This window comes from Natrix helvetica, assembly GCF_964273705.1.
Source record: "Natrix helvetica genome assembly, chromosome: 1".
In the NCBI taxonomy this organism is placed as follows: domain Eukaryota; kingdom Metazoa; phylum Chordata; class Lepidosauria; order Squamata; family Natricidae; genus Natrix; species Natrix helvetica.
In genome coordinates, this window is record NC_138548.1 from 275,992,490 (window position 1) to 276,103,447 (window position 110,958).

General features: G+C 39.8%; 2 protein-coding genes across 3 annotated transcripts; both read left to right on the top strand.

Annotated features, from left to right (window-relative positions):
• Window positions 1-268: 268 nt before the first annotated feature.
• On the top strand, window positions 269-17,573 carry ZCCHC10 (zinc finger CCHC-type containing 10). The gene is made up of 4 exons (XM_081934460.1): window positions 269-409; window positions 6,434-6,592; window positions 11,299-11,340; window positions 13,927-17,573. The coding sequence occupies exons 1-4, from the start codon at window positions 360-362 to the stop codon at window positions 14,207-14,209; spliced, it is 534 nt and encodes a 177-aa protein (XP_081790586.1). The 5' UTR covers window positions 269-359; the 3' UTR covers window positions 14,210-17,573.
• A 6,341-nt stretch (window positions 17,574-23,914) lies between these two features.
• Window positions 23,915-100,613, top strand: AFF4 (ALF transcription elongation factor 4). 2 transcript variants are annotated; one of them, XM_081936131.1, is made up of 24 exons: window positions 23,915-24,865; window positions 35,618-35,702; window positions 62,400-62,552; window positions 62,831-62,957; window positions 67,712-68,503; window positions 69,793-69,837; window positions 72,410-72,496; window positions 73,695-73,731; window positions 74,749-74,797; window positions 75,878-75,898; window positions 76,511-76,565; window positions 78,915-78,952; window positions 79,171-79,333; window positions 82,460-83,383; window positions 85,307-85,395; window positions 86,497-86,731; window positions 87,614-87,711; window positions 89,518-89,581; window positions 89,676-89,812; window positions 91,041-91,112; window positions 91,499-91,592; window positions 91,939-91,982; window positions 92,674-92,894; window positions 93,368-100,613. In XM_081936131.1, the coding sequence occupies exons 4-24, from the start codon at window positions 62,835-62,837 to the stop codon at window positions 93,484-93,486; spliced, it is 3,507 nt and encodes a 1,168-aa protein (XP_081792257.1). In that variant the 5' UTR covers window positions 23,915-24,865; window positions 35,618-35,702; window positions 62,400-62,552; window positions 62,831-62,834; the 3' UTR covers window positions 93,487-100,613. The 2 variants fall into 2 exon arrangements, with proteins under 2 accessions (XP_081792257.1, XP_081792258.1); XM_081936132.1 differs by lacking the exon at window positions 62,400-62,552.
• Window positions 100,614-110,958: the final 10,345 nt, after the last annotated feature.

Consider the following 110,958-nt stretch of genomic DNA (forward strand, 5'->3'; position numbering starts at 1 on the left):
CCGCCTCCTTTTTATAGCTAATGTTCTCTTAAGAAAGAATTTGCAGTTCAAAATGGTTTATTCCATTCTGGTTGGACATCAAAAGTACTTAAATAAACATCGCTCTGTTTCGGTTGAACCCTCAAGAAAAAAGGGTTACTAATAGCTCGGGGAAAGGCTAAGGGAGGTGAGAAATGCTTGAAAGAAAAAGAGAGCGGGCAAGAAAAAGAGAGCAAAGACTCCCACCTACGAAGACCAATGGTACAGTCCGAACCTTCCCTTCCCCGTTCTTTTCACGGGCTGCTGAAATACGTCATCCGGTAGAACAGGAAAAGGGAGGGTGGAATTCCCGGCATGCCTCTTGGGTCCGTGCCCGGCCGATGGCTAAGATGGCGACTCCCATGCATCGTTTGATTGCTCGGAGACAAGCGTGAGTGTGTGTGGAGGGCAGAGAAGAGCTTGGAGAAGGAAGCTAACACCCCGGACTTCTCGAGAGAGAGGGGTGTTAAGCGACCTGGAGGCAGTCCTGCGGGCGAAGCGCGGGGAATCCAAACCATTTTGCTCCCCAGCTGTTAGGGGAGGACAGCAATAAGAGAGAAGAATTGGGAGGACCTTTTTAAAAGGGCGAGAAATAGTTGTATGTGTACAATTGGTCTTATAACGAGGCTGGATTCGCATGTACGAGTCGAGGGGGCAGGTGCTGAAGTACCTTAGAACCCCGCTGCTTCTGCAGGGGTCAGGAACTAGAGAGGTGCGAAGGATGTCCTAGCCCCCTTGATAGTAACCTCGGGAGGTTTTGGTCCTCTTTTGGTCCATTGTGTGTTGCGGCGTGTTTCTTTCAGCATCGCTTACTGTGGAAAAACCTGCAGAATAAGTGGTTTAATGGGTATCTGGACAGTTACGGTCGTAACTTCTTTATTTTGCTTTGCTTAGTGGCGTGCACCTGCAATAATTATCTCACGAAATGTTATTTGTTCAAACATTGTTAGAAATAAAATGTAATTGTTTCCTGTATATCATTGCTAAAATGTTACCTGCGATGTGATTCTACACTGTCTTAAATAGAATAGAATCAGTGGCCAAAGGTGAACAGTACTGAGCTGAGATACGGTTTGTTTGGTGTGTTTTAGTGTACAGTGTGAACCGATCAAACTATGGTTTTATAAATTAATGATTAAATACATGCCTACACTTTAAAGACTTCAGTAATGCTGTTTAGATATATTACATCAAATATAATGCATGTCTTCTAATTAGCTCTTAATTTCGTGTTAGACATTTTATAGTGAGCTTTCATTAATAGTGCTGGCACTCGGTATTTTCTCTCTGTAAATCTAATTATTTTGCAATGCTGCAATTAGTTAAGACGTTCTTAACTTCTTAGAATTAAATGAATATTATGAAAGAGTCCTAAATCTTCAACCCTGTCCCAATTATTATGTTTACAATATTTGAATATCTTCAGAAAACCTGGTAAATATACAGTCACAACAGTAAATATAAATACTATATAGTTTTATATGATACACTATGTAGTATTATATGGTATGAAAATGAATATATATATGTGTGTGTGTGTGTGTGTGTGTGTGTGTGTGTTGTATTTGTGCTGATAAATAAATATTTGGGCATACCAGGGGTTGTAACACACATACACACACACACACACATATACATACATATTTTCAGACTATGTCATCTAATCTCACAATTGTTGGTATTCTTGTTAGCAATAATCAGAATTTGAAACTATCAAGCAGACAATGGCAGCTGCTCCGGGACTGGATGACATTTATAGCTTTAAGGAAGCAATAAGCCATGGTTAAATGAGCCACATAAAATGGGAGCCCAGAAGTTGTTTGTCTTAATTTTCTAAAATTGATCATGTTCTGTAAACATTACTTAGATGTAAAATCAAGGTGATAAGAGAATAATATCACAGGATATTAATTTGCAGTAAGATTTATGTGTTCTTGAGTAGACTGTTTTATGTATACAAATTCTCTCTCTGACGCTTTGCTGCATTTCATTTGAACTGGTCTTCAGACAATCTGTTGCCATTTTCCACTACCTCATCAGGAGAAGCTTATTGCAAATATATGATGAAATTTCTGCGTAAATGTTTGGATGGCCCATTCAGATATTAACTAAGTTATAGCTATATTTTAATTCCTCAATCCACACTTTTCAATCTACAGTTTAATTGTTTAGGGCTTTCTGGCTCTCTTACAGCTGCTGAAGAATAATTTTCACCATCAGCTAGTTGAGTTGTAGAGTTATTTTTCAGACACCTAAAAAATCACCCTGTCAAGGGAGATAATCTGTTTAGTTCTATATACAATCTTATTCTAATCCAGTTAATTGGAAAGATATGAATCTAAGAAGTGAACAGCCCAGCCCACATGCTATATGTCTTTATAGGATTGAAAAAAGCTGCTAAATTGCTTTAATGAATGTAGTATTAAATATTGACAACAAAATATTTTATTTAAAAACCTAGAACGTTATTAAAGAACAAATTTTCCATAACCATATACCGAACAACAATGTTTAATATTATCAAATCAGTTCAGTTAGAAATAGAGTTTAAAGGATTTTAAGCATTCAGTCTTCATTTTTATCCTTTCCTACCGTAATCCTTTCAGCAAAATCCTATCTCTGTTCTGAAATTTCAGTCCTGATCCTTATATTATTTCAGTTCTATTTGTACTGTTTCAAGCAGCAAGTAATAATGGCCATTTCAGTTGCAGCAACTCTATACCTGAGTATGACTGCATAAAGAAGACAATACAGACACAAGAAAAATGATAATGTATTCATAAAATGATGAAATACATTTAGTAACAACCAATTTTTTTTGGTAGTATCATGATATAATTTAAGAAACGATAATAGTTTCCAATTGCAATCTTTTTTGCAGTCTCCCAAACTCTACTTTTGTATTATTTGGAATGGGAGTGGAGAGTGAGTGGGAAAAATAGGTTATTTAAGCCTTGCAAAACACATTAATTTTATCCCTGAAATTTGGTGTGGAGCTAGTTGGCCCCCTGCAGTGCATCCTGAATAAGCACAGGAGCTCTAATAGTACAAAATTTTCAGAATATAAACTCTTAACTTTTTTTTAACTTGCATCCTGATATCACATGAAAGTATCTAAGTGAAAAAGATTGTATCACAACACACCATAAATATTCCTCTAAATTATGGTGTTAATTCTGAAAGAAATAGCTAATATTGAGACTAAAAATGACTTTACGGACTAGAAAAAAAAGTCCTTAGATAAAAAATTCCAAGGAAGCAAACTTTGTATTTGAATCAGTACAATGCATACTTTTAAATGAATATTGAGTTACATTGAGTTGGTTTGTATTTTAAAAAATGATGAAATTCAAGTGTCTTAGGTCAAGTAATCTTTGTATCAATCATATAAATTCCAATTAGGTCAGTGATTCACAGCAATATTTTAGCAAAATTTGAATAGCAAAGTAACCAGTTACTTGTTGGTTTTATTGTGACTATTTATCTACCATACTAAGCCATGAGTTGTTCAATTTATAAATTGCTGCATTTGCAGAACTTCCTGAACCATTAACTGTGACTTATAAACTGCAGTGACTGAATTTGAATAGCATGCTGAACTCAAAGTAAATAAAGTATATTTAGCTTGTTTTTGTGAACCCAGCCATTGTGGGCTTAGTCTATCAGCTTTCTATACTTACCATATATTATTAATTAAATATGCTCTGAAGCTGGTTTTAAATGCTTTGAAACGAATTACTGATAGTCCTTAAAATTCAGAGACAGCCATAAGTGGTTTTTAAAAAATGAAATGAGTCAGCTATCATGATATTTAAGTATAAGGCATTTAATAATGACATCTTTTGAATTTGCTGTTTAAATAACGTAAAATGTTCCTTGTTTATGAACATGCATTTAAAAAGTGACAGGTCATAACAATCATCAACAGATTATAGGGGGGGAGCTGGTTTAGGTCAGTTGATTGGTGTTCTAGCCACAACAATTCCAATCAAATGTTGCGGCCATCAGCACAACACAGTGATAAGGATGAAGGAAAAGGTGCTGTAGAGTCTTGGCAAATGGTCTGGATATTCTGCTGGGTATGGCTGCAAGAGTTTGGGAGCAGCAGATTCTCTCTGATGATAAGAGCTGATTAGCAGTAGAAGCAGGAATTGAAGGCTGGTGAAGGGGTCAACCAGCCTGGGCCTTATGATTGCTAAACAGCTTCTGGTTTGGTATGTCAGCTATCTGGCCTTTGCCATGCAGGAGTTGGTTGTGGAAAATGGGACTCACTCAAGGAATGTATTTCTGGTGTGTTGTACCATTGCTGTGTTTCAGCCTCCTGCTCTCTACCACACTTCTTAATCATTGAATATTCAGAGGCCCAGGCTTTTGGATGCTGCTGCTAAATGCCAGATCAATCCATAATAAAACCTCCATCACTTGTGATAAGGATGAGAGGACTGCCTTAGAATGTATTATGATTGAAACTTGAAATGAGCATAGAAGAAGATCTGCCTCCCTGGGTCTCAGCTGTAATATCAAGTTAAAGCCAGGAGATGGAAGCAGGAACTAGCTTTGCTAATCTAGGACATTCTGGTGACATTCATAGGTGCTATCCCAAAAATGACTGGACATGAGCTTCTGTAAAGTCAGGCTCTAGGGATCATGTGAAATACAAATAAATAAAATTATTGCTAATAAAGTGCCATGCAGTTTCTGTCTTGGTGTTTGGAGGTTGCAGGGATCTGGAGGGGGAAAAATAGATTCAAATCTAACAAAACTTGAGTGGCTGTGGGTGCTAGGACCCCCTTATGCCCATGACCTATCATCCTTATTTCTGGATGGGCATATATTATAGACAGAATCAATGTGCTATTTGGGGGTCCTCCTAGACTCATGGCTTCTGTTTGAGGAACAAGTGGCAACTATGGCTAGGAATAGCTTTATGTTGCGTGCTGGTTATGCCCTGTCCTGGACGTCCACAGAACACACTGTTCATGGTAACTTGTTCTGTGGTTATCTTCCATTGGGGTACTGAAATGGACTCTACTACATTGGCTGATTTGAAGGATATCGGGCAACTAGTTGTTGCAAAATCTGATAGCCATAGATTGAATTCTGGCTACATCTGATATGCCCATGTTAACCTTCGTTACTCAAGCCATCCTGGCTCTCAATAGGCTTCCAGGTGCAATTTAAGTTGTGAGTTATACCTATAAATCCTTCAAGTTATGGGGACTGATTATTTGAGGGATTTATTTATTTATTTTATTTTATTTTTCAAAATTTATAGACCGCCCCCTGTCCCCGAAGGGACTCGGGGCGGTGTACAGGCATCTCATTAAAAACAGGTACAAAAGATAAATACCCTTAAATATATTCCCTTAAAAGCGAATTAAACCTAAATTCAACTGTACAGAATAATAAAAGTTAAAATCAACTAAAACGCATACCCCTAAAAATTTAACAATACAGACTTGAGGGACTAAAATTGGTATTAGGCCAGGCCAGCTAAATTGAACAGGTGGGTTTTAAGCTTCTTACGGAAGGAGCGGAGGTCGGTGGTAGTTCTGATATCCGGGGGGAGGTCATTCCAGAGGGTCGGGCCCATCACAGAGAAGGCCCTACTTCTGGGCGTCGCCCGCTGGCATTGCCTAGTGGACGGCACCCGGAGGAGTCCCTCCCTGTGAGAGCGAATCGGCCGAAGGGATGTGTGGGGCAGGATACGATCCCGCAAATAACTAGGTCCTGTGCCATGGAGCGCTTTAAAGATGATAACCAACACCTTGAAACGCACCCGGAAAGCCACAGGTAGCCAGTGCAGCCCGCGCAGCAGAGGTGTTACGTGGGAGTATCTAGTAGCTCCCACAATTGTCCGCGCGGCCGCATTCTGAACCAGCTGCAGCCTTCAGGTGCATCTCAAGGGGAGCCCCATGTAGAAAGGATCACCTTTCTTTAGTTATCTTTATCTATTCTATCCCATTGTATCTATCAGGAGGAGCATACTGAGGCTCTTTGATTAATGAAAATCATCTTGCAAGTCTCAGAAAACATGATTTTTCTATTGGAATGCCTGCCCTCTGAAACACCATCCAAGCCCGCGTTAGGTTATCCCCAACCTAGTTGGCTTTACAGAAAACTCTTAAAACTTGGCAATTTTCTCAGATATGAAGCTGATTGCTGATTTCTTTGGTTTTTAAATTATCAACCCAGGGTCATTTACAAGATAGATGGCAATATAAATTGATTAAATAAATGAAATTTATTGAACTGTGAGGATTTGAGTAATCATCAAGTTATAAATAATGCAACTAGAGCAGGAGTTAATTTAATACTGCAGCCTAGTTTCAAGCAAAGTAGGACCAACTTTTGTTCTATCTGACTTTTTAAATAAAAAACCACTAATTTCAATCACTTTTATGTATTTCCACAGGGAGGCAAATAAACAACATGTAAGGTGTCAGAAATGTTTGGAATTTGGACACTGGACATATGAATGTACAGGGAAAAGAAAATATCTCCATAGACCATCACGAACAGCAGAATTTAAAAAAGCACTTAAAGAAAAAGAGAACCAGCTACTACAACAAAGGTATGATTTACTATGTAAAAGATTACATGTCATTCATAGAAATACATATATCTATAATAAGGTGACCAGATGTCCCGCTTTTGGCGGGACGGTCCTGATTTTTAATAATTTATCCCGCGGCGTTTTAAAAAGTCCCGATATTTGGTAAGGTGCGCAGCCACGCGTGTGGCAAGAAAACACCGCACAGCAGTTTGCAACTGCTGCGCAGTGATTTCTACTGTCACAGGCTCCAGAAGCTGGGGAGGTCCTTTGCAGGCGGCTAGAACTGGCCGCCCGCAAAGGACCTCCCCAGACTTGTTTTGATGAGCGCGAGGCGACTGATGGTAGTTTGCGTCGGCCGCGCCCGCTCAAACTATTGTCAGTCGCCCCGTGTTCAGCAAAGCAGGCCTGGGGAGGTTTTTTGTGGGCAGCCAGTCCTAGCCGCTTACGCCTGGTGCTGCGGCTGAAGTGAACCCCCAAAGCCCCCGCCGTCACTAGAATAACTACTGCTGCTGCCTCCTCCTCCAACAGCACCACCACATTTGCTGCCTAGCGCTGCGGCTGAGGTGAAGCCGCCAAAGCTCCTGCTGGTGCCCCTGCCCATGGCAGCGGCGTCTCCCCCTCCGCTCAGAGCACCTGAGCTGGGCCCTGAGTTACCCCTGCCCCCTCCTCCTCCGCCGTGCTTTTGAGGAGCCATGAGGCCGCGGGAGCCAGTAGGAAGGCGGCAGAAGGGGTGGGAGCAGGAAAAAAAAAGCCTCATGGCTTCTCAAAAGCGAGGAGGAGGAGGAGGAGGGGGAGGAGGAGGAGGAGGCGGCGGCAGGGGTAACGCAGAGCCCAGCTCAGGTACTCCAAGTGGAGGGGGTGGCGCCGCCGCTGCTGACACAGGCGGACGCGCCAGCGGGAGCTTTGGCAGCTTCACCTCAGTCGCAGCGCCGGGCAGCAAATGTGGTGGTGCTGTTGGAGGAGGAGGAGGAGGCGGCAGCAGTTATTCTGCCCCCGGTGAAAAAAACCGAAGATGGAGCACATCCACGCAGATGATGTCGCCGCGACATGACTGGAGGAGGAATTCTGGGAGTTGAAGTCCAAAAGTCTTAAAGCTGTCAGGTTTGAAGCCCCCTGGGATTTTTTCCCTAAAGGGTTAGGGGTGCAAGGATATAGACAAAAATTTTAATCAAGAGCCCCCCCCCCGCCTCCCCCCCCCCCCGTCCCATCAATGGTGTCCCGCTTTACCAATATTAAAATCTGGTCACCTTAATCTATAAGGAAAAGCTCAACATTAAGAAAACTAAGATCATAGCATCCAGACCTCTCAATTCCTGGCAAATAAATGGGGAAGAAATGGAAGTAATGACAGATCTTATTTTCCTGGGCTCCAAGATCACCGCAAATGGAGACTGCAGCCAAGAAATTAAAGATGCTCGCTCCTTAGGAGGAAAGCTGTGGCAAATCTAGACAGCATACTAAAAACCAGAGACATCACCCTGTCAACAAAAGGGCATATAGTCAAGGCTATGGTTTTCCCAGTTGCAATGTATGGCTGTGAAAGTTGGACCATAAGAAAGGCTGAGCGGTAAAGAATTGAGGGCTTTGAACTATGGTGCTGGAGAAGACTCCTGCAAGTCCCTTGAACTGCAAGATAATCGAACCAGTCAGTCCTAGAGGAGATCAACCATGACTGCTTTTCAGAAAGCCAGATCCTGAAGATGAAACTCAAATACTTTGGCTACCTAATGAGAAGGAAGGACTCGCTGGAGAAGAGCCTCATGCTGGGAAAGATTGAGGGCAAAAGAAGAAGGGGACGACAGAGAATGAGGTGGCTGGATGGAGTCACTGAAGCAGTTGGCATGAGCTTAAATGGACTCCAGAGGATGGTAGAGGAAAGGAAGGCATGGAGGAATGTTGTCCATGGGGTTGCGATGAGTCAGACATGACTTTGCAACTAACAACAACAACAAGGAAAAGACCCTGTAAAGCTTCTAACAAGTTCTGTACTATGTAACTGGCCATTGGGGAGGAATGAATCAGAATGTCATGCATAACACTATAACCTAAATAATCCTGAAAGCTAAGCTATAGAGGGTTCATTTTAGCTTGAGAGAACCCTGGGTGAGATTATCAGAAGTTAAATGAACAGCCTTGTCAATAGAGGTATTGACAGTATTGACAAGGTCAATAAAACATTAATTCTCTCTCTGCTTCCAAAACAGAGATGAAATGTTGTACTGGCAAAAATGCTGCTTCTCTGTTTTAACATGTATCTGGCAGGGTTACATGAGGGGCTAGAAAATTTAGAAAACAGTGAAAGTGGGTAAGCTTCTTAACTTGTTAAGTCCCATAAGACAAGCAAACTCAGGAAACAAGGATCATTTGGATTTCTGAAAATATCTTTATTGCTTTCAGGGTAACTACAGAATCTTGAAAACCCACTAACAGTAAAGCAGTTTTTCAGATCAAGTCTAATTAAGCAAAGTTCTGCCTCCTCAGTGGAGGCAGAACATAACAGAAGGATTCTGATATTGAAATGGGGTGTTTACTGTGATACTGAAGCAGTCCATTTCAAATTTAAACAACCTAGGAGTTCATAAAGTCCTGTGATGAGGATAAAGAGTTAGTGCCTTAGGATCAAGTCTCATGTGAATAGGGCAAATCATAAAGAAGAATTGGAGGCAAACTTTTGTCCAGATGTAAAACCACTGGCTACGAGAAGCTTCTAGAACACAACAGGAGTGGGGGGGGGAGTGGAATTAAATTTGCTCATCTTCTTCCAGGCACAGCTAGTTATTCTGAAACCTGAATTGTCTCTGCCCTCTTAACACTTGGGGGGAAAGGGATTCTAGGATCCTACAGATGCAATCTTGACATTGAAATAGGTCCAGTAGTGGTCAGGTGCTCATCATTAGTAACATCTTACACAATGTAAATTATAATTTGACAGATGCTAATGATTACACAAGAAGAATGTGGGGAACATGCTGCCACGTTTTTGGAATGGGTTCTAGCAAGGCTGCAGTTTGAGAACAGAACTACCTGTTTTGAAATTGAAATGCTTCAAATTGGAAATGTTTGACACACCTCATGAAGACTGAAAATTGTGCATGAGAAAAGAGAATATTATTTCACTGCCTCTTTTCTTTAATTACAGGGAAACCATAAGTTCATAAGGATGTTTGTTTGGACATAAATTAGAATATGCCAAGCAAGCCTTTGTCAAGTTTATAAATCAGTATGTAAAACAATTAAGTGTGGGCTTTTTTAATATCTATCTGTCTATTATGAACAACAGAACTCTGGTAATTGTTATTTAAGTCAGCAGTAAATACCTTCCTCCAGTTCAGTTTTGAATAATTTTCTTTCACGAAACGATTATGTGATCCCTTTTTTTTCTTCCTTGTTTGTTATCTCTTATTCTGCTACTAGTTCAGTTCTCCCTTCACTCCATTTCAGTTTCTAACGTTATTTAGCATTATTAAATGGAGATGGAATGTTCTGTTTCCCTTCGGACTGTGCCAAATTCCAGGGAGGCAGTTTGGACCATGCTATTCTGGGTGGAGATTCAGCCTTTTCCAGAATTAAATTCTTTGAATCAACAGTAGTCCAATGTGTTCTGGACACAGCATTCCAGATGAAACAGTCAAATAGTCCCTGAAATGATATATCTAGGAGTTCAGATGATCCAAAGAGAAATGCAGTTTTCTAGAATTCTCTGAAATGGTCCCTTTCGGTCTCAATGAACCTTGCACACCCTAAGGATATTAAAATCATAATTCAATGAGATGTTATTCAAAGTGGACATATTATAAATGTGATATTTTTTGCTACCATGATTTTTATTTTTATTTTAAATAAGAGACTAATTTTTACTAACACTTGCATTTTGGTGATATTATAACTTCCCCCTATATAATGCACCTTAAGAGAACATTGCTGGACATTTCAGTCCAGCAAATAAGTCATGGTTGTTGCTCTTTTTTAAAAATATGTTGAAGGGAATAATAGCTATTCTAGACTAACCAAGTCTGTATTCCTATTTATATGGCTAAGATGTTTTCTTCAAAATTTGAAAAATGTATTGGCCATTTAAATACCATAATTTATAGTTTATTCTGCATTCTGTTATTTTGTTGCTGCTAAAAATGTTTTAAATATTATCCTTTAATCTTAACTATTTCTTTTCTATAATCTTAGTTTAAACCTATCTGCCTACTACATGCATAAAGGTCAAAACCTATACATTCTCAACTCTTAACAAATTAGTAGGCAAATAGGTTTAAACTAAGATTATAGAAAAGAATTAGTTAAGATTAAAGGATAATTCTTAAAACATCTTCCTTTTTTAAAAAAGTTCAGTATACCTGCTTTATGGTATCTGAAAGATTACTCCAGTACAGCTAATACTCTTTTAAATTGGATTTAGTAAAAAAAAAACCAAAATATTTTGTTCATAAAGAAACAATATTTATATGCTATTTGATTATGAAATTTTGTGGATGATTTATCAATAACATTTATTTAAATAGTTTAAATATGCAGTTCTATTTATTTAGTACTTTTTATTGTTTTGTTTATTTTTTGTATCTTAGATTTCCACCTTTGCCTTTATGTTTTCTCATTTGTTAAGAAACTGATTTTGATCTTAGTGCAGGTTTTCTGATTGAACTCTTAAAAAAAAAGACATGTTAATTGAAGTAATTTCTTCCTTCCACCTGATCCCCTTCCCTCCCAATCAGCTCTGCCGAATGTACTACAGACAGGAAGAACAAGAAAAAAAGGTATGTGAGGAAATATTTTTTAAAAATTAAATAGATTTCATCGCATTAATAGTTTCATAGTATTATTATCTTAAACTTGGACTCATACTGACATGCCCTCCACTTCCGATCCTTTCTTAACTTGAAAGAAGATATTCTTTTTAATATGATTATTCATTTTTGATTTATATCCTTTCTTTCTGTTCTTAAAGAACTCAAGGAAACTAACAATAATAAAAATGCCAATACAGAAATATAATAAAATGGTTTACATGTCAAAACTTTTCCACATTGAAAAAGACTGGCTAAAAAAAGAACATGAGAATAACTTGATAAATCAGGCCTAAGCCCACACTAGCCCTGCATTCTGTTTCTCACACTGCAAATATTTCTGAGGTGCTCATAAACAGTGGTTGGAGACCGTATCTTTCCTGTCATTGTTGCTCTGTAACTGGTATTTGGAGGCACCCTTCCAACCCAAGAGAAACATTTGAGTCTTCAAGATTTAAGCTCTCAATCTTGATCGACTACATACTCATTTAATCCTCTTTTAAAGATATATATCTAGGTCGTCACCACATTTGGTAACGAATTTCACATGCTAGTTACATGCTCGGTGAAGATTTTTTTTTAATGATTCTGAATTTCCTTTCAGCCATTTTCACTGGATGAAAATCTGATTCTATACTTCCGCGAAGGAAATGTACCTCAAGAATGTTTCCCTCCCCCGTCCCCAATTGTCAGGCTTTATTCAGGCTCCCTGCGATTCTTGGCTCTTTGAATTTCGTGGCCCCCTTTTTTCAGAAATTGGTCTACTTAGTACACACAACTCAGCTTGATTAATCTTTTTTTTTACACCAGACAAGCATGAAGCCACATATACTAGAAAATGTGTCCCCTGCACTATACATAAATCAAAGCCCTTCTGTTTATGTTTCCAAGCCAGTAAATACCTGGATATTCTAATGTAGACCTTGAAAGGCACCTGATTTGTGTTGACATAACAGTGCTCCCTAGCCTGGTTCTACTGGTTTCCAGCTCAACAATTTTCATTCCTTGCATTACTTTTTCTTAATGTCTCCTAGTTATATTAGTGACTGCTATATTTGTCTCAGCTACTGTGTATTCTAAGGTTTGTAGTTGTGATTGTACTTCTTTTACCTTTATTTTAAATATTGTTAGCTGCCTTAGAGGCATTTGGTGTGATTTCTTGTTGAGACTGAATAAATAAAATGTGAAGAGGGAAAACTTTTGAGTTCGTAAAATATTTTTGTCTTCAGTATCTGCAGTAGTTTTCCATCTCGATGATATTCCCTCGCCCCTCCATGTAACTGGCATACTGTTTACAGTATTATGGGTGTGGATATACTATAGATTTTTATAGGGCCATTATAATGATGACAATTTTATTTTTTGTCTCTTTCCTAGCATGGATTTTCAAAGCTGCTGCACAATGACTCAGTACTTTCTCCGGCCTATCTCTGGGGGACCCCCCCTCCCCAAGAGCCCAAGACCTTTCCTGGGTATTTAAAGCAAAAAATAAAACAAAACCCCCACAGATCAAACTCCATTTCTGATGCAGTACATTCTGTAGCTTGAGAAAAATATAGAAAGCCATTCTGTTTGGTGGCGAAACTGACCTTAAAATGTGAGAGCTTCTTTAAGAGGGCCTTACCTGCCGGACAAGCTCTATTGAGTTAAACCCAGTGGTGTAATGAAGTCAGCTTGCGAGAGCCAATTGTTAAATGTTCTGGAATGTTGTGAGCCAGTTCAGACCAGAGCAGAGCTGAACTGCAACAGTTGACATGCCTGTCACCTATTTGGCAGTGCAGCAATATAAATGGAACTGGCATAGCCAGTTGTTATACATTTATCAGCACACCCTTGCATAAAGGGTTGTGAGATAGCAAGGTTCTAAGCCGTTTAGGGTCTTAAGCACTGAACCTTAAACTTTGCCTGGAACACCTTACAATCAATTCAAATAATTGAACATGGATGCCTTCTTACATAATGCACCGTAGAAACCTTGGTGCAGAAAACCAGACTTTACTTAAATATCTGAAAACACTTCCTGCCTTTATTATCAGAAAGAAGGAGGCAGAGGAAGACACATGAACTGTAAATCATTGACACAGTAGGAAATGATGTTCTAATAATTTTTTTAATGGTATCTATGGCTTGAATCAATTAAATGGGTTAATTTAAAAAAAACAAAGCTTTTTTGTGATGTTTGTTGTTCTTTTATGATTATTGATGACTACATGGTAAGTCTGTGCAAATCATTCGATACGGGTCCCTTTCCATCGTGCTCCTCCCCCAGGCAAGGATTTGCTTTTTGACATGTCAGTCACAGGAGAACCTTGAAGCGGTTAACAGACTATTCTGCTTTGAGAGGCTGTATGCTGAGGCAAAATCTCACAGAATGGTTTGCATAGGCTTACTGCAAGGGAAAGTGAAATGTCAGCCCTTGAGTGAATGTCAGAATATTTGGGGAGAAGATGCAAGCTGTTGCCTAATACTTGGTTGTGCTTTCCCTACTAAAAATCTAAAATCTTTTAGGAAAATTGCTAAATAATTCTGCTGGTCTTTTTTAAAACTTCTGCCCAGGTCTAAAAGTGTGACAAGTTCCAGCAGCAGCAGCAGCAGCGTCACCTCAGCTAGTGAGTCTTCATCAGAGAGTGATGACTCCTCCTCCTCCTCCTCTTCAGATGACAGCGATAGCGATGAAAGCACATCCAGTTCTTCATCTTCTCCATCGTCCAGTAGTTCTTCTAGTTCTTCTGACTTTGAAACTGAGTCAAGTTCTTCCAGCAGCAGCAGCAGCACAGACAGCAGCACAGATGACGAACCACCAAAGAAAAAGAAGAAGAACAATTTAGTGCGATGCTAGGACTATGGTGGCATTAGACAATAACTCACATCGGAAATGCATAATGGCCAAACTAAAACTAACCGGTTGTCTGTTTTTACAGTTGTAAAACGGTATGTGTTTTTACATAGTAGTTGATAGGCCATAAGCTGTTAAATGGCAAGTAATACTTACTGAAAGAGTATTTTTGTGGATTACTGTTTAATAGGGAATGCTACCTTTTTTCTTAATTTTTAAAGAAATCTAATATTTATATGAATTAAGGTCCAGTCATCCTGATGTTTACATGCCGGAAAGCAGAATATATTTTCTGAATCATCCTGTGTTATAGTCATACAGCAATCTTGTGTTTACATCAGTTTTATAGTCTAAGTAAGATGGAAAGAGAATATGAAGTTTGATTTCAGATGGCTAAGATACCCAAAGCCATATTTAATGTCTCTCCTCAGTTACAGAGAAAACAACATTGCATTTTGTACAGGAAAAGCAAGCTTGTTTGAAAAAGTAAAAAAAATAAAATAGTTCAATATTGTAGTCAATTAATAGTTTAGTATCAAATTTACATCGATTGGATTCTTTTGTGATCAGTATCCTATATACTGATCTTATTACCATCTCAGTCCAGTAGGATTGTTGAGCCTATTGAAACCAGACTCTCTGTCTCAATTGCCCTTCTAGACTTGCAAAAATGATGCTAGGAAGAGATCTTCACATTGTGCTGAGGAGTATGTATCGTAGTACAATTAAGCTCATTCTCTCTAAAGTCTTGTAGCAAGCACTCCTGTAACATTAGGTTTTGATTGACTGCCATGTACAATTTCCTTTTGCTCTTTCGTTAGAATAATTGTTGGCTAGTTCCTTCTACTTACACAGTACACAAATTTGTGGAAGAGGATATGATAGCGGGGGAAGAGAAAGGTAAGATCTATTCCCTCATTCACTCTTCCAGGCAAAGAAAACTTCATTACAATATTGTGTTTCCAATAGAAATAGATATTAATACTATAAGCAAGGTGTCCAAAAGGAATAAAAATAGTTTATGCTATAGTTTCAAAATTAAAAATTATTTCCAGTTTAGAGGAGGTTAGAGAAAGAAAGAGTTTGGGGTACTTCCTGATTCCTAGTCTTATAATTTAGTTTCATATTTTTCTTCCTTTCAGAGAAAGGGATGTGTTTACATTTACTCTCGTGTAAAGCATTTGCTTGGCAACTGGTCAATGGATAAACATTTCAGCCCAGAAATCCTCCTCCGTGCTATATTTTACATTTGGCAAAAGTCTAAAATATTGCCACCTAACCATAGGTTAGCAGTGTTTCTATTCTTTTAAGCCTCTGTTTTTAACTTTTGCCATTTATTAATTCTCTTCCCGTCCCCCGTCCCCCCAAAAGAAATCCTTGAGGAGTTATGGTTGTAATTTAGTGGAATGTAAGTCATTGATAACCAGAGTGAACACTTTTCCAGATCATTTTAAGTTGTCTTTTTAAATGCCTAATCCCTGTTTATGATGACATGTAATGATTTCAGAATAAATTCTTAGTGTTATATTACAGAGCATTCTTAAAAAAGAGCATACTTCTGTTTGTTACAGATTGGAAAGGGAACACATTGAACACTGAAAAGCAGAGTAAAGAAATATAAAAAAGTAGCATTTTCTAAAATAGAAGGTTATAACATTTAACTCAAAAATCAATTAATAATCCTGGGCATTCCCTTGCAAAAAACATGTAAGCCAGAGATGAGAAACTTATTTCATTCAAGGCAACACTGATTTCAGTTGACGATGCTGCAACCGAAAGGGGATAGGACCATTTCACTTCAAGTTTGCTGCTTCCAAATTACTTCTCTGGAGGCAGATCAACACATCCTTTCCCCGCTGTAGTAATTAAGCTTTTAAACTGACTTTGTTAATATCAAAACTGTTTTTAAATTGTGCACATTTTAGGTTAGCCTTATTTCTGATCAGCGCTTGACAGAGGTGGATGTTTTTTCTCTGCTTCTTCCAGCCCTCTAGAAGGAGGGAGATCTTGGATAGAACCTGAAGGCCTTGTGGGACACCCTCATCCCTCTGAATATGGCTTGGATAGAGGTTCTCTATGTTCAAATTTAAACGCAGGATGAATATCAAATTGCTCCTTAAATCAGAGGAAAATCTTGAGGGAGCAGCCTGTTGTATGAGAACCTATGGCAGCAACAGTACTATTATTATTATTATTTTTAGCGACACTTGTTTCTGCACTTTTGTTATTCTTTAAATAGTGGCTTAACATTTGTTGTATCAGCGATTTTTCTTCTCATCCAAATCTAAGTGGTTTAGTGTACCCAATGGCCTCATCTTATCTACAAGGCTAGGATACTCCTTTTTACATAATTTGGAACAGAACCGTGATCCTCTGTCCACTGAAAGAGAAACAGCACTATCCAGTACTAACAAAGACCACCTTCAGTTTTGTGATAAAAATCCTTGCAGGCAGCTACATACATGTCTCTCTCTCTCCCCACCATGCATCAGAATCTTTGAAACAAGGCCAAATGCTTTGATCTTTTTAATCAGACCTGTTCAAGCTTAAAGACTTCCCTTTAAGCTGTTTTTGCACTGTGCATGGAGAGTAGTCTTCAGTGCTGCAACTGAAACGTTTCATCTTTGTGCCTTTCCCTAATATTAAATATGCCCTGAAAGCATTGTAAAATGGAAGAGTTTGAGGTGTTTGCTTTGTTGTCTGCACACTATTTTGGGCACCTAGAAAAAAATATTATACAAATACTTACAATGAGAAAAATATTTATTTTCAGTGGAGCTGGATAAAAAAAAGATGTCTTTAAATATTCCTCCTTTTGATATTTTTGCATAAAAACTATTAGCCTATAACATGCATTTGATTAATCTGGTCATATTCTAATTTAGTGTCACTTATTTTAAAATGTTTATTTTTTGCAAAGCACAAGTTATATATAGTGAATTTGAATGGAAAATGCATATTATGAAAGATTGCAGTGCATTTCTTGTAGGTTACAGAAAAGAAATAACAGGTTATTGTGATGAATTATAGCTGTAGTCATTAATTGATACAGTTTCTTTTTAATTTCTTTTTTGATGGGAGTCTTTTTATGAGGAATATGTGGGAGGGGACATCTTAAATATACTAGTCTAGTTAAAGTATGAATCAATGATTGAACTATTTTTTATATTTTTATGAAAATGTGTGTAGAATGACTTTTGAATACAAATGTTCTATTTAAATGTTTATGTAAGTTGTGCATTTTAGTCTGTAACCATTTCTATGTTTTGCAAAATTTAGACACTATAATTCTAAAATTACCAGAAAATTATTTGAATCATGCTATAGAATGTATAATTTAAGAAATTAATAAATTATTAAATGCAAATTAAGAATTTAATTTTTTTATTTTTACAGATTGTAAATTTAGTATGAATACTGTAGATTCTTTTCATGATGACTACTAACTACCATCAAAGATAATGAAAGAACTGTCATTAAGCAATTAAGCAGAATGGGAAGAACAAATACAGAGATATAAGGCCACAAAGAAAAGGCAGTACAATAATACAATACAATACAATAGTAAAGTTGGAAGGGACCTTGGAGGTCTTCTAGTCCAACCCCCTGCCTAAGCAGGAAACCCTATACCGTTTCAGACAGATGGCTATCCAACATCTTCTTAAAGACTTCCAGTGTTGGGGCATTCACAACTTCTGGGGCAAGCTGTTCCACTGATTAATTGTTCTAACTGTCAGGAAGTTTCTCCTCAGTTCTAAGTTGCTTCTCTCCTTGATTAGTTTCCACCCATTGCTTCTTGTTCTACCCTCAGGTGCCTTGGAGAATAGTTTGACTCCCTCTTCTTTGTGGCAACCCCTGTGATATTGGAACACTGCTATCATGTCTCCCCTAGTTCTTCTTTCTCTTAAGCTAAACATACCCAGTTCCTGCAACCGTTCTTCATATGTTTTAGTCTTCAGTCCCCTAATCATCTTTGTTGCTCTTCTCTGCACTCTTTCTAGAGTCTCCACATCTTTTCTACATTGTGGCGACCAGAACTGAATGCAGTATTCCAAGTGTGGCCTTACCAAGGCATTATAAAGTGGTATTAGCACTTCACGTGATCTTGATTCTATCCCTCTGTTGATGCAGCCTAGAACTGTGTTGGCTTTTTTGGCAGCTGCTGCACACTGCTGGCTCATATTTAAATGGTTGTCCACTAGGATTCCAAGATCCCTTTCACAGTTACTACTACTGAGCAAGGTACCATCTATACTGTACCTGTGCATTCCGTTTTTGTTGCCTAAATGTAGAAGTAAAAGTGATAATGACTCCTACAAATATATAACAAGATTGCATGGCCCAGATATTGGAAAACATGGGTGATACCTAAACAAAGAAGAGAGTTGCAGGACAAAGCAAATTATCACACTTTTGCACAAATTGCAATTGCAAATGAAATTTTGCTTTACATGAAAGAATAAAGTCATACATGAAAAGGGAAATGCCAAATGAGCAGACACATTTCAGAAAAGGCAGAGGACCTAAGATAAGATAGATAATGTTAATCAGATAAAGAGAAACAGCACTCTTCCCCCCACAAGAATGAGGTTTGTTTTTGCTTGATCAGCAGAGTCTTTTTGTAGATCATGCCAAAATGTGCAATATAATAAGGCTACCAAAGGTTGCTAAAATATCTGATCATTCTTCTGAAAAATCTTTTATAAGAACATATTGTAGGAACTGAGCTTGGAGATGTAGAATGGTTCAGAGTGAGACAAGGATGTATAAGATTCCCAATTTTTTGTGTATAGTCATAAAAGTGATGAAGTTGGAAGAGATGACAACAAAAGTAAAAAACAGGAAGCTATAATACTTAACAATTTGAGATACACACCATTTTGTTTATTGAAAATGTAGAGTTAGTGGGCGAGGGGGAGTGATTCAAAGAAAGATGCAAAATATGCTCATTACCACATTTATGTATTTAACCATATTTAAGAACTGCCCATCCCACTCATGTATTCAAGATCTTGGGGTGCTATGTTGCTTTTGATACTCTTGCCAAAAACAGCAAGTGCTTGCAACACTCCCGCCTCATCATGAAAGCAAAAATGGATTACTCTTATGTTGAAACACATACGACAAATAGAGTGTCAGCCTGCATGCCTAGTGATTATACTATTGTTGGCAAAGAAATGAAGGTGGCAAGTGATTTTGGTTTGCTCATTTGAAGAATAAAGCTGGATAGCTTGATAGAGAAATAGAAAGGTCTGATTTTAAGGAGAAAGATGGCGATAGAGAAAATTGAAAAATACAAATATTTCTCTGGTAACAAAGATCAGAATCGTTAAAGCAATTTTTCCCCCAAGAGGTAATATATGATAGATGCCTTTCAAGAAGCTTATGAAAGTTATCCTGGACTATAGAAAACCAATCAACTAACCCTAGGCCAAATGAAGCCTGGATGTTCCCTTCAAGGGATGATGAATCAGCAAAACTTCATGTGATTTGGGCTTGTGACATGAATGGATGATGAACTAAAAAATATGCTTGGGAGATTTAGGGAATAGGAAGGGAAGACACATGTTCAAATGTGTAGATGGGTCAAACTGCAGGGCCTAATTGTCCTAATTGTTGAGCCAGACAATGGTACCTAACACTGCTTTTGCAGAATATGGTAACCCACTTACAATTGTTAGATGGCTAGTAACTAGCCATCTCCTCCCTTAAAACATTCAGAAAAGATTTAGATATTTTTCAAGTAAGGATACTGAGCAGGATGCAGAAGATCTGCATTAGATGCCAAATGTACTTAGAATTATTCTGGCTCATGAAAATTGAGGCCAAGTCATTAAGGAATTGTTGATGATAATCTGATGTGCATCTCTTACAGCTTTTTTTGGCTTTCAAACCTGGGACTGCAAAAATATTATGTTAAGATAATTAATTACAGACAGGACAAAGAGTGAGCTAAGATATCACAGAAAGAAATGAGGACAATGCTTAAGCTGAAATACTTATTTCTTGGTACTGGTATGTACAAAAACAATACCATGCAGTGTCTGTCTGTCTGTCTGTTTTTTGTTTAACAATTTATATGGCTGCTCTCATGAGTGACTGTGAGTGCCTTACAAAATTAAGAACCCCAATTATAGAAACCCATAACCTCCCTGACCATCTGTAGCAGTATCAAACACAATCAAACCAATTACTTGATTGGGTCTGTGTCAACCTGGGGTCTCCCTGCCTGCTGTTGGAACTACATCTTCAGCGCCTTCCAGAAAAGTATCAAGGTAGGGTTAATTTTATATTTAGGGAAACAATATTCCATAGGAAGGAAGCCACCACAGAGAGGAGCCTTTTTCTTGGTCCACTTAGATGCGCTTCTCTGACAGATGGGACCCACAACATACTCTGCCTTCCAGTTCTGGTGGGCTGAGTATATGCAACTGGGGAGAGGTGGTATTTCAAATATCCTGGCTCCAAGCCATGTAGGGCTTTTGAAGGTAATAGTCAGCACTTAGAATTGAACTCAGAATAAACTGGCAACCAATGTAGCTTCCACAAAAGCGGTGATGCATGTGCAAATCTAGACTTGTGTAAAACTGCAGGCTGCTACAGTTTGAACCAACTGAAGCTTCTGGATATTCTTCAATATTCGTTCCATGTACAGCGCATTATAATATTCCAAGTGGGAGGTATTAGGGCATTGGCGATTATGAGAAGGGCGCATGGGATAACGGATGCATAACTCACAGTTGTACAAAAGCCTTCTGGCCACAACTGCCATCTGTTCCTCAAGCAGGAGTTGCAAGTCCAGGAGAATCCTCAGATTACGTACCATGATGGGGCAGTGCCAGTCCATCCACAACCATCAAAGATGTTAATTCTCCAAGAATCAAGAAGCCCCAAACCAAAAACCACTCTCTATTGCTAGTGTTCCGTTTCATCTATTCCTCCCTATCCTGTGAAGGTCCAAAAACCAAGAAAGACATGCTGAGCTGCTTCTAAGCAGTTTCATTTATTGTTCCTTGTGCATAGGCAAAAATCTTGCTAAACTAAAGTAAACTACTTATACCAGGAGTGAAATTCAGCAGATTCTGACAGGTTGTGGAGAACCGGTAGCAGAAATTTTTAGTTCGGAGAACTGGCAAATACCACCTCTGGTTATTCTGACTATCCTCCTCCCACTAAAATTACCTAAACTCTGCTGTCTTTTGCTTCTCTGGAATGCATTTCCTCTCTTCTGGGAATCTGGACTACATTCCACTGCCTCTCCAAACCTCAACAGCCTCCAGGCACTAAGAAAGGGCAGTTGCAGCATCACTTAACTCACCATAGGCAGAGATATAAAGTTGAGTATCATCAGGATACTGACGATACCTCACTCCCCACCCACCAGTGACAGATAATCTCCGGGTCATTAAAGTTTCACCAAGTTAAACAAGACTGGAGAAAGCACCAGACCCTGCAAAATACTACAAAGCAGGGGCTGTAAGTTGGAGCTCTTGTTCTCATTCAAGCCAATTCAAAATGGATTTTAATGGAGAAAATGAACCAGGACAACACAGTTCCATCCCCACTCTCAAGCTCCAAAGCTGTCCCAGAATGATATATAGTTAATGATATCAAAAGCTACAGAGAATCAAGTCATGCAAGGACAGATTTACTACTGTGTTTCCCTGAAAATAAGACAGTGCAGGAGGCAACGAGCATGGTCACCTCATGGCTGCTGCTGTGTTGCGCATTGCTGGGCCTGCCACTCCTTTTGCGGTGGCCATTAGCGTGACAGAAGGGGCACGGTGGCTACAGTTGCAGGAGTGGCTGTTAACTAAGGGCATGTGGTGTGGATGGGGCATGTCCACCCCTCCCTTCCCCCTCCCTCCGACCTTGCCTCCTCACCTCATGTTTTTTGCGCAGCAAGGAACCAGAGGGAATGGCAAGGACCGGATGTATATGCACTTAAATATTTTAAGGGAAGGCTTATTTTGGGGGGAGGGCTTATTTTAGTGCATGTGCTCAAAAGCCTGATTGGGCTTATTATCCTGGGAGGTCTTATTTTGGGGAAAACATTCCTGCCAGAGGTCATTAAAAGTGCAACCAATGTTTCCATTCTGTATTCAGTCCAGAAATCTGACTGAAAGGGGTCCAGATTTTTTCCCCAGGATCCTATGGAACTGCAGCAAACCATCTTCTCAACAACCTTCCCCAAAAAGGGAAGGTTTTAGTTAGGACAAAAATTATCCATCACGGTGAGATCCATTGTTGGATCCTTAAGACGACAGCAAAACCACTATCTTCCTTAAAGTGCTGGAGCATCACTCCCTCATCCAAAGATGCATTGACTATACCATCAGTACCCAACTGCATGTCGCCTCTTGGGAAGCTTTTGCCAACCAGAGGGAACATGGATCTAAAACATAAGCTGCCAAGCTCATGTTTCCTAAGATCTTGCCAACTTCCTCAAGAGCAACAAGGTCAAACCATTCCTAGATAACTGGCTAAGAATCTACCTCAGGCTTCTCTACTGGACCAATATCCATGTCAATATCCAACTGGGAACAAATCTGAATTATGTGCCAGGAAATAATCAAATTCCTCAGCAGGCCCCTGGTCACCTTACTGGATGATTATCTGCAGAAGCAATTGTTTCAACAAGTATTTCCATTTCACTTCTTGAATCGATGGTAGGCTTTAATTGCAGTTTTATCCATGTTTGATTGAGTTAATTCAATGTCTTCTATCATGGTGCTCTAAATGTCTCTTGATCCATTTCATCCCTCTCAACCCATTCACAACTAGTTTTTAGGTATAACTGTCCAACCAACTTTGCATCCATCTTATAGCTGTGTCACCTAGCCTATATTTTGGCAACATCTGCTAAGATCTCATGGAGCCTCTGGTGTACTTAAATTATATTAAGAACACTGAATTTATATAATAGAGGGCATGATGGCTCAGCGATTAAAAAAACTGAGCTTGTCAGCTGGAAAGCTGACATCCTAGGTTCAAGATCTGAGTGTCACACAATGGGGTGAAATTGATAATCTGTAGTTGGGGGTGGTCCTTGCTTCCCTCTTGAAGGTAGGAATTTGCCCTTCTTCAATCCACTGGCTGAATTATGGTTATAATTTCTCAGAGATCATAGAAATAGGTTTCCAATACAGCATTCACAAGCCCTTTCATTATGGATGTAACAGATCTCATCTTGGAGGCAAAATCATTCATAGTATCCAGATGCTCCATAATAATCCTTTCCTTACCTTGTATCAATTATTCTGTTCAAATTCATTTCAACACAATTCCCACTGAAACAAAGTAGGAGTTGAGGAGTTTGGTAATTACCCCATCATCTGTTAATATTCATCTTCTCAAAAATGAGACAACCCCATCTTTCTTTTCCTTTTACTATTGACACCATCAATGACTTTGTGGTCTATGCTTTTTATGTTGATTGGGCTGGATTCTTATACAACCTTATCCTAACTTCTGAAGTTCCCCTCAATCCCATAAAAACAAATCTACCTTTCTTATTCAACTTAAATTGGGACTAAAATTGACTGACACGAAGAACAGAATTGCCCAGTAGTGTGTTTGTGCCATGAAAGATGCCTTGCACATCAGTTATAAAAACATCTGATCGTGTCCTCAAACTCTTATTCAACAAGGTTAATGTTTCTGTCTGTTTTTTCTATCCTTGCTCCTCTGGTCTAACATAACTCAAATGCCGAATCTGGTTCTAGCAGTGTGAATGAAAATGTGCAGAATGTAGTTTGTGGTTCCACTGCTGATTTTTATTTTATTTTACAGAATTTGAGTTTACAGTTCTGATCAAATATCGCTTACTACTTTTAATTATTATTTCCGCAACTGTTAATTAAGTACTTGAAAAGGTATCCCAATACTATATTATTGTTTTGGGACGAAACCAATTTCACTTTGATCAGGTAAGCCAGGAGGGCAGAGTAACAATCAATGGAAGATTGTCGCCGCAGCCGCCTGACCAGGCTGACAGTTCCGTCGACGACTATCTTCGCTCGCAGGGCGTCCTCCCATCCGAGACCGCTCCGCCTAAGAAAGCGGGTCAAGCTGCCCGTTTGGGCGATCGCATCTTCCTAGCGACCTTTTCGCGAGTTCACAATCCCCAAACGAGGAAACCCGGCAAGCCTTCATACCGAAGAGGGACGGCGCTCGAGCCTCGGCAAGGCCTTTCCGGGAGAGGATCACGTGGTCGCCTATTTGGTCCCTCCCCCCCTCAGTCGCCGGATGGGGCGCGGGGGGGGGAGGAGGAGGAGGCTGCCCGTTGACGCGGGGGTTGCTGGGAAGTCCTCTCCAGGGGAGGGAGGGGGAGGGGTAGAGACAGAGAGAGGGAGGGCGAGGAGGAGGAGGAAGGAGGAAGGAGAAAGCGGCAGAGACCGCCCGGGCCTTGACATCGCCGCCCACCCGCTTCGGTCCAGTCTCAGGCTCGCAGCCGTCGAAATGGAGTGGCGCCGGAGATGGTACTCTGCCGCCGTGCCTTCCTTTGGGCGGTGATCCGCCGTGGCCCGCCTTTCCCCTTCTCTCGTCAGCGGCTCCTGCCGTTGCCGTTCCTGGGGGCCTTTCTGGCCTTTTGTGCCTCGCGCGGCAGCAGCCCCCCCCCGAGAAATGTTCGGGGCGGTAGCGGAGTAGTCCGTGGAGGTGAGTGATGGGCGGCTCGGGGAGGTGGGCCCGTCGAGAGGGCCTTTGGGCTGGGCGGGGCGGGACGAGGTTAGGCGCAGTTAAGCAATACAGAGCCAGATAGGCCCCGTCTCTCCCCCCCCCGGGTTGGGGGTGGGTGGGGGAGGCCCGGGGGCGGACCGCTCGCCCCATCCTCCGGGTAGCCCCAACCCCTCCTTGTCTAGCGAGATGCCTTTGTATTGCTTGTCCTCCATCGGCTGCTGCGGGAGGGAGGGGGCTCTGTACTCTTCCGATCCCAAGTTGGATTTGGCTTTCTTTCTCTCCCCCCTCACCCCCCAACCTTGCCCCACGCCCTGAATTTCCCATGACTTCGCTATCCGGTATCTTCTTTTCCCCGGATCCCTCCTTCCTTATTCGTCCCACGCCGAGCTCGGTATATTTTGGGGAGGTTGGGGGAGACGTTGTCTTGGAAGGTTTGTGTTAGATATTAACATATATCGGGGAAAGTCTCCCCTCTGGTCCGCTCCTACAGCGGGAAACAGGTATCCCTCTGATTGGTCGAGGGGCGTACCCAATCCCTATAAAAGGGGAACCCTCCGACTACCGAACAAGCTGGATCACTACTATCACTAATAAAGAGCTATTAAGTCACTTCGTGTCCGCAGTCTGTCTCTCGTTACCCAGATCTAACATTGGCGACGAAGGTGGGATTGAGAGACAGATAGGACGAAGAACGCTACTCCAGAATCTCCGGATTTGATCCAGCCCAGGAATTCGGCAGCAATTCCGACAGCCATCTCAGATCACCGCAGCGCGGCAAATTCAAACTGAGAAGATGGCGATGCATGCTCCCCCCGCTCCTTTCGACCCAGAAAACGACGAATGGGAAGCTTTCATGATTCGTTTCGAGTGTTTCCTCGAAGCAAACGAATACACGGGGATCACCGATGCGAGGAAGAAAAACATCTTCCTCGGCTACTGCGGAAAGGAAGTCTTCAATACGGCCAGAGACCTCACTGCGCCTACTCCAATACAGGCAGTATCGTGGACGACGTTGCAACAAACTCTGCAAACTCATTACGCGCCAAAACCTTCCCGCCATGTCTGCCGCAAGGAATTCAACATGAGGACTCAGAAGGCGGGAGAATCAATCAATCAATATGTTGCAGCCCTACGAAAAGCAGCAGCTCACTGCGAATACAGAGATTTGGAAGAGCACATCTTAGAGCGGCTCATCTGTGGGGTAAGAGACATTTCGTTGCAAAAGAAGATGTTGGCAAACCCGAATTTAACCCTACAGGCAGCGTTAAACGAAGCAAGAGCGTCAGAATCAGCGGAGAAATCAGCGGTGACCATACAACGAGGGGCCAGCGCATACCAGCCAGCACCGAGACAAACCAGAGTTCACTATGAGGACACAAGCCCCGACTACGAGAATCCCGAGTTCGAGGACAGTCACCTGATGCAGAGCAGTCACTTGAGGCCTGGGGGGAGACCCGGATCCCGTTTGCCGCCCTGCGCAAGCTGCGGAGGGAATCACCCCAGGTCTACTTGCAGGTTCAGGAACGTTGTTTGTTCGCACTGCAACAAACTTGGGCACATCGCACGAGTGTGCCGGAGCGGAGTCCCTGCCTCACGGCAGCCACCCATGTACCGCCAACAGAAGCCCAACCCAGGGGCTTGGCGAAACCAAAAAGGGCGCCCAGAGAGAAATCCACAAGTGTTTACCCAGAGAGAAAATTTCCAAAGAGCTGAACGAGCGTATTCCCAGAGAGATTACTCACAAGAAAGTGAGCGAGCGTATCCCCAGAGAGAATACACACAAAGAGCTGAAAGAGCGTTTTATCAAGACGCTCAACGAGAGTATTTTCAGGATGTTGACGGTGAGATAGAGTTGACCCAGAGAGAGGAGTTGCGAACGTATCTCACCACAATACATCAGGTCCGCCCTAAGCGGCCAAAAAGGCTGAGAGTCACAGTCCTCTTGGAGGGCTCACCCTGCGAGCTAGAAGTTGACACAGGATCAACCCTGACGATCATTTCATGGGCATCCATGAAGCAGGCTATCCCTAGCCTCAGAAAGAGCCAACTACACGCCCCAGACGTCCTGCTACGAGACTACCAGGGGAACCAAGTCCCCATCGTGGGCCAAGGCACATTCCACATCCGTTTCAAGGACATCGAAGCCCAGCTGCCCGTGACCATCGCCAGCGCGCCATTGCAGAACCTTCTGGGGCTTGATTGGTTTGAAGCCCTGGGGTTAGAAGTCACCGGGATCAACGCCGTAAGAAACAGCAGCGCTGAACAGATTTTTAAGGAATTCGAGGACGTGTTCAGCCCCGGTCTTGGTAAGTATGTGGGTAAACCAATATCATTCAATTTAGACCCCAAAGTGGCGCCAATCCGACTTAAACCAAGACGAGTGCCTTTTGCACTCCGCCCTAAAATAGACAAAGAGATAGATAAGTTAGTGGAGCAAGGAATCCTTGAGCCGGTAGATCACGCGCGCTGGGAAACGCCCATCGTGACCCCAGTCAAGCCAGACGGATCAGTCCGCATCTGCGCGGACTATAAGTGTACAATTAATGTCGCGCTACAACAGAGCGCATATCCTGTGCCAGTAGTACAGCACTTATTGCACTCGTTGGGACCAGGAAAGGTATTTGCAAAGTTAGACATGGCACAAGCTTACCAGCAACTGCCAGTTGATAGCGCCACAGCGGAGGCCCAAACTATAGTGACGCATAGAGGAGCATTCAAATGCAACCGGCTACAATTTGGCGTAAGCATTGCCCCAGGACTGTTCCAGAGCGTCATGGAACGACTGTTGCAAGGGATACCAGGAGTCGTCCCCTATTTTGACGACATCTTGGTGTCAGCTGCAAACGAGGAGCAATTAAACAAAAGAGTCAGATCTGTTTTGGCCAGAATCAGAGAAAAGGGTCTCCGCCTTAAAAAAGAAAAATGCCAAATTAACGTGCCTAGCGTAGAATTCCTGGGTTATAGAATCGATGGTCAGGGAATACACCCCACTTCAAAGAAAATTAAGGCGATCCAGGACGCCCCCACACCACGAAATCAGACCGAGTTGCAGGCCTTCCTCGGATTACTTAACTTCTACAGCGTTTTTCTGAGGCAGAAAGCGACCGTTGCTGAGCCACTACACCGTCTACTCCAGAGGAACGCACCATGGAAATGGGGACGATCAGAAGCTGCAGCTTTCGCCGGGGTAAAGCGCCTGCTCACCACTGACTCACTGCTTGTTCAATACAGCCAGACCCTACCGCTGGTATTGACCTGCGACGCATCACCTTTCGGAGTTGGAGCAGTCCTCAGCCACAGGATGCCCGACGGAAAAGAAGCACCCATCGCGTTCTACTCCAGGACTCTTTCATCGGCCGAAAGGAATTACAGCCAAATGGACAGGGAAGCGCTGGCTGCCGTCGCGGGAGTAAAGCGTTTCCACGAATACCTCTATGGACGTGATTTTGAACTGATCACAGATCACAAACCGCTGTTGGGACTTTTGGCGGGAAACCGCCCCACTCCGGTCTCCCTTTCTCCTCGCATGACCAGGTGGACTGTTTTCCTGGCTGCGTATTCATACAAATTGATACATCGACCGGGCTCCACTCTTGGACACGCAGACGCACTCAGCCGTTGCCCATTACCTGACATTCTGCCAGACCCCACTCCAGAAGTACCGGTATTGCTCATTGACTGTTTGGATTCAGGACCGGTTTCTTCCTACGATGTTGCAAGATTCTCCTCTAAAGACAATTTAATAAAGCAAGTTCAAACTTGGGTTTGGAGGGGGTGGCCAAAGGGAAATGTGGGCCCGGAATTCAAAATGTTTTGGTCAAAACGGGACGAGCTCTCAGTATTACAAGGATGTTTGTTGTGGGGGGGATCGAGTTGTTATTCCGTATGCTTTACGTAAAAATGTACTAGATGCTTTACATATGGGTCATCCGGGGATTGTTAGAATGAAGGCGTTAGCAAGAAGTTACGTATGGTGGCCAAACATGGACAAAGAAATAGAGGAGTGGGTGGCCACTTGTGACCCATGCCAGGAATCGAGACCAGCACCCCCGGAAGCGCCCGCCACAGAATGGGAGAAACCCAAAGCACCCTGGTCGCGAATACACATCGACTTCGCAGGGCCATTCCAAGGTCAGACTTTCTTTATAGTGGTAGATGCATACTCAAAATGGCTAGATGTAGTCCTAATGACTTCAACCACGGCAGAGGCAGTCGTAAAGGTTCTACGGCGACTCTTCGCCACCCATGGCCTGCCAGATCTCATCGTATCCGATAACGGGCCCCAATTCACGGCCATGCACTTTGAAACATTTTTAGCAGGGTTGGGAATCCGGCATGCCCTCATCGCGCCATTCCATCCAGCATCAAACGGACAGGCGGAGAGAATGGTGCGATTCGCAAAAGAGGCCCTCGCCAGGATGGGTCCAGGTGATTGGCAAACACGCATTGACCATTACCTCCTCATTCAACACATTACCCCGAGCGCATCGACGGGTAGGAGCCCCGCTGAACTACTCATGGGTCGTCGACTACGGTCTCACCTAGACCGGCTCCACCCGAATTACTCTGCCACGGCTCCCCCAGACTCTACAAGTAAGATCCGATCTTTCAGGGTAGGGGATTCAGTATACGCTCACAACTACACGGGGGGAACATTGTGGATGCCGGCAAAGGTCATTGGCATCACGGGTCCACGATCGTATTTGCTAGAGCTAGAAGATGGGCGGAATTGGAAAAGGCACATCGATCAACTACGGGGTCGCCTAGCACACTCCAACCTTCGAAATGAAGACGAAAGTTTCCTGTCTACGGAAAGTCAGCCACAAGAAAACCCCATCATAGGAAACAACGACGCCGGCGAGCCAAGCGTAGAACAAGACTACACGCACGTAGCAGGGCAACCCCCAGACAACGCAGCCGAACAAACTCCGGAACGCCCGAGCAACGAAGGCACAAGACCTCCAGAACGGGAAATAGAAAAAGCACCCGATCCTGCAACTACTTCGAACCAACCCACAACCAGTCCTGCAACCACTTCAAGCCAACCCGAACTACGACGTTCCTCCCGAGCAAGACAAACACCCACCTACTTAAAGGATTATGTTACCTACCGCAACGTCCCATCTAGGAGGGGAGGGATGTTAGATATTAACATATATCGGGGAAAGTCTCCCCTCTGGTCCGCTCCTACAGCGGGAAACAGGTATCCCTCTGATTGGTCGAGGGGCGTACCCAATCCCTATAAAAGGGGAACCCTCCGACTACCGAACAAGCTGGATCACTACTATCACTAATAAAGAGCTATTAAGTCACTTCGTGTCCGCAGTCTGTCTCTCGTTACCCAGATCTAACAGTTTGAGCGTGCCGAGATTTAGAGGCTCGTGTTACAAAATGGACAGACACGGGTTATATATATGAGTCATGTGTGTCTGTGTGTGTGTGCGGGTAATAAATGCATATATACACACCTCGGGCAAGTTTTAGGTGTTTTCTTCTGTCTTTCGCGAATGATAGCCTGTCTTTCTTTCTTTCTTTCTTTCTTTCTTTCTTTCTTTCTTTCTTTCTTTCTTTCTTTCTTTCTTTCTTTCTTTCTTTCTTTCTTTCTTTTTCTTCCCCTTCCTTTTCGGAAGTGTCAGCAAAGTCAAGGCAGATGAAAGAGACAAGCTTTTGACGGGAGGGCCCAGTCATCTCTTGCACAAGTTGGGTTTAATCAGAATCCATCCTTTGACGTCATTGCTTTGTTCCTTCTACTTTTGCTATCTGTGTTTTAAAGCACTGGGAATCCAAAATCTCTTTCAAATGTATTATGCTTCCAACAATCCTCCATCCCGCTTCTCATAATAAGAGTGTCCTCACGCTGTTTCAACACATCCAGTTGAGTCGGAAGCAAAACCAAAGAAATCTGCGCCAATAGGGTTATTTATTACACAAAAATGCTTGTTGGAAAAGAAATGACTTCCCCTGGAGCTAAAGTAAAACAGTGGTGTCACCAGCCTCCTTTCCAGAAGAAAGGATGTCCTAACAAACTTCAGTTCCCTGGGCTGATTAAGATTTATTGCAAGTTTGGTAGGTCCAGATCATTTATGCTGGGCTTTTCCAAATGACTGATTTTTCTAGCCTTGGCATAATGCCTGCTTGCGTCATTTTTTGGATGAGATTGTGGAGAAAGGATCCCAGAAACCTTTGTATTCAGGTTTTGGGTTTTGCCTCTGTCCTATAAATTCTGCCTTTTCCTCAGTCATCCACTACATGTCCTCAGTCACCAATACGTTTTATGACGTTTCTCTTTGCTGTTGGGGAAGGTCATCCCAGGACACCTTAATTTATCATCATACCATGAATTAATTGCATTTGATTTATTCTCTGCTATTCTACTTTGCTGAATACTTAAAATAGTTAACAAATTTTTAAAAACCAACACAGAAAAGAGACTCTAAAGTTAAAAACATAAACTTCAATACTATTAACTGTTAAAATTTGGTAAAATCTGTTAAAAAAAAATTACAGATTTTCCAAAAAAAATGTTTAGAGGAATATATTTTTGTTATTGCCTTGTCAGTCCAAAGTGTATTATTTTTGTATATTTTCACCACACCCTATTAGTCCTTGCCATATCATGCTTGGAGCAAGTGCTCAGGAAATTAACAGCTAGCAAGCTTCCAAAGGACTTGTGTTTACAGAACTTGTGATGGATGTGTATATAAGGGATTTCTTGTGAACTTCCAGACTTGCATATCTCAGATAGAATGGGGATAATCTCTACAGACAAACAACAAAAACAATTATTGACTGGTCTGCAAAAAGATTCACTGTCAATTGCAATTGTGTGTACCATTGCATTATACAGGGATTGCGAGGACAAAATGCAAACTTCCTAAAACTATTCCAGGTATATATAATTTCACATCTTTAAGGCAAAAGAATACAGGAATAGTTCAGAGCCATTTAGACAAGGGTTCTGCACATGAAACCAACACATTGAGTTGGGCTTGGTGCCAGATAATTAACCAACACTCTTGAAGGATCAATTTTATATGGCCTCATGTTGCCAAACCAGTTTTCACCCTCACAGCTGCATTTTGCGCAAGCTGCTCTCTCCAATTCAATTTCAAGCCATCTCCATGTGAAAGTGTTTTGTTTCTCTTTTTATAAAACTATATAATATTACAACCAAGAAATTAGCAAAAAATCATGCTTGAAAGTATTGATAATTGAAGTAATAGTTGGAATTGAAATAGGTGTTTTGTACTACTAAGAGTTTGGGCAACTCAAGTGACAGGTAAATTACACATGAATTATTATATAATTACGATAAATTATATTTTGAACAAATTCATTTAGACTAAACCATTCTCTTGATTTATGGACTTGGACACTATCAATCTACATCTCCTCCATTTTGCTTTTTGATTGTCATCCAGTCTATTATTGATCAAACATCTTCATTTGTAGTCCTTGACTTACAATAGTTCATTTAATGACTGTTTGAAGTTATAATGGCACTGAAAAAAGTGACTTATAACCATTTTTCACACTTACGACCATTGCAGTATCAATCATGGTCACATTATTTACATTCAGATGCCTGACAACTGTTTCATATTCATGACGGTTTCAGTGTCCTGGAGTTATGTGATCCCTTTTGCAACCTTCTGATCAGCAAAGTTAGTGAGGAAGCCAGATTCATTTACAAACAGTGTTACTTTAACACCTGCAATGATTCATTTAACATATGTGGCAAGAAAAGTAATAAAATGGGGCAAAACTAACTTAACAAATTTCTTACTTAGCAACATATATTTTGGGCTCAATTGTGGTTGTAAGTTGAGGACAATCTGTATAGTCAATTCATAATTAGGAAACAGAGACCAGTATAAAATATTGTTTACTATACTAAATTCAGGTGTCAGAATTTACTTTTGATGCTGTGATTTGAAACAAACTTACAAATGTGAAGAACCAGAGGAACCAAAGTTGTTTAATTAAAAACTGATTAAAAAATAAATAAAATCTTAGTCTATATATATGTTTTGATTCATTGCTGTTCTTAGATTTGGGCTCAGTTAATCTGGGATGCATAACTAGCCTGGATTTCCTTTTTCAGTTTATCACAGAAGTTGACTTAGAAAAACATTCATTGGCTGGATTCTATGAAATTGTACATCAATCATAGGTTATATCAATGGCTAATGCTATTAATATAGCACTAATGGTTTGAATTATTGTTATGACTTGCATGAATTTTGGTGGTAGGCAATATTGTGGATTCCAGATGTTTTGAATTGCAACTTTTATATGTTTCAGTTAGCATGAACAATACTTTCAAGTAGAATTCTTCCAGTGTCAAACATCCAAGGATACCACATAATTCTGTTTGGTAATCTCACTAATTATCAAGTGTGATAATAACTTTCTAAGCTTTAAGATAAGATTATTTCCAATCCTAATGTGCTATACTTGAAATTTATTGTTGATCATGTATTTGTTTGCTTTTCTTCCAATTTGGGGGCCAAAGATGTGTTCTGTCTACACATTTATTTGTAATGGAAATGGATGGAATGACTAACTCCCAATCTATGTATTGGCAAGGTGGAGAGATTGTTAGGAGGTGAAATCATGACACACATAGCAACCCTTAAAAGTAACCTCCTTTGCAAATCAGGGGAGGACAAGAAAGTGTTGTTGAAATTGAAAAAGAGTTGCCTATATATGCTGTAGCCTGTCTTTCAAAGAAAGATAATATATTCTGATAGCATATGGGTAGGTAGCCCTTGACTTACAACCACATTTGAGCCCAAATTTTCTGTTCCTAAGCAAGAGAGTTGTTAAGTGAGTTTTGCCTCATTTTATGGCTTTTCTTCCCACAGTTGTTAAGTTAAAAACATGGTTGTTAAGTAAATCTGACTTCCCCATTGATTTTGCAAAAGGGAGGGGGATCACATGACCCCTCCAGACACTGAAACCATCATAAATGCATGCCAATTGACAAGAGGCTGGATTTTGATCAGGTGATCTTCTACAATGGTTATAATATGAAAAATGGTCACAAGTCACTTTTTTCAGTGCCATTGTAACTTCAAATGGTCACTAAATGAATGGTTGTAAATCGAGATTATCTGTATTTGACCACACTGGTCAAATATACATAATCTCGATTTACAATCATTCATTTAGTGCCAGAATGAAAATCAAAACTGATAGTTCTATATAAATCTTATTCGTTTATAATGCTTAGACAATAGACTAAAATTCTAATTTCTATTTCTTTAACTTTTAATGAGCTCTTATCCAATAAACTTTCGATTTAATTTTAAAATGTAGATACATTAAATATCTTTTCTTAATGTATGCATTTATTTGCATTCTTTTCCCAATAAACATATTGTCTGTTTATTTTCCTTATATGGTGTGTTTAGAATTCATCAATTCCAAATAAAGGTACTTTTTTAAAGTTGTCAACTGCATTAAAATATTTGAGGAGGTATGATTTTTTATTATATAAGTGTGCTAGTTCTCTACCAGGAATTAGGAAGTGTGTATGCTGGAGATTTTGTCCACGTGTTATAGATGCTCATAAAACACCTGCTTTATGCATGATGCCAGTCATAGAACACTCACTTATCAGGAGTCAGCTGAAGGAAGTTAGCACCCACCCCTCTACTAGAAAAATGAAATATCCTAAGAAATATTTAAAAAGCAGAATATTATATTTCCCTGGATGAGAAATGGAGAAACATGTTTTTAGACAGGAAACAGACTCACTCTTAGTAGCCCCCTCCACCCCCACCACCTTTGTCAATGGGCCATTAAGGCCTGAGCCAATCTATTGTACAAAACCCCTTCAGGCAGAGCCATTTCATTGCCCTTCATGGCACCACCCACCAAGTTTCAACCAAACCTAGCACACAGACAACCTACACAGCTAGCTATGACCTCTGACAGCAACCAATCAGAATACTCTTCCTGTGCCCCAGAAAGTTCAAAGCCCAGAGAGGACACAAAACCCAGGGACTCTCAGTATCTCTTCCCTTTTCACCCAGGAACTCCAAGGCATGTGATCTTGTCCACCAGTAAATCATCTTTCCAAACAGTCTCCATGTTTCCAGTGTTTCCCCCCCACTTGGAACTGAACCCAGATAGACATTTCTTCCAAAACAGCTGTTGAGTGCTCATTTCCCCCAACTTAACTTTTCTTTGTGAATGGGTGGGAGTGTTCTAGTAAGTATGTATTCTGCAATCCAAAGTGCTACATTGTAGTCAAGCCAAAATCTTGCTGTGACATTACTTACAAGATTTTGCATAAGGAATTTTATTTCATAAGTATATATTGTTATTTTCTTACTGTATTAATTTGCACATAAAACTAAATCTTGGGTAATTTACAAATATTTTCCATGTAATGAAAGTTATTGCTAAATACAATGACATTGCTATACAATAGTATTAATAACATTTTGAGAAACCATACCAATAAATATTGAAGTAATCCACATAAATAAAATGCATTTTAACAAGAACAAGTTAAGACATAAAAATGGATGTATGGAATTGAATAAGGATGTTGCCATATTTTTTTAAAACTGTAAATCATTTTTATATCATTAAGAAAATTCAAATTCTCTTTTATGTGTGATAGCATGTGTACAAAAACACCAAATAAGAATAGCTAGTTTTAAATATAATGTACAAAATTCTGCATATTGTTTTAATGTATAATTTTCCTACTTCCAGATAAGTTTGCAGTATTGTAAATAAAAAAGATCAACATAATGCTGAAGTGGAACGGTTTTCTTTTCCATACCTAAGACATACCTATGTAAGTGATGCTTCTTTTTTTCTTTGACAATTTAATGATGTTTTTGTCAAGTTCATAATGCCTGCTTAATTGCCAGTTTTGTTTTGCCTATAAACTGTTGCTGGAATTATAATTGATTAGATGTTCTCTGCTTGAATAATTGAATTTATTTAAGCCAGAAAGTTTTCTTTAGCACAATTTTTAAATGCAATGCCTTCTGAATTATAGGCTTAGAAATATCCATGTTCTGTTATTCATCCCTGAGTATATGAAAACACTGATGTGGAGGATTGGACAGGTGATATCCAGGGCAATGTGAGCATTTCTCCTCTCCTTCTCTGGAGAGATACAGAAGTCTATATATATCAGTCTCCTTTAGAGACATGCTAGTCCCTCCCCCTTCCCCACCTAGAAGTCTCCTCAGGGTAAGCATAGTTATGCAAATTATAGAAAAGGAACTAGTAAACTAACAAAATTAAAGGCATGAGATTTTTTAAAAAGGAAATATGTAAAACTAGTTTATACCAACTCAGTCACATACCTCTCATGTTCTTGCAAATCACCTTAGCTACCATGAAACATGTGTTTACCACTTTGATTGTTGCTTTTCATTGTTTAAACTTCTCACTTAATTTCTCACCTCTGTTTTTGAGGATCTCGTCAACTCTATCCAACCACAGCTTTTCTCTCAACTCAGGCGTCCTTCCACGTTCATTCAGCATCCATTTATTTATGGCTATCTCTTCTTGTTTTAAAATCCTCTATTCTCCGGTGCACTGCTTGGAGTGTCCAAGCAAGGGTTAAATTCTGTCCCACTGCCCAAGGACTGGATTGAAAATCTTTGGCCAAGCCCTCTGGCTCCTTCCATCCTCAGTTTTTCAATTCAGACCAAAGTCCATTGGACGTATTTAACAGCCTTAGGTGATAGAAATTCCATTACTACCTTTCCTTAGCTTAGATTTTTATTGTTTTACCTTCCCTTTTCAGTTAGCTAGCCTTTCTTATTGTAGCAGTATCGTTTGCCTTGCCCTGAGAAGCCGAATACGCTCGGATGGAGCAGCACGCTTCTCAGCCTCCCCGGCGGCTCGTCACCTCCACGGTGCAGCCGCCCAGCTGATCTTCACTGGCAGGACTGTCCGAACCTTCGGCGGCCTGTCCGGCATTCGGGAGGCACTTCCAACGACCCCAGATGCCACGCGATGAGGGATCAACCAGGAGCAACCATTCTTTTGCCTGAGCCATGCTGCCTGTTCCCACTGGGCGTGGCCATCTTGGTGGCGGCAGCTATTTTGGAGGCGGTCTTTTTCCTGCCAAAAAGCTGAATTGCCGCCCATTGCTGCTGGAGCTCCAGGACCCAGCAAATCCATCTCTTTCCCTGCAGCAGTTTCGGGCAAGTGCTTGGGCATTCGGAGGCCTTGGCAGCTGCCATCATCCACGGCTCTTTTCCCCTGCCAGTAGCAAGTTCCACCTGTGGCCCAACAGAGCCCTGCTGCTTCTCCTGACCACAGTGCCTCAGCCTGAGTGAATGCGTGGGCGGAATCACCATCTGCCTCCAGGCCCAAGTTTTCCTCAGGCTCGGCTGTCGGTATTTCGGGCAGCATGGACACGCATTCTATTGTCAAAGCTCCTGAACAAGGGCCCTCCACCGAGATTTATAGGCCCTGTAACAGAAGGGCAGGCAGGGCAGCCAGGAAGGAGTCGGCCGCACAGGATAAAGTGGATGCCAGGCGGCAAAAAGCCCTAGAGAGGCAATTTGAGAAGGTGCAGAGGCAAACCACGGTGGCCCAAGTCCATCGTGCGGATCCACCTGAGTCTCTGGGGAGCCAGAGCCTTTCCCAACCTGCCCCTCCCCCATCCTCCTGCGGGGGAGAACCACAGGAGTTCTCCTCAGACCAATCTTATGGAGGGTCCAGGTCCCCTTCCCCTTCTATTGGTGAGGGTGCAGATCTGTTTGTGGGCTAGGGAAAGAAGAGGAGGATTCTCCCCCTTCCCCTCCTTCTGTGCTCTGTAGGCCAGCCTCAAGTTCTACTTCCAGGGTGGGGACCCGCCCAGTGGAGGACCAGGGACCATCTCTCTCAGCCAAAATGAGGGAGGTGATTGCGTCTGTGATATCCCAGGGCCTTAAGGAACGTGCTGAAAAATCGGGCCAGGGTCAAAAGAGCAGGTCTAAGACTCCCAGGCCTTCCTCGCCTCCACCCTCCGTGGTTAGTGCTGAATCAGTCTTGGAGGGGGAGGATCTGGCTGAACCAGATATATCTGAGGATGAGAGTTTGGTAACTGATAAGCCCGCCTTTACCGGCCTGTTCAGGCCTTCTTTATTTAAGTCTATATTATATAAGGCAAAGGTCATTACTCACCAGGAGACGACCCCCCCCACCGTTACTCAGGAGTCTATAGACCCTGCTGACTCCATTGGGGGGTTGTTTGATGAGACCATCCAAGCTCAGGACCTGGTGCCTGCGCCTAGGTTATTCAAGGTTGTTGTGCAACGTCAGTAGGTTCAGCTACTGACCCCAGGGGGTAATGACAAGCGGCTTTTCTTCTGGCATGGAAGATCTTAAATTGCCAGAGATTGATGCTCTGGTGGCGGCCCTGACTTCTAATTCTATTCTTCCCCCAGATCTCTTGGAAGGGCTCAAAGCGGAAGATAAGAGAATGGAAAGGGCCTGTCATAAGACCCACCAGGCTGTGGCATGGGCCATTAGGGCTTCCACCTCGGCCTTTTTCTTTAGCAGGGCTTCCATTGCCTGGTTACGCCAACTTCTCACCCATATTCCCCAGGGGGATACCAGGCTCCACCAAGATGTTAACAAAATAATGGCGGCAGCTGAATACACGGCAGACACATCTCTCAACACAGCAAAGTTTGCTTCCAGAGCCATGGCCGCTAACATCACCTCCCCTCGGCTCTTATGGCTCCGCCATTGGAACGCGGACATGAGATCTAAATGGAAGCTCATGTCTGCTCCCTTCAAGGGTGGCAAGTTGTTTGGGGATGCCTTAGACTCTGTCCTTATTGAGAATAAGGACAAGCGGAAGGTTATGCCTTCTGTTTCGCAGAAACCGGACCGCAGAAACCTTTCCTTTCAGAAGCAGTCCTTTCGGGCCACTGACTCGCAACCTAATTCCTCCTCCACTTCCACCTCCTTCCAATACCCTTATGCCCAGGACTCTGAACGAAACCAGGACAAGCAGCTCTTTAGGGACAGGACCCGTCACCAGTCCTTCTCTAGATGCCAATTCCGAGGCGGATCAGCTAACAAGCCGTTCCGCCGCAACAAATGACCACCAGTCACACACTCCTATAGGGGGTCGGTTTCAACTGCAGAACTTTGGGAAATGACCACGTCAGATGCATGGGTACTGCAAACTCTGAGGCTCGGCCTCACCCTAGAGTTCATTTCCCTTCCCCCCTGTCATTTCATTCGTTGTCCCACACCCAGGTGTGCCATCAAGAGGGGGCTCATGGAGACAGAGATCCGTCATCTGACAGAAATAAGGGCCGTAGAACCGGTTCTACTCCATCCTCTTCCTGGTCCCAAAACAGTGTTTACTGTCTACATAACCAGTGTTATGCCTGACTGCCCCTATATTCTTGCCACTTGTATTATTCATGCACATGGTATGGCACTCACTATTAAATCCTTGGTTTTGCTTGACAGCGGGAGTAATAATCTTACCCACAGAAACATCTGTTTTACATGCACTGATAACCCTATGAGTTTTAGATTGCTGGGGACAGAAATGTTCTGTATCAATTAATTCTCTGTCTCCGCTGTTCAGTTTAAATGTTTATCCAGAAAATCTGTGAATTTAATGCCAAGTAACTCAGTCCCTTTCTTGGATGGGTGCAAACCATCTTTTTTGTACAGTTTTTCATTGGACCAGCTGCAGGCATCATGACTAATAAAACCAAAGCCTTCCCTTTTACACCACTCCTTTAGCCACACATTAAACTCTGCTACACGCTGGCCCTTCCCTTTTTGTTCCTTATATACTGGTAAAACCTTTGAAAAGATAAGCCTACAACCTACACAACTAAGTTCATTCACCAAGCTCTGGAAATCATGCTTCACAGAAAGTACATCTTTTTGGGACAGATCATTTGTGCCAAGATGTATAATAGCATCAACGTCACAGTCCTTACTTGCATTCTTGACTATCTTAAGAATGTGCCTCTTGTCTCTGCTGGCAGTAGCACCTGGCAGACACCTGACTTCTTTTAAAACCTCCATATCCTTTCCTAAATTTGCATCCCTTACGATTGAATCACCAACCAGAAGGTGACTTCTCTTTTTACATACCTTGATCTTCTTGTGCGACTGATGTGTGATACCTGGGTCCCCATTTCGCCTTTCCAAAGAAAGTTCTTCATTTTGGACCACGATCCTCTGCTTATTTGAGTCATCATTATCACAACAATCTTGACCTGTCTGTTTCGTGTCCCCATTAAGGTCAGCAAGGTCGCTATATCTGCTATGCTGGGTCACAGCAAAAGCTTTGTGTTTATGGTTGACAGCCAGATCCCACGGTTATCCAGACTGCTCTTCTCCTGCAGGATCTTTGTGGTAGAGGGGGCTGATAGTGTGGCATCTCCATAATTTCTGCTTGGAGAGCACAGATTAGAGATTCTAGATATGTAATCTGTCTATGTAGACTAGTAATTTGTTTACAAAGGGGAGAGTATCCAAATTTGAAAAGAGTACTGCGAAAGATAGGTGCAAAACAGCTATTACATTGAACTAAGCTGGTCATTTTGAAATAAAATAAAATCACAATCTCAAGCGCACTAATCCAGAATGTATTATTGCTATTTTGGTTTATAGATATATGATTCGCTCACCAGTCCTCTTTGTCTTTCTGACTCCCCACCTTGTAGAAAACAGCTCCAATCACCAGCCTCAGGGAAGTTCAAATGAAATGGAGTTAAAGGGCCCCTACTTTTGTCTCTCTACCTCCCCCCTTGTAGAAAACAGCTCCAATCACCAGCCTCAGGGAAGTTCAAATGAAAGTTTAATCATGCAGCGTACAGTCTAACATTCCCTGAAGTTCATTCAGATTCTCAGCCAACAGCATGGAGTCATCTGCGTAGAAAAATACACATACATTCAAATTCCCAACCAACACATCTTGACCAAACATTTTGTATATTTATCCATAGTTACAATAAATAATCAAAGAGACATAACACACTTTTGTCTTATACATTGATCCTTGCTGAACCATTTGTTAAATAATATTTTTTCATACATTCTTTACATCCATCATACAGTATGTTACCATTGACAGCTAAACCAAAACATTCACATTTATTCAGTTTATCATACACTTTTCCTAAACAGATAGATAACTTTGTTTCTCAGATTCTTTTATTTCTTAAGAGTTGTGTTGTGAACAAAACGTGATATGTGTATCATCTCAAACTTTGCTGATTTTGATTTCTTGTATCCTTTTGATCAGAATTCTGCCATACACTTTTCCAAGAACACCTAGCAAGCAAATGCCTTTTAATTTTTGCACTTTTGTTATTTTTTACATTAGTGGGGATCAGTGCTAGTGTTATTAGACACATGCATTACAGTAACTGCATAGTTCCTACTCAAACAACTGACATCTATATTTTAACATTTCTCCAGTTGCACTTATCTATGTTTTCAAGCTTAAGAGTTTACAAGTTTCTTATGGGTAGCCCTTGACTTAACAACCACAATAGAGCCCCAAATTTCCTTTGTCAAGCAAGGCGGTTGTTGTGAGTTGTGTCCCATTTTATGACTTTTTTTTGCAACGGGTGTTAAGTTGCAACTGCACTACAGTTAAGTGGATCATTGATAGTTAAGCAAATCTGACTTTGCCCATTGACTTTGCTTGTCAGAAGCTGGCTAGGAAAGTCACAAAGAAGGATCACATGATCCCGGGACAGTGCAACTTTCATAAATACATGCCAGTTGCGAAGCACCTGAATTTTGATCATGTGACTAGGAGATGCTGCAGCAAATGTCATAAGTTGAAAAACATACATAAGTCACTTTTTTCAGTGCCATTGTAAGTTTTAAGTGAGTCATTTAAGTTACTAAATGGTTTTAAGCCAAGAACTACCTTATATAATTTTCAATTTCATTTTCACCCATTTTTTTCTTGGTTTATTTATACCATTCTTTTAAATTTCATTTTTAGATATATTACTGTCATTTTCATACAAATCAATAAATATTTCTTTCCAGCTTTAATAATAATAATAATAATAAATATTTATTTCTTAGCCGCACCCTCTCCCGAAGGACTCGGGGCGGCGTACAACAAAACATAGGAAATAAATATATCGACATACATATAACAAAACATATACCAAGACATATATACAACATATACAAGGAGGAGGTGAACTGATAGATAAAAACAAGTAAAAACACAATGTTTAAAAACCCCTAAATAAATTGAATGCAATTAAAATACCCCAAATAAAAAACCCGTCAGGAGCGATATAGTTGGATCAAAGTTGAGCCAGGCCAGCAACTTGAAAAAGGTGGGTCTTGAGCTTTACACGAAAGGAGCGGAGGTCAGAGGTATTCCTAATATCCGGGGGGAGGTCATTCCACAGGGCTGGGCCCGCCACAGAGAAGGCTCTACTCCTAGGCGCCGCCCCTCGACACTGTCTGGTGGACGGCACCTGGAGGAGGCCCTCTCTGTGCGAGCGGATTGGTCGCAGGGATGTATGGGGCAGAATACGATCCCGCAAGTAACTAGGTCCTAAGCCATGGAGCGCTTTAAAGATTGTTATCAAAACCTTGAAACGCACCCGATAGACCACAGGAAGCCAGTGCAGCTCACGCAGGAATGGTGTCACATGGGAGTACCTAGTACTCCCCATAATTACCCGCGCGGCTGCGTTCTGGACCAACTGTAGCCTCCGGGTGCATTTCAAGGGAAGCCCCATGTAGAGAGCGTTACAGTAGTCCAAGCGAGACGTCACCAGCGCATGAGTGAGTGTGCGTAAGGCGTCCCGGTCCAGTAGGGGGCGCAATTGGCGCACCAGGCGAACCTGGTGGAATGCCCCCCTTGCCACGGCTGTCACATGGTCATCCATGGACAGCCGGGCATCCAGGAGGACGCCCAAATTGCGCGCCCGCTCCACGGGGGCAAGTTGAATGCCCCCGATGGCCAATGATGGAATTAATTGGCTGAACCAGGGAGCCGGTACCCACAGCCACTCCGTCTTGGAGGGGTTGAGTTTGAGTCGGTTGTCATCCATCCAGATCCGTACGGCTTCCACACACCGGGACATCACTTCGATGGCCTCGTTGGGGTGGTTCGGGGTGGAAAAGTACAGCTGAGTATCATCAGCGTACACATGGTATCCCACCCCGAAACCACGGATGATCTCACCCAGCGGCTTCATATATGTGTTGAACAGGAGTGGCGAGAGGACCGACCCCTGTGGCACCCCACAAGTAAGGGGGCGTAGGGTCGACCTCTCCTCCCCTGCCAACACACGCTGCGTCCGGCCAGAAAGGTAGGAGCCGAACCACCGCAAAACGGTGCCCCAGACCCCAACCCCTCTAGCCGGCGCAGCAGGATACCATGGTCGATGGTATCAAAAGCCGCCGAGAGGTCTAATAGGACCAGGATAGAGGAACAACCTCTATCTCTGACCCTCCAGAGATCATCCACCAACGCGGCCAAGGCCGTCTCCGTGCTGTGACCGGGGCGGAAGCCGGACTGGCGCGGGTCTAGATAATCATTTTCCTCCAGATGCCGTGGAAACTGGTAGGCCACCACACTCTCTACAACCTTCGCCAAAAAGGGAAGGTTGGAGACAGGACGATAATTGGCCAGCTCCAAAGGATCCAGGGAAGACTTCTTGAGCAAGGGTCTCACCACCGCCTCTTTCAAGGCGGCCGGGAGAGACCCCTCGCTCAGCGAGGCGTTCACTAGGTCCAGGAGCCAGTCTCGTGTAACCTCCCAGGATGCCAGTACAAGCCAGGAGGGGCACGGGTCCAATAAACGTGGTGGGTCGCAGTCGTCCACGCATTCTGTCCAAATCCTCGATGGCAACCAAGTCAAACTCCTCCCAGGTCGATTCCTCAAGACTCGCCACGGACGTCTCCATTGGACCACTAACAGGGACCCAATCCTTCCGAATTTGAGCGATTTTATCCTGCAGATATTTCCCAAATTCCTCTGCTCTGCCCTGTAGAGGGGCCTCCCGCGGCCTCTGAAACAAGAGGGAGCGGGACACCCGAAACAGGGCGGCAGGGCGGTTCTCTGCGGATGCAATGAGAGTGGCACAATATTGGCGTTTGGCCACTCTCAATGCCACAAGGTACGTCCTTAAATGGGCTCGTGCCTGTGTTCGATCAAGTTCGGAACGAGAGGATCTCCAACGACTCTCTAGACGTCTCTTGCGGCATTTCATCACCCCCACCTCCTCGGTAAACCAAGGGGCCAGGGTGGATTGTTGCTGCCGGAGAGGCCGCAAAGGCGCCACCCGGTTCAAGGCCCCGGAAGTCGCATTATTCCACGCGACCACCAGGTCCTCTACCCGGGGGCGGGTCAAGGTTACAGGAGGTGGCCCAAGCTCCGTCTGGAACCTATCTGGTTCCATCAGGCGCCTGGGGCGGAACCATCTAGTGCTTTCCGGTTCCGCCTCCCCGCAGCGGGAGGTAGCACCAGGGAAGTCAAGACGAAGGAGTGAGTGATCTGACCATGACAGGGGAGTGATGGTTAAGTCCCCTCCTCCCAGATCACTCAACCACTGGCCAGAGACAAAAACGAGGTCCAGAGTGTGTCCTCCCTCGTGTGTCGGGCCCTGAATCATTTGAGTCAGGTCCATGGCTGTCATGGAAGCCATGAACTCCCGAACCCCCTCTGATGCTTCTCCCATCGATGGCAGGTTAAAATCCCCCATCACTAAAAGTTTGGGGGTCTCAACCGCCACCGATGCGATCAGCTCGAGGAGTTCAGGCAGGGCCGCTGATGTATAGCGAGGAGCCAGGTATACTATCAGCAGGCCCAACTGTCTCCCAGGGCCCCATTTCACAACAAGGGATTCACATCCGGACGTCTGTGGCGCAGTAGACTCCCTCGGCTCTAAGTCCTCCCGAATAATTACTGCCACCCCACCGCCCCTTCCCTGGGCCCGGGGCTGATGAAATGTTCGGTAGCCTGGTGGGCACATTTCCACGAGGGGAAGACCTCCCTCGTGGCCCAACCAGGTCTCCGTTATTCCCGCGAGGTCCGGCTCCCCCTCTAAAATTAGATCGTGAATGAGGGGGGGCCTTGTTAACAACGGACCTCGCATTGCATAACAACAGCCTCAGGCCCTGGGTCTGTAACTCTTGACCACCTAGACCGCGGGGATTGGTACAAGTGACCAGGTGTAACCAGCAACCACGGTCTCCCAACCGACTATAAGTTCTTAATCTGTCCTCGTATCTTCCCCTCCCTGCGACCTTTGGAATTAAAGAGCCCTGTATAGGAATGATATCCTCCCCCTCCTCCTCCCTTCCGCTCCTTCTGCTCACAACCACACCTGGAGGCCCAGCTCTCACATCGCTCCTGATCTGACCCCCCCGCCCCCGCCCCCCCACCCTGGAGCCCCCTAAAAAGGATAGAAAACATTTCATTAAAAACCCCCTAAGTTTGCGCTTCCTCCACCTCTCTGGGTTCACAAACCCGTCATCAAGGTGGGCCCCGGAGGGGGCAAAGGGCCATGCCTGCGAGAGGGGGGATTCCTGCAGCTGGAGCAAGTCCGACCTCGAATACGTAATGGTAAAAAGCTATGACAAAGTCAGGGTGCTGTTGATGTTAAAATCAATAAGCCAGGATCTAATGGGAGGAAAGAAATGTCCACGATCACAACTAGGTGGGAAGATCTTATGTTGGCCAGGTGATTGGTTGGAAGATGGATGGTAAATAAATAGATGGAGGCCTGGGTGCGGTCCATTATGGGCGGAAGAGGGCAGATAGTTTGTAGTAGCTAGTTGTTATAAAATAGCAGATGGCGAGGGTGGGAGGGGGAGAGGTAGTAGGAGTAGCCCGGCAGGTGAAATGCCATAAGTCATAAATAGCAGGAAGTCAGCAGGATACCAGATGTTAAGTGGGCAGATTATAGTCATCAGGGGCACCTTTCTCTTTTACTGGAAATCATTTCCCCACATTTATTTTTAATTTACTTCACTCTCTTGGATTAAAAATTATTCTGCATTTTCTTTGTATATTTGCTAACAGGAAACAGTAAGTAGCACATATAGTTTTTTCTGAATAGCAGTACCTTGAGTAATGGTTTGTTTCTACCAGCATTCCTGCATGATGGGAGGAAGGGTCAAGCTAGTAATTGAAATAGGGAGCAAGTACTCTTAGAGATTGTAGTAGTGAAACTATTATTAAGATTGCTACATTCTTGCTTGCCCATAATCTGCAATTTACAAGATGTAGAATCCTTGATGCTCTTTGAGTTTGATTGTTTGCTTGCAGCACTATGGGAGAGTAAAGAAGCTAAAAAATACACAAAGACCAGAGTACATTGCCAGCAATCAATACCCAAATAATCAGGGATTGATACCAGGATGAGTAGCAAATAACAATTAAGCAGTACATTATTTCTTAGTCAAGGAACTACTAATTTACACAACAACCAAGCAGTAAATAACAATTTAATCAAGAAACCACCAAGGAGAAAACAACATTCCCATCAACACTGACAGGACAAGCTGCTTCATATTAACAGAGAGCAACCGCCTACCCTCTTCTAGCATTGAACATGTTACCTAGTCTGGTAATGAAATGTCTGCAAGCAAACAACCAAACTCAGAGAGCACCAAGGATTCTACACTTCAAACATGAACTACTTATACAGGCAGTCTTTGATTTAGAACCACAACGGAGCCCAAAATTTCTGTTGCTAAGTGGGACATTTATTAAGTGAGTTTTGCATCATTTTATTACCTTTCTTGCCACAAGTGTTAAGTGATTTACTGCAGTTGATAGTAACGGGTTGTTAAGTGAATTTGGATTCCCCATTGACTTTGCTTATCTCAAGATTACAAAAGGTGATCACATGACCCCGGGACACTGCAATTGTCATAAATGAGTCAGTTGCCAAGCATCTGAATTTTGATCATGTTACCATGTAGATGCCATAAGTCCCTTTTTTAAAATGCCATTGTAACTTTGAACTGTCACTAAATGAATTGTTGTAAGTCAAGGATTACCTATGTTCTCTTCTATTGGTAATGTATAAACTGCTTGAGAGGGAGTGAGGAGATCACCACAGGGAAAGTAGCTGGATCTTAAATAACAAATTGGTCAGGTCAGAGTATATAGTTTATCAACTATGAGTTAATGGAGATATATATTTATTACAAATTTGTTTGGAATTGTAAGACTCCCATCTGATGGATGAAGGTTTATATGGGTTTTGATCCATTAGGCTTGCTATCTGCTAGGAACTGCTAGGAACTTGCCAAAAAGCTAGTCTGATTTGGGGGGATTGGACAAACTGATGCTGCCTACATCACACATCATCTGTATTTTCAATCTGGCTTGTTGATGCTATTCAATTTTTTAGTATGCCATAATTTGCATAGAAGCCAGAAAATCCTACCCAAAGAACTAACAGTCTGGACATAATAAGAAAAGGAATATGAAAGAGGGAAAGGAAGTTTGAAAGTTGATTTATATAGTGTAGGCAGTAATATGGGAGTTTACAGGTCACATAAATTCTTTCTTTGAATGTGCATGTTAGGCTAGATTGTGGAAGGGAAGTAAAAGACACTAATAGGAGATGAATCATCGGCAAATAAAGCTATATGAATTTTAGCTTACTTTTACTTCAAAATTTGTAAAATTGAAAGAAACATTAAGAGGAACAAAAATGTTGGAAGATACCAAGGGAAGAGTGTAAGTGGTTGTTTAAAGTTTCAACTTATGATCATGTGACGTGTTATTTTGGGAGGAAGTTCAGAAAGTATGAGCAGAATTTGAACTATTAATTTTTCAATATTCTGTGAGGCAAGAAGGAAAATAGAATACAAAACAGCCAACAAGAACAAGATGTTGACTCCTGAGTCCTGCATATCCTTAATCAAAATCAAAATTAAGGAATTTTGGAATGAGCTGCCCCCGGAGCTTCGCATAATCCCTGACCTCCGGTCCTTCCGACGCACCCTAAAAAATTGGCTTTTCCAGCAAGCCGGCCTGGCCTGTTAATTTTAATTTTAACTTATTTTAAATGTATTGTTTTTTTAAAAATTCGATTTGTTTTTTTGGATATGGATTTAATCTTTTTTAACTTTTGGGATGTGTGTTTTTTAATGTTGTACGCCGCCCTGAGTCCTTTTGGAGAAGGGCGGCATATAAATCCAAATAAACCAAACCAAACCAAACCAAAATGGTTTTACACTGGAGCCATGTTAGCCAATACAAATGAGAACTTATCTATAACTCAATAGTTTCTTTATTACTTAGTTCCTGTTATAGTAGAAATCTCCTAATCCGTGGCGTCTGAAATCTTTCAATAGCTTTGCTTGTCTTTGATCTCTCTTTCAGATTATAGAATCCTGAATATAGCAATAGCACTTAGATTTATATACCTCTTCACAGTGCTTTACAGTCCTCTAAGCAGTTTACAGAGTCGGCATATTGCCCCCAACAATCTGGGTCCTCATACATGCAACAGTGATAGATATTACTATATTATTAAAGGTGCTAGGGAGAAAATACTATCTGTCACTGTTGCATTATTTTTCCATGCTTGAAAGTGTAGCTTTGATAAACATAATATTTATATTTCCCACTTCAAAATCCTGTGGAAGAAAAAACATTTGGTTTAGGAATATATCTGCCTATGGGTTTTTAATAATATCTTGGTGGATCTTTTTGTAATTTTAAAAACATAATTCCCCACTATTTCTAAAGTCTATTTTTATTACCTCTTAAATGGTTTTAATATTGAAAAGGAATTTTTTTCTTTGCTATATATTTTTACATTTCTTATTCCAGACTTCAATTTCAAGAACAAAATTTCTTTTGCATTGGAATAAAATTATTAAACAGTTAATATGTTTGTGATATCAGCACCTTTATGATTGAAAAGTGTTAGATTTTGCTTTGTATTTTAAGAGAGTATGAACAAACAGTTGTGGCTTTTGAAAAGATGTATTTGTTAAGCCTACATATGTCTCCAATTCTGTTCTAATATATAAATTATTAAAATTCCCAAAGTTGCTATGATATTGCCTGCAAATAAAATTAATAGGTAATTGCAGCTCTTATTTAATCCTTTTAATAGTCTTGTTGCTATGAGGTTCCTGTTTCTATAACAAAGCTAAATGCCTTTAATACTTATTAATTTCTTTATATTGCTAGGTTATAGAAGTCAAAAAGTTGACAGATTTTATGAATACTTTTTTACTTTTTAATAGTGATAAAGTAACCTTTAACATTGCCTTTATATATCTTTTTTCAGATTATTATTCAATAATTACAAATTCTTATTAAATTTGTATATTTTGCTTGCAGAATAAAATTTGGTTTACTATTTTGTCAGTTTCTAAAATGTTGAGCTGTTTCCCATTATTCCTTGCTTATCATTCCTGCAAATTAAGCTTATCAAACATGAAACTTGGTCCACCCAATCAATAAACATATTTGTGAATTAAATTAAATTTACGAAATGAAAAATGATTTTCTCAGTATCTTTTATCACCCTTATCATCCTTTTCTGTTCCCTTTCCCAATAATCCCAGCCCCAAGCCACTTAGAACACATCTGAAGAGAAATTCACAGAGGATTAATGAAATCCTCTAAGCAGTGTAGTTTAAGGGAATGGGTGTGTTCAGCCTTTGACAGCTCATCTCATTATATTGTAACTTTTACATCAATCTTTACCAATCTCTATATTTTTGCCTTACTTCCTAATTAATATGAAACTGTGTTAAATATTTATATTTTATTAATGTTATAACCAGCAATCATTTTACAAGTCTCCCCAAATCTCTTAGCATATCTTCTTTTTATATAGTTATATCAGTTATTTGGACATCAAAGATTGTTCTCTGTTCTTCATGAAATATTTTTAGGTTTATGATAAAGTCTTCTCATAACCATAGCTCATAAACATAAAAGTATTCTCTCTCCATTGTGGTTGAAATAAAATTAGCTTGAAATGGAACCTCTATTTACATCATTATTTTTCTTTTTCATAATTCTGTCAGACATTTGAAGGCTTTTCTTCTTTATAAGAGGATGGGACTTAATAGCTTGAAATAAATAAAACTTTCCAACCCAGTTTATCTCTTTTAGTCCATATTTTTTTAGCAGAATTTTTCTGTCAGAAAAGCATTTATAAATCTTACTACTTAACTCTTTAGTTTTGCATTTGATTGAGTTCAGGAGAAAAGATGCTATGGAAACATTTACATCATCATCTGAAGGCATGATTTTTGCTATCTGATTAACTTTTGAGTTGAGATACCCAATTTCTGCATTTTCTCTGATTCTTCTAATTCTCCCCACACCTTCTAATGCTGTAAATCAGCCAAATCCAATCTAATGTCTAATATTTACTTACATTTTTCTAATATCGTTATTTTATTTTGGTTTGGGGTTTTTTGTTTATTTTATTTTAGTAGCAGCATATGTTTACTATCAGACTCTACAACGTCTGAAACTTAAGCCTATTTTTTTCAGTTGTTTATTAACTTTTTCAAACGTATCTGCTAAATCCTGCCGAAACATGTTAGCTGGCATCCTATTATGGCTTTAGTTCTTTTTGGAGTTGGCTCTCCCAGGGGGAGAGCCTTCTCTGTGGGCCAAGCAGTGTCGGCTGGTGACCCCCAGGGGGAGAGCCTTCTCTGTGGGAGCGCCTTCCCTCTGGAATGAGCTGCCCCCGGAGCTCCGCATAATCCCTGACCTCTGGTCCTTCCGACGCGCCCTAAAAAGTTGGCTTTTCCAGCAAGCCGGCCTGGCCTGTTAATGTTAATGTTAATTTTAATTTATTTTAAATGTATTGTTTCTTTAAAAAAAATCGGTTTGGTCTTTTTGGAAATGGGTTTAATCTTTTTTTTACTTTTGTGATGTGTGTTTTTAATGTTGTACGCCGCCCTGAGTCCTTTTGGAGAAGGGTGGCATATAAATCCAAATAAACCTAAACCTAATTTAATTTCCTGCTGAGCCAGCTTCCAAGCTACTTCGTAGGTGGTGCTTGATTTTTGCCCAACCCAATGAGATGTCCTACTCCATCATTTTTTCTTCAGTACTAGAATAGGATGCCCACTCATCAATTCTTGATTCACCCATGTAATGCTTAATTCCCCTGCCTTTTGATAATTACATTACTTAGACTTTTTATTGTTTATTTGGCCAATAAGTTGTATATTAATAAAATAAAAGAGCTCTTCCCTTGTTTGTGAAGAGAACAATTAGCTCAATGAACCATCTTTTTAGTGTCCTCCACCCCCTCACACCATCCCTGCTTTCAACCATATATTGAAGAACAGAGGGAAGAATTTGGGATCAAAATGTTTATTTTTGAAATAAAATCAAATGAATAGAATAGAATAGAATTCTTTATTGGCCAAGTGTGATTAGACGCACAAGAAATTTGTTTCTCTCAATGTACATAACAACAATAGTGATAGATCATTAATATAGTCATTGTAAAATACATCATAAAACATTAGATGTAACACTTAATGATAGTCATGGATATTAAATAAGTGATCAACAAATCATACTAGAATGCTAAATAAACAATATAAATTGTAAGATACAAGCAACAACGTTATAGTTATAAGATAAGGAGATAGGTAATAGGGAAGATGGGAATAATGATGGTAGTACTGCCTTTTTAGATAGTTTGACAGTGTTGTGGGAATTAGTTATTTAGCAGAGTGATGGCATGGGGCGGAAACTGTCCTTGTGTCTAGTTGTTTTATGTGCAGTGCCCTATAGTGTCGTTTTGAGGATAGAAGTTGAAACTCTTTATGTTCAGGATGCGATGATTCTGTAGATATTTTCACAGCCCTCTGTCTGGCTTGTGCGGTATATAGGTCCTCAACGGAAGGCAGATTGGTAGCAATGAGAGATTAATGCTTTGTACTCTGTTCAGGTAGGAAAATCATAATCTAGTAGTAGTACTATGTTAGAAATTAAGTTCCTGAACATTCACATACCCATTAGTTTCAGCAGGTTTCTCTATGACACCTCTGCTTTTTGTTTACATTTCAATTGTCAATCATCAGACTGTGATCATAGAGAAAATTTACTGGCATGAATATCTTTACATTACAATACTGGATAAATCTACTATAGTACAATACTGGATAAATCTACAATATAACTGCTAATGCTCAGATTATAGAATATATTTCTTATATATGAAATTATACAAAATTCACAAACCATTGACTTTCATATAATCTTGAAACTAATTATGGGAATAAAAGTAGATTTGGAATTGTTTTTGAAATACATTAAATCTATTCAGTGTTTACTTCTGATCTTTCAGAGATCAGAAGTAAACAATTCTATGAGTTGTTATCTTTTCTATTAGAATGCCTTCAAATGGATAGTTGCAACCATTAGGCTTTACTCTGAACTGGCCAAATGCTGTCTTCTTGATTCTTACTCCATAACAGTGATGGCAGCCTCCTTCCTCTATAGGAATTTATTTGTGTACAGGATCTTAGCTGAGCCACTAACTGGTCTCACATTCATTCAGCACTTTACTCCAAGTGCTCTGCTAGAGAGATACAACTTTTTGTAAGGACTAGTCTCAATTTAGTTATTTTCAAGTAAGAAACTTGTGTGAATCTCAGAAACTATGATGAGAAAAAATTGGTGACATGCCTAGGCAGATATATTCCCTTAGTTTTCAGAGAATATGGGAAATAATTCGGATAATGTTATCCATGCTTATCTGCAGCTTTTATCAATTTCAAGTTTATTTTTAAACTTATCCCTAGACATAAATTATGTCGTAAATTTAAGAACCCTGCAGTGCACACATAGAGAATATTGTCCAAAATGCACCAGAACAACCCAACAGTCGCTTTATTATAATTATTACATTATTATTACATTAGAGATGCGTTGTTCAAATTTGCCTCAACTAAAAGTATTATCATTTATCCAGAGCCGAAATGGAACTGTGAACTGTGTTCACATTTTAAAAAGGGTACAATTAAACTCTTAAGGAACATATTTCAAGCCCAACAATGAGTTGCTAATGTAGTATTGTGCCATGAGCTGGGCTTGAACAAAATTAAAACTCATATTTAATTTGCATATTCTCTTATTGGCTAAAGTTAGTTTTGTTCCACTGTGGGGTTAACACTCTAATTTTAAGTAACAACTTTGTTTTATCTTGCGGTAAGGACATTACATTAGAAGTTGAAGAACTGCGGATTAGTGCAATCCTGATAATGGGATATCAGTGGGCAGAGGCAATCTTTAAACAGCAGGCCAAGAACTTGGATGATGTATCACACCCAGAGATACGTTCCTGGGCAGTCATTCACTTCTGTGCGCTGCGGGAGAGTCCAAGCATGGGTTAATTGTGTCTGACTGCCCTGGACTGAATTGAAGATCTTCAGCCACGCCTCCTGCACCGGCACCTCAGATTTTCAATTCAGTCTAAGTCCGTGGACGTGTTATAACGTGGTTCCTAATAATAATCTTGATTGGACTCTCCAAACTAGCTCTTTCACATTTTTATTACAGTATTCAGGTCGGTGAGCCTTTTAAAATAACTTTTCTGTCAGCTGCATCGATCTGCGAGCTGACGTATCCTGGGCTTCGCTCGGGCATGCACGGCTGTCGGGCTGCTAAGGGCAATGGGGGGGGGGTCAGAGTGCCGACGCCTCCCTCGTTTTGGTGTCTTCTGGGCGCAGCGGCAATGGTTTAGGGCCCGGCCCCTTGCATTCTTGCCCATAGCATCAGAAGCGTTTCAGAAGCTTTCCAACCGGCTTTCTTGTTGCGGCGGCCATTTCCAGCTAATTTGAAGGCGGTGGCCATTTTAAACTCAGAGATTTCCTGCCTTTCAGTGCGGTGGCCATTTTGTGGCCACTAATTGCATCACGTCGGACAGAGTCGGAGCCATATTGCCGCTTCTCCTCCTGTTGCCGCCCGACTGTCCCTGCCTTAGCAAAGAGTTGCGGGGGTCTCACCGTCCGTCCGTCCGTCAGGTTTCCTTCCCCACTAATAGTGAGGCTTGTCCCTCGGAGCACCTGCAGCAGTTTTTGACCACTCCCAGCCATACTTCTGCTTCACCACCTGGGAAGCGCTAGGAGCAGTTGGGCTCGCCTCATGGACTTGGCCCACCAGCACTACCTGTCTCCACGCTTCTTCTTCTGGACTGTTTGCATCCTTGGTCTCCAGGTGGTGAGTGCAGTGCATCTGCCTGGTCAAGGATGCTACACAGCTCCTACCATGGCAGAAAGAACCCCCGATGAGGCAGACCATCCAGTTCCCTCAACAAGTAGGGGGGCATTAGGCAGGCCAGCAAGGCAGCCTCAGAGGCTCTTAGCAGATACCATCAGCCTGGGGGGAGGAAACAGGCCAGTGCCCAGGACAGGGTGGCCATTAGGCGCCAAAAGGCGCTTGAAAAGCAGTTTGAAAAGGCTCAACGCACAACCACATCAACTGCTGGACCTCCCATGAGAGATTCATCCCAGGAGCCACCCCCTGTTGCCACTGAACAGTCCATTGCAGACAGTGAGGATGAGGAACAGCAATTTTCCTCTGATGTTTCCATAGCATCTGCAGGGTCCCCCAGGCCTTCGTTGGCAGATAATGCTGACTTTTCCAGTGTTCGCTTGACGCAGAGGAGGCTCTCCCACCAGTAATGCCCCTGGCTCCTCAGCTGCCCTTAACCCAGGCCGCAAAAAGGGTTCGCCCGGTAGAGGATCAAGGCCCAGCCTTGTCTGAAGAAATGCAAGAGGTGATAACTAAGGCCATTTCCCAGGGCATTGCAGAAGGGCTCAAGCAAAAGTCCATGCGGCCCTGCAAGTCTAGCTCCTCTGCTACTCAGCCCCGGGACACTACCCATAGGGCGTCTTCCCCACACTCTTCGCTGGATAGCGAAGATTCTGCCGTAGACGGGGATGTTCTGCCTGAGCAGGAATTCTCTGGGGATGAGGGGGCGGTCCTAGACAAACCTGCCTTTATTGGTTTATTTAACCAAACTTCCTTCAAGACTACCATTAAGAAGGCCAAGACGGCTACCCGCTTAGGAGCTTCTGTACCTGAGCAAGCCACCTCTGAAACAGTCGAGCACGGGGAGGGTTGTGGTTGCTCAGGAAATAGTTCCAGTCCCCAAATTATTTCTAATCATTGTACAGCGCCAATGGGCCCGGCCTGGCACCCTGGCCACGCCTAGCAATAGCGACAGGAAACTGTACACGGTGGATGCTGCCTTGGAGGATCTTCTAAAACTACCTCAGGTGGATCCACCGGTGCAGGCTCTTACTTCCTCTTCCGTCCTGCCACCCGACCTTTTAGAAGGTCTAAAGTGGAGAACAAGAGGTCAGAAAAAGCAAATCATAAGACACATCAGGCAGTGGCTTGGGCCATTAAGATGATCACCTCGGCTTTCTTTATGTCTAGGGCGTCCCTTCTGTGGCTCCACTGCTTTGCTGCCAAGCTCCCTGCAGGTGACACTAGGATGAGGCAGGAACTTAACAAGCTTATGGCGGCGGCTGAATACATAGCTGATGCCACCCTTAACTCCGCTAAATATGCATCAAGGGCCTTAGCTTCCAATGTAACCACACGCAGAATATTATCGTTGCGTCACTGGAACGCCGATATGAGGTCCAAATGGAAATTTGCCTCAGCTCCCTTTAAGGGGAAAAAACTTTTGGGTGAGGTCTTGGGCCCGGTTCTCGTTGAGAACAAAGACAAAAAGAAGGTCATGCCCTCTGTTTCCAAAAAGATGGAGCGCAAAGGCTCTGGATACTTTAGGAAACAGTCCCTTCGTTCCTCTGAGGCCTCCACCAGTTCTGGACAGTTCAACCGTCCATATGCGCTGGGTCCCGATTGGTCCCAGGACCGCCAGTCATTTTGTGATAGGGGCTGCAACCAATCCTTCTCCAAGCGCTCATACCGTAGGGGTTCCAGCTCTAGGCCATTCCTTCGCTATAAGTGATGCCCAGAGGACGGCTCCCATCGGAGGTTGCCTGCAGCTATTCCAGGTAATATGGGAGCAGACCATGTCAGACCAGTGGGTTCTCCAAACCATCCGACTGGGTCTGACCCTGAAGTTCATCTCCCCTCCCCCGCCACTTCATCCGCTGTCCCACTCCCTCCTCCCCTGCCAAACGGTCCCTAATGGAGCAGGAGATTCAGCACCTTCGGGAGATACAGGCCATAGAATTAGTGCCAGCTGGACACAAAGGGTCAGGTTTCTACTCCATCCTGTTCCTGGTTCCAAAGAACTCAGGAGGGTGGAGGGGGATATTAGATCTAAAGAAGTTAAATTACCATCTGGCGTACAAATGCTTCAAGATGCAATCCCTCCAGTCAATTCTGGGCTCCATCAGGCCGGGAGATCCCAAGCCGAAAGGCCCATCGCAAGTTCTTGAGGTTTTATTACGCAGGAAAGCACCATCAGTACATGGCACTGCCGTTCGGCCTGCCATCGCCCCCCAGGACATTTACAAAGATTCTGGCAGCAGTAGTTGCATCCCTGAGGTCACGCCCAGTTCGACTTCAAGCGTACCTAGATGACATTCTCATTCAAGTGTCATCCTCTCAGCAAGCAGTCAGGGACCCCTGGTTGACGACGAGGGTTCTAAAAGATCACGGCTTTTCCGTCAATCTGGACAAGAGCCACCTCCCACCACCAGGTTGCAGCATCTCGGCGCAATAATAGACACTGTCAGTTGCCAGGTCGCCTTGTCCCAGGAGTGAATCTCCAGCATCAGGAAACTGGTACTCCAGCTGCAGACTTCACAGTCAGAGCTCATTGTTCAGTTATCGATGCTCCTCAGCAAAATGATTTCTTGCCTGTCAATAGTGCCGTGGGCGAGGTTGCACTCGAGACAACTGCAGTGGTGTCTTCTGTCCCACCAAAGAGCCAAGAAAAGCAACTCCCCCACTCTGATTCCAGTTCCACTCAATGTCCAGCAGTCCCTCCAGTGGTGGCTCTCTCCAGCGCTGACTAAGGGCAGTCTCTTCCACGAACCGGATCGCCTCACCATCACGATGGATGCCAACCTATTTGGATGGGGGGTCCATCTCGGCAATCAGATCGCACAAGGCAGTTAGTCCGTCAGCGATCTGCACAGCATAAACTGGCTGGAGCTAAAAGCGGCGAGGCTAGCTCTTCTACATTTCCAGGCGACAGTCCAAGTTCACCATGTAATGTTGCTCACGGACAATGTGGCCACCAAGGCACATGTAAACCGCCAAGGGGGCAACTGCTCCAAGTCGTTGATGGCGGCGGGGGAACATCTGGGGAAGTGGGCAGAGAAACATCTGTCATCCCTTCGAGCGGAACACATCTCCGAGGTGAGCAATGTCCAGGTGGATTGGCTGAGCAGGGCCACGATCGACCATTCAGAGTGGCGCTTGCATCTGGACCTCTTCCACAAGATCACGCAGAGGTTCGGTCACCCGTCCATCGACCTTTTTGCCACTCAGGAGAACTCCCACCTCCCTCGCTTCTTCTCCAGGTTCCGGTCCCCAGGAGCGGAAGCAGTCAATGCCCTGCTTTGCTAGTGGCCACCCGGCCTGCTCTATGCTTTCCCGCCACTCTCACTCCTTCCCAGCGGGTTCCGCAAGATGCTGGAGGAACAGGCGGAGGTGATACTAGTGGCTCCATTCTGGCCCAGACGGACTTGGTTCACCGACCTGTTGGGTCTCTCCATTGCCAAACCATGGAGGATTCCTCCGGAGGAGGTCTTTCTCAACCAGGGGGCTCTATCATACCCGGAGCCCCAGTGGTTGCAGTTAGCCGTCTGGCACTTGAGAGGGACCTCTTAGAAAGAGACTGACTTTCCACTAAGGTCATTCAACTATTCAAGCCTCTCGGCGACCATCGACTACCAAGATCTATGATGCCACCTGGGCTGCTTTCGCCAGGTGGTGCACTAAAAAGACCATTGATCCCACTTCTGCCACCATCCCACAGATTTTGGACTTTTTGCAGTAGGGGTTGGACCAAGGACTAGCGTCGAACACACTCAGATGTCAGGTGGCAGCGATGTCTACGGTCCTGGTCTACAACCACTTCTCCCTTGCTCGTCACCCCAGGGTTTGCAGTTTCCTCAAAGGGGCCACCAATTTACGACCTGTTGTCCGTTGTTATCCCTCTTGGGAGTTGAGTGTGGTCTTGAGGGCACTAATCAGCGCTCCATTCGAGCCCCTTCGATCCTGTGACCTGAAACACCTGACTTTTAAAACAGTTTTTCTGACCACCATTACCTCGGCGGGAAGGATCTCGGAACTGGCAGCCCTGCCTGTCAGGGAGGACCTATATATCAGGGTTGTGCACCGCCAGGATCTCTCATTCATCCCTAAGGTCAACACCTGGTTCCATCGGAGCCAAGAAGTCATCCTTCCATACTTTTGTCCACATCCGAGACACCCTAGGGAGCGCAGATGGCACAAACTAGATGTGCGCAGGACAATCTGCAAGTACATCAAGCGCACTGCGTCATTCCGACAGTCTGAATTACTCTTCGTATTGTTTCAACCTGCCACTATGGGGCGCAAGGTCACCTCTGCTACCATTGGCCGATGGTTGTGCACCTGCATCGCCTTTGCCTACCAGCTCCAATCTACACAGGTGCCGCATCACGTCACGGCCCATTCTACAAGGAGCGCAGCATCTACAGCAGCCTGGGCGACTCAAGCGCCCATTGACGAGATCTGCAGGGCGGCAACGTGGGCATCGCCATCCCAATTTGTTTGGAACTACAAGTTAGATAAGTTCACATTTAATGTTGTACGCCGCCCTGAGTCCTTTTGGAGAAGGGCGGCATATAAATCCAAATAAACCTAAACCTAAACATCGGCGGACGCAGCGTTTGGGAGACAAGTTTTTCAGGGCATTCATTCGACTGGAGAGACCGTTAACACACGTGCTCCCGGCCCTAGTGACATTTAGCTTGGGTATGTCCCATGCTTGGACTCTCCAAGCAGTGCACAGGAAAAGTAGCGTTGGCTTACCTGAACGGTCTTCTCTGTGCGCTGCGGGAGAGTCCAATCCCGCCCTGAGGTCTCTCCCGGCGTTTATTGCCTTTGGCTTTCTTTAGCCTACATGTTTCCTTAGGCTCTCAGCGGGCCAGCTGACAATTACGGTGTCGTTTTGTGGCTTTGTGACTAACCATTGACTCGATCTTGTAACAGACTTTCTGGAACCACCTTTTGAACAGACTAACGGTCCACGCCTTCATCGAAAATCTGAGGTGCCGGTGCAGGAGGCATGGGCTAAAGATCTTCAATTTAGGCCAGGGCAGTCAGACAGAATTAACCCATGTTTGGACTCTCCCGCAGCGCACAGAGAAGACCGTTCAGGTAAGCCAACACTACTTTTCTCCCAAGTTTCCCCAAGCCAAGTAATAATTCCCAAAGTCAAAAGATCCCTATCCTGGCAATTTTAATGTCCTCCAAACATATGTTCATGGGGGAAATTATGTGATAGCACACTTGAATACAGAGTTTGCCTCTATAATGGAGTTCCTGAATATTAATGCATGTTCTGTATTGCTTCTATTACAAAGATGCCTGGTTGCAGCTATAGTAATAACATGCCATCAACTTGTATTTCCAAATCACCCAGATCTATTTTATTTATAATTGTTATTGCCAATGTGATTTTATTTCTCATAACATTGTTAAGGTTCTTGTGTCAAAGCTTGAGCACACCAGTTCTATAATTGGGTTTTACTGTTGTTTTTCTTGCTGTCTCACAATTTTGTTTTTTGATTATTTTTGAGCTGGAGTTTGGCTGTGATAAAGTATCTAATAAAATGTTACATGTTTATTTTTTTCATACTTTTGAGACATAATTTCTCAACATTACAGTACATGATTTATATGGTAGACATAAATACTTTATTGAATCTGTTCTAAAATCAGTAATTTGGGAGCTGGCCATCCTAAATGAATATGTTTAGATGGGTTTACAAAGAGCTAGTTATTTATAGTAGCACAGAAGCTTATTTATCATTCATAACTAAATATTGGCAAGCAGGAGTAAAATTGTGTCATGTCTTGCTCACTGGCAACATCTGCTAAGAGCTATTTCTTCTTTGTATTTTTATGTTGCATAGAATGCTCCAGTTGGTTAAAAGGTTAGAAATAAAAATAATTGAAACTAACATTATTAATCTTTAAAAGTCTTATCTAAAATTTTCTTACTTTTTTTCATCATATTAGAACTAGTAGGAGCTAAACATTTCCCGAAGAGTTGCATTATTCTAAATTTTAAAATGAGCTATCTTTTTTTCAGTGCAGGTAGTGTTTAGTGCAGATAGTCCCAACATACGACCATAATTGAGCCTGGAATTGCAGTTATAAGAAATTGCGGTCATTAGGTGAGACATCACTTGACTGCATCCAATTTTTGACATTTCTTGTGGTGGTCAGTAAGTGAATATGGTGGCTGATAAGTGAATGCTGCCGTTGTTAAGCAAATTCATTTCCCCCAATGAGCATTTTTTGCCTGAAACCAAAAGTAAACACCAAAAACCATCAAGAAAGCTGCAAATCTCAGTCAAACAGTTGTAAAGGTGAATAAATTGCCAAGTGCACAAAATGTGATCACATGTGGGGATGCCGCTGTCATAATTTTGAAAACATCGTAAGTAGCTCTAGGGAGATCCATCATAACTTCAGCCAGTTGTCAAGTGACCAGTTGCAAGTCAAGGACTACCTGTACTGTATTGATTAAAAAAATGAATCTAACTTTATTTTTAACATTTTAGAGAATGACCTCCTTTGATATTTATACTTTTCTCTTGAAATATGTTTGATTATCCAAGGGAACTTTAATATTCTTCTCACATATTTTTGTTTCCATATTTGTTTTAGCTGAATATAGCTATTTTGTACTTACTGTAGCTACTAGCCTTTTGTCTACATGTTAATTGAAGTATTAAGTGAGCTTCATGCCTTCTAGTCACATTTTACGTGTTGTTTAATATAAACAGTGAAGTTTGAGTGATCTTATTTTGCAAATGCATAATCTTATCAATAAACACAGTACTACTTGGATTGTTTTGGATAAAATGCAGTTTCTGTTTGTTACAAACCAAAGAGGAACTAACATTTCAAACAGAATTTCTTACATTTTCCAAAGAAATACCTATATCATATAGTCACAGTAAAAATTATTTCATCAAAGCTAGTTGACAGTACATATGATTGAATTCAAAACTGAAAGTATGGATTTAGAGTACAAACAAATTCTTTTTAGAAACATATGAAGAGTAGATTAGAGACATACTGTGGAGCATTCTCAGTAGACTGACAGATAGAGAAAGATAGGGGGACTGCAGGTTTTGTATATAAGAATGAAGAAACATAAGCTCTTGCTGATAAGAATTTTGAATAAAATACAAGCAGTCTTTACAACAGCAAATGGGGCTGGAATTGCCATTACTAAGTGACACAGTTGTAGAGCACAATGTCATGAAACCATGCTGCTTAGCAACAGTCATTTAGATAGTCCCAGTTGCCATCATTAAGAAAGGATCTTATGTGACTTCTGACTTACTGATGGCTTCTCCATTGACTTTGCTTCTGGGAAGCCAGCAGGGAAAGTTGTAAATTATGATCATGGAGACATTGCAACAGCTGGAAATCTGAGGACTAGTCATAAGTACCACTGATCAGCATTGTCGCAAGTTTGAAAGGTCACTGAATAAATGGATATAAGCCAGGGACTAACTCTACTTTATTCAAAAGTTCTCAATTTTTTTTTAAAAAACTATTGAAATGTTAAATTAGACAATACAGTTACTTATACAATAAAAATAATATTTAGAATTGATTGGATTCCATTATGTTTGCATAGAAAAGGGCTGTCAAAACCAGTATTTTGTTGGAAGTGTAATAAGGATAATGCGTCTTTAAAACACATGTTTTTACAATGATCTCATTTCCCAAGATTTGGGCGAAAGTATGATTGTGCAACAAAAGCAAAAATTCTCAGAGGGTATTATTGTCTTAAGCTGCACACCTAGTACATGGAAGTTGACAACTGGACAATCAATGTAAATGGATTCTCGCTTTACTATGGTCAAAATACTGATATTGCAGCATTGGAAAGATAAATTTATGGCTCCCTTTCTTTCAATGAATTGAAGACCTGATTGCCCTTGTCACCTATGAGTGGATTGTCTATAGATGTAGACTCTGTAAGGACAAGCATAATGAAATACAGGACTCATTTATACAGAGTACTTTATGTTGTATAAATGTATTAGAAATATTTACATATTTGAATATTTGCATTAGACAAGTATATATAGAATTGTTTATTGTTATAATGATATATGTGTCATATTTGTTCACTTTTTGTTAGAACATTTTAATGTGATTTATTTTGACAATGTATCGTTATCATTCTTATGTTTTGTTAATTTAAAAGCAATAAAAATTACAGTGGTATCTCAGTACTTGTCATTAATTGGTTCTGGGAGGTGAAACGAGTACTAAAAAATGAGTACCAAACAAACCACATGACTAATGCGTGACCCTTTGTTTCAGCTGAAAGGGTAGCAAGTCACGAGGCAATTGACATCAACAAGTTCTAGCTTGCGGGTCGAGTACCCAACAAACGACGAGTACCAGGACAAACTTTTTGCGTCACAATGCATCGATTACCAAATTCAATGAGTTTCAAAGCAGTTGAGTACCGAGGTAACACTGTAATTTTTTAAAAAATAAGACAATACATTTAATAGTTTATTTAAAGAATGCAGCATAACTTTTCTTATGAAAGTAAATGGCTAGGTTTTGTCAGTATGTATGCATAAGACAATTTCTGATGTTTAGGTACTTAAGAGGTTTTTTTTAAAATGTGCATTAGAATATTTTTTTGTAAAAAAAAGAGCAAAGCTACAGATTGTTAAGGTGTAAAAAGCAGAATCACTTACTTTCTGTATTCTGTCTCATAATTACATTGTTTTTCTTTATAGCAACATGAACCGTGAAGATCGGAATGCGCTGCGTATTAAAGAAAGAGAGAGGCGTAATCAAGAAATTCAACAGGGTGAAGAAGCCTTCCCACCTAATTCTCCTCTTTTTGCTGAACCATATAAAGTTGTAAGTGCATGAGGTTTGTTATTTTTCTTAATGATCACACCACAGATATTTTTTTTCCTGTAAATTCAGTACTGTGATGAGTTTTCTAAGTAAATGTAGTGTATACTGTAATATAATCAGTATTCTAGAAACATGAAAATAAGAATTTGAACCTTACACTCTAAATGCAAATACAGAGGGAAAAAAGATACTTTATAAACTTACATTATTTTTTTAAAAAATTTATGTTGATAGACCTATTAATGAAATATTAAGATTGTTAAAAATAATACAAGCTCATTCATGTCAACATTCTTTTATTAATATCCCAGCACTGACAGGCCAAACCATTTGACCATCAAACTGTCTAAATATGAATTGGTAGAATAGAATTATGGTTAAAAGTACTTACAGAGATAATTGTTACAATGTACTCTTGCCTTATAGCAAAAGAGTGATTCAAGACAGTAGCATTACTGAGATTGCGGAGAATATTTTCTATAGATGAAAGGTAATTGTTAGGGCTTGATATTTCTAGTACCTGGCTGTTTGTATATAAGAGATTTACTTTGATGCTGCAAAATGTGTTTCTTTCATGCGGTTATTTTCCTGATCATGACAGCATACATTACTTAAGCATAAACTGTTACGCTTATTTGTGCTTTCATTTTAAGACTGAAAGAGGGGGGTAGACAATGTGTTGTTGCTTTCCTTGTCCCCTTATTTAAAGGTACTATGTGTATTTCAATATTAAATAGTATTTAAATATTATTTTTTAAAAATAGAGAGAAATAATTAAGGAAACAAAAGTTTTCCCACTTGTTTTTCAGTCATCTTTGATTTCAATAACATTCTCAATACAGGAAGGTAAATATGTGTGGTAAAAATTAAGAGTAGATAACATCTGCATTAAACAGTCCAGTGAACTTTGTTTATTCAAATTTGTTATAGTTGAACAACTCCACTGACTCTGGATGGCATATGAAACAATAAAATAAAATAAAAACATATAGAATAAACCAATCTTAAAAGTAACATAAATCAAACAGAATGAGGGCAGCTAAATTACAATAAAAATAACAAATGTAAAATAAATAAAATAATATATTGTGTTTCCCCGAAAATAAGACAGGGTCTTATTTTCTTTTGACCCTCCCCCCAATTTTGCTTGGGCCTTATTATCGGGGGGGTATTGGTTTGGGGTTGCCGGGTGGCTGCTCTCTTGCGAGCGGACGCCCGAAGAGCCGGGCACAGCCTCAGGGGCAAACGACTGTGTTGCGCTGTTGCAGCAGCGCAACAAAGCCGCCATGAGATGACCACACTCATGAGAAGCTGCCCAGCACCGCCCCTTTCCAGCCGGGTGTTATAATATCCCAAAGGCGCTAAGCCACGCGGCGCTCTGCCCGGCTGGAAAGAGACGTTGCGCGAGCACTTTTTCTGCCTCCAACTCGCGTATCTCCTTGCCTCACCATGCCCAACTCTCCATGTAGGGTTGGGCCAGGGCGCCGGCGCCGCCATGCTCTGAGCATAACCAGCTTCCAAACTCCGGAGATCCGCTGCCGAGTCTCTGGGACTACGCTCTATGGTTGCGAGCGACCACTGCTGGAAGACTCGGCAGCGGATCTCCGGAGTTTGGAAACTGGTTATGCTTGGAGCATGGTAGCGGGGGGGGGGGCGGCAGCACCCTGGCCCAGCCCTGCAGGGAGAGTTGGCCATGGTGAGGCAGGGAGGCACGCGAGCTGGAGACAGAACAGTGCTTGCGCAACCTCTCTCCAGCCTGGCAGAGCGCCACATGGCTGAGCGCCTTTGGGATATTACTGGGTCGGTGAGTGGCGCTCTGACTGGCTGAAAATGGGCGTTGTCGGGCGGCTGCTCATGAGAGCTGCTGCCCGGCAACGCCCAGCTCCAGCTGAGCACAGCACCACCCACCAGCCTAGCGGTATCCCAAAGGTGTCAAGCAATGTGAGCGCCTTTGTCCCCCTCCCCCCAGCTCCTGCAGCTTTGCACCTTCGGGATATTGTTAGGTTGGTGAGTGGCGCTTTGCCTGGCTGGAGGGGGGGTTGTCCAGGGGGCTTATTATTGGGGGAGGGCCCACAGGAAAAATATGGCATGGTCTTATTATCAGGACAAGTCGTAATTTCGGGAAAACATGGTATTAACTCCAGGCCTGGGACCAAGCTAGAAGAGAGGATACAGTCCTTATTTTGGGGAGTGGGAGTGCTGTTCTAGGGGATGGGGCCACAACAGAGAAAGCAAAACTCCTCAATTCCACAAGATGGCAATATTTGATAGACGGGTGCTCAGTACACTCTGCTGGAGTGTACTGAATAGAAAGGAACAATTGGAGACAATTGGCAATGCAAAATAAGGCACATATAAATGTATTTGGGTTTGAATTTTTAGTGTAGAAAGCTTTCTTTACCTGCTGGCTAGCTTTATTTGTTTACTTCCTAGCTGTATGTGACTAAACTGATTTAATTGCAGAAATTGTTGTATTTCTGTCCTTTGAGAGAGGTTTTATTTCTTTATATATTTATTTTATTCAGTTAACTTGTGCTGGTTCTTTAGTTTAACTACTTAAAAGTCTAATTTATTTTTAGAGATTAAGTTCTGAATATGATTTTTAAAAATCTGTTTTCTTCTAATGTAAGCATTTATATCTTTCTATGGGAAATACAAAATCGTCTTCTATGCAAAAAATTGGCAATTTGTTGTTTTTTTCCATTCTCTTTGATCTATACCATTCTACGGCCTGGTATTCCAGGCTCTCCAATATTGCCTTACAAAATAGTCAGATTTTAGTGACACGGTTTACCATTAATTTTTCCCCCTTCAAACAAGATAGTAGGAAGAATCACGGGAAGAGGACTTTTTTATTCTCATTTTTAAAAAACCCACATGATTGAAATTTTGCCACAAATTTATCTTTTTAAAGCTTTTTTGGCTTTCAGGGTTGGAATGGGAATGCTATGTCTTCCCATTTCCACCATCCGTGTATAAATTCATCCAGAAACCTATGTCTGAAAGAATAGCAGTACTGGGAGGCCCACAGATTGTTGGGAAGTAGCCCTTCCTTCATTGTTGAGAACATTCTCCTCTCTTGCCTTATATGGTTTGCGCCATGCCTTGATTTCAAAAAAGGGAGATACAGATCTCTAGAAAAAGAAAGTTCCTCTTCTGCACTTTTGCTTAGTCAGTCAGTCAGTCATTCGACACTGTGAACAAAGCTCTTTATATGTTACAAGTGGCAATTCCACTATGAGGACAGGTTATCAGTTTCTTTAAAAATAGGGTTTCAAGTTTCTGCCTTAAATTTGTATTGCAAGATTGAAATGATTTTTTTAAAGTTTCCTAAAGGGAAGGCATGTTTACAAAAAAAAAAACATTTAAAAAATCTAGAAAAGATGGTGTACTTTTGATATAAGAAATCAAAATGTTGAATATTTTAACTACAGAAATAAAATTACTTTGAAACGCATACTCAGTTTGATGAAAAATATAGTTTCCAAATAATATGCATAGTTAAGAGAGCTCTTTCTTTGCTGGTTTTCCAGGGCCTCTACATCCAGAAATCTTTTACTTTCAGTTTTACCTGCAATCTTTCAAATTTATACCTGTTCTTCCAATTAATCACAGAAAATACAAAACTCTGTTTGCAGCAAGTGTCATGGAAAAGCTAAAAGGACCCTCCCCTAATACCTTTATATTAAGAAGCTAAAATTCAGATGCATATAGGCCTTGATGCTTAGTAATCTGCTAGAATGGTCAAGAATGCTTGCAAAAGCAAAAATAATTGAGAATGCTTGTTCAAATGAAACCCCAAACATATCATAGGACTAGCCAATGTCTTAGGAAAAGATGAACTAGGGGGCAATATACTAATTATGATATAATCAGAGGTGGTATTCAGCAGGTTCTAACCAGTTCTGGAGAACCGGTAGCGGATATTTTGAGTAGTTTGGAGAATTGGCAAATACCACCTCTGACTGCCCCTGCCCCCATCTATTCTCTGCCTCCCAAGTCCCAGCTGATTGGGAGCAAGTGGGGATTTTGCAATAACCTTCCCTGGAGTGGGGTGGGTATGGAGATTTTACAGTATTCTTCCCCGCCACGCCCACCAAGCCACAGCCCGCCCACCAAGCCACGCCCACAGAACCCTTAGTAAAACATTTTGAATCCCACCACTGGGTATAATGTGCTAATTGTCACTGGAAATTAGGGACAGAAGTGCTGATTGCTGCTAGATAATGTTGATTATGCTAGCCAAGTAATATTGGCTGAACACAGGTTAACATGGATAAGATGACTTAAAAGGAATGGAGGTAAGGTGAGCTTTTAAAGAAATAACTATAAAAACTACTATTGATGGAGTGGCTTTTGCACAGACCTACAGAGTGATGCCTGTGTCCTTTTTCTGCGCAGAATAAAGACTTTGCAATCTCTACCGCCATTTGTGTTTCACTAGACATGGCACACCTGGTACGAATCCAGCTTTTTCAGACAATAAGTATAATGTAAAAATCAAAGGCGTTTTAGTGATATTTCTGGGTAATAATTATGTATTATTTTTCTGGGGAGTTGGATTGCTTTTCAAATAGCTGTGCTTTAAATATCAGATGCTTCAGATGGCTGCTGAAAAAGATTATATGGATAATTTCCAAATGTGTATTACCATTTAATAATTCATGTGATATAAAATTTATATGATTACATATAAATCTTAATACCGTAACATTATGTATCTTTTTTATTCATTTCATTCATTCTTCGCACAGACCAGCAAAGAAGATAAATTGTCTAGCCGTATCCAAAGCATGCTTGGAAACTATGATGAAATGACGGATCTTATAGGTGACCAGTCTCTCCAGAAACTTGTTAGAATTCCCAAACCAACCGGTCCATCAGCAACAGATGACAAATCAAACCAAAGTTTCTTTGGTGATCAGAGACACAATACTGGCTCTCATCAGAGCAGCAAATGGACACCTGTAGGCCCAGCGCCTAGCACTTCTTCCCAGTCACAGAAACGGTCCTCAGGTTTACAGGGTGGACATAGTAGTCAACGCAATAGTGGCAACAGCACTAGCAATAGCGGACAAAGGCATGATCGTGACTCATATAGCAGTGGTGGAAGCAGCAGTAGCCGCAAAAAAACCCAGCATGGATCAGAACATTCAAAATCCCATTCTTCCAGTCCTGGAAAAACATCTGTTGTTTCTTCTCTGAACCCCAGCCATTCCAGGTCTCATGGAAATGACCATCACGGTAAAGAACATCAGCGATCCAAATCTCCACGAGACTCAGATGCCAATTGGGACTCACCTTCCCGTGTACCGTCTTTTTCTAGTGGTAGCCAGTCGTTTCCTCCTTCGCTTATGTCAAAGTCAAGTACAATGTTGCAGAAGCCTACTGCCTATGTAAGACCTATGGATGGTCAGGAATCAATGGAACCAAAGTTACCTTCTGAACACTACAGTAGCCAGACTCATAGCAACAATATGAATGAACTGAAACCTAGTAGCAAAGTACATCTAACAAAGCTGAAAATTCCTTCTCAACCACTTGATGTAAGTTGTCTTTTTAAAATGATGGTTATAGTAGTCAGAACCATGATTATGTCTGATGTTTTGTAAATATAAATTAGCATTAAGAAAGTTACCAAGAATATATAGCATGCACGTTTTCATATAAAGTCCATTAAATAGACGAAATAAAAAGTAAAAGAAATACATCGCTGTTAAAACATTAATTTTGATTTTCAGTTCTGCATGCTATTATTAATTTAGCATTAAGACACTAGTTAGCTGGTAGTACATAGCTGTGTTTTTTGTTGTGTTGATATTTGGTTCCGATAATTTGAAATGCAAACAGATAATTTTGGCAATCTCGTAATATATTAAATAAGCTCATTTAATATAACGAGATTGCCAAAATTAGCTGTTTGCATTTTGAATTATCGGAACCAACTATCAACATAACAAAAATACTGCTAGGTACTACCAGCTGACTAGTGTCTTAATGCTAAATTAATAATTAAATTCAACTCATGTTCTCTGAGTTTGAATCCAAACTACTGAAGCAGATCCAAATTCCGCATCTACCTTCTATATTTAAAATAAAAACACTGACAGGGATGACATGAGAACTCTTCACTCACATACTTTGACTATTACTTTTTATTAAGAATTATAGTTTGGCAAACAGCTGTAGATTTCTGTGGGCTTTATTCAGCCCATTGTGAATTTTAGTGAGATTTCTAATGATTTGCCAGGTGGGGAGGGGCAGGGAGCATCACAGTTATTAGATGAAAGTACCTAATTGAATTGAAGACCCGATTGCTTTGTAAAACTTATATCAATTTTAACCCACAGAAACAATATTTCTATATAAGTAGTCCTTGACTTATGATTACAGTTGGGACCAGCAGTTGTTAAATCAGTTGTGCCTAGTTTTATGACCTTTTCCCTACAGTGGTTAAGCGAATCACTGCAGTTGTTAAGTGAATCATGTGATTGTGAAGTGAATCTGGTTTCCCCCATTGTCCTTGCTTTTTGGAATCCAGTTGGGAAGGTGCCAAATGCTGATCAAAGGAGCCCAAAACTGCAACCATTATAAATACATGCCCTTAATCACATGACTGTGGGGATGCAGTGACAGTCATAAATGCGAGGAGCAGAGCCATAAGTGACTTTTTTTTCAGTGCTGTTGTAATGTCGAACGGTCAATAAACCAATGGTTGTAAGTCAAAGACTCTGTACTGTGTGAAAACATTAGACATTTTAGATAGTGCTGTAAGTTTTGGAGATGTTAACGTGTTGATATGTAGTTCAGTTAAATTTTCAATATTGATTTATAGGCTTCAGCATCTGGTGATATGAATAGTGTGGATGAGATTCTAAAAGTAAGTTATACGTTTTTACATTGGCTATTATTGTTTACTTGCTTAATTAATTAAAAACTACTTAAACGTTATTTTAAATTTCAAGTATAATTTTAAAAATTATGAAAGAAAAGCATATTTCTATATTAAGGTAAAAGTAGAGAGCAAAATTTGCAAGGAACATTTTGCTGGAACAGATATTAATGATGTTAATTCTTTATCTTGAAAAGGTCAGTTCTAGATCCTCAGTGAGCATTTTGACAGCTGGTAAAGAAACAGTACCACTGTATGTCTTCAGTGTTCTTATGACTAGAATTCATATTATCATTTATGAACCCACTGGTATTTTAGCGCCATTAAGTTATACCTAAAAATACTTATTCCAATTGAAAAAAAAAATACAAGGCAAACGCAATCTTCATTAAAATACCTCAAAGGCAATTAACAGAATGCTTGATTATTTTAAAATTACTGAGTAAATTGTGTTTTGAATAGTGCCAAGTAGTAATGTGCCAGGCAAGTTCTTGCAACTAAAATATTCAAAGAATGGGTGCCATTGTGAATGACCCCTTCACATATAGGCACACGCGCGCACACACACAATTTTATCCAGTGAAAAGTTGCCCCTAAAGATCTTAGTATTGATATAGGACAGCGATGGCGAACCTTTTTTGGCTCACATGCCACAAGTGGGGGGAGAGCAGGGGGGTTGTGTGCGGGCGTGCCACACCCATAATGCAACGCACGACCCCCCCAGTGCGCATGCGCACAATGCGCGACCCCCCCATTTTTACATGCTTTTTTCACGCTCCCCAGGCTCCAGAGGATTTATAGGAGCCTGGGGAGGGCGAAAAGAGCCTCCCCCGCCCCCCCGGAGGCCCCCCGGAGGCTTCAGAGACCGTCCGGAGGCTTCCCTGACGCCTTCGGAACGCTTAAAACCAACCTCCGAGCAAACCGGAAGTGACTTCCGGGTTGCTCTGAGGGTCGTTTTAAACGTTCCTAAGGCTTCAGGGACCGTCCGGAGGCTTCCCTGACGCCTTCGGAGCGCTTAAAACCACCCTCTGAGCAAACCGGAAGTCACTTTCGGTTTCTCGGAAGGTGGTTTTAAGCGTTCCGAAGGCTTCAGGGAAGCCTCTGGATGGTCCCTGAAGTCTCCGGGGGGGGGGGAGGCTCTTTTCGCCCTCCCCAGGCTCCTATAAAGCCTCTGGAGCCTGGGGAAGGCGAAAAATAGCTTTTAAAAAGGTGAACTCAGTTGGCCAGCGTGCGCATGCGCGCTGGCCAGCTAACAGGGCAGCGCCTCGCGTGCCCTGACAAATGGCCCCGCATGCCACTTGTGGCACGCGTGCCATAGGTTCGCCATCACTGATATAGGAAGAAGTGATCTTTTGTGTACCTGTTTGCCAAGCTTGTTAAGGATTTAAAGGCAAACATAGGCATCTTGAAATAGTTGAGAATAGACAGGTGGTTTAGTCTTTAAATAAAATGTTATGTTGATTTCATCTAACTGTACCAGTTGTAGCTGCTGCATTCTGCATTTAGGTTTTGAGGTCATCATCAAGGGACAGTAACAAATAGAAACCCAGTAAGAAAACTGAACTCGATTGTCATTGTCAGATCATTCCCGAAACACTTGGAAACCAGCTGAAATGTATTAAATGCATTCTGCTGTCCTGAAGCCACTTGAGCCTTTAGTGAATTCTCGCAGAAGAATTCTCTCCCTTTACTTGTCTTTGCCATTATTTACCTTTAAGTTTTATTGGCTTTATAGTAATTTCTTTCTTTGCTGTTGTGTGCTGCTCAGAGTTGTGGGGAATTAAACAGCATAGACATTTAATAACTTATTTCATGATAAGAATGTAGCCCTGTCTAGAAGGTTGTTTGTTTAATTGTTTTGTTTATTTTATTGGATTTATATGCCGCCCTTCTCCCAAAGGACTCAGGGCGGCGTACAGCATTAAAAAACACATATTACAAAACTTAAAAGAAAATTAGAAACAATCCAAGAAACAAACCGAATTAATATAACACTAACATTTTAAAAATTGGATAAAATTAACAGCCAGGCCGGTTAATGAGCTGTACCTATTTTTCAAACACGGAAATAGCAATCCACAGTATCTCCATCTTATCAATTCGGCCTCAAATTTATTTATGCAATAAATCCAGTAGCTAGAGATCTTCATTGACTCAGATGACAAAAATTGGAATCAATTGGTAAACCGACCCAAGTGATTAAAATTTCCAATTATACTTTCCATTCAGTATTTTAGTTACTCTATTTTTAAATGCCCAGAATAGGTTCAACTCCACTTATAGCTCTGTAGTTGGGGGGTTGAGAAGTGAAAGGGAAGTTGGGTGATTATTAGTGGGAAAGAGATTAAGATGAATCTAGAACAGTGGTTTTCAACCTTTGCAAATTTACGACATGTGGACTTCATCTCCCAGAAATTCCCAGCCAGCCTGTGTCTAGAACATGATTGAGTGACACTGATGATATTCTGTAGATATATAGTTAAATTATATTGCATTGAAAGAGAATGTTTCAGTATTTTTTTGGAATTTTTCTAATGTTTTGGGTTTCTGTTCACAACAGGAGATGACCCATATTTGGCCACCGCCACTTACTGCAATACACACACCTTGCAAAACTGAACCTTCAAAGTTTCCATTTCCAACAAAGGTAATTGAATAATGCTATAAAGTAGCTGTTGTTAGAAATCAAATAATCCTGGGATGAGGAAACAATATTTTCTGAAGAATGATTTTCAGAATCTGTGTATTTCAACTCAACACTTTGCTTATTTTTTGGCCTTGCAACTTCTCTTTCTTGTGTAATTGTTTTGATGTTAAAGTCATTTTGCACTTTTTTCACCTGTAGTTAAACATCTTTTTAATATATTCTACACATTAAATCATATCAATTATTCATAACTGAAATCCTGCCTGGAAGCTTGAGTTGTGCTGTTTTCTGAGATGGCACTTCATTGCCTTCAAACGATCTTATTAGTACTGTAGACAATCCAGTGTAAATGGTGCAGTGCTAGATTTCTAACAAACATGTACTGTTTGGTGACAGTTTATTCTAATGAAAAAATATCCAAAACTGACAATCCGTTAAGAAATCATTGTTGCACTGGGAAGAATCAGAGAATCTAATAGACTTGACAATTGGTTCACACATTTGAGCAGTTGCAGCACTCTGCAATCATCTGATTGCCATTTGCAACCTTCCCTGCTGGCTTCCTCAGAAAGTCTATGAGGAAGCCAGCAGGGAAGGTCACACTTCACTAGGGTGAGTCTTCCCCACCAGTGTACTCTCCCCTAGTCCTTTTGTGCTCATGTTGGCCACTTGTGCATTTTTCCTGACTTTTATTGAATCCTCATATACCATCCCCAAACTGCACACTCCCCATCCACATAAAAAACTCCCCAACATGTATTCCTGCACATCCTCCACAACTCATGATGTAGCTCTTATACACCCATCCTGATCCATGCCAGGCCTCTCATGCATACCCTTGTGCATCGTACCCCCACCTGCCAGCAGCCACTTACCTGCTTGCTGGTCTGGGACTTGCAACTTCCTGTCAACTTTCCCACTGCATTTGGTTGTGGGAAGCCTTGCCTAACAACCTTGGGCTTTGGTTAATAATGGCAATCTAGACTGCAAGGATTGGGTTTAGCATCAGTAGTTCTGGTCCTAAGTGCTATTGTAAATTGAGGATTACCTGTACTTTTTCCATATACGAACTTTGCATTTATGATCACTTAAATTACACAATGGACTGGCAAATGTAAAAGCTGCATGATATTTGGTAGCTTAAGCTTTTCCTCTTAATATGTACTGTTAATAACAGAAATTTTTCTGTTTTATACAGGAAACTCAGCAATCTAATTTTGGCTCTGGGGATCAAAGTAAGTACATGCTTAATCTCTCTATTGAATTATTCCTTTGTCTAATTTTGATGTTTTCCATTCAGATTTCCTTTAGAATGCTTTTTAAAAAATATAAATAAACATTTAATACTGAACTAGTGGGACTTTCAGCAGAGGAAAGAACTGAATCACGTTGCTCATGCATTCTTCCAATTATGGTTATACACTTGCTTGTTTAATAGGACATAAGGTTAGAACATTTGGCATGTCATGATTAATTTTGCATTTCCTTACATTTGCTCTATAGCTAAATTTGAGGATTTTTTATGATATATTTTGAATCTGATATATATTTGAAGCTATAGAAGTGATTCATGAATCCTATAATATCCACAAATAACAAAAATGAGCACCAGCAGAGCTGCCTTTACTTGCTTTTCTAATTGGGACAGCAGGCAACGTCTGTGCCAGACCTTTGTGAGGTAATTTTCCTGTTCTTTTATTTTCTGACATTGAAGTGATTCCAATTTTAAAACAAATTTCTTTTAAAAACGATTGTTGTCAAAATTAATTATAACTAGAATTCTAACTAGTATAGCTGCATGCAATTTGAAATATCAGACTATTCTTCTATAACTTTGATGCCTGATCTACTTCATGTATATAGTGTGCAATTGAGTGTCAGGGCTCGCAAACATCTTGCCTTCTTTCTTTATTCCTTACCAGGTTCCCCTACATGCCATCTTTACTCTATATCTAACATTTTGCTAATATAGTGAGCTTGAATGTACTGTATTTTGCTTACATTGAAATCCTGAACAAGTGATGGTTGTTGCACATTTTATACAAAAGTGTCCCTTTGTTCTCCCAGAAGTAGCACTCGCATTCCATGGTCTAAAATAAGTAGACCATCCATTTTCTAAGTTTTTTCAGAAATAATAAACTTGTCCAATCTTGCAATGTCAATCTGGGCCATTACAGTCTGTAAAGTGTATAATTTGGTTAGTGCACATGTTTTCAGAGTTCACTTTTAAGCCATTACATTCTCCTTTTCAGAAAGATACAATCCTTCACTGAAAACATCTAATGGCCACCAGTCTAAGTCGTAAGTATGGCTATAATTTTGAGTGAATATAAAATAATTAGCAATGGTCATATTTATATAAATACCGTTTCAAGATATCTGCGTTTACTACACCAAGGTATACTTATTTCTAAATAATTCACTTCCTGTCCTAAAGAACAGAAATTGAGTCTGTGCTGGAGAACAGGAAATGACTCTAGACCTAGGTTTCCATAATTTTTATTTTATTTAATTAATAAACTTTTATTTATTGTAAAATTGTGTAAGGCTCGATGCATATTCAGTTTACTTGGCAACAATATGGAAATGTTTGCAATAGGATGTTTTTGATTTCAAGGCCAGCCTATTGCCCTGATGTTTGCTGGGAGTCTATGAATTAAGTACTATCCAGGTCCACCTTTACTGACCCTAGTAGTAGCCTTATTGAATTGCCTTTTAGGACGCTCGATATCTCCTTGCTCTTACTCCTCATCTTGCTCTGCATTTGTATGTACAATCAAGGACATTTTGGAGTTGAGGCCTCCCAGTGGTTTGGCAATCCAAACAACTATAGAGTTGATATTTCCTATTTCTGCTCTAGACTTAGAACTGGACAGACAGTTTGAATACTTTATGGTTCAACATTTAAACAGCAATCTCAGACTTCCTCTCCAGGGTTTCTATAGTTTAAAGTATTACAGTATTGCAATGCAGTTGCAGGGACGATTCCATTTTTCCCCATCTTAAAGAGCCCTTACCAGATAAATATGGTGAGTAGGTTTCAGAGTCCTACTAAAAGCCTACTTGTTTGTAGAGGCAGACATATCTTGGTCATCCCTAAAGTTATTTAGAAACATTCTCAAATGCTGCTTCTGGTTATCCATGCCACATAGGAGAGTAAAGCAGGTAATTGGTGCCTTTTATTAAGAGCTTGAAACTGATATGTCTCATATGCAGTCTGCTGCAGTTGCAATCCATTTCTTTACCTTTAGTGTATTTTCTGCTGTATGTGTAGAAGTCAAGTGTAGAATGTAAATAAAATATCACTCAATCTAAGTTTAATCTTTACTTTGAAGTCTTTTAACTTGAAAATGTTTAACCCAATTTCTGCTTCTATTCCAGATGTGAATCAAGCCAGACCAAGTAAGATTATGTTTGTTATTGTTTATCATTTAATGTAATGTCTTAATTTTTTGAAAAATACGAATATTTTGTTCAGATTTAGTTATATGTAAAGCATTCAAATCCCAGGACTTGAATTTTCAGAGTAAAGCATGAAAAAATGAAGTATGAGCTAATAACTTTTAATTCAGTTAAAGTTATAACAGTTTCTAAATTATAAATCTAAAAATAGGTTTTAGCTTACTATCGAGTGCAGCCTCAGTAATGTGAGTTACTTATATTATAATTGTTGAAACAATAGTTATTACAGTCTCTGATCAATTTGTTCCTGCTTTATTATTGACTGTTTTGTAAATTTTGGTTAGATGTGGTCTGTTGCAGCATGTAGACATAGTTTGGATTTTATTTATGCTAGTTACCATGTTGTTTTCTGAGGTATGAAATTTTACAATTAATGCTTGCATTTTCAGAATACATATTGGGCTTTGATAGTATTGTAAGTCCATACTATCATTCTTGGAGTATTATTTCAGTTTACTAATAAAGGAAAATCGAAAGTATCATGATATGGGGTATCTGATAATATTTTTAACAATTGTTTTTTCCATCTCTCTCTCTCTCCTTCCCCCCCAGTGTTTTGATAAATGATTTGAAACTCAGCAGCAGTGAAGACAGTGATGTTGAACAGGTTATTATTACTATTAATTTCTGTTCTGCCTTTTTATTCCCAAATTGAAGAGCCTTGTGATGTAACCAAATTTACGTAATATAAACACAAAAATGAAATTAATCCAAGGCAAAGACAAAAAGACACAGTTTTAAATTGCAGCACAATTAAAATCTTTGTTCTAGAAAAAACCTATTTAAATAATAACTTCATTACCTTTTTTTTAAAAGATAGTGAAGCTGTCAGGCTCACTTTCATGCCTCAGTTGGAAAAGCTGTCATGTGGCTCCCCAGCCATGGCAAATCTTTGAAATGGAACTGCAGTCCTGGACAGCTCATATGTATTGGTATTCAGTTGTTGTTGGCAATCACATGTGAAATGCATTAGTGTAGGTAGTCCTTGACGTACAACCATAAGTGAGCCCAAATTTCCATTGCTAAACAAGTCAGTTGTTAAGTGAGTTGCGCTCCATTTACAAACTCTTTTGCCACTGTTTGAAAGAGAATTGAGTGGTTGATAAGCAGATCGGGTTATCCCATTGACTTTGCTTGTCAGAAGCTCTCTCAGAAGGTCGCAAATGACAATTCCAGGACTCCGGGATGCTGCAAGCTAGGGGAAGGTCACAAGTCATGTCCACATGACTACAGGATGTTTCAAGTGTCATACAGCATATGTGAACCAGTTGCCAAGCACCCAAATTGTGATCACATGATCACAAGGGTGGTGTGTCAGTTGTAACTGAGGACAGTTCATAAGTCACTTTCTTTACCACTATTGTAACTTTGAACCATTGTTAAAACAATGCCCGAAGGCTACCTGTACTGTAAACTACATCTCTAGCTAAAGAAAGTTGCCCAGTACAGGTAGTCCTAAATTTACAACAGTTCATTTAGCAACCAATTGAAGTTACAACACAATGAAAAAAAGCAACTTACGACCATTGTTCACACTTATGGTTACTGCAGCATCCCCATGGACACGTGATCAAAATTCAGACGTTTGGCAACGCCCATATTTGGTTGTAATGAACCAAGATCATGTGATCTTTTGCAACCTCTGACAAGCAAAATCAATGGAGAAGTCTGATTCACTTAGCAATCATGTTACTAACTTAAAAACTGTGGTGATTCGCTTAACAACTGTGCCAAGAAAAGTCATAACATGGGATAAAACTCAATTAACAACTGACTTGCTTAGCAACAGAAATTTTAGACTCAATTGTAGTTGTAAATCGAAGACTATCTATACCCATGATGCGAACCTTTTATCCACTGTGTGTCCAAACTGCGCATGCATGCAGGCCCAAACTGAAAGGTGTGCGCGTGCAAACACGTGCATGCGTTCATGCACAGACATGCTCAGCAGAGACCCAAAGACCAGCTGGCCAGTGGGAGGCGGGGCATCCCAACACTGGCAGCGTGGCAAGAGGTAATATCTTTTTCTTTCATGAGCTTCTATTTTGTTGTTTGCAGGGAAACAGAAGCTCATGAAAGAAACACCACAGAGATCTAAACTGGGGAGATGGCGCGTGTGCCAGCAGAGATGGCTCTGCGTGCCACTTCTGGCACACGTGCCATAGGTTCACCATCACAGACCTATACCGATTAAAGCATTTATTAAAGATCTATCTTTCTTGAATTCAGGAATAAATTTGAAATAGTAAGGCTGTGCAGTGCTTTAGGTTCTGTTGGAAAGGTGCTTCAGTGAGCATGGGAGCATCAATTCAATCCCTGTCCAATGCATTAAAGCAGCTTTGTCTTTATCCAGAAAGACTGATTTGCTGTAAGGAGACTTCCTGCCCAATCATATTAACAGGTGTCTCTGCTTTAGTCGGTCCCAAATAGGAGTTGTGTTCCTACCCCTGTGATTTCCAAAGGACCTCTTTCTAACAGAATCAAAAGCATTGCACAGACCCGACAGGACACAAAAATGTAATAAACTATATCACTAGTGAAAAAATATCACAGTGGCCATTATAAAAAGCCTGGAGAAAATGTTTAATCAAGTGTTAAGAAAATAAAGTCAGTGGGAGGTTTCATGGCAGATAAATTAACTCAACTGGAAACATTACTCTGTTTTCTGTCATTTACTTCATTTCAAGTAAAACTGTCAAAAAAGCAACACTGGGATTGTACTCATAAGTGTATTTACTTCAGGTACCAGACACAGGAAGAAAAGCTGATATATAAATGTACACAAAGTGTGTGGTAGTATTTAAACTATGAATTGATAATCTAATTTCATATTGTTTTTCTTAGTTTTCATTTATACAAATAATCCATCTTTATCCATGTCGTAAAACACTAACAAAGCTATTATTACCATAATTTTAATCAGCGCTAATCTGCATTTCTTTTTCTTTACTTACAGGATTTTGATAAGACAGTACCAAGAGGCACACCCGGAAGGTATGTAGATAACAGTGTCTGGCAGTATGCAGTTACATTAAAGTAATATGCATGGTAGTCGCATATAATCTACTTTTGAGAATTAGGTTTGAAATAATTTTACCTGCAAATGCAGCCCTTTCCATGGTTGTTTGGTTGTTTGGCTCTTCATCCTGTGAATAAGATTTCAAGATTTTAAAACCTCTCAGCCTTTGTTCTTTATTCCCTTTTTCTCCTAGTAATTCTGAGCCTTCCCAGCATGCAAGTGAAGGAGCAGATAATTCTAGGGATGACTCAAGCAGCCATAGTGGGTCTGAAAGCAGTTCGGGTTCAGACTCAGAAAGTGAAAGTAGTTCCAGCGATAGTGAGGCAAATGAGCCTTCTCAAAGTGCATCTCCTGAGGTACGTTTTTTTCCTCTGCCTTTCAAATAGTGTTATGGCTGGCAACCATGACATTAACTGCCCTCAGGTACTTTAATAAACAGCAATAACTCTGTGTTACAGCTTTGTGGAATCAATTAATTAGTTTATACAAATAATCTGTTTACAATAAAAACTTTCTAACAGCATACATAATCTGATGCCTGCTTAGCTTGAAACCAAAAAGCTACTGGTGATTTCTATTTACTCTCAGGATTTCCAAAATTTGCAGAAGTAAATGTGTTCAAATTGTTCTGATTACCTTTTAAATGTTGCCAAAACTTTGTTGTTAGTTGTGAAGTCATGTCCAACCCATCAAGACCCCATGGACAACGTTCCTCCAGGCCTTCCTGTCCTCTGCCATCCTCTGGAGTCCATTTAAGCTCACGCCTACTACTTTGGTGACTCCATCCAGTCACCTCATTCTCTGTCGTCGCCTTCTTCTTTTGCCTTCAATCGTTCCCATCATTAGGCCCTTCTCCAGTGAGTCCTTCCTTCTCATTAGGTGGCCAAAGTTTCATCTTCAGGATCTGACCTTCTAAAGAGCAGTCAGGGTTGATCTCCTCTAGGACTGACCGTTTGATTGCCTTGCAGTCCAAGGAACTCGCAGGAGTCTTCTCCAGCAGCAGAGTTCAAAGGTCTTAATTCTTTGGCGCTCAGCCTTTCTTATGGTCCAACCTTCATAGCCATACATTGCAACTGGGAAAGCCATAGCCTTGACTGTACTCACTTTGGTTGGCAGGGTGTTGCTCTGCTTTTTCATATGCGGTCTAGATTTGCCACAGCTTTCCTCCCCAGCAGCAAGCGTCTTTTAATTTCTTGGCTGCAGTCCCCATCTGTGGTGAGTTTGGAGCCCAGCAAAATAAAATCTGTCATTATCTCCATTTCTTTCCCATCTATTTGCCAGGAATTGAGAGGGCCGGATGCCATGTTCTTAGTTTTCTTAATGTTGAGTTTCAAGCCAACATTTGTACTCTCCTCCTTCACCCGCATCAAGAGGCTCTTTAGTTCCTCTTCACTTTCTGCCATTAGAGTGGTATTATCGGCATATCTGAGGTTGTTGATATTTCTCCTTTCAATCTTAATTCCAACTTTTGATTCATCAATCCCCACCTTTCTCATGATGTGTTCTGCATTTAAGTTAAATAGGCAGGGCAACAGAATACATCCTTGGCGGACTCCTTTCCCAATTTTGAACCAAACAGTGGTTCCATGTCTAGTTCTCACTGTTGCTTCTTGACCTGCTTTTGTCAAGAGACAAATAAGATGGTCTGGTACCCCCATCTCTTTAAGAACCTGCCACAATTTGTTGTGATCCGCATAATCAAAGGCTTTAGCATAGTCAACAAAGCAGTAGTAGATGTTTTTCTGGAACTCCCTAGGTTTCTCCATGATCCAGCGTATGGATCATGAAGAATGTCAAATCTTACACACTGTAAATTAACATTTGTATGTTGAGAAAGCTAGAGGAACTCTTCTTGTTCCAAGGAAATGGAATCCCCAAACACCAAAGGCAGGAATTCTTTTTGTGAATTAATTAACTCTACACTTAATATAAGTCCTTCACTTAAATAATTTGTTTAAAGTTACAACAGCTCTGAAAAATGTGACTTATGACTGCACTTGAGACCATCACATTTCCATGGTCATGTGTTCAAAATTTGGGTGCTTGGCAACTGGCATGTATTTATGACAATTGCAGCATCTTGGGGTCATGTGATCACCATTTGTGACTTTCCCAGTTGGGTTCTGACAAGGAAAGTCAATGAGGACACCTGATTTGTTTAACAGCCATGTGATTCACTTCACAACTGCAGTGATTCGTTTAACAAACGTGGCAGAAAAGGTCATAAAATCAGGCGTGACTCACTTAAGCATGTTGTTTAGCAGTGGAAATTCTATTCCAATTGTGGTCATAAGTTACATACCACCAAAATGTCACATTGATAGCTATAAAGAAGGAAATAAGGTGGTGGAATATGGATGGCATTGATTTGATCAAGCAACAGTCTATCCTCTGCATGGAGAGTGGGTTAAAATGCATGTGCACATAACTTGATGATTTAAAAATGATTTTAAATGATTTTAAAATGTCATCTTTGTAGAATTATAGTATGGGGATATTTCAAAATGAAGGAAAGTAAAATGTTTTTCCTTTTCCATTCTTCAAAATGATTGCCTTCCAGCTTGCTTATTTGTTTAAAATGTGCTAACTGTTATATGGTATATCCAAGCTGCTGAAAATGTTATATTTTTGAAAATGTATTATAAGTAACAAATCAAATGTTAAAACAGTAAACAACAAATACAGGTAGTCCTCAACTTATAACAGTTCATTTATTGACCGTTTAAAGTTGCACTGGCACTGAAAAAAGTGACTTATGACTGTTTTTCACACTTAACAACCGTTGCAACATCCCCATTGTCACGTGATCAAAATCCAGATGCTCGGCAAAGTGTCCCAGGGTCATGTGATCCCCTTTTGTGACCACCTCACAAGCAGTCAATGGAGAAACCAAATGTACTTAAAACTGTGTTGCTAACTTAGCAACTGCAGCGATTCACATAACAGCGATGGAAAGAAAAGTTGTAAAATGGGGCAAAACTCACAACATTTGTCTCGCTTAGCAACAGAAATGCTGGGCTCAATTGTGGTTGTAAGTCGAGGACTACCTGTAGTCAATGATTTATGCTGTCAAGAAACCAGATATCTGAATTGCACAATGAGGCTTCTGTACTGTGCTAGCTGAGCCCCTAGGAATAACTCTCTTAGCAGAAAGGATTGTGCTACTGATTTGTGTCCTTTATTATTGTATCAGCCATTTTGGGTAACACTGAATCTGCTTGTTTGAAAAGAGCAGTGCTTCCTTCCAGGTGGATGGTGTGAATTGTGAGCTGAATTCTGTCATTCTGATGCAGTTCTCTTGGTTGAGAAATCTAGCAAGCTATGGCAGCCCTCCTCTCTTTCTAGATGGTTCTCTTTTCAAATCTGGATGCGGTCACAGCCTTTGGGCCATAGGAGAGAAGTGAGCAAAATAATCCCTGTTTTTCTCAGGCTGTATTCATGCAGAATTTTGTCATTTGGGTTTTCCTCTTTTCTTTCTTTAGCCTGAGCCACCTCCAACAAATAAGTGGCAGCTTGACAACTGGCTAAACAAGGTGAACCCACACAAAGTATCGCCAGCTTCTTCCGTTGACAGTAACATCCCATCAACCCAAGGTTACAAAAAAGAGGGGAGAGATCAGAGCACAGGGGGAGGATATGCAGACCAAAGTGGATCAAAGGATTCCATATCCTCCACGCCTGGGAGAGATTCAAAAGGTAGCCAGAAAGGATCGGAGAGCAATCGTGGTCGACAGAAGTCACCTGCTCAAAGCGATAATGCGATCCAAAGGAGGACTGTAGGCAAGAAACAGCCCAAAAAAGCTGAGAAGCCATCAGTAGAAGAGCCCAGAGGAGGCCTGAAGATAGAAAGTGAAACCCCTCTGGACATGGCAACAAACATACCTTCTAACAGACACAAAGCAGCCACAAAAGGCTCCAGAAAACCAAATATAAAAAAGGAGCCTAAACCGTCCCCTCGGCCTATCACAGAGAAGAAGAAATGCAAGGTGGCAAACAAACCCGCCCAGAAATCTAAGGAATTCATTGAAACAGATACCTCCTCCTCTGATTCTGACGAGAATGAGAGCCTTCCTCCTTCATCGCAAACCCCCAAATATTCGGACAGCAATAGGACTCCTGTTAAACCCTCCATAGAGGAGGATGACAGTTTTTTACGGCAACGAATGTTCTCTCCTATGGAAGAGAAGGAACTCCTTTCACCGCTCAGTGATCCTGATGAAAGATATCCCCTTATTGTGAAGATTGATTTGAGCCTCCTAACCAGAATACCAGGGAAGCCTTACAAAGAGACAGACCTCTCCAAATCAGAGAGGAAAAATGTGTGTGAGAAACATCCAAGAGAACCCCAGAAAACGACTTCTGACAAAAGTTCCAGCAAGGGCAGAAAAAAGCATAAAATATGTCAGGTCAGTTTCCAGCATGAAGCTCCAAACTTGTGATCAGAACTGAACATTTAATAAAGTAGTTTTTAAAGTTGGTGGCCTTCATCCAGAGGTTATTTTGTGTGATCTCCGCCTAACATAACTCACAGGGTTGTTGTGGAGGAAAATAGGAGGAGAGAGTCCTGTGCCTGGAGTTCCTAAAAATGATGTACAAATCTAATAAATAAATGTTAAGTGTTCACAAATAAGTACTGTTCTTTACAGTATTGATTACAAGCTTGACGCAAAGGTCTTAAAGCCCTGTTTAGATATAGATATATAGGTATAAGTGGAATGCAATACTAGATTACGGTATAGTCCTTTATGGACATAGGGTCTATAACCACATTAATAAATGTGGGCAATTATGTTTCACTATTAAAAATAATTGCATTAATTTTATTAAACTTCAAGAATATTGAAAATATTTTTTTAAAATGTTTAGCAATAGTACATAAATCACTAGGTGGTTTAGGATAGATAGGTAAGTTATTCTTTTTTCCTGTCCGCCATGCAGCTTGACATTCCTGCAAGGTTTATTTTTAAACTGACTTTGTTTTATTATATAATCATATATGTGCATAGTTATATCGCTGTATAATTCTTATTTCATTTTAAAGAGAAGATATTCTTAATGTTTGTAGTTCCGATTTAATACATTATTAATGGTCACAGTACTGTTTTGGCTTTGATTGGAAAAGGTCTTTTGAATCATACTGGGCTGCATGTAATGGCTGCAAAGGCCAGGGAAAAGATGCAGCTGCTTTAATGGGTTCCTCACAAATGCCACAGGAGCATCTCTTACTGCACTTTTTCCCTTTTGAAGCCAAAGCACTGCACAGCCCTACTAACTTAATAGCTTAATAACAAAAATATTCCTATGTATTTTTGGAAATAGTCAAGTAAATAGGACTAGAAATTTCCATTTTTAGAAAATGCTGTTGTCATCATAGCAAGAATTGTAGCCGTTTTGACAGTCTGTGGTCAATAAAAAGTAAGGTGTCACATTTGTTTACATTCATCAAATTAAGCAGTATTTCTTGTACTATGGCATCATAGATCATCAATGTATCATCCATGTATGTTATCTACTGAGGAGATGTGAGGAATATTATTTGTAACAGTTGTAAGGAATTATGGGTGGTAGGCTGGTAAAAAATGGAAGAAATAGCAATGACTAAGTTGTTGACAGCTTCATAAAAGGCAACTTGGCCCAAATGGGGAGAAATATGGGAGGAAACACTCATAGTTTTCAAAGACATTTTGCCTTAAATAAGACTGGGAAATATCTTAATATGATTTCTAAAAATTTATATTTATTCTCGGGGAGCATTACAATTACGTTCTTGAAATCTGAGGAAGTTTTGCTTCCTTAGTCTGGCCCAGCTACACAACTATTTAGACAGCTGTTTTGCCAAGATTGTTATCACTCATCAGGGTCTAGGAGAACTTGCCACAGCCATGGCCAACTCGCTGCGGCTAACTTGCCATGGCCATCTCACTGCAACCAAATTGCTGTGACACAACTCATCAAGGCCAACTCGCCACGGGACAAGAGTTACACTAATATCAAGAAATGGTGGAATAGAATAATTAAAAAGTAATGCCAAAAGAGGGACAAAATGAAATAGGAATATGAAATATGATTATTTTAAATAATTAAATAGAATTGTTGAGTTGTCCTGCAGCAAGTTGGCCATGGTGAGTTGTTCCATGGTGAATTGGCCATGGCGAATTGGCAGCAGTGAGTTGGCTGTGACAAATTACTATGGCAAGTTATCCCATTCCACACTCATACCATCCTAACGTCACTGGCTTCTTTGAGAATTGTGATGATTTATAAAAATCAGTGTAGTTGAGATTATTAAACTTTGTCTTGGTTATTATCTCTCAAATGTCCTGTCATAGAACCCAGAAGACAGCAGAGGCACTGAAAGCAAGAAAACGAAAGTGGAAGAAAAACCTTCTTCAGCACACAAGACTTCTAGTAATAGAGAGTGAGTAACTTTCTAAGCTACAGTACACAAGTACATGGTGTTAAGCACATTCTTAGGTATTCAGTTTCTTGTTTTCGTTTCATCTAGGGATCAGGGAAATCATTTCTTTTTAAAAATTCAGTTGTATTGTATTATTTGAACAAGCACTGATGCCAAGTTTATTTTCTTACACATTTAATATTTCCATTGCAGTTTTTAAATCTTTGGGATGTCATTTTTAAGAGATACCCTTCCAAATATTGGGCATCTCCATCTTTCTAGATTAAAGAATACTTTATTTGGAGACTTCAAATAAAGTGCTTCCAGCTGCTATGATGTCTCTGGAACTTCCTATACCTTTTATTTTATTTTTTAATTTGTTTATTCTTATTTTTGAACTTCCCAATAGTCAACGCTCTTGGGCAGTTTACAATATAGCACATTAAAACAAAATCAATTTATGTAAAAAATACCTGTACCACCTTTATATATTGATTATTACTTAATTAGATTTATAGGAGGATTTTTTAAAAAAATGCTTTCTAAGCCTCTGCTATTTTTCTTTTCTTTTTCTTTTCCTCTATTTTGCATTCCCTTGTTTTATTCAAAATACCTGCTTCCATTTTGATTGTGACAGTTTTGATTAGATGAAAAGTATTGCAGGCTGACCTATATTTATTTATATCTTGAAGAATAAAGGATTAGGACAAGGATTAGGGAAGATAGTATCTTTTTATGATTTTGGCATATTGTGGTTAGTTGCACAGTCAGCCAGATGTTTAGACTGGATTTGGCATATTTATCTACCTATTGAAGTCTTCCTAAGGACCTGGATAAGCAGATTTGTTAGTTGATGCTGTTAAAGGTATTGAGAACCGTTGTAACAAGTAAACAAGTTGTAAACCATTTCAAGTAAACTTCCTTTTGCAAATTTATATGATCTTGGGATATTCCAGCTATTTTTTTGCTCAATCTGAGATAACTCATTCTCTTTCTCAAATATAATAGTTTGATAAAAATTTATTGCTTGGAAGCTGATTGTGCAAAAGCAAAAAATACCCTTTGCATATAATTAAATGCATCATCTCTAATTCTGTTTCCTATTTTATTTGGGGAGGACAGGTCTTCAAAGCAAAGCACTGTTAAAGAGAAGGATCTTCTCCCATCTCCAGCCACAACCTCAGTTGTTGCAAAAGATCCAAAGCAAGAGCATGGATCTCGGAAAAGAACTATCAGTCAGTCTTCTTCCTTGAAATCAGGCAGTAATAGTAACAAGGATAATAGCAGCACTAAAAGTAGCTCATCTAAGCAAAAGAAGACGGAAGGAAAGGCTTCAAATAACACTAAAGAAACAAAGGTAAAAAAAACACCTTCAATTAGTGATTATAGCTTGCTTTGGGGGGTCTTTAAATCTTGTGTGAAATTCAGCATATATAAACTTTATTTTAAAAAATATTCTGCACTAAAACTCAGGCCTGCCGTTAATCCTCTTCCTAATACCAGAGGCACTTACGTAGTTGCCTCTATAAAACAGGTAAAGGTCCATGTGATTTGGAACATCGCATCATTTGAGTCCCTAAATGGATAAATGTCCAAAGACCTCTTTCTTCCCTGAAGGTGTTTGAGTTGAGTTTAAGCTGTTGGGGAACAGATCAGATTTGTGTAGATGATATTGAGAGCTTAGCTAATTGACATGAGCCAAATTAATGCTGACATTCCTAAATAAGCTTATATTTTCACAGTAGGAAAATAGTTAAACATTTAATCCAAGGACATACAGATGTGGCCAAACATATTGGTAGCCATCCACTTCCCATCCCCCTCCCAACATGCCATTAAATAAATGCAAGCATGCAGAATATGATATTGTCCATTTTGCAAATTCTCCTACTTTTGAGATGAAAAGCTCTGTTGGGGAAAAAAACAGTCAAATGGGATGAAGCCTATATTTGTCAAATATTTGCTGCATACCCTAGCTCAATGTAAGTTAGTATACCATTACAGAAACAACAAAGCTTTATAATTAATGATGCCAAATAATTATTATATTAACAATTTTCATGCAAATTATAATGGCACAATTATTAAAATCTCACCTGCTTTCTGTTTTGAATTTATTATTATGGTTAACACATTTGTTTGTCAAATTAGATTTGTGGCAAGCCTGAAATTGGCAATTACAATGCCTGTCCTGCCAAATAGTGTTTTAATTAACTGCATTCTCTCTTTTTTTTTCAAGGAAAAGGTTTTAAATAATTCTTCTAATTGTCCTTCTGCCTCCACCACAAGTTCCGATAGTTCAAAGTCCCGAAGAGCAAAGCTAGTATTTGATGACAGGTGAGAACAAAGAAGAAAAACAAGTGCATGGTTTTGTTGCTAGAATGCATGCCTAAAATTATGGAAACATTTGAGTATAGTTCATATTATTCTTCCCCCCATGAACTATACTGTAATTTGATAAAAGTTATAGGAGGCTCTATGCTAGCCAAAAATCAAAAAGAATCTGCGAGCACTTTTTAAGTTGAACATATTTTATAAGCATTAGTGAGTATTCATCTGTAGTAGAATGTCCTGAGAGGTTGAAATGCTCTTATTGTTTTACGCTTGTTCTGAGTCCTGTTGTCAGATTTGTTCCATTAGTTTGTTCCATTAACAGATCTGGCCTGTTTGTGCTACAAAATATCCAGAGGGGCATTCCAGTTTTGCAGTGCTACATTTTGGGGATGCCAATGTGTTATATTTTAAAAATTGCTGATGAATAAGGTTGTTCCCAGAAGCTGAGCAGTATTTTGAACTGACTTTCCAGGCTACAATACATCTATGAAGATTCTCAGTCATCCAGGTCATGGTTGTCCCAAAGGTGCTTTTTCAAGAGGCAACTGGACTTTCTGGTTTTTCTTCAGCTCAGCTCTTCAAAGGAAAACCAGAAAGTCCAGTTGCCTCTTGAAAAAGCACCTTTGAGACAACCATGACCTGGATGACTGAGAATCTCCATAGATATATCCTAAGATCCCAAAGTTGCTTTTTCTGACAAAACTTGCAAAATTTGACCCAAATTCATTACTGTATATTCCGCCTGAACACATTAATGACATTGCAGGAAGTTGAGTCAAAGCTCAATCCAGTATATCTGTTATTCACAGAGATGTACAGATGTACATCTGCTGTACACAGGATCTAATGCTAAGCACCAATACAGGAACATCGTCCAGTATTCTAAAACAGCAGCCCCCAACCTTTTGGGCTTCTGAGACCGCTTCTGTGGAGAGAGGTTTTTCTGTGGACTGAACAGGGTGTGGTTTCATGTGCTGTCTGCATCCTGAAGTTGGGGTGGAGCAGTTGGGGGACCGGTTTCTGGCATGCCACAGACCAGTTGGGGACCCCTGTTCTAAAAGCTCTGCATTATATCAGTGCAGATGGAAGAACAGTGAACATTGCTAGACTGGAGTTGTGCTTGGAGAAGATAACAGGATTTGTGTGTATTTGTTTGTTTATTTGTTTTGAAGGCAGGAATTTCATCACTGGTTTCTGGCATAGTGTCCTAAATAGTATTAAAAGTGTTTATTACTCCTGGTATCAGTATATAATTGTACAACCCAAGAAAAGCTCTTTCCTGTGCCAAATTAATGACAATTCAGGCAGGCTTCTCCATTTCATTCCATTTTTTTAAATTCTGTCTCAGTTAAATGTGATATTTAGCCTATTTCTAGTCCCTTCTGTTAAACTTTGCCACTTCATGGGAATTAAAAAGTGTGACTTTTCTATGGCAGCCATTGTCCTATGGAAACTGTTTACCCTGACGTTCAGCAGGCTTCCACCTTCCTAGCCTTCCAAAAAGTGTTGAAAACTTGAGCTTTTCCCATCATTTCCGAGATAGGATAAGATGACTGCATCTCAGAAGCTTCATTTAGTCCCAGGTTTTTGTTCTTAATGTTAATAGCTTTAATATGGTTTTTATGTTGTATTATGGATATTTTTTATTTCATGAGAGCCACCCACAGCTTGTTGCAAGATGGCTAGCTATATACAGGCTTTGAATAAATACTCTTTGCATTCCATCCTCAAATAGACACAAACAATGAAATAAGCAGAACAACAAAGATTAGACATGTTGTAATTTTATTGTTTCATTTTATGTTACAGAAGCTACTCAGCAGATCACTACTTGCAAGAAGCAAAGAAATTAAAGCATAATGCCGATGCATTGGTAAGAAAAATGTATTGTCTATTGATTGAATCCTTTTAAGGTGAATTCTTTGACTTGGTCATAAATCTCCATGTAAGACACTTTTTTTTTTTAGTCTGACAGGTTTGAAAAAGCTGTTTATTACCTTGATGCTGTAGTTTCATTTATTGAATGTGGGAATGCATTGGAGAAAAATGCTCAGGAATCCAAGTCCCCATTCCCTATGTATTCTGAAACTGTGGAGCTCATCAAGTAAGTTATATAGACAATCAATTAGTATAATTACCAGAATAGAGACACAATAGGGAATTGTACTCCTAATTGACATACTATTAATAGTTGGTTCTAGAGGTGTTCTTCAGTTGCCACCATTTGTTTATAAGACTTATATGGCAGCTTTTTTTTGTACAATAATCCTGGATGGCTCACAGAAATAGCAATAAAAACATAAGGAGTAAATCAAATCAACATCAAAAATTCCCAATGGCCCCAAAATAATTCTCCATTCAGCAAAATTTACATTGACGAGACTAAAGCCTCATCCTAACTCAGTGCATGAAAGAATCGGTTCGGGAAAACAAGGAGAGTCATGGCCTGCTTTCTAGGTCCCAGCAAATGGCAACATTTATGGCATCTGGAGCAAACATGCCCAATTCTCTGATATGGTACACTTTGAATTGTACCTGGAACGAAACTGGAGAGCAGTGGAGAAGTACAGGCAAACTACCCAAAGCTTTACATGTTGCTGCATTCCAGACCTGTTGTAACTTCCAGATTGTCTACAAGGGAAGCCATGTAAATCATGTTGTGATCCAACTGGGAAATGATTAGAAAGTAAATGATTGTAAGAAAGGCCTTCCTGTCTAGGAATGGGTGCAGTTGCTGCATGAGATGAATCCGTCTTATTGTTGAATGAGATGAATCTGTCCAAAAGCTCCCCTAGTTTGCTCCTTTAGCCTGCACTGTAGTCCAGAATGCCCCCACCCCAAATTGTGCACCAGCTCTATCTAAGGGAAAGCAGCCCTACCGAAAGTTAAACATGGCACCAGATCCAAAACCCAGTCCCACTACAATTTCCTAGGTTAAGTTGGATTTGGTTCCTCCCATGCAGATTCTTACAGCCTCTAGGCACTGAGTCAATATCTGAATTCAATTGCCTTGCCAATTGTGCAATAGGAGTGGAGATGTATAACAGGATATATCATTGGGTTTTTATTGTTGTTTAGTTTGTGGCAAAAGTAAGGTATTAAATCTTGTATAGAAATAGTTAATATTTTGCAAGTGCTTGCAAAACTAAATATCATTTTGAACACTTTCTTAACTCTTAGCTTTGTACAGTGTCCAAACTCTTAGCTTTGCTATACTTGACATGGTTTTAAGAAATGCAAAATGCTCAGTATACAGCTCTTAGGCAATTTTTTTTATATAAAAGTGAAAAAGAGTTTTAAAATGTATTATTTGTCTTATTTTTTGGTTGAAGGTACACTATGAAGCTAAAGAATTGCTCAGCACCAGATGCAACTGCTGCAGACAAAAGGCTAGCAGTATTATGGTATGTACTCAGAACTAAATTAGCAAGATGGGAATAGCTAGAGGCAAAATGTATTTGGACAGTCTTTCATTTTGTGTGTGTGGTCAGATAAAGCATATATTACTATTCCAGTTTAATATATGCTTAGACTGGAAACAGCACAATCACTATATAAAATAAATAATTATTTGCTTTATTATTAATAATAATAAAGCAAAAAAGCCCAATTGGGTTTTAATACTTGCATTTCTTTCTAAACTTTATTGAAATTTAATTATTTTAATAAAAAAACAATTTTTAAAAAGAATCTCAGTAGAAGTGTAATTTCTACTTTAAAATAAATTTAAGATCAGTGAGGATCTTTTATTAGCAAATTTCTAAAGTAGTAGCTTTCTTCTTTTTATTAGTCTCAGATGCCAGTCCCTCTTATATTTAAGACTTTTCAAGCTGAAGAAGGAAAGTGCGTTAAAATATTCCAAGACACTGACTGAACATTTGAAGGTAAAAATGTGTTTTTTAAAAAAAACGTATTAACTTGTAATTTGAAAGATTGTCTTTTCCTAAATATGTTATCATTGATGTATAATTCATCAATAATGCTTTTGAAAAGTTTATTGTGTCACTTATTTAATTACGCAGACATTTTTACACTTCATTTTAGTAATAATTATGGCTAGATTTGACTTCCATTCTTACTCAAATTCTTCCTGGTGCTGTAACATTTATTAAATTGACTATTTCAAAGCACTTCATGGATTGATTTGGTTTTTTTTAGAAATTTGTTGTTGTAGAACGTATAGTATTTAATCTGCATTCATTTTGAAATTTGTGGGTTTTTCCTAAACAGAATTCCTATAACAATTCTCAAGCTCCATCACCTGGTATGGGAAGGTAAGCATTTGTGTAATGATTTTTTTGTCTTTTGCATGTTTTATATGACAGAACTTTTCTATTTTCTCCTGAAAGATTCAAACTTCTTTATGCAGACTTCTGTCAAATTTTCACAAATAAAGGGGAAGAGGATTTTATTGCATAATTATATCATCTACCAGAGCAATAGTAGTATCATTATAACACTAATAATATCACTGAACGCTTATAAGCAGTTTGAATGGTTTAAATAAGTGATGAACCCCAATCGTAATTCATTTTTCAGAATAAACATAAACACACATGTACGTGTTTGTTTGTTTGAAAAATTAGATGGGCAGAAATTGTATGCTGCTTGTCTCTCAGCTACCCTGGGCTGCACACAACAATCAAAGAAATTACTATTAAACATATTTTTTTAAATAAAAACAAGTGCTTAGTACTCTTTACATTCAGTTACCTCCTTGGAAAGGGTGCTTAAGGGAGTTTAATACTAGATACATGGGTAATACATGGGTTTAATGCATGGGTTTCTGCTGCAGGTACCAGGTAACTCAGGGCACAAATATTGAAATTGTATTTCTGTAGTTAATAGCAGAATGCAGGTTTTGAATTATGTAACTTTATAGGAGTTTTGTAATTTTGCAAGTGTTAGTAAAGTTTTCTGTTTTGCAAGTGTTAGTAAAAAAAAGTTTCCCCTTTTAATTTTTAGCAAACCTGTCAGTATGCCATCTCCAGTTTCACCGAAATTGTCTCCAGGGAATTCAGGAAATTACTCGTCAGGGTCAACTAACCCTTCAGGGAGTGCTTCTTCGGTTACTATTCCACAGAGGATACATCAGATGGCAGCCAGCTACGTCCAGGTTACTTCCAACTTTCTGTATGCCACTGAAATTTGGGACCAAGCAGATCAGCTTGCCAGAGAACAAAAGGGTAAGATTGTGTTGCATTAATTTATATTCCAGGGGAGTGAACTTTTTTCACATTAATATATATATATATATATATATATATATATATATATATATATATATATATATATATATATATATATATATATATATATATATATATATATATATATATATATATATATATATATATATATATATATATATATATATATATATATATATATATATATATATATATATATATATATATATATATATATATATATATATATATATATATATATATATATATATATATATATATATATAAGCATTGTTGCTCCTGAATCAATTAAAGCAATAAAAGTTTGATATATTTTCCAATCTCTTTTTGAATTATAGTTTTATAAAAACTAACAAGGCGTGTGACTTTTATCAATTTGTTTTGGGAGATGTCATGGGAAACAGTCTTTTTCAATTTGATTATTTTTCTTTTCTTTTTTTTTTCTGTAGAATTTTTTTCAGAACTGGACAAAGTGATGGGTCCTCTGATCTTTAATGCAAGTATTATGACAGATCTGGTACATTACACCCGACAGGGATTACATTGGTTGCGTTTGGATGCCAAGTGATAACTGGATTGAAGTAAGAGGCTTGCTGCCTCTGGTTTTTTTTGCAACACTGTGTCATAAAAAAAAAAAACTAAGGAAGACTGCCATAATGAAAGCAAAGAAAGAGAAATCAAAGAGAAAGGAACCCTTTCCTGTGTCTCCCAGCATCATGTGTGTAAGAACCTCCAAACATTGTGTTAATGAACTTTTTCAGCTGACCCCATTTTAAAAATATATATATTTAAAAATAGTTTAAACTCTGCGATGTTTTAATGTAAGATGGATTCACTGATTTGCAATTGGATTGGAATTCTAATAATGATGCCTAACAAATCTGTTTTAAAACTTATTTATTTTAATTTGTTTTTAAAAGCTGTGTTTTGGGGCTGGTTTAAAACTTAGCTGTTTTTCCTATGAATTTTACCTAATCAAGTACTTAGTGAAGATTAAATGTAGACACTTTATTTAAGTATTTTGTGAGCTTTGTTATTCTGTAATGTCTTGTGATGGTGGAGCTTGTAAGAGAAAGTCAGGGTTGATAGATTTTAAAGTGTAGACACACACATTTTCCTGCATATTTAAGTCAACCCTTAATGATGGCCACAGTTTTATTGATGTGCTAAGTTACAAGATTATAACTTCATCATCAATTAAATCATTTGAAGTCAAAATATTCAAGTATTTGAATGGAAAATCAGTTTTGAAACACATGTCTTAACACTAATAATCTCAGTATGTTACAAAATATTGCATTTAATGCAATATTCAGCGTGATGTGAGTCAAAATGGACTTCAGTCTCCAAGTATAAAATAGGAATGGTTTCAGATGGACAATCTCGTACTTTGGTGCAGCCTCTTTTATTTCCTAACTTGTAATTGTTAGACACCAAAGCTTCTAACAGTAGTAATTCCTTATGTGAAACTGATGTGCTTCATCAGAAAACGTCATATGTGACAAACATCTGTCTTTGTCAGAATTATGTAATGGACAAGACGGGGTAGAGAATAGACCTGTGAATTACAGGGACATTTTAAACTGTTCGGTCCAATTAATTTGAAATTTTGCTTTTATGCCGTTCTGTGGCACATTCATTAATGTTAAATGTTTGCGATGGGAACAGATTATTTAGTTATAATGAAATAACTGTGATCAGCAAGAATCATGCATGGAAATCTGCTTTAAGGTTAATAAGCAAGGTACCTTTTCATAGAAGGTGCTTATCTGATTAAAAGAAAAAAATACTGCTTTAGCGTCCCTATCATGTCTGGTGTGCCTTATGCCTTTTTAGATGAAGATTTTAAATACTGTTTACAAGACGTTTTACACTTAGGACCTGGTATCCAGTCAGTCTCCAGCAGGAAAATTGTACTTCTTTTTCCTAATTCTAGTGGCTGTCATTTGTTGACAATTTATGTTGCTTGTACTTTAGAGTCAGACTCTAAACCTTTTCGTTGTGGAATTGTGATATGCTGCTTTGCCTGCCCTTGTTCCTAAAACCCACCCAGATGTGAACATGCATGTTCAAGAAAACAATTGCACTAAAATTATGTCTAGCTGTATAGCTATGTGCCAAAATGATGGCGAGTTTTGAAAGAAGGATAGAATTTTACACCAATTAGTATTGCAGTATCTTTGGGACAGTGAAAGTTCAGTAGTTTCATAAATTATAACAACTAAAGAATAGTTTGTATATTCATGGAGTTTGTATCCTGATGGGATACCCGGTTTCTTTTATATCCTGATACTTCGGATCTGTTACCTTGAAGTTGCTAACCACTTGGTTCGTAATCAAAGTGATTAAAGCTTACTGTTGCACCCTGCAGCACAAGAATGAGTTGTGAGAGCAGAAGAAAAACATGTAGGCACAACCATACAGCATTTTTGTTTATACAAAAAAGTATATTGTGGTTTTGCCATTTAAGTGATTGAATTATCACTGTAAATTTACTATGTGCAAAAATCACTTTAGCTAATCAATAATGGGAAAACCCAGCTGTTTATATGAAATTGCAACATACCAGTGTTCCACATACTTGTGTTCCTTTCAGTCAGTGTGAGCAGCTGTCTTGGAGAAGATTTTTTAAATCACTCCCTTAGCAAACAATTTGTTGTATTTACTCTCAACGCAGAGATTAAAGAGTTAAAGAAATATTTTTAGCAGGCTTTCAGTGTTTATTTCATGTGAGCTGCTTGAGTAAAAATACCAATTGTGAAAAGCAATTTTAAAATATATGCATTTTCATAAACTATAGATTCAAGAGGAAGAGCACAGATTCCTGCTAGCATCAAATAATAGATAGCTAATTTTCCAAGACTAATTTTCCTGCTAATATCAAAAGTCAACATCTTTGACATTTGAAAGTGCCTGACACATTTATTATAGTAAAATCTTTACATTATCCCAGCGTGGATTATAGGCGCTCTTCTTATAAGGTGCTGCAATGATCATTTGACTAGTTTGCTTCCTTTTGTACCCATTTAACATAGACTAGCAGTAAGAAAATGTCTCTTTTTTATCCATTGTTTTTAAAACTAGAATAGTATATATCAGACTGATTTTTTATATATCTCCAGATACTTCCTAAGTGTTTGTCTCTTTCTTAATTTAGCAAGGCTTCTCTAGGTTTAAATGTAGACTTAAACGCAATGAATTACCTGTTGCAATAGCTGTCTCGTGGAGGTCTTATTTGGATGTCCTAAATAAATTGATTGTTTATTCATAATAAATTGTTTGTTTTCCAATTTAAGGATCAGTCAAATTTTCAAGCAATTAAAATCAAATTATCAACTTTTAAAATACCACCTAACTTAAGAATTCAATTGTCTCAGGAGTGCATGAGTAATTTGCCAAAGTTCATTGTCAAGTGTAAGGACGTAATAAACTTAAAAGTTCAAAGGCAAGCGACTTTCCTTAATCTGACTTTCATTGAGTTGGACTTAATCTACACTGGACCCATTGCATGTACATCTTGACCACTAACATAAATTGTTCAATTATTTTCGTTTGAAAACTCTGGAATATTATATATTATCGAGTCCATGACTGAGTATTAACACATATCAGTGTTTTCATATATCCCAGTGATGCGTCTTTATAAGATGGCTTAATACTTTACACCTCAGTGAGCAAAAGGAATTGATTCATTGCACATATAATTTCGATCCCCCCCCCCCCCAAAAAAAAACTTGCTGAGTTTTAGGAGAACAATTCACAAATGGTAGGATGAAATCCACTAGAGATCTTGAAATGCTTTGTCAGAGCATTGGCAGTGAATTTTTCAGATTGTATTGGACTGAGAGGTTATAAAAGTTTTATTTTGGCTGTTAGGAATAGGTTATAAAACAATTGACATATACCATTCTAAAATGAAGTTCTGATGGCAAATTTAGTCTGGGACCCAGTGATTTTGTACATACGTGTCTACTTCCTTTTGGATCTTAAACGAACATCCAGGGTACTAGACTAAATGATCCCAATGTGTTAAAATACAATTAAAGTCCCTTATCTGTAAAGAAGAGCAAATGGTTGTAGACCTTTTGACGGCAGGATGCAATTTGTAATATACGTGTTTCTAATACTATATCTATATTCAGAAATAGATGAAATTAAGCCTGTTCAAAGTTTGTTATTATCTGTGTTAGATTATAGTACATCCAACTACATCACAATATCTATTGAGTGTTGAGCCATCCTCATTTTGATGGTGGTGATAAATTTTGCATTTTATTGAAGCTTCATTACTATGATTTTATATAAAACAACTCATGTAAGAGTGTTATGAAGCAAGTGCAGCCATATGGAGCCAATAGGTATATTTGCTTGCCGAAGGCAAGTAAGTCAAGCTGCAGCAGATAACTGTATAGTTTGCCAAATTTGGCAGTTTATAGGAAATACTAACTTTGCTATGTGTAATTCCTTGCCCTGTAATCACCTCTGCAGTATTTTTATTCAAATAGTTTAAATGGGCCTGAGCAAATCAAGCTAAATACATTTAACTAAAGCAGTGCTTCTCAATTATTTTCTGTCATGCCCTCCCTAGGAAGAAGAAAACATTTCGCGCCCCCCACGCGACTGTAAATAGTATCATTTGTCTATAAAATTATTATAAGTACACCTCTGCATAACACTGTATCCTTATTAACGTATAAGAGAATAAAAAAAGAAAGAAATGTGGATCAATTTACAACAAAGAATAGCTTTATTAACTGTAGCAGAAAAGATTTAAAGGAGCACAGGATTTAAAGGAACACAATATTAAAAAAAACTTTAACCTGCAAAACAAAAATATATAAAATAATTTGAGCTGAGCCCCCCTTTACAGAGCCTCGCGCCCCCCCTGGGGGGCCCGCCCCACTATTTGAGAAGCACTGAACTAAAGGAAGGAGAAAGGAACCTCCAAAACATAGGATAAGAGTCTTGAATAGCAAATATTTCATAAATATTTGGATCAAAGACATAATGATTTTAAACTGAGCAGAAAACAGTATTGTGGGAAATTTGAGTTTCCAATGGTTCAATAGTATACTTTACTAGTCAACACTATTATGCAACTTCATTTCCCCCCACGCTGTAACAAACACAGCTTAGCTGTACAATGCAAAGTGTGATGAACAGTTTTATTCTTTTAGATAAGTTCAATGTATTTATGGCATTTTATAATAGCATATGGGAGATAAATTACTAATAAATCTCACTGGAGTGAGGCTATTCTGGAAATGCAAGCATTTTCACTAAATGCGTTCACGCCCTTCGCATTTACTGATTGATCCAAGTTCTGAACAAATTCAGTTCATTTGTACCACCACTTCCACTAAGAAACCTGTTGACCTGTTGAAATGTTGGCTTTGCTTCTTGGTTCTATTTAAAAACCTTTTTGGCAAAGCATTTTGTTTCTGATAATGTGACTGCCAAAATAGAATTGATGTTGGCATATTGGATTCAAAACCATTTTCTGTCTCTTAGTGAATAAATAACATCAAAACTGCAGCCACTGTCCCATGATGATTACATTCAGATGTCTGAAAATGTGGCTGCACAGCCCAGGCATAGTCTCTGCAAGCACATTTGTATCAAACTCCCCTTTTAAATGGTTTTAAGAAGTTTTGTATATGGAGGATAAAGTGCTTATATATTTATTAAAGATTATCTTATTTGAAATTATTTGATAAGGAACATTTTCTTTTAGTTTGGGCAAACGTATGGGATAGGGGGGTGGGAGAGAGGTTGGTTGTACCCTTTTATCTTTTTTAAAAAAAAAATCTTTCTTTTTTTTAAAAAAATAACAAACATGCATCTTGGTACTGATTATGATTGGCAGTATGGCTGTCTGTTGTGTGCATTGTAGATGCTGTGTCCATGACTTACATTTTTTACTTACTATTTAGTCATCTGTTCTCAACCAAAACTAAACATATAAAACTGTGATTTTTCTTCTTTTCCTTTCCTTTGCAATACATTTGAAATTTCAAAAGGGTACTTTGGGGCTCCAAATTAGGATTTCTAAGTCAGTATATGTGCATTTCATGTATGTTAATGGTGAGCAAAGTATTATATACTAACCAGATTTTTTTTCCATATCTGTATAGTATATTCTATGTATTTTGTGGTATTGAGATTATAGAAAGTTTAGTGTCTGAAATATGCGTTTAATGTGTATTTTTAAACAAATTTATGGCAATTAAATATTTGGAGAAAAGGGTATCGCATTTCAATTTGTAAAGATCTTTTTAACTACTGTGTCATTAAAATGCTTTGTATAATGCAGAACTGTAACACGAGAAACTAAGTTTAATAAATATCAAATAGATTTTCTGTATTAAATTTTATAAGCACTGTGCTTGAATTAATCCTTTAGCATAAACCTTTCTGCCATGGCACTGCATATTAGATCAGAAAATCTTTTCGGTTTGAGAATGGGAGCAATTGTGATCTGTCCTCTCATTTCCTGAACACAGAGTAGTGGGAAGGTGATAGGACTTCCTACGATTGTCATTGAAATATTTTCATTAAGCTGACTGCAGCATTATCCACTACGCAATGAAAGTTTGAAAGCCATAGGAAAAATTAAAAAGGGAAAAAACTTGGAAGAGTGTTGGAATTGGTGGTATTTAAATGCCTGTTGTTAATAATTTAATGTTCTTTAAGTGCTTCATTAAGACTGGAAACTGCTTGAAACTGTCTAGCACTATTAGTGGTTAGATAGAGTCAAAATCTTATCACTTTTGCTCAGAAGAGTCATCTGTTGGAAAAGTCCATCTGTTCTCAGAATATTTTCATTGTGTCTTAATTGTTATGTCTCTTTCTCTTTTGAATGGTATGCAAGAAAAATATCAAACTGTAGTTGCTCTTACAAGTATTTATTTATTTTGTTTTGCACACACACAAAATACAAATAAAAGATAAAATCAGTTGAAGCTACCATAGCTTGGATAAAAGCACATCTTGGAACAAGATGGAAAATATAAACTAAATTAGGATATATTTCTGCCAAGTTGAAATTCTTTCATTTGTCCATACAACTGAAGCACCAATTGAAACTATACTGCCAAAAGTATTCGCTCGCCCATCCACATAATCAGAAGCAGTTGTGAGCGAATACTTTTGGCAATATAGTGTGTATACATATATATATATTAGGAGAGGTGATAATAAATAAACCAAGGGGAGCATAATCCAAGGTAACAGCTTGTTCTTCTTAAGACATAATTACTCTTGCAATATTCTTAAAGAACATAGTTTGTTCCTGCAAAATAAAACAAAGAATCAGTCTGATTTACTGTTTTAGGCACATTAAGATTAATCCATATGTAGGAAAGAATCTAGTATTTTAACTTCTGTAATATTGAAGCAAACATTGCATTACTTTGTTTCAGGAAAGCAATAGTGCCACCAGTACTTATTTAGCTCATTTTTTAGAGTTGCACATCCAAATGGGAGGTTTTTGTTGTTGATGGTAATGATGTACAATTGCAAGGAATAAGAAATGTATCAATAAAGGTAAATCAGTTTTCATGTTAGATTGTCCTAGAATTGCCTGCATTACATTTTCCAAAATGTTCTTAATTTCAATCTGTACTGTACTATATTAAAATTTACTGTTTAATGTTTTCAGTTTTAACATTAAATAGAAAATATTTTGTAAATGAAGTCTAGGTTTGTAATTTCTTTTGTTTTGCTTTGCTTTGTTTTTTTGACTTCTGCTAATTTACAGGCCTGGAGAAACATTAATTTATTTTTATCTTTCTCCTATTCAAAATGATCTGATAATTGCAGTTACCCTAAGAGTAAAAAAACACGCTGGAAGTAGCAGGAAACACTTTTCATTTTCAGGCATGAGAAGGAAATTACCTGCACACTCTTGTGAAGCATTCACTGTTATCCCTGCATGGTGCTCCAACTGGTCTTGAAAATCCTCTCCAGAAAGGTGTCGTTCTTTTTGGCCTAACAAGATGAGCATTTTCTGGATGCAATGAAGCACAGTGTACCTGAAACATAATTATAATCTGGCTATGATGTGAAACTGAAATCTGTTTGAACATCCAGCCCTAGAATTCTCTTCAAACTTGTTTCAAATCCTGTCATTTCTGCATGAAATTTATAACCGCTTACTCTTTCTGTACAACAATTGCAAGACAATTATTATTTCAAAACTTGCCTGTCTCACAGAAATTCACATAACTTACATCTTAATGTTACCAATTTTCCATACTAATTTACTGACCGTATTTGCACGTTAGCTCAATTTTGAAACTCTTGATTTGTACAAAAAGAAAAGGCAAAATCCAATAAATTAAACAAGTTAAACAAAACCCAAACTGTTAAACAAATATACATACACAAAGCTACTTATCACAAGAAATTTCCCTAAATTAGTATGGAAAATTGGTATGGTATGTCACCATGGTCTCTCAAGTTCACATTAAGAGAAGAGACCTGGAGTAGCCCACCCTTCCTGAACTTACTAGGTAAGCAGAAGCCATTGGAAACGGATGTAATTCCTTCCATTGAGGAAGAAGTCCAATACTGAAATTGTAATAGAACAGTCCTGGATTCTTGATAATGGCCCTTCTGATAACAGACATCTCTTAGGCATGATATATATCTAATATACATACATACATACATTTGCCTTACAATTTTGAAATTCAAATGCCAATTACGTCCTTACCTGAAAAAGTAGGGCTGAACAAATTGAGAAGATTGCCAAAGCTTTCAAACCCTGAATCATCTTTGGATCCTTTTTGGCCCACCAATTGTTTTTCGCAAAAGGGAATGAGTACACCTGAACATCCTTGTTCACCTTTTATAGATGCAAGTTCCCATTGCATCACCCTCCCAGCTTATTCAAGGGACAAAGATCATTTTAGAGAGACAAAGATTTAATAAGTTAATGTCTACTAAAGTGATAGTCCAAGGTCTGTCCTATAAGTTAAATATATTTATTTTTCAAGTACTTGTACCTTGATCAGTATATGAAACATGCCAGCTGTTCCTTTTTAAAACCTAGAATTCACTCTGTTTCATTGTGTACTTGTAAGTGGGTCAATGGTCAAAGCACAAGAAATAAAATTAATGCTGCTTTCTCATTGTGTCTTAGGATCAACTACATAGGAAATAACTACCTATTGCATAGCAAGAAAAAACTGCAGATTTAAAAAAATCTCTATAGTGAGTGGTGCTTAGTTATTATCATCAAATAAATAATAATCATGCATGCATGTAACCACAATTGGAATTGGTAAATTATAAGACTGATTTCTCTAAAGGTTTTTGCTGAATAAAACAGATCAACTCTTAATTCTTCACAGTGTGTGGCAATAATACATTTTAAAACTTTTCTTCAGCAGATAATGGTGTTTAAGTTCAGAATTTGCCTCGATTGTTAATTCACTGGGAGTAGCTAGGAAAACTTCAGCATCTCAGGCACAGATTGAACTTCATCAATTCCCTGACAACTAAAACTTCTGCAACAATTTAAAGTTTATCTAGTATTTTACATTTATTTTCCTCTTTAATAAATTCAGGCAACACTATATCCTACTGTACCTGTACAAAAATATGTCCACAGGAGGTTATGGCAAGGTCAATACTAGTTGTCTGCTTCCATGTGCATTTGGCTTAAATTTTCCCAGTCCAACATCAATAGGAACATTAGCAATTATTGGACAAAAATTCAATTGCAGAAACAGAAATTATTGTACAGTGCTATGTCCAGATTTTTGCCAGGGCCCTCTTTGTGCTACTATTTAGAAGACATTCCAAAATACTTTGTTTAAAGTGTAAAATGCTTACTTTTAGAGATAAATACTTAAAAAAAGACTCTAAACCCATTGCACCCTATATGTGTGCAAGAATTGCAGGATCCAAGATTCTCGGAATGGTTATAGACATGGCACATCTGGAGGAAATTCCACAAAATATACTTCCACACGCTGCAAGGCACTAAGCTGGTAGGTGAATAAGTAGTTCTATGCATCTAAATTGCTATTGCATGACTATTGCAAATAAAAACAAACATCAAGAACTTCTGGGATGCGGGTGGGATGTATTACATTTAAATAATAACTTTTTTCACCATCAGTCAATTGCAAAAGGCAGCTTTACTCAGAACAGCTCACATACTGCTATGATATCTTTTAACACCATCGCACATTTAATATTTAACCATTTAATAATTTTAATGATGGAAACACCATCAAAGCCATCAATACCTATAGACAACAACCTACGGAGGTGGAATTAACCAGACACAAGCTCAACTGGACAGTTTGGATTGAAAAACAAGAAAATTCATGACTATTCACTATGCATTATCCCTGCAGTAATATTATATTTGGCCCATAGAAATGGAGGCAGAGGTTTACTTCAAATTGTTGTTGAAGAAAAGCAATCATTCGCTGATGTAAAGGATCTTCAAAATCAAGCACTGATGCAACTTAAAAATTGGAACTTACTGAATGTACAGGAGACAAAACATGAATATCAAAATGATATAATTAAAAACAATATAAAAAAACATGCTGGCAAGGCATAGCATTACACGGCCAATTTCTGTAAAAGATCAAGGAAAAATGTATAAAGCTAAACCTGGAAATTCCTTACAATAGGAACATTGAAAAAGAAACCGAAGGCTTGATTTTGGTTGCTCAAATGCAAGTTATTGTTACTAATGCAGCCCAACGCCAGAACTAAAAAATCATCAAATGATTCAAAGTACAGATTAAGCAAAAAAGCAGAAGCAGCAATAAATCATATACTCAGTTTTGCAAGAAGATCACACAGCTGATTATTAATAACAACATAACACAGCTGCCAAAATGATTCACTGGACCATCTACACAAATTATCATGTGCTGATAAGGAAAAATTGGTGGGAACAGATAGCTAAAAATCAGCAGTTTAAAATATTGTGGAATTTCTGAATACAAAATGATAAAGAAACACCAAATTTAATTGTGTAGATAAAAAAAGAAAGTGTAGATAATTGACATGACAATACCAGGTGATAGTATAAGAGAAGAGAAAGAAGTGAAGAAAGTCACAAAGTATTAACACTTGAAAATGGAAATGGAAAAAATAAGTCATAAACCAGCTGTAGTGGTCCTAGTGTTATTGGCACACTGGATATAATACTAAGCAATCTTGGACAACACTTAATCTCTAAACACCAAATAAAAAACTGGCAGCTATGATTACACAGTGATGTGTGAAATAATAAATTATATAGACAGAAATAACACTTGTTATTGAGTAAGCAGGGCCAGGACCATTCGAAGTAAAGTTACTTTCCCGTCACAAATATACAATGAGTGATAGCAAAGGAATAATGATTCAAGCTATGAATCAAGTCCAATGAGAAGAGGCTATCTGAAAAGAATGCACCAATTCTGGAAAGAACAACTTCCTGAATCAGAAGTAACAGAAAAAAGGCTATTAATTAATAATGCAAAATAAAGCATTTGCAGAAGTAGAATTAGAAGAATTGGAAAGGTCTAATCAGGACAAAGAAATTGAAGCTATGCCAGAATAGTTCAGATAGTGGAGTCAGTAGTAGAGGAAACTAGCATAGATATTGAACCATTCTCATTTCTAAACCAGCAACCCTTTCCTCTGCTTTTCTCCCAGAAAGAACAAAGTCCTCTAACTAAAAACAAGAGGAACAGAAATAAATAACTGATTATCTAAAACAGCCCAAAAATGTTGCCTGCATTGAAGCCTGTTACAAAACCCCAAGCTAGCACACATTAAAAGATGCCAATACTGTAATATTGAACCAGCTCGCTGTAAGAAACAAACTAATGTACAGCACAGCTGTAATAATAACAAGATCTTGGATGCAAAATCAACAAATGTTGGTTCCAAAAATGGAAGATCAGATTGGAAAATAAGATCATTACGCTATGTTCAGATGCAAGCAAGCTAGAACAAATGGAAGAAAAGAAGCTAAGGAGGCCCAGTTTGGTCTAGTGCAGCGATGGCGAACTTTTTTGGCTTGCGTGCCATAAGTGGGGGGAGCGCAGGGGGGTCATTTGCGGGTGTGCTGCACCCATAATGCAATGTGCAACCCCCTCAGTGCACATGCGCACACTACAGGTGCGATCCCCCATTTTTTGCATGCTTTTTTCGCCCTCCCCAGGCTCCAGAGGCTTTATAGGAGCCTGGGGAGGGCGAAAACAGCTTCCTTTGCCCTCCCGGAAGCCCTCCGGAGGTTTCAGGAACCTTCAGGAGGCTTCCCTGAAGCCTCCGGAGCAGTCAAAACGACCCTCTGAGCAAACTGGAAGTGACTTCCGGATTGTTCGGAGGGTCGTTTTGAGCGCTCTGAAGGCCTCAGGGACCTTCAGGAGGCTTCCCTGAAGCCTCCGGAGCAGTCAAAATGAACCTCCAAGCAAACCGGAAGTCCGTTCCTGAACGTCCAGTTGTTTTTTGCGCTCTGGAAGCTTCAGGGAACCTCATGAAGCCTCCGGAGGGCCTCTGGGGTGGGGGAGGCCCTTTTCGCCCTCCCCAGGCTCCTATAAAGCGTCTGGAGCCAGGGGAGGGCAAAAAATGGCTTTAAAAAAGGGTGAACTCAGCTGGCCAGCGTGTGCATGCACGCTGGCCAGCTGACAGGGCTGCGCCTCGCGTGCCCTGACAAATGGCTCTGTGTGCCACCTGTGGCACGCGTGCCATAGGTTTGCCATGACTGGTCTAGTGGTTAAGGTGCTGGGCTAGAAACCAGGAGACTGTGAGTTCTAGTCCCACCTAGGGGATGAAGGCCAGCTGGGTGACTTAGGCCAGTTACCCTCTCTCTCAGGCCAACCCACAAGCAGGTTTCTGACTGTGAGAAAAATAGGAGGGAGGAGTATTAAGTATATTCACTGTATTGAGTTATTTTAAAGTAATAAAGGGAGGATAAAAAACTAATCTTAAATAAAAGTAAAAAATACTGATCACAAAATGTCATCTAGAAACAAGGAAGATCAAGCAAGCAATGGAAATATTAAAGCAACAACAATGGACAAGAAAATCAGTAGATACAAAATTCAAATTGCACATTATAGACAAAATTTAAGATGAATCAGAAACATTTCTACCAATCTTTCAATAGAGTGACAGTAATGAATCAGTCAACACCTGAGAAAGTAGGAAGTGTGGTTCTGGGGTGACAACCCCTAGTAATACAACAAGAATGCAGTTTGGATAAAGTAGTGGATAAGAGTAAAAAAAAGAAGCTGAAATGAAAGAATTTGTAATAACATGGCTCAGGACCTAGTTACCTGCGGGATCGTATTCTGCCCCATACATCCCTACGACCCATCCGCTCGCACAGAGAGGGACTTCTCCAGGTGCCGTCTACCAGACAGTGCCATGGGGCAGCGCCTAGGAGCAGAGCCTTCTCTGTGGCGGGCCCAGCCCTGTGGAATGACCTCCCCCCGGATATTAGGACCACTACTGACCTCCGCTCATTCCGTGTCAAGCTCAAGACCCACCTTTTCTTATAATAAAATTTTATTGGTTTTTCAAAATTTATAGGGAAAAGGGTAAATGGACAGGTATACAAATTTTGGCAGTTGCAAAGTGTGTGAGGCCCCCCTCCCTCCATACCCATAGCGTACATTTATATATAATGCATTAGTATATAATTGATTATAATCAGCATATTAGTTCTATTATTAAATTCAATCAAATTAAACATTACAATATAAAATCCAAATATAATTCCATTTTCACTTTCGGTCAATTTATAATAATATGATTTTCATATTTATTTCTGTGATCTGAGTCTTCTTGCTATTGCCCCATCTCCCTCCACTGGCAGAGCTCTGGCCCCTCCCGTGTCCTGCGTGTCCGTTGTAGTGTCTGGTGGTTTCTCTAGGAGTGTTTTATTTTTTTCCCTAAAGGCCTGCGCCTCTATGGGTGAATTAATTCTGATTCTTGTCTCCTCCCAGAATATCAGCATACCTTCAGGCATCAACCATCTAAACCACACCCCTTTCTGGTATAATTTATTCGCTAATTGCGAATAATTTTTTCTTTTTTCTCTAATCTTCTTAGGGATCTGCTTCAGAATGGTTATCTCCATATCATGATATGTCAATGCTTGCCCCCTTTGTACACCCAGAATTTCATCTCTTGTGGTTTTTCTAAGGAATTTAATGTGAACCTCCCTGGGTACATTGTGTGTTCTAGCATAAGCTGAGTTCACTCTATAAACCAGATCTATATCCCACCCCATCTGTTGTTTTTCTTTGTGTGTATAGTCAGCCAGAATGTTTGTCATGATGTCCCTTATATTTTCCCCATCTTCTTCTATAACATTTTGAAATCTAAGATAATAGGACATTCTCTCAAATTCTAATTTCATCTGTTGGATGTCAAGATCTTTGTTCCCTTTCTGCACAGCTTCCACCCCCCCCCTCACCTCCTCCACCCCCCCTTCCACAAGATTCAGTCTTTGTGAGTTCTTATATATTTGGGCTTGATTTTCTTTAATTTCATCTTTCATTTCCCTTAACTGTTTCTTGATTTCCTCCTGGCCCTGTAGAATTTGTTGAAGCATTTGTTGAAAGTCCATCTCTGTAATCTTATGTTGCATCAGTTCTGTTATCTTTGACTGTGTGGCTGGACTGGATGTTGCGGATGTTGGAGCAGAGGTGGCAAAGCCAGGTTTTCCAGGAGGGGGTCTTTTAGATGCCATCCTTTATAACGTTAAAAGTTCAGTCCAAATATGAAGTAAGCAGTTAGAAAAGAAGGGTAGCCAGGTGAATCCGGGAGCAGAATAACCAGGCAGAAGAGAATCTCTCCAATAAGTCTGGCAATAGATAGAAAATTTCCCCTAGAAGGTTAAAAAAATACCAATCCACAAGAGGTTCCTCTGGGAGACACGGAGACAAAGACCGGAAGCCTGAATTTTAAAGGTGGAGTCAGGTTTCAGAGTTCATAAAGACAACGGAAGTGTGCCATCTTGCCCTGCCAGTTTTGGGCACAGAGGCGTAACAAAGTTTTAAAAAGTTCCAAAAGTCCTCAAATCATTGTAATATGTAAAATTAAATTGAAAGGAAAATCATCTCAGCCTAAGTGAGGCTTCATTCGTTGGCTCTCCCCCCTCCTCCTTCCCCGGGGGCTGAGAGCAAAATTGTTTCTTGCCGCTTGTCCAAGGGGGGGGGGGGAAACCCCCCTCCCTCCAGCCGCACCTCCAAAATGCTCCGAAAGTTATTTTAAAGTTTTAAAAGCTGAATCAAATCTTCATGCAAAGTAAGGGATGAAGAGAGAGGCAACCTCACCGCACCGCAGCTGCTTCCTTCAATTGTAGCATTCTCCAGTCGGCTTGTAGCGAGGCGCGAGGCGTGGAAACGCGATGCGCCCTCCGAGCTTGCTCCCCGGTGCCTTGGGCGCGCGAGAGAGCTCCCGCCGGCTGCCGCCGCTGCAGGAGACCTCCGCGATGCCGCCCCTCCGGCAGGACCCCTCTGCGGGGTGTCCTGTGCCCCCCAAGGAGTGGGGAAGCCCACCGGGGAGCCGGAGCGGGCAAAGAGCTGCCCGTCGCCGCCGCCGCCGGAACCGGAACTCAAGACCCACCTTTTCCAAATAGCTGGCCTGGCTCGACCATAACTTAGTAACGCTCCTGATGGGTTTTTTTAATTTGGTAATTTTATTAGGGGATTTTAAATTGTATTTTTTAACTGTCTTTCACTTAAGTCCATCCTCCTCCATGCACATATGTATATGTCTCTGTTTTTGTATATATGTTTGTCTTATGTGTATTTTTATCTGCTTGATTGTACGCCGCCCCGAGTCCTTCGGGAGAGGGTTGCGGCTAATCAAATAAAATTATTATTATTATTATTAACGGCAGGCGAGGAAAATCTAGAACTGGTCAGTACCAGGAGAAGGTGAACTGCATGGTTTTTGATTGAAACATCTGACTGGTCTGCACTCAATCATTGCCAAGCAGTTTAACAGAGGCTACACCCAGCAACTACAGATCTTTTCCCTGCTTACTAACAATGATCAAATGGCTAATTGGTATGGTAACTGATGCAGCCCAATTGAAAACAAGCTCTTTCTATCTGAGCAGAAACAGAAGCTGCCCAAACAGCAGAGGGATAAAAGATCAGTTCCTAATTGACAAGATGATTTTGGAAAGCTATTAAGAGAAGGAAGACCAACTTGAATGTAGGTTGGATAGATTACAGGAAGACATTTGCCACATGACTGGATAATCAAATTTCTAGAAATAACAAGAGTCAGGAAAAACATCAGAACTTTTGAGCCAAGATGAGTGGCACATGGAAGATACATCATTGTTGGTCAATGGTGAAAAAAAAAACTGGGAGAGGTTAATATCAAGAGAGGAATCTTTCAAGGAGATGCACTATCACCACTATGGTTTGCCATTGCACTGATTCCTTTGTCAAGAATAGAGAACAAGTCAAGCCATGGCTATCAAACATCAAATACATCTGCTAGGCTATCCCGACTCCTTTACAAGGATGATCTAAAGCTGAATGGGGAAATACCACCTGAAATGGAATCGCCGCTCAACACTGTCTGAATGTACAGCCAAGATATTGCAATGGAGTTGGACTGGACAGATGTGCCTTTATATTATTATACCTATTAAAATACCTTTAATATTATTAAATAACAATATCTGCCTATCACAGGTTCCTTATTTTTTATTTTATTTATTAAATGTTTATGCTGCCAATTTCCCTTATAAGGTGACTCTAGGGAAGAGTTTGGTAGGTGGATAATGCCAAATCTAATCTAAAAATTTGCCTTATACAACTAACAACAGCAGCAGCAGCAACAACAACAATAATAAATATAGCTATGTATTACACTTGAGTTCATGGTTGGGACTATGGGACTTCTGTAGTACTTAATCATCCTGCAAAAACCAAATGCTTATTGATGAAATATACTAGCCCTACATTTTAATTAATCTCATATGTTAAGAAATAATATTTCTTTCACCAACTCCACCAAAAGCCCAAACTTCTATAACATCTTCATCTAAGCAAAAAGTGCTCATACAGTAGGGCAGAATTTCTCTGAATCCGGCACTGTGCTTGCTTTGTTTAATGTTTTCTGTTTGCATGTAAGTACTGTTTGTTCTAAGCAATTCACCAAATCTCTTAGAAGCTAATCTTAGCTTGTTTCATAATACTTTTCACAGAAGAGGTAATTTGCCTTGTCAAACAGGACTTGCAAGAGCAGAAATTGTCTAAAAGCTGCATGGAAAGAGAGCACAAACCTTTACTTCATTTAGGTGCCCAATAAAATGTTCTCATGTGTCTCAGAAAAATAAGGGCCTATATAGTCTTTGAAAGCAAATGTGGTGTAGCAATACAAGATACAGCTTAAGAAGCAGCCTCATGATTTTGCCAAAGTGCTTTGTCACTTTAGGATGAGATATTTCACATAGCTAGGGATAATTTGTAGAGCACCATTTTTGAACTGTTGGCACAGCCATAATGTGTACATTTCAGATTATATAAGATATTGACAAATTGCTTGGAGAACTGAAACTTAAAATCACCTGAGTTGTCTATGCTACCTTATCAGTTTGGACCATGAAAGTTTATGTACTTTATCCTAGAACATAGCTGGCTATGCAATTAATTACTTCAAAGTGGGTGCTATTGAAAGAGAAAACTAAAATCTTGATGTGAAGAAAATTATGATATTACTTAACCAATGTGTAACTGCTGGGATGGGAAGAATTTTTTTTAAAAAAGCATCCTATAATATTGTGTATGCATATGCACATACACACACATGGAATTATTAAGTATAGTGAATTGTCATGTTATAACAACAGAATGTGACTAATCTTGCCAACCTGCTAAGTTCCATGAAATACTTAAAATAAATTATGAAAATCACTCATGCCACGGATGAGGTAAAAATCATAAGGTCAGAAAAAAATATTGAAAGCTTTTTAGCTCAACCATCACTTAAATTAATTGATGTCCTGAAGTTAATTTTAGCACTTAGGAATTTAAATCTTCAA

Bases quoted from the DNA above. Each gene is read 5' to 3' on its own strand.
- ZCCHC10 (XM_081934460.1), top strand. From the start codon at position 360: ATGGCTAAGATGGCGACTCCCATGCATCGTTTGATTGCTCGGAGACAA. The intron at 410-6,433 runs GTGAGTGTGTGT...GTATTTCCACAG, and splicing joins TTGATTGCTCGGAGACAAGC to GGAGGCAAATAAACAACATG. The intron at 11,341-13,926 runs GTATGTGAGGAA...ACTTCTGCCCAG, and splicing joins AGGAAGAACAAGAAAAAAAG to GTCTAAAAGTGTGACAAGTT.
- AFF4 (XM_081936131.1), top strand. From the start codon at position 62,835: ATGAACCGTGAAGATCGGAATGCGCTGCGTATTAAAGAAAGAGAGAGG. The intron at 91,593-91,938 runs GTAAAAATGTGT...TTTCCTAAACAG, and splicing joins CACTGACTGAACATTTGAAG to AATTCCTATAACAATTCTCA. The intron at 91,983-92,673 runs GTAAGCATTTGT...TTTAATTTTTAG, and splicing joins CCATCACCTGGTATGGGAAG to CAAACCTGTCAGTATGCCAT.